The 117,765-nt window shown below is 39.3% G+C and overlaps 10 protein-coding genes and 1 long non-coding RNA gene across 20 annotated transcripts; 5 read left to right on the top strand and 6 right to left on the bottom strand.

The window, feature by feature from the left end:
- Positions 1 to 3,211: 3,211 nt before the first annotated feature.
- erlin1 (ER lipid raft associated 1) lies at positions 3,212 to 11,732 on the bottom strand. 2 transcript variants are annotated; one of them, XM_088420838.1, is made up of 12 exons: positions 11,577 to 11,732; positions 9,988 to 10,113; positions 8,935 to 9,016; positions 8,698 to 8,744; positions 7,733 to 7,794; positions 7,494 to 7,619; positions 7,336 to 7,409; positions 6,577 to 6,635; positions 6,364 to 6,455; positions 6,194 to 6,283; positions 6,022 to 6,101; positions 3,212 to 4,662 (listed from the first exon to the last, which is right to left on the bottom strand). In XM_088420838.1, exons 2-12 carry the CDS (start codon positions 10,095 to 10,097, stop codon positions 4,492 to 4,494), a joined length of 993 nt encoding a protein of 330 aa, XP_088276964.1. In that variant the 5' UTR covers positions 10,098 to 10,113; positions 11,577 to 11,732; the 3' UTR covers positions 3,212 to 4,491. The 2 variants fall into 2 exon arrangements, with proteins under 2 accessions (XP_088276964.1, XP_088276965.1); XM_088420839.1 differs by having other exon boundaries at positions 11,521 to 11,671.
- A 280-nt stretch (positions 11,733 to 12,012) lies between these two features.
- Positions 12,013 to 12,869, top strand: LOC148420395 (uncharacterized). The gene is made up of 2 exons (XR_015866330.1): positions 12,013 to 12,594; positions 12,659 to 12,869. It is a non-coding gene; the product is annotated as an uncharacterized LOC148420395 (long non-coding RNA).
- A 2,092-nt stretch (positions 12,870 to 14,961) lies between these two features.
- LOC148420394 (inhibitor of nuclear factor kappa-B kinase subunit alpha-like) lies at positions 14,962 to 24,681 on the bottom strand. 2 transcript variants are annotated; one of them, XM_088420835.1, is made up of 22 exons: positions 24,424 to 24,681; positions 23,907 to 24,020; positions 23,172 to 23,266; positions 22,982 to 23,099; positions 22,826 to 22,895; positions 22,668 to 22,756; positions 22,474 to 22,563; positions 22,269 to 22,393; positions 21,357 to 21,464; positions 21,133 to 21,268; positions 20,751 to 20,951; positions 20,514 to 20,616; positions 19,567 to 19,690; positions 19,149 to 19,300; positions 18,828 to 18,889; positions 18,633 to 18,742; positions 18,506 to 18,555; positions 18,241 to 18,349; positions 18,022 to 18,169; positions 17,856 to 17,899; positions 16,781 to 16,880; positions 14,962 to 16,030 (listed from the first exon to the last, which is right to left on the bottom strand). In XM_088420835.1, the coding sequence occupies exons 2-22, from the start codon at positions 24,009 to 24,011 to the stop codon at positions 15,950 to 15,952; spliced, it is 2,220 nt and encodes a 739-aa protein (XP_088276961.1). In that variant the 5' UTR covers positions 24,012 to 24,020; positions 24,424 to 24,681; the 3' UTR covers positions 14,962 to 15,949. The 2 variants fall into 2 exon arrangements, 1 of the variants encoding a protein (XP_088276961.1); XR_015866329.1 differs by lacking the exon at positions 14,962 to 16,030 and having other exon boundaries at positions 18,022 to 18,123.
- Positions 23,980 to 35,337, top strand: LOC148420393 (urokinase-type plasminogen activator-like). Its single transcript, XM_088420837.1, has 12 exons — positions 23,980 to 24,032; positions 27,655 to 27,779; positions 28,130 to 28,220; positions 28,311 to 28,365; positions 28,454 to 28,604; positions 29,037 to 29,119; positions 29,190 to 29,228; positions 29,308 to 29,488; positions 29,578 to 29,723; positions 29,805 to 29,945; positions 31,401 to 31,549; positions 32,925 to 35,337. The coding sequence occupies exons 3-12, from the start codon at positions 28,170 to 28,172 to the stop codon at positions 33,117 to 33,119; spliced, it is 1,191 nt and encodes a 396-aa protein (XP_088276963.1). The 5' UTR covers positions 23,980 to 24,032; positions 27,655 to 27,779; positions 28,130 to 28,169; the 3' UTR covers positions 33,120 to 35,337.
- A 5,212-nt stretch (positions 35,338 to 40,549) lies between these two features.
- LOC148420392 (vinculin-like) lies at positions 40,550 to 70,057 on the top strand. 5 transcript variants are annotated; one of them, XM_088420953.1, is made up of 24 exons: positions 40,550 to 41,023; positions 45,652 to 45,722; positions 46,602 to 46,752; positions 47,358 to 47,466; positions 48,417 to 48,539; positions 50,695 to 50,855; positions 52,876 to 52,966; positions 53,046 to 53,193; positions 54,370 to 54,523; positions 54,597 to 54,772; positions 54,861 to 54,959; positions 56,007 to 56,197; positions 56,623 to 56,649; positions 56,996 to 57,195; positions 59,685 to 59,813; positions 59,898 to 60,047; positions 60,184 to 60,292; positions 60,688 to 60,990; positions 61,060 to 61,184; positions 62,343 to 62,528; positions 63,926 to 64,081; positions 64,906 to 65,109; positions 65,403 to 65,507; positions 68,487 to 70,057. In XM_088420953.1, exons 1-24 carry the CDS (start codon positions 40,856 to 40,858, stop codon positions 68,631 to 68,633), a joined length of 3,483 nt encoding a protein of 1,160 aa, XP_088277079.1. In that variant the 5' UTR covers positions 40,550 to 40,855; the 3' UTR covers positions 68,634 to 70,057. The 5 variants fall into 5 exon arrangements, with proteins under 5 accessions (XP_088277079.1, XP_088277081.1, XP_088277080.1 ...); XM_088420955.1 differs by lacking the exon at positions 54,861 to 54,959 and having other exon boundaries at positions 40,551 to 41,023; XM_088420954.1 differs by lacking the exon at positions 56,623 to 56,649 and having other exon boundaries at positions 40,552 to 41,023.
- Positions 70,058 to 70,522: 465 nt separating this feature from the next.
- Positions 70,523 to 75,267, bottom strand: ap3m1 (adaptor related protein complex 3 subunit mu 1). The gene is made up of 9 exons (XM_088420958.1): positions 75,184 to 75,267; positions 74,601 to 74,878; positions 73,359 to 73,530; positions 73,142 to 73,279; positions 72,787 to 72,872; positions 72,554 to 72,687; positions 72,261 to 72,468; positions 71,368 to 71,512; positions 70,523 to 71,300 (listed from the first exon to the last, which is right to left on the bottom strand). Exons 2-9 carry the CDS (start codon positions 74,871 to 74,873, stop codon positions 71,200 to 71,202), a joined length of 1,257 nt encoding a protein of 418 aa, XP_088277084.1. The 5' UTR covers positions 74,874 to 74,878; positions 75,184 to 75,267; the 3' UTR covers positions 70,523 to 71,199.
- A 749-nt stretch (positions 75,268 to 76,016) lies between these two features.
- adka (adenosine kinase a) lies at positions 76,017 to 85,408 on the top strand. Of its 3 annotated transcripts, XM_088421251.1 has the most exons (12): positions 76,056 to 76,174; positions 76,898 to 76,942; positions 78,016 to 78,090; positions 78,712 to 78,765; positions 80,944 to 81,022; positions 81,102 to 81,274; positions 81,360 to 81,468; positions 82,734 to 82,904; positions 84,160 to 84,195; positions 84,273 to 84,387; positions 84,493 to 84,579; positions 84,675 to 85,408. In XM_088421251.1, exons 1-12 carry the CDS (start codon positions 76,080 to 76,082, stop codon positions 84,797 to 84,799), a joined length of 1,164 nt encoding a protein of 387 aa, XP_088277377.1. In that variant the 5' UTR covers positions 76,056 to 76,079; the 3' UTR covers positions 84,800 to 85,408. The 3 variants fall into 3 exon arrangements, with proteins under 3 accessions (XP_088277375.1, XP_088277377.1, XP_088277376.1); XM_088421249.1 differs by lacking the exon at positions 76,898 to 76,942 and having other exon boundaries at positions 76,017 to 76,174; XM_088421250.1 differs by lacking the exon at positions 76,056 to 76,174 and having other exon boundaries at positions 76,729 to 76,942.
- An 862-nt stretch (positions 85,409 to 86,270) lies between these two features.
- Positions 86,271 to 87,862, bottom strand: LOC148420389 (dual specificity phosphatase 29-like). Its single transcript, XM_088421252.1, has 4 exons — positions 87,716 to 87,862; positions 87,248 to 87,439; positions 86,896 to 87,119; positions 86,271 to 86,733 (listed from the first exon to the last, which is right to left on the bottom strand). The coding sequence occupies exons 2-4, from the start codon at positions 87,424 to 87,426 to the stop codon at positions 86,501 to 86,503; spliced, it is 636 nt and encodes a 211-aa protein (XP_088277378.1). The 5' UTR covers positions 87,427 to 87,439; positions 87,716 to 87,862; the 3' UTR covers positions 86,271 to 86,500.
- A 5,095-nt stretch (positions 87,863 to 92,957) lies between these two features.
- LOC148420388 (dual specificity protein phosphatase 13A) lies at positions 92,958 to 95,546 on the bottom strand. The gene is made up of 3 exons (XM_088421254.1): positions 95,252 to 95,546; positions 93,548 to 93,765; positions 92,958 to 93,490 (listed from the first exon to the last, which is right to left on the bottom strand). Exons 1-3 carry the CDS (start codon positions 95,434 to 95,436, stop codon positions 93,279 to 93,281), a joined length of 615 nt encoding a protein of 204 aa, XP_088277380.1. The 5' UTR covers positions 95,437 to 95,546; the 3' UTR covers positions 92,958 to 93,278.
- Positions 95,547 to 96,914: 1,368 nt separating this feature from the next.
- On the bottom strand, positions 96,915 to 97,952 carry LOC148420387 (dual specificity protein phosphatase 13A). Its single transcript, XM_088421931.1, has 3 exons — positions 97,765 to 97,952; positions 97,250 to 97,464; positions 96,915 to 97,137 (listed from the first exon to the last, which is right to left on the bottom strand). The coding sequence occupies exons 1-3, from the start codon at positions 97,950 to 97,952 to the stop codon at positions 96,929 to 96,931; spliced, it is 612 nt and encodes a 203-aa protein (XP_088278057.1). The 3' UTR covers positions 96,915 to 96,928.
- A 682-nt stretch (positions 97,953 to 98,634) lies between these two features.
- LOC148420386 (sphingomyelin synthase-related protein 1-like) lies at positions 98,635 to 116,670 on the top strand. Of its 2 annotated transcripts, XM_088421930.1 has the most exons (6): positions 98,635 to 98,745; positions 101,518 to 102,132; positions 102,254 to 102,349; positions 109,597 to 109,714; positions 109,847 to 109,997; positions 115,716 to 116,670. In XM_088421930.1, exons 2-6 carry the CDS (start codon positions 101,522 to 101,524, stop codon positions 116,018 to 116,020), a joined length of 1,281 nt encoding a protein of 426 aa, XP_088278056.1. In that variant the 5' UTR covers positions 98,635 to 98,745; positions 101,518 to 101,521; the 3' UTR covers positions 116,021 to 116,670. The 2 variants fall into 2 exon arrangements, with proteins under 2 accessions (XP_088278056.1, XP_088278055.1); XM_088421929.1 differs by lacking the exon at positions 98,635 to 98,745 and having other exon boundaries at positions 101,409 to 102,132.
- Positions 116,671 to 117,765: the final 1,095 nt, after the last annotated feature.

Genomic DNA, 117,765 nt, shown 5'->3' with positions numbered 1-117,765 from the left:
TGGCTACATAGTATTTTCAAAAAAAATGGGGGTTTGACCATTCACATTCACTTCTTTTGATAAATATCCCATTCAATTTCACAATCTATTCTGAGAAAAAAATCATACAAAGTCATAAAAATTCTGGTGAACTTCAGAATTACGAGTTAACTACGATGCATAAGGAAAGTATACAGTGCTTTACTTTTCTCACATCTTGTCATTAAACCTTACACATTAAGACATTTTTTGAATTTATGAAAAATAGAAAACTAAGAACTTAATTAGGTATTCACAGCCTTTGCCGTGAAGCTCAAAATTGAGCTCAGGTGCATCTTTTTTTCCACTGATCATCCTTCAGGTTATTAAAGCTCATTTGGAGTGCATCTACGGTTAAAATCGGTTGGTTGAAAATGATTTAGAAAGACATACACCTGTCTATGTAAGGTCCCACAGTTCACCCTGCATGTCAGAGCACAAACACCAAGCGTGAAGTCAAGGAATTGTCTTGAGGCACAAATCAGAAAAGAAAATATGCTGCTTTGAATGTCCCAATGAGCACATGGTCTCCATTACTCTTAAATGAACTACATTTGGAATAAGTTCTTTGATCTCATGAGACAAAGACTAGACTCTTGTGTGAATGCCAGGGGTCATGTTCGGGGCAACCATGCAGTCACCACTGCACCAGTACCATCGCTACAGTGAAGCATAGTTTTGGCAGCAGCAGCTATGGGGATGTTTTTCAGCAGCAGGAACTGGCAACCTAGTCAGGAAAGAAAAATATACATATATCCTGGATCAAACCTGTTCCAGAGTGCGACTGACCACAGACTGGGGCGGAGGTTCATTTTTCAGCAGGACAACAACCCGAATCATACAACCAAGATCTCAAAAGAATTTGCTTCAAAACCTCTCTGTGAATGTCCAGGTGAGCCCTGACTTGAATCTGATTCAACATCTTAGGAAAGACTTAAAAATTGCTGCGTAAATCAATCAATCAATCGATCAATCAATCATTCTGTCCGTCCGTCCGTTCATCCATCCATCCATCTATCTTTTTTTGTGAGTGTGACGCTCCAGCATAAAGGATTGGAATGTACAGTAAGGGAGAACAAGGGAAGCACAGAGCCGCACTGATGACTGATGGAGTGAATCATCATATCATCACGCTTGTGTTTAATAGGATCATTCCAAATCTTAATACGAGCAGCCACACCCCCAATTCTGATGGGCTTCGGCAGAGTTCCTGAAAGCGCCAGACCACCCATTTTACTTTAAGTCAACAGTGGACGCAGCAAACATCAAGCTTTATTTATCTTGGTCATTTGGAAGGGGGGTGTATTTATTTATCTATCTATAGATATCTTTTCCAGAGCCGCCTATCCTCACTAGGGTCGCAGGCTTGCTGGTGGCTATCCCAGCTGTGTACAGGCAGTAGGCTGGGGGCACCCTGAACTGGTTGCCAGCCAATTGCATGGCACACGGAGACGAACAACCTTTCACACACCCAATCACACCTATGGAAAATGTAGTATGTCCAATACACTTGCTGTGCATGTTTTTGGAGTGTGGGAGGAAGCCGGAGTGCCCAGTGAGAACCCAGGCGGGCTTGTGGGGAACATGCAAAGCCTACACAGGAAGGCCGGAGCGAGGAGGAATTGAACTCAGCTCGGAACTGTGAGGCGTACGTGCTACACCCGGACAATTGCCAAAATAGGACCTCGTGAGACGGCTAACAATTACGCATACTACAACATCAATCAGAAATGAGTGGCACTGCTTTAGGAATGGTAATAGCAACATGTAGCGAGGAAATCCCATGTTTACTATCCCTTATTAGCTGTTGCTTCCTCGAAAGGGGTCAAGAAAATACTGCTATTGGTCCACATCAATGACACGACCAGAATCGCAAAGACTTCTTTTCTCCCAGTGGACCCGCTTTGTAGAACACGGTGTCAAACTCAAGGCCCGGGGGCCAGAACCGGCCCACCACATCATTTTATGTGGCCCGCCAAATGCTGATTTTAAGTTTCTAGCTAAATTTGTAGGTTGTCTTAATAAATAAATAAATAAATAAAATAAAATAAAATCTGCTCCAGATCAATCTTTTGAACAGTTTTTATCGGTCTCTGATTTCAAAACTAGGTAAGGATGTAAACAAGCGAAACAGCGTTTATGAGACACTTTTTCTCATTTTAAGTCCCAGGATTTTAGAGAAATTCAGAGGTATGTTCAAATTTAAGCAATGACTGTTAAGGATGCTTTTTTTTAGACAAATTTTAGATTTATTCAGGCCCTCTGACAGAAACTATAACTGCAATGTGGCCCACGATAAAAATTAGTTTGACACCCCTGTTCTAGAAGGTACATTTCGTTTAATGGGGCATTTTTTATGTCCGTGATTTACAAAATCAAAATATATCATCGGTCATTTTCCTTTTTGCCGTTGAGTGTTTTTGGGCGGTGCAACAAAATGTCTCAAGTGTACCTAATAAAAGTGAGCCTCTTTGAATGAATGAGAGGAAGTCGTGGCTTTCCATGCTCACAAGTTGAGCGCTTCCTGCGCGAACAGCTGATCCTTCTTGGAGACCACGTTGTGCTCATGACACACGAGTGAGTGCCTCACACGTCGTATATGTTGGTCCAGTCATCCACACGTGGCCACAATCAACGGTCACGCGTCAACATCCCAGAATTGATGACTTTTGTTATGCCTGGCTGAGTTTGCTGTTTGGGCTCGTTTAACTACTGAGTGTTTGTGGTCTTAGTACGCCCCTTGTTGAAAGCTATGGAAACTACAACTTTATTAAACAATGAATTTTGAGGATTTATTAGTGTTCCCAGAATCATAAAAAAGTAAAAAAAAAAAAAAAAATCTGTATATATTTCATGAATCTATAACCAATTTAAAAATTGAAGAAAAGTATTCAAATACAAACTTCAATCAAAATAATTGTCCAACAAAATGTACTTGCCAGCGAATCAGTGCGTGATTGCAAATAACCGACAGTTTCATACTTTTGTCTTCTGTATTTGGAGAAATGTTCACTTCTGAGTTGCAAACTAATATTACACAATGTATCTGCCAATGTATGAAATCATCATTTAGTCAAGCTTGACATACTATATACCGACAGTCTACAGCGAGAAAACTGTTTTCAGTTCAACAAAAAGCTGATTTTATTGACTAATTCAGAATGCTAAGACGAAGAAATTCAAACAATGCATGGAGAATTAACAAAATAGGCTTTATTTAAGAACACTGTCAAAACATTTTTTTTTGCATATAAATTCTTTAAAAACAAGGGGAAACAATTTTGTAGAATTTCACATTGTAGAAAATGTCATGGAGAAGAAACCACTAAATCACGTTGTGTGATTTATACCCCTCATTTAGCCTGGTGATTTGCCACCACAGCAAGCGGAGGAAGTGCGCCCATTCAGGAGTCCCGCAAACATCAGCACATGCCTCAGAGAATACAAGTAGTGTCTTTCTCTTAGCTCAGGTTGACGCTGATGCACTGCAGCGTGACTCACACGCCATTGTTAAAACCCTAACTCACATTTTCCTAAAAATGCCAAGAAAAAGCCAAACTAGCCCCTGCGCAAGAACTATTCATTAACTGCATTTTACAAGGAAAAAAGATTTATTGTGTTTGGCAAAGACCAAAGACACTGTGCAGTTTGTGCGCAACACTACAATGTGTTGACTGTTGCGTGGTTGTATAACCTTTATGCTTATTTTCTTGCATCACACTTCCGTAACATTCTTCTGATCTTAACACAGTAAACTTAAGCGAAACCCCAAGAGAGCGGGAAAGGGATTAGCATTTGGATCCAGTATCAACATTAGGAAAACGTCCTTGTGAGAATCTAATTGTAATTTTCCTGAGATTTCTCAAAAAGCTCTAAACAGAAAGCATTGGCAGATATGGGCAGGCCCTACTTTCATCATTAGCACCAGGCCATAAAACGAACCAGCAGAGCACATAAGAAAGGGAAGATCTTCCACCACGACGTGGTTTGCGTTCTCATTAGCATTTTCAAGTCTGCTTTCTTTTAGCAGCTGGCGAACGCCACAGTGCAGTTCGACCCACAACCAAGAAATGTCCGAGACATTAAAGAAATAAGGAAATGCCTCCTATGTCATTGAGTGAACATCCCTCACACAAGAAAAACAACTCCCTCTCGTTTCTAATTAGTGTCACCCGTTGCATTCCAGTCAAGGCTGTATCAACAATCATCATCTTAGCATATAAGGTTAGCCAAGAGCAAAAAAGCATAAAACAAAAGTCAAACAAGCAAATTTGAGTGACTTCTTGCTGTCACCTTACAGGCAGATAAGCTTTTAGAAGGCTTTTCATTCTTATGCTGAACCCTTTCACAAAAAAAAATAAAAAATAAAAAAAAAAACAATTCCCTTTTATTACCTTCTTCCTTCTGCTTCTCCATCACCTCAAATCCTCCCAATCTCTTTTTGCTGTTTAAGACTCAACGTGAATGGCAATTTTAAGATTTCAGCAAGTCCTGCTCAGGTGCCTTGTGACTTTTTTCGGCTTTGGATGAGCCGAGGTTTCCCTCCACAAACATATTGGGGATGTCATGGCCGAAGTAGATCTTGCTATTAGCCGCTATGGCCTGATACTTCATCAGTTCCAGATACTCGGGGGTTAACTTCAGCTGCAAGACACAACATATGTGATTGTTAGGCCAGATAACCAGAATTTCACAACTGTAGAAAGTTCAACTAGACACTGTGGTGACTAAAAGTCAAACCACTTGATATTTCATCTAAAGCAGGAACACAACAGAAAGAGGAAACTTGATGAAAAGTGAACTCTATCTCGCCAGCTTACAATCCAATGAAAGCCCCAAAGCCTGACCCAAAGTATATCAGAGTATTCAATTATTTATAATGCCTTGTGTTAAGACGGCCAGCACATTGAACAAGTGACTATTATGTCTGAGGTTTTGGGGGGTTATTTTGTTTGTTTCTCTAGTAAGACAACAAACACCCTTCGAATCGTAGACGTGAAATGGTGGTGGGAATGCGTTGTTTATTTTTTTCAAAGTCACTTCAGGGCATAATGTCAATCGTCAGTCCTGGAGGGCCGGCATCCTGCATGTTTTCCGGTTTTCTCTACACAACACATCTGATTCAAATGATTAGCTTGTTAGCAAGCTCTGCGGTAGCTCAAAAATGATCCTAATCATTTGAATCGGGTGTGTTTGAGAGAGAAAGTTTGAAAACGTGCAGGATACTGGCCCTCGCGGACTAGAGTTTGACACCTGTCCTTTAGAGACTCTGTATAGCTGTGCTTACTTTTAATGCGAAAAGACTCACCTAAAACACATGCTGAAATCCTCCCTCTCCATGCATTATCATAGCTAGCAGCTGAATAGTCCACAATTGACTCTTTTCATACTTCTGCTGACACTTGTTTGTCAGTTAAGAATGTCACGTGTGGCGTGCAAGAATTTGGCAAGACTCATTCTACATTTCTTATAAGGTGAAACCTCAATACCTCTCAATGTTCTCACTTCTCACTTGTTCTGGTCACTGCATTTGAAGGTGAACAAATCAATCAATTGGCTGTGCTGGTTGTATGAGAGGACATTTCCCATCACATCCGAGTAGGCTACATCTGTTACTGCTCATCGACTCAATATGACCTCTCGCCTTCATGTTGATGTGGAAACTCAACGACTCAGTCCCAGAATTGGAGTAACACCTTATATTTCAGTTGTTAAAATGGTCGTGAAGGAATCTGAAAGACTAAGGTGGCTGTGTTGCTCGTTTATAGCCATGACGAGAGTCTTGTCGCGTATCCATTTTGCAGAAACAACAGCCTTTAACCTAACATTTATTTAATCCTATGGTTTTAAAAATGGCTCATACGAAAGCTAGAACCCTCCCAAATTATGTTTAGTTTCCTTCAATAAAGTTGCCTCACTGTGGAAAGATTGATCAAATAATCAACACAGAAAGGTCATATTTTGGCAAGACAAATATTTTGTCGCCTACACAATGTCTTATACCTGGTTTGCTTCAGCAAACTTGGCAGCAGTGTAGTATTCTGCATCTGCCTTTGCCTTCTCCCTGGCCAGAAAGGCGGCATCTGAAGAAGACACCACAGCACAGGAAAATGATCATTATTTGGCTCAAGACATGAACAGGAAGTACTGCGTTTGATGACGTAAGGCAGCTGACCCTCAATTTCTGAAATCCTCTTCTCTGTCTCCTTTTCCATCACTTTCTGCTGGAACTGGATCTCAGCTACCTGAGCCACCTTTTGAGCCTCTGCAGAAAGACAAAACGGGCGGGCTTGATGCTGAACACAATAGATGAGTGTGCAAATTAAACCATCAAGAAAAGACTACCGATAATGGCTTTCTTCCTCTCAGTCTCCGCCTCCTTTTCCACCACCTTCTGAGTCTGAGCGGTAATTAGGAGACGGGTCTTCTCTGCTTCCCTACACGCACAAATCATTTTATACCTATTACACACTTGCCTTCATGCTGGTGAACTGACTTGATCCAAGCACATCATTAGGAAGAAAATAATCGTACAAAGCAACTTGAGGTCAGACTCACATTAGTTCAAAATTTCTCCTGATCGACTCCGGGATCTTTGGTTTGGTTACACGGACAGCCTGCGTCCGTATGAGAGAGCAGGGAGAAAGAAAAAGAACTTTGAAATAGTCACAAATTAATTTCATACATTGTGTGATGACTTATGCTTTTCATGAAATATGTCGAAGACCATTGTGAGGAACTAATGCAAATCAAAACCTGTTCTCATAGCACATATTATCACTAACAACCATAATGTTCAAAAAAAAAAGAAGAATAGCTCAGTTTACTTTCTCCTTAATTTCTACTTTCCGCTCTTTACTAAGCATGTCCAAACCCGGTCTTTGACAGCCGGTATCCTGCACGTTTTCTAGGTTTCCCCTCCACAGCTGATCAAATTGATCAGTATCGAGGACAGGTTTGCTGATGAGCTGATCATTCCAACCGGGCGTGTCGAGGAAAGAAACATGGAAAACATTCAGGAAACCAGCCCTCAAGGACTGAGTTTGGACACCCATGTTTTAGTCTACCTGTCATGCCAAACATGTGCAAGAGGAGAGCTGTAGAGACATACTGTAACTAAATAAGAATGGGTACTTGAATGATTCCTTCTCCATGTATTTTACTAGCCAACAATCAAACTAATGAATATTAGAATACTGCAGTGTTTGTTTACATTTAAATGTCAGCTTACAGCCAACGGAAGTCACATCATGAACGCTGTGATCCGCATTACTTTGTATTAGATAACTGGCGAAGTGGCATTTGTCCCAAAGGTACCTGTATGGTAAGTCCAGGGGCCATCACATTAAGATCTTTCTGCAAGGCAGTCTTCAGATTTTCATCAATAATATCTGTGCAACACAAACACCATAGTTTATCTTATGCACATTACATGATCCCTCCCCATGTATTTCAAAATTTAGGGTGAGGCGAACCAAAGAGCTCTATGTAGACCTCCTGTAGTGTGTGTACACTGCAGAACTGGTTTAATTCATGGTGAATCTTGTTAAAAATGAGAGTTTTGTCATAGTCGGCAGTGTAGTTCCTCACTATGTCCACCACTAGAAACACACCAGGAAGACAAACAGTCAGACTATTGTGACATTGGGCAGCTGATAACAGTTCTATGCGAAAAGACAAGGAACTTTTGCAATTGATTCTGAACATTTTGTACCTGCTGAGGAGACCAGCATGTTGACAACCTCTATTCTGTCAAAATATATCATCACGCCGCCACTGTCGATAAGATACAACATGTCAATATCTCGGAATAATAAAATAAATAATACAAGGAGACACTTTGAAAGGTAAACAGAAAAAGTAAGAGGTGTAATGGAAAATAAGTACAGTATAACATTTTGTTGTTCAATGACCACCTAGTTTTGTTTGAACAAGGACCCTACTCATTTTATTTATGTTCATTTAATATGCATGACAATTACTTGCGTATCCAGAATGAGAAAACCTTGACAGATAAGTGAGTTCAACACAAACATATTACATTTTATGGTTTTTGGCTCCTGTCTTGTAATTAATTCTACTCTACATTCTACAGAGGAATGTTTCTTCATGTTTAGGGCAGGTGTTCATCTTGTTGGAGTTCACTCCTTTGAGAGGATAAGAATCTTCTCTCTTACTTGATTCTTCACATTCTCTGACAGACCACCAGACTGCCCTGCTAAGACGTGTGTCTTTGAAGCTTCAAATAAAAGAAACCCCAAAATACAATGTGTTTTCCATACTATTTTACTGATTTAGACTAAATCCTGAAAACATTTCTCATCAGTTGACAGATTCAAAATTCTGTGAGCAGAACAAGAGGCACATGGCGTGATCTGAAGCTGGACAGGGATGGGCTAGATATTATTTGTGCAAATAACTGCAGTTTGGTGTTTAAAGCGGGCACTTTGAGCCATGTGAGAATAAACAAAACCGACTACTTTCCACTAATACAAACAATTCCTCTCAATCCCTTTTATATCGACACGAGAAACGTAAAATCACTGGTATGGCGAAAGATTAAACTTGTATTGTTATGCTTCCTTGACATTATTCTATCGCCATTCTTCGTTTGAGTTGCATAAATATTTCGAGGGGAAAAAAAAAAAAAAAAAAAAGTAAAATAATTTTCTTTCGTACCTTGTTCCACAAGGTACATTCTTGATCTCATCAGTCTGGAGTGTTGTCTGAAACCCAAAAATCACCAAAAAAGAAAAACAATTACTCCAATAGTTCATATAAGAAGTAACATTAACATGAGGAAGTCAACACTTTGTCTACAAATGTCTTAAGCCCTTGTTTTATTAGTGTGTATATTGGAAGACATATTGAATCTAACTTACTCATTCTTCTGAAAGGTATGAAGGAAGGGATTACCTGCACTGATCTGTAGGTGGTTATGAAAGGCAACATGATATGATATCCAGGACCATTGGGAGTCGTCAGCAAGGCCCCGCCCCTAAAATGATGCAATAAAAAAAAAGCTGGTGGAATGATTTCATAACACCTGATTATCTGCCAATTACAGTTTAGAAGACTGAAAAAGGGAAATTGCCTGGAGGGCACAAAGTTAGCAAGTAAGTACACTCTTAATGTTGTACAGTGGAACTGCGAAAGCAGAAATGGTAAATGGACTTTCGCTTTTCTGCGTTGGGTACACAAACACAAACCTACCTGTGAGACTGTGCCAGTTACACGTTTACATTCAATGAACCAAGTTCAAATAAATGTAAATAAAGCCAAAACAAACCTTCATTAAATATATCAATGAATTCTTTCTGATTGAGCTCATCTAATTTAACTGGGCACTAAGTATAAAATAACAATATTTGAAAAAACGATTGATTTGAAATAAACTCCCGTCGAGAAATAGTAGTTTATTTTAAATCAATCATTCGACTACAACATGAATCAATTAATAGTGCAATTTGGATTCTGTCATTTCAATATTGTCTTACAGGATTTGACAGATTCTGATGTTTTTGAATAACCGTGACTTTTACATGATCAATATACAGGAATTGCCAATCTGGTTATTGACCCATGCCTACGAGTGACCCTAACAGGGATGAGTACTTTTCAGTTGACCTTTCAGCAATACATTCATTGTTGGGGGAGAAAAAACACTCAAAAAGCCAAAGTACCACACTTGAGGAACTAATTCACGATAAGGCTTTCGTACAAATGAACTTCTCAGGAATAAAACTTTGTTTTTGATGGACACTACCTACTACGGGCCTATATGTTAGTATAATTTTTTGGCTCATTAATTTGATATTTGGAGAGCTACATATTTTTTGAGGTGGTACTTTGCGTAAAACGTTTGAGAACGACTGCTTTTATGGTAAGCACACAATGTCAAATCGCGTATGATTAATTCATAAGCTTTATCATCACACAGGAAGCGACAAACTCAAATGTTAAGGTTACCTGTAGTAAACAGCAAGGTGCCCTTCCTCTATTTTGTGAATGGACGAGTGTAGCAGGACAGCCGTCACCCCAGCTATTGCTGCAAACACAGCCCCGACATGCGGCATCATCCTCACTGGCACTCACCTGCAGACAGACGGTCATCAATTAAACATTCTAAAACGTTTAACCAATTGTTATAAATGTCAAGCAGCTGCTTGGCTAGCCGTTTATTGCAAGTAAATAAAACAAGTGCAACCAAACAGGACTGGTGTGAAATAAGTGATTGTGAATACCGATAACTCACCAGAAGACATGAGCAAACTAAAATTCACTGCTCATTTTTTCATTGAATTAGTTATCCTTGTCTTTTTTTGTTGTTGTATTATTTTTGTACATATTTTTTTTTACAATGCTGTCAATTTTAGTGACATATGACTTGTTATGTTTACTTAATGTATTTACGATTACTCTTTTTTTTTGGATTGGCGGTTATAAGTTTTGATGATGATTCAAAAACGTAAGTATGCCAAGACAGATCATCCAGTGTAGAGTAGGCAGTGATCAAATTTCACTTAATTGGTCCAAAATGGATTATTTAAGATTTGTGTGTAATTCCTCAATTCCTGCAAGTGATTCAGCTTTAACAGCTAAACTAAACCAGAGTTCATGTTGTGCTAAGTAAAATTGTGGTAGTATGCCTCGAGATTTTTCAAACGTAAACTTGTGGCATGGCTCATTAAAGGCTGTGTAACACTGGTTTACTATGTCACTGCTTTTATTGTTTTTGACTTCATTTTATTTATGCACCGTTGAGTCCCTTGTCCTGTTTTGCAATTTGGTCTTTTTCCCCCAAATGTTTTCATGTATGAGAGGAGGTAATACATGAAGGAGTGTATACTCATTTCTAAAAATTGGACTGACTGTTATGTATTCCACATAAATTAACAACCCAATCATTTAATAATTAAAGGTGAAATCGGGCTATCCACATTAAATGGGAAAAATGTGGCAATACGTTCCAATAAATTACAGGCCCACAATCTTATCTGAAAAAGCAGGTCGTACTAAAATGTGATTTACTCCCTCCTTGTGAATTCGACAAATTAGAATGAACGCACACATGTCCGTCAAGACTACAGCCACACTTTGACGAATGCGTGAACAGCAACACATTAAAAAAGAAAAAACAAACGAACCCCCAGAACGTCTACGTAAGTGTCGCAATTGTTCACTTGAGTGAAAGTGACGATTGCTATCCGGCTAAACAGTAGCACACCGATTGGCATGTAAAAAGAAATGCGTTCAGCGGAACAAAAAAAAAACATTAATTGTAACCATGAGTAAACATTTAAAACAGGACAGATCGAAATATTGCTGACAAAGCGACGCCGTTTGTTAGCCACGGTTAGCCGTGTAGCTATGGTTCACTACCGGGGGTGGATTTCGCATTGATGCAGCTATAACATGCTGTTTGCTAACCCTTTGGACTAATAGCGTTCACAAGCTACCTAGCAAGGCATAGCCAGTTCTAGAATTAAAATATGCGCGTACCAAAGTGCCAATGTCGAGGTGAATACAGTAATCAGTTGTCGTAAAAATGAAATTACCACTATCTCGTGCAGGCACCTCTCCTGGTGTTCATTCAACGTCTCACCCCTCCCTCAACCGCCTCTCGCTGCCTGAGTGCAGTTGTGAGGTTCGAGGCGTGGCTCGTTGTGTGGACCTAAAAATTATTCGACTCCACCCACACGGATTGTTGACCTTTTAACGCCGCTTTTGTCAAACCATTTCCTTGCCAACAATGATGACGCACAATCTTGTTACCCAAGCGCATTATTATTATTAAACCGTTTGATTGAACCTCAAAAATCAAAACAACAAAAAAAAAGAAATGCGTACAAACCCAAACCAGGGGAGTGCGCTCTCTGCTGGGGATATGTGGTACTGTACATATACCTGCAATTTCCATGTGGATATCTTTTGACCACAATTTTTTAATCCAGTGGCTTGAGACACTCTAAATCAGTGGTTTTCAAAGTGGGCGGTACCGCCCCTCGGGGGGTGGTGTGAACTTTCAGGGGGGCGCTGACGAATAAACAGGCGAATGGGGGGCGTTGAAATAGTGAAGGGGGGCGATTGAGCAATTACATTGAAATGTGACGTTGGTGTTTGTAGAAAGACCGGAAAAATTGATTGTCTGTAATAAAAAGTCGACAAAAAACAAGCTTTATTGAAACAAGAAACGTTGTCTGCTCGAGCGCTCACGAGCAGCGCGCATATACCGTATATCACTAACTGTCGCGAGTTTATCGTCGATGCAGGCGACTGGGGAAACCACCACCATCCAGTCAGCCGCAGAGGAGCACACAATAGCGCGCCGGCAACGCTTAACCACAGACGTATGCGCACAGCGACCGGCTTAATGCATCAGCTATCAATTTTTATGATTCGAGGTGAACTGCGCATTGGTCTATTTAAAGAAACGAAATTAGCGAATAATATCTGAGGCGCCTGTCTTCTATTTATTTAAGCTTCTCTCCAGATGCAAGTCAGTTTTTATAGCTGCCAGAAAGCAACTATACGTGCGCGATTTTCTCATCATCACGACAGAAATCATTTTAGACGGTAAGCTCAATGCTATCTAAAAACGAAATTTTTTGGCTCTAAAAACAGTTTGCATTTTTTTCAGGGATAACCATGGCAGCTTCAGGAACATCGAAAAAGAAGTGCAGGCAATACTCTGTAGAGTACTTGAAGTATGGATTTATACAATCACCGACCAATCCGCAACAACCCATGTGCTTGGTTTGTGAGAAAAACTTTTCAAATGAAGCAATGAAGCCGTCTAGGCTCCTCGAACATTTACAGAAGATTCATCCCAATAAATCCGGTAAAACATTGGCGTTCTTTCAAACTCTTCGAGATCAATTTCTGAAGCGAAAAACAATGAATATGTTTATTTCCTCATCGAAAAATTCAGATGACGGTCTGAAGGCTTCTTACAACATTTCTTTGCTGATAGCGAAAGCCGGCAAGTCCCACACTATCGGAGAAGACTTGATTCTGCCTGCAGTTAAAGAGGTTATTAAAACAGTTTTGCACAAATCTCCTGAACAAATCATAAAATCGATTCCTCTCAGTGACAACTCAGTTCAACGAAGAGTGGACAAAATGGCTGAAAACGTCGAAGAGACTCTCTGTAAGATGTTGATGACAACTGAGTTTAGTTTGCAATTGGACGAATCCACTCTTCCGGGAAATCAATCACTACTTCTTGCATATGTACGCTTCATCAAGGATGGATCTTTGTGTCACGAATTATTGTTTGCACGTCTCCTGGAAACAGATACCAAAGGAGAATCACTGTACCGAGCTGTGGAGGACTATTTCCAGGGAAAAAGCATTCCACTTATAAACATCATCTCATGTGCTACAGATGGCGCCCCGTCCATGGTTGGTCGCCACCGTGGATTTCTAAGTTATTTGAAGAAAGCTGTTCCGGAAGTCCTCACAGTTCACTGTGTGATCCATCGACAACACTTAGTGGCAAAGAATTTGAGTGAGAAGCTAAATAAATCCTTATCTATTGTGATTACTGCAGTCAACAAAATCAAAGCAAATGCTCTCAATTCTCGACTGTTCCATCAGCTGTGTATTGAAAATGACGAAGATTTTCAATGCCTGCTTCTCCATACAAGAATGGAAATGTCGACCTTGATTTAGAGTCTAAATCAAGGTCGACATTTCCATTCTTGGTGTTTGCTTTTGTGGCTCGATGACCCTAGGTTTACCCCAATTGGACGTCGAAATGGCCTACAAACTTCTGTGATTGAATGTTAAGACTCATGAAAGATATGTAAAAATACATCTTTGGGATTGAGCTAAAATAAAATATATGTATATATATATATATATATATATATATATATATATATATATATATATATATATATATATATATATATATATACACACACACACTGTATATATATGCTGTCATATGACAGCACAGCATTAACACTAGAGACTTATGAATTCCTCCTTTACCCTACCCAATAAATAAATAAATAAAAACCTGGGGTTGGATTTCCGGACCACCCACTGCATGATACTGATTTATTATTAGAACCTACCAGCAGGCCTTCTGCGACCCGCAGGCCGCAGGTTTTTTATAAACCAAGACTACTGTTCCCACAATGCAACGGAGGTGTGCCTGAGCAGGAGGCGGCCTCATTTCATTTTTCATTATACATTGTTAGCTAGCATAAGAGCAAAAGTCAATTTTCAAATACTCATCAAAAACACAAACATCAAAAACTGTGGGAAATGCCCCTTCTGGCAATACATGCCCAGTAAACCAGGTAAATATGACATAAAAACCTGCGCAGCTTGTGACACAAAAACGAGCTACTGTATGCAATGCATGGAATCTCCAGATTTACACAGGCAAATCTGCAAGAGGGGTTGGTGAGTAAAAAACAAGGAAACCACGCGGTTCATGATATGACCAGAGGATTGCAGGGTCACATCACTTTTTTTTTTTTTTTTTACCAGCTGTGACCTTGGACAAGAACCACGGTGGGTGCAGTTAAAAAAAAACAAAAAAAACACAGTAACCACAGAGCTGCCCCCTGAAATGTGCAGGTAAAAGACATGGCTCCACTTTCTTCCATATAGTTGTGAAGGGCCTAATACCCTGATATATGCTGATTGTCTTGATGGTTGTTTATTCGACCTTGTATATTTACATTTTGTATTGTTACTAGGTCTGATAAAACTGTTTACTTTGGAAAGAAATAAGACTTGTTTTGTCTTTTTCATTGAAATAAATATGAAAAGGTAAATATTGACTAGAAATACTGCAGACGTTACTAAAATAAATCATACTAAAATTAACAACCCCCCCCCAAAAAAAGTAAGAGATTTGTTTTGTTACACCTCACTAATAAGCCAGGTAAGGATGGAAACAGAAATTAACACAGGAGGAAGGAGCATGTTAAGGGGCTTTTTATGTGAAGGAGGTTTGTCTTTTCTGACTGTTGAAAATTAAAAATGACTGACAAAGCCATAAGAAAATATTGCTTACCTGTTTTGATCCAATTACATAGTAAAATATTTGTTCAATTAGTTCAGTGGACTAACATTCATTTCCTTGGCTTGCAGTTATTTTTTTTATTTGCCTCCCCAGTCCATTTGACTTTGACACCCCGGGTCTACACTCATCTAGACTATAATTCTTTTGGGATTGGCTGCAGGAAAATAGCTTTAAGGTGGGTGCAAAAAGAAGGCGTAAGAGAATGTGTAGTCACGCGTTTAAGTCCACATTATGCAGAGCCGTGCCTCAAACTGCACTCTGTACCAAGCCTGTTTTAATGGAGTGTTGGAATCATTTTTCGTTTCTGGAAGTGGAAGGTAGTTTTGAAAGTTTTTACATCAACTACAACCTTTAAAAAAAAAAAAAAAAAAAAGGGACATGTTCATAACCACAATTACCAAAGCCAACTTTCAAATGCAGTAGCCAAGTGTCAATCAAAAACGAGACAGAGATCTCATGAATTTGTCAATTAAAATGGGTTTTTCATAAAAGTTAAACAAAACTTGTGTTTTCACAATAAGAATACAGTGCAAATTTTTTGAATTTAAAATTGACACCAACTAGATTTAGGCAGTGGTTCTGTTGTATAAATGCAGCACGCCTTACTGCAGTACGTACAGCATATACTCCTGCCTTCTGGTTTGGTTTGGACATTTACGTGCCACATTTATGGTCAGTGGTTTTCTCTTTTGAATTTCCAATGTCAATAAAATAGGGTATCTAAACATTACAAACACCTTTTACACATAAAAAAAAGAAAATATACTGTCTAGCTTATATCATTGCTTACACGCTTTAACAAAAAGTCTATTGCATCATCCTGTTTAAGGCAAAGCTTCAAAAATAAAATGTTTGTAAGGCACCAATATGTCCCATATCTTGGACTCATTGAGTTTTTGGCTGGTCGCTCAAAGGCTTCTGGTTGGGTTTTGCTGTGCTATTAGGGATCCAACTCCAGTCTTGATCCTAAAGAAAGTACAAAGAGATACATTTGTTGGTACGAAATCTTGTTTTGAGAGTAATATTTGGAAGCTTTTACTTATAAATGGCACGTGGATCAATTTGTTCTGGACCGCACTTGCTGCACAAGAAATAATAATTATTTTCATTTTATGTATTATCTGATTGTGAAATATATTTTATTTGGAGAAACCATTTGTTAGTTGTTGGGTTTTTTTTGGGTCACTTGCGTGCCAAAATCTCACGCACAGTGAGAGACGTCTTTGGAAAATTTCTTTGGGAAGGGGAATATGTCCAGTGAAGAGACAGGAGAAGAGTCTACTTTAATCACTACTACTACTTATCATGGCAAGGAATTTGAGCGCTTCTTTCCAGCCAAAAAGGACCCAAAAACTAGCAAAGATTGATCCGCGACCTATTGTATTTATTTACAATGTGCGACGTGGGATTTTCCTGTTTTCCCGGGGTCAAGTGTTGACTGGACCGTGATGATAAAAAGGACACTTGGAGTTTACTGAACTTGAATGAGAATCACAGAGGAAACACATACTATGTGGCAGAAATGTACAAAATCCATTATTCATCAATTTTCATCATGTTATGCATTGCAGTCTTTCGAAGGAAGGGCATACATTAAAAAATAGCATTGGAGAACAAAACATTGGAGAAGTTGCAGTGAAGACAATTTGTCTGTGGGCTTCTTGTATTTGTACATTTCCAATCATTATGACCAGACATCAACACTGTATATCATACCGTCATACTTTGCTCCATCTCATGGCTGGCATCCTGCAGCAAAGACGTGAGCTTACTTAGATACCGCCAGTTGTCATCCAATAATTGCGAAACACTTTCACTTGCAAGGGAAAAAAAAAGTTAGTTTAAAAATGTCCTTGTTTTATTGTAAAGAACACAAAACAAAATACAGTGGACCCCCGGGTTTCAGCGCCCCTGGTTTACGTTTTTTTCATGTTGCGATGTGGAATAGTGAGTTTTTTCATCCATTCTTTAAGGTAGTTTCCTCGCTTTGCAACAAAAACAACTGTCATGATCCTAGGGGGTTTACTGTATTTGTGTTGTTTTGTCTCCATCTGTAGGCGTTTTTAGGTAATTGCACTTATTTTCTGTTGCCACCAATGCCTCAATGCAAATGTCACTACAATGCTGGTCTGCTATTGGTCGGCGTTTCCTCACGGAGATGCTGGTCTGCTATTGGTCAGCGCACAGGGTCACAAAGATGGCTGCCTAAAGACTTGATCTCAGGTGAGAATGCTTTCAATATCGTATTTATTATGCATTTAACTGCTTAATTCAAACTTGAATGGGTTAGCCATGGGTCCCAAGATTGCTAGTGATGTTAAAGAGAGAAGTAAGAAGATGATTTATATGGAAACAAAGATGGAGATAATCAAGAAATACGAAGCTAGCCTAGCTTAGGCTACCCTTACTAGGGAATATGGGCATAACACGCGCCACTCAAAGGTAAATAAATCCTTTCTTTATGTTTTTATTTATGATGTTTTCTGATTGTATACATGTATATTACATATACGTAGCACGTACACGTAGCACTTACTATACTATTTTGGTACCAATTTTTAATATGTATGTACAACTTTGATGTTTTTACCTAGGGTTCTAAACGCATTAGCTATTTATTATAGGTTTGGATTGCCCGCCATACGGTGAATTCGCCTTACGAGCCCAACCGCGGAACGGATTCATCTCAAAACACTGGGGCCGACTGTATACACAAGAGTTGTGGTTTCCAGATTGTATAGTACGTACAAATACTGGTAATCATTTAGAATTTATAATACAAACATATTACCTATCACTGGATGGTTGAACACAAATCTGTGTGCCGTTCTGAGCCTTAAGACAAACACATCAGTTTTCACTGACAAGATTACTGGTTTTTAGTTCATTCTTCAAACCCCTACATATAGAGGGTATTAGAATTTTTTTTATACTCCTTACTAAATACTATTACTCACACAGGCAATCTTCAGAAGGTACCAGAACTCTTTCTGCCGCTTCGTTTGCATCTGCATTACGGCTGCCTCTGCCGTCTTGATGTTTTCAACTGCCTTCTCCAGCTTAGGGAACAAATCAACGATGCGTTGCTTACACACCAGAATTGTACTGCAGAGTGACACACATGAATGAGAAGTCGTTTATGCTGAGATTTTCCCGGTTGGTCCTGAATATATTACCTTAGGTGAGTATACAAGTCTTTCAGCACTCGGTCTTGGTTCTGGACCATTTGCAATATGGCCTTCACCATTCCCGAGCTGTCACTGTAACCATGCGGTGGGTCGGGGCCTGCGAACAAATAAAAATACTTTAACTTTTTTTAAATGTGGTTATGGGCGCAAAATAGTCATTCACATTTCTAAAACGATTACAGAGAAGTGAACCACTCACTCCGTCTCCTAGCATACATTTCTATACATCATAAAAGTGAAGATATGCACTAACTTTTGCATTTAGCTTTGAGTTGCTTGTAGAGTTCAATAGCTTTTCCCTCACTGTGGAAAGTCACATGAAATTGAGTTACATAATGTGCATTACAGCAGTGTTTTTTTGTTATTACAAATATACTGACAGCTGTTCCATTAAGTCTCCTTGTCTTCTCAAAAATGGACTCCGCTGCAATTCCACAATTTCAGAATGAAGCGCAACTATCTCTTCATCCAGATATCCCACATCAGCAATCTTTAGCAGAAAATATTTGTAATGTGTGAATTCCTCAAATGGAATTAGTTTGGCTGTTATTAAAACTTCATACTTATCTTCCTACCTTTGTGAAGCCATCAACCTTTGCTTCATTTTCATGCCAAGTCCTTAGCATCTTCTCTGAAGCTTTGTATACATAAAGCAGATAATTTGCTTTGTTAATATATTGAAAAAGGGTGAACATGAAAAGACTAAATGCTCTCGTTCAGATAAATCATTAAACAAAAATAATTGTAACCTACAAAGCAACAGATTATTTTCCATCTTTTAAGAGGGGATGTAAATATAAACAACCCAAAAATTCTTGTTGCACAACTGTGCACAACCTTATTTAAAAGAGATGTTGCCCAAATGAATTACATGATAACAAATAAGAGAGACTTACAGATGCCTGTGTGTCTCTGTTTGGTGTATTGCTCCAAATCATGCTGAATGCTGGTTTTGAAGAAAGCCAGCTTGGCTTGCAGCTGCTGTGACTGGGAGAAGAGCAAGTTCTTGTAGCGTGTTAAGTTGGTGTTGTAACGCAGCAGACTCAGCCTACGCACAATCAAACAAAGACAAGGAATGCTTTTGAGGTGCAGCTCCCAGCTTGCCCTTTCTTATGCTAAATGTAATAAAGCACATACAGTGAAATCATGTGACAGTTTGACTTGCGAACAAATTACTGTTGTTCCTATTGTTATTTTCTTTAGGGAATGTTTACATGATATGGGTTCGTCCTTTCAATTATGTTTTTGTTGCTCCAACTGCTTAACGGCTTTTCTGAAAAACCACTCAGATCGCAATTCCCTAAATGTACTCACATGGCAGCTCTTTGTCCCTGGTACAGGCGGGTGTAGTCCTCTTTTAGTCCACAAATATAGCTGACTGCTTCTCCCCACACCTTCCTCAATGCAGCTAGCGGGAGCTGTGTCTTTGTCTCTCTGACTATGGAAACAAACAATTGTTCCCAATTCTTTTTAAATGACATACTTTTTGATGCCAGCAAAGTCCTACGAGACCACGTCCAACAAGTGTAACAATTTAATTTGCAGTCTTTACCCGAACGCTGTTCATTAATCGTTAACCAATCCGATCACAAAGTGGGGTAATATGTCCATTCAACTCACTTGTTTATTTAATGCATATATATATATATATATATATATATATATATATATATATATATATATATATATATATATATATATATATATATATATATATTTTTTTTTTAAACAAAACTGTTTTGACAATCTTGCCATGCCCAAACTGACAAAGATGCACAGGTTAAAAAAAAAAAAAAAACTCCTAGAAGGCATTCAAGAACTGACCATATATAAAGTAAAAATTCAGTCAAGTAACTCAAAAACAACTAGATAGAAATAATGTATACAAAAACTTACTGTTAATGAAATTACTATATTGGGATGATAGTATGACTTTACAGCACCCAGTAAATACTACAAATAAAGAACTGATGCTCTCGCAAAGATTCTTCTAAAATGAACTAGTGCAAATAAAAGATGTAATATTGCCCCTCAAAACAGTCATACAACATTTATTTTGCAGGACCGATCATTGATGTAGTTGATTGCTCCACAAATTATGATACAGTATTACAACAAATCAGAGAGTTCACAGAAAATTCCAAATATCGTCTAATCACAATCAAGCCGATCAGATAGGTGTAAAGTTTATTAACTTTAATCGGAGAAAGAGGCAAGGGGAAGCTTTGGATCCTTCTGCATTTTAAATAGAAAATGCTTACCTATAAAGTTGACACTATCAGGCAGTGGTCTGGCAGTGAGGGGTCCTGAGTACTTGGTTAAACTCTTATCAAAAAGGAAGACAATGAAGCTGTCCCAGCCTCTCTGGTGGAATAGAGCAAACATTAATGTACACACTGCAGACATATCTCAAAGATAATATCACCAGTTAAGACGGAGTGGCTGAAAGAAGATATTTGATGTGAAATTGACTCCTGCATTCAGTCGGTGTCACATACCAAACCATCGGGCAGACAGTGAGCAGGAGGTCTGCGTGGATCAAGGGAGATTCCCGTCTCTAACAGGAGTTCCTGATTCAAAGGTGAGATGTGTGTCAGTGTGTGCATCTCGAGACGAAGCTGCAAGGCGTGTAAGCTCTCTTCAGGTTCCAGGATCAAAGAGTGAAGTTGGGCTGAAGTCATGTCTAACACGTGGATCACCTGAGCACCAAATCGGGGAATTCATGTCTTCAAAAAGGCAAATTTATCAAAGACATTTTGTGTTACACATAGACTGTGCAGGTGTACATTAAGGTACTGAGTGTATTGACTGTGCAAGATTTGCTGCATGACTAAAAACATTAATGTGGGTCATAAATCAAATTCTGTTGTTATTATTGACCTTCATGTTGAGAATATTCTGGAGAGCTCTGTAACAGTTTGCCTTATTTGTAACAGGATCCAACCCTCCGCCACGCGCTGCTGGGTCCCATAATAACAACATCTGCAGCAACTTCTCCACTGGCGCCAACAACGGCCTGAAAAACATACATGTAAAAAATGTTAAATCAGCATTAAAATTAGATACACGATTCTTATTGTAATAAGCGTCACTGTTGTTTCTACCTGCTGAGGTTGTTGGGATATGGAAGATGTGATGAAAATCGAACTTCTCCATTCATGTCTTCTACTGCCATGATGTCATTGACACCTTTATTCTTAACTTGGCTTGTCCTATCAAAAAGGCACACCTATTAAGCATACACCAAATATTGTAAATCCATCCATTTATTTTCTAGAGCCACTAGGTGTTATTGGAGGGTAACATTGAAAACAGGCAGAATAGTGTGGAACGGACTTGGACACCCCTGGTCTTGAATCCATTTGACCATCTTTTAATACAGCAGAGGAGGAAAAGAGTTTAGTTTTTACAGGCAAATTTAATTTTAGGAGGCCACAGCATTTTAGTTTTGTTCTACAAACTACTGACAACATAACCTACAGAATCCGAAGAAAATATTGTCATTTATTTGTTTGTCATTTATTTGTAGATTAAAAATAATGCCTTTAAAATAACATGTTCTATGAAGCCCCAAACATCTAACCATGATATTCCATAATGTTTTCATGGGATTTGAATTAGCTAGCAAAATCCACCTGCTTTTGTTCATTTTAGAATCCAACCATTGTGTCACTTGCGGTCAAATGAAAATGACAATACAGTTGCTCAGAGCTCCGGTAAAGACCAATCACGCATCAACTTGCAAAATTCACATGACCAAACTAAAAAAAAAAAAAAAAAAAACAGGTAAACCATGACAACAAGAATAAAAAATGTGTTTTTAAAGTATTAAATGTAGACGGAAAATAGTGGTCATCAAATTAATCACAGAACAATTATTAAATGTTAATTAAATGCTATTAAATGTTAAAATTGTATTGCTCACAATGGTAAAATAAATAGTGTATCAATTGAATTTTGTTCAGAGCAGCATGTTTATTCATATATGGCAAATGTAATTATAAAATTAAACTCACCACTGTACGGGCTGCATATGATGTAGAAAAGGGCGAAAGCCACACGCGCATTCAAAGATCACTGTTCCAAAACTCCAATAGTCCACAGTCACCGTGTATGGTTTACTCTCAAACAGTTCTGGAGCCTAAAACACATCATATAAACACTTCATGAATGTTTTTAAATTACAAAACATTTTACACTGTATCGTAGACGTGCACTTACAAGATACTGGAGAGTTCCAACAAATGACGTACAGACACTGCCTTGGTCCAGATCTTTTGCGTAACCAAGATCTATAATTTTATGGACAAGCTGAATGAAAATAAAGGTGGGGAAGTTCAAGGGAAAACTTTATCATACAATACTTACATTACATATGGTGCTTTTGTATACGTACATGCAAGATAGCAGTTTACCTTGCCACTGATCTCTTGTAGAACTATATTCTCTGGCTTTAGGTCTCTGTGTATAATCTTGTTTTCATGAAGGTACTCAATACCGCATCCTGTGAAAAAGTTAAAATGCATTAAACTGAGTTATCACTTTGGAGATTTTACAGGAAAAAAAATCTTACCTATGTCACGGAGCAGGGCGAGTACTTCACTCTCCTTCAACCCACAACAATTTTCAGGTTTACTGAGCACCTAAGCAGGTTTTAAGGAAAATTTATTTCTAACAATTAAATTATTAGTCTTAAAAAAAAAAAAAACCACACACAGTTTGCTATTACTTTGCGTAGATCTCCTCCGGAGCAGTACTCCATAGCTAGCAGCGGTAGGTCATTCAAAGCAATCAAGCTCAATTCTTTTGGAACTTCACTGGCCTGAACAACATTCATGTGGTTCAATCTGAAATTGATAAATACTATAGTAAAAATCAAGGTTTTCCATTCTGTATCAACTTTGACTATCCATATTCACTTCTTCATAATCTGGATCTCTCTGCCCCAGCGTTCCTTGTTCTTGGAGCTCAGTTCGAGGCGGCAGATTTTCACAGCTAGCTTATCTCCGGACTTCTGCTCAACACATAAAAACACTGTGTGACCGCTGGATGGCAGTGTTGCTCACGTTGGGTAAGAAAGCCATACATACTACACATACATTACATACTTGTAATTCTAAATAAGGAATCAAAGTCAATCTTTCATATGATACCACCCATGTTTACATAGACATAACACAATATTCCATTGGTCTTAAAAGATGAGTGAAAATGCTCAAAATCGGCTGGCATTTAGGGGTTGCATTTTCTGATAACCCTTTGCACTGAGAGTTAAAAGGGGAAAAATGATGCAATTTGACCTCCGTAAAACTGCTAGGGGAAAAATGATGCAATTTGATCTCCGTAATCTGCTATTAGGAAGTGTTGGGGACAAGCAAAGTTAAAAAAAATACAGTATGACATGTAATTGGTAATACGGTGAAAATATTTTATATTTTCAAGACTAATATACTAATATGAGAAGAAAAGTATGCACAAAGTACAGTATTTAGGATTTTATTTAATTATTTACTTTTTCCAAACAAAAGATGCAACACAATGAGAATGAAAGCATTCATAATTATTTGCCATCTCCAGCAGCATTTCAGATCAGGGAAGCTATAGTGCTCATTTATATTCTCTTGTGCAGTGACCTTGCGAACGAGACCACATACGTGATTCTGGTACAGGTAGACGTGCCCAAAGCCTCCCATCCCGAGTCTCTCCTTCATTTCCCAGGGTCCACACAGCTGGTTCTGTTTGATGGAAGCCCGCTCCATTGTCAACTCCTGAAGACATAAGTACACTGTAGTTAGATGTCCTTTATACTTTGACCATTTGATATGTTTGAATGCAGTTATATGCGTGAAAATACATGTTTGTATCCTTCATGAGACAAATCAAGTACATTAGCAAGCTACAGTATTTGTTTCCTCAATGCAGTACTTTTCTACCGCTAATATCGTTGTGCATTATTTCCTACATTCACTAATATCTTGGGATTTGTACGTGTTGTGGGTGACAAATTTGATTATCAGATAAACTACAGGTGACATCATTCACATGTACAGTACTTTGCTACACACAGCCAAGACTTAACCTTATGAGACAACGGATACTACAGAATTGACTGAAAGAAGTCAAGCAAACTTGCTCTGCGGAAAGAGTACTACTCGGTGTATTTCCTCTTACCTATTTAGGACGTCCGTTTTGCTATGTCATGGCAAATTCGTCCCAACAGTTTAGCCACAAGTTATTACCTAGCCAAGTTAGCTAACTAATAAAAACGGTCCATTTTTGATCCCTGTTAACGACCAAGTCTCATTGCAAAAGCTTCCTCGGTTCGTCACTCATGTCACAAAAAAATTTCGTGGTCTATATATGTTCTCGTTGAGGGAAAAGGATCCAAAACGGAGTTCCAGAAAAAGTGAAAGTAACATTAACGCTTAGGAACATTTGCGCATGCGTGAAAAGATTGCCTAAAAAGGAAGAAAAATTGACGGGGAGGGGGCGGGGGGAGGGAGGGGTTGTATTTGTGTGCTCGTTTTTTTTTTTTTGAGGCATTGAACGTATTGCAGCCAACTTATTTTTATTAGTGTGACCATCCCTTCTCCACCACGAAAGTTTCATTCAGGATTGTTAGGCTTTACATTTGGTCTGTAGATGGCGTCATATACTCAGATTTAGTTTTGCTGTTAGTTTTGGTTTGGCTAAACTAAGACACAATTGGAGACTTTCTCTTATTTTAAAGAAGACCAAAACTTCCATCCATTCATCCATCTATCCAGTCTTTATGTCATCCCGTGGTACGCTTGACTCACCCTATTCTTATCTTGCTGAAATAATCAGTTTGGGAGGGTTTTGTGCACTTTCTAAGACAAAACAAAATAATCAAACAAAAAAACGGATATACGTACTACAATAATGCCAAAGCCCTACCTAGAAGAGTCGTGGCGGGTGAATTGTACCAAAGTTATCGATAGATAGATAGATAGATAGATAGATAGATAGATAGATAGATAGATAGATAGATAGATAGATAGATAGATAGATAGATAGATAGATAGATAGATAGATAGATAGATAGATAGATAGATAGATAGATACATACATACATACATACATACACACACGCACGCACGCACGCACGCACACACATACATGCATACATATAAACATACATACATGCATATATACATCACATTGAGAATGTGATTCAGGAAAAACAATTGTTGATGACAGCAATTTAAAAAGTCAATAACAATAACTCCCGCATAGACTTTGACAATGACAGCGCCATTACACCACCTAGTGCCATTCATGTGCACGTACACTTCACATACCAAAAGCAAAGTCTTTGGATCATACGCTCCCCCAAGGCATCGATCGCATCACGCCCCCACTATCTGAGAAGAACTGGATTACATTATTCAACTTGCACAACAAAAAGGGACCATGAAATGCATTATGCAAGTGAGATGTCTCCACTGGAATACAACAACAAAAAACCTTGTGTGTGTGTGTGTGTGTGTGTGTGTGTGTGTGTGTGTGTGTGTGTGTGTGTGTGTGTGTGTGTGTGTGTGTGTGTGTGTGACCGTTTTGGTGAACCCCACAAGTTCAGGCCTCTTTTTGTGTTCAAGACTTGCTTTTAGAGTCTAGGTGAGAAATATGTTTTGTTGAGGTTAGAGTAAGGGTAAGGGTTAGGCAATCTTTTGTGATAGTTAATGTTAAGGGCTAGGAAGTGCCTTATGTCAAAAGGGATGTCCCTACTATGATAGAAAACCCCCCTTGTGTGTGTATATTTATTATCATGTCAAATCTTACATTGAAAGGAAAATGCACAATAGTGAGTGCATATAGCCTTGAGAAGAATGACTGGGATGGCACAACCGAAAACAATAACAATAAGTAATGTTTTGATTCATCTTCCTGTTACATTGTTTCTTGTTTCCTGGCTTGGCCATGATTTGACTTAAAGCATAAACAGTAGTCATCCCTAAGATGAGGAAATCGGAAATGTGACTAATGAAGTCGTGTATGAGGTAGTGTATCGGAAGGGGATTTCAAAAACAAAATCCCCTTTCAAGTAGTGCATATTTATGCCACAGCAATACTCATGTACAAAGTTGATTAGATTCTTGATTTTTTTTTTTCATTCTTTAAATGTGAGTTACAATATTACAGCAGCGTAAGCTTTATCTTGCTCTATTCTTTTAAAAACTGTGGGGTGTTTTTGCAAGAACACAACCAATTTTGGGGAGCAAGCCAATGACAAATAATTAAATCAAAAGCTGTGTGTATGCAATAATCGATATCTATCCTATACAATTCAAACAAGTAATTCTTGTTGTGCACCTTTAAATTAAGCATTCCTTGTTTGAGGTATAGGTTATCAGCATTCATTTTGCACTACAACACTTTACGTTTGAACTGTACTTACTACAGAATACACTTTTCTGTAATTGCATTCAAAGCCGCATTGTGTAGAATTAATTTTGCACTTTACTGGTGTTACTTGAATGCAGCACGTGCAATACGGTGTCTCAGAGAGACCATACTTTGGAAGCATACGTCAAGCGAGCGAGTAAGCAGAGCAAATACAAATACAATTCGCCATTGGTTTCAGTGCACAATTGTATTGAATCTACAAAACTTGGGCAAATATGTTAACACTGGAAAATCTGACACATCCAGACTTATCTAAATGGAAAGACAACACATTCAGGCAACAACATGGCACATGCAGCAGGCCGTACGCAATATAAGGAAAGCGCAGGTGTTTTTTTGGCCAGTCTTGCTGTATTGTAACGTCTTTGCTGTCATTTTCTTTTGTGCTTGGCGAGTGAACTCAAATGCATAGAATAACCAGTCATCCTTACTCCCAAACCGATTGCTATGGACTGTTGTGAAACTTGTGCTGCGTGGAGCAGACCCCCCCCCTTCCATCTCCTTCTTTTATATGTGATTGCATACAAACCAAAAACTCACTCGGTTGTACACGATACACAAAATGACATCCAAAACATGATTTGAATTACGTTGGCGAAAGTATTCCCCCTTTTCTTTCCGTGTTAAAAGAAACATAGCAGGCTCCATCTGAGCCACGCTTCCCATGTAATATAAATAGCAATTTCTAGACCTATGATTATATATGTTAAAACATGTTGATCTGATAGAACACGGTGGTGTTTTATTAAAAAATTGGGTATACAATAAATTGACCTTTGTTGGTGTGCTCATCTACACAACAGCGTGGGTGACTGTTTTATTACCAATTTTGGTAATAAATCTATTCAACAGTGCTGATGTCACACCTTATGACCAATTCTTTGGTAAAGAGAAGTCTGATGGTCAGCTGTTTCGTGAGAGGTTTTGTGGGCTTGTCATGAAACTCCTCCTCCCATCTTCTGCGTTTATAAATAGGAGGGATGCAGGGAACAATGAGCACTACTTAAACACACAGCAAGAAAAAAGAAACAAACACGGCTTCAGAAAAAGAATCTTCATCAGAATCATCCAAATCTGTAGCACTACATTGCAACAAAAAGGTATGCATTTCTTGTTATATTTATTTAAAAAGTAATTTTCATTCCGAGCTTAAATCTCTAGTATTTTTTGTTATGAGAATGTGAAGGGAAAGTGCAGTTCTGACCATGCAATCACATCTTTTTATTACTATCACGTTGATACTGTGTTCTGTTGAGCAAAAATATTTTGATATTGCAACCTCTCCCGGTACTGCAATAAATGAATTGAGACGACTGTGTATATTGTAGATTATTATTGTAGATTTTTTATCACTTTGTCTTCACCGTCTTTCATAATAATCACATGTCCTGTCATATAATCTCTCTTTAAGGGCATTCAGTATTAAGATGTTCTATTCCTTTTTTTCTAGTTTGTCTGCAGACCAAAATATCACAAAAGCAGAAGTGAAGATGAACTTCTTAGTCATCCTGTGTGTCATGGCAGTTGTCAGTATTGAAGTTGTAAGTACAATTAAAATGTACAATTTCATTCAATTCTCCGAGCCACATTGTTTTTAAAAAGTACTTTTGTCAATCATCCTTTTATTTCAGGCATTTTCAAAGAAGTGGCACAAGTGGTCACCAAGCCATACACACTCGTATCAAGGTGAGCTCACTGTTCTTAACTTGTGTGTGCGTGTGTATGTTTTGATTTTATTTGTGGATTTAAGAGTAGTTTTTCATTGTTTTTGAAGAAGGTGCTGCAGAAGAATGTTTGTCAGGGGATGGTAGCAGTTACAGAGGAATTATTTCCAAAACAACAAATGGGCGCCGGTGTCTCAACTGGAGCTGGTTCCAAAACCCATGGGGGGCCTCATCTGGAATCGGGAATCATAGATATTGCAGGTGAGCACAAGTTCACCTTGCTGAATAAATAACGATATCAGGTCTCAGTTGTTACACTATCAAGACGCAGTGAAACTATAAAGTTTGAACACAATGCCTTTAAAGCAAATTCATAATTCTACATATGATAGGCCCCATCATCAAGCCTTTATGTCCTGTAAATGGTTAAGGTTTTCAATTTCACTTTCTATTTTTTTTTTAGTTCTTTTTTTGATTTTTGAATGACCTGACTTACTGTCCTGACATTTTTTTTTTTTATTATTATGTAGTGTTTTGTACTGCTATTACAATTTTTCTTTGGGTGGTGTTTTCGGATACGCTAAAACAGATCATCACTACTTCTATTAATTTCAATCGGAAGAAGTTCCGACTGGAGTCACGGAACGAATGAAGCTCATACTTGAAGACGTCACTGTCATGTTTAACTCCTAGGAATCCTGACCAGAGCCTGAGGCCATGGTGCCGGGTCAAAAAAGGGAAGAGATTTGTGAGGCAGTTCTGTGATGTTCCCAAATGTAAGAAATTGAACGAGTAGAACTTGTTAGTTTGATTTGCACTTTCTAAGAATGTGATATTGCCCTCCAGGTTCCACAACAGAAAAGCTTCCGATTGCTGTGGATACAGGTAACGTTGTCCCACTATCTTGTTGTCGCTACATCAACTGATGATGTTTTGATGATTCCCTTACTTACCTTCCTTGTAGAACGGACATGTGGCGAGACGCCCGTGCGGAAAATGCACAAAATTGTTGGTGGCTCCTTTGTAACTGCGCGGTCGCAGCCGTGGATGGCTGCCATTTTTCGTCAGCGTAACAGATTTCTTTGTGGTGGCTCACTCATTGCGCCTTGCTGGGTCCTCACGGCGGCGCATTGCTTCTCTGACAGGTGCGGCTAAACACATACTGCCTGTTATTATTTCCTTCATTGTCATTTTCAATTGATAAACTGTTGATGTGTTGGTGTGTTGGGTTCAGCGAAGAAATCAACCTCCAGCATATGTCTGTGTTCCTGGGGAAGAGCGCCATCAATGAAACAGATGACGTTAATGAGCAGAAATTCACTGTGGAAAAAATTATCCTCCACCAAGGTTACAATACGACCAATCACAACAATGACATAGGTGTGTGACAGCAAGGCTTTGTGTACAAAACTATCTCTATGTACCCTATATAGATCCCTAAGTGGTTTTGTTTGCTTTCAGCTCTCTTGAAGCTCAAAAGCAGTGATGGACGATGTGCTGCACGATCCGAATCTGTTCGCACTGTTTGTCTTCCTCCACCTCACACTCAACTTCCCGATGGCTTTCAGTGCATCATTGTAGGATTTGGCAAAGAGAGAACCAGTAGGTACACTATAATGAGAAAAAGCACACAAACACTGTAAACAAAAGTAATGGGAAAACCTAGTATTTTCTTCCTACAGCTATGTTACAGCAAAGTATGAAGTTTATACAGTACCCCTTATGTAGTATTTATGAAGTCATTGTACAGCTTTTATCTGTGGAAAAAGAGGCATGACCCAAAAATTTAGGTGACACAATTGACATATGGAGGAAGGACCTTATGAATCAGTGGTTGTCAGTCTTTTTTAATGATGTGCTTGTGGAATATTTATTTTAGCAAAGTAATCCATGAGCAATTGCGGATACCTGGTATCGATATCGGGTTTTTGTTTGGCCTTTTGTTTCAAGGTATCGTCGCTCGCAGTGGCCAAAACTCGTAGTATTCCCTTCTTTTTTGTGGTTAATAAGGACCGGAAAACCCTCATAATCAGTGAATCCCGCGAAGTAGGATTTGTGTTCACGAGTTGGGCTATATCCACCTTTGATGGCCAATGCATTGTGCATTTTCAAAAAAAATATGTAAAACCGTCAAAACGAACATTGTTGGATCTATTCTTCACCAAACGTCTGTTATCAGAAATTGACAAAGGTAAAAATGAACTCCAACAGGTGAAAATAAGTTATAATAATTAAAACAAATAAAAAAAAAAGACATTGCGTAAAAACATCATTTGGTGTATAGTATTTTAATGCTTTTTAAAGAGTTAGGAGTGTGGTGTTTGGAGACCTTGGAGCGGATTAGACCTTTACTTGTCAAAAGCAGTTCTATTTAAGAAATTGAGTAGTCTTAAAAGCAAATGCTTTAATTGACCATACAAGCCTTTCTTAAAAATGATCTGTCAATTGTTTTGGGGAAATTTAATATATCAAAAGTAGCAGCGGCATTGTACTTGAGATCAGCATTTGTGTAAACTTATCATACTTGTATTAGTCTAAAAAAGTGGCATCCCACATCGCTACCCCTAAAGGGCGGTAAAACATTTTTGGATGAAAAAAAACAAAAAGTTTTGTGTCACATGTGCCTTGATTTATTAAACATTGGATCTGTATTTGTAGTGGTCTCTCTTGGTATATTTTAGTCAGCATATCTAGAAGATGTAAAATGGAACAGCATCTGTTTTTTAATGGTTTGTCAGTTGGAAAATTTGTGTCCTTAATGACACTGCACATCTGCATGAAACTCAAGAAAAATCCTAACATCTTGCAAAAGACTCACTATAGCTCATTTTAAGTTATTTCATGTTCTAATTTATTTGATCTTAATTTAAAAAGAAAAATGTATTGTTCTTGCCATGTCATTAAAAAAACATTACATAGGTTTTACTCTTGCTTGTAAAAGCCATTAAAATCTTATGTACCTCCCGAAGTGCCATCAAATACCCTCATTTGAGAACTGCTGCTCTAGATAACGAGGTAGCAATTCTAACAAGATTCTAACAGAAGTGTTGTCTGCAGGGGCATTGCGATACTCTCAGTACCTGAAGGAGGCCCGAGTGAATCTTCTCTCCCAGGCTCAATGCAAAAGAAATCCCATGTACGCAAATCTGCTCACTGACAACATGTTCTGTGCTGCAGCGCCAGACTGGAGCATGGACGCATGCAAGGTAAGTGAATCCATCCATGCAAATAAGCTAAGCATTGCATCCTTAACTTGGCCGTGTGAACAAAAGCAACTAGAGCAGTGCTTCTCTCTTTTGCAAAGCCTCCTCTAGGAAAGAACCCCCCCCCCCCCCCCCCCCCGCCCCTCCCACACACACACACACACACACACACACACACACACACACACACACACACACACACACTCACACACTTGTCGCTCTGACTATAAATAATATTATCGATAAGAATTGAAAATGTATACCTAAAACGGTATCCTTTAGAAAAAAGGAATACAAATCAATTTTCAACAAATGTTAACTACTTTTTAAAGCATTTATAGAGTTTACAGTTGAGTTTAAAACAGAAAAAAATGAACAAGTGAATCAAAGTCTGAAATTAAAAGAAAAAAAAAAGTACCAATCCTTATTGTATTCCAATTACAACGTTAATCACAATTGGTCTACTTTCAAGTTGATATTTCCCTACTGCAAAGACAATGTGGTTATTCAAAACTCAATCTTTCAGCAATGTAACACCTCAACTGAAAGTTGATCTTCTCAATGAATATTTTAACAATAGAAACTGCCATCTATTGATAAAGAGAAGTAAACCACTGCTCAAATAAAAGAGCTAAACTAATATCCATTTGAAGATGCGAAGAGGAAACAGTAAACTATTTGTTAGTAGGCTTTTCAGTACATTTACGTCTGACATTAGCCATTACTCTTTCAGTCACATACTAGCAGCCGGTTGGTAAAATCAATATGTGCATGCAATTTGATTTACTTAGATGGATCATATTTTTTATTACAGTAAATTCGGTTCCTGTTCTATTCTGCTGTGACACATGTCCGTGCTATCACTGGTACAATTTTGTCATGAGGACACACACAAAGGCAAAACACAATTGTGGAATCGATCCTTTGTGAACTGCAATCTGATGAAAATTGCTGAAGCCCCATATGTTCGTTTTCATTCATACTTTTGAAGACATTTAGTTCAAATTCAGAATACGTATTTGGGACTTTTGATTTTGTATTTGCGACAATACTGTCATTGCTGGTAGTCCGCCTCTAGAGGGCACAGTAGTCGTGTGTGAGAAGAGAAGATGTTGATCACAAGGAGATCTATCCAGCGGTAGAACGCATGCATGCACGAGCCCAGCGTCTTCATCTCGTCTACCTCATGTGAAAAAGTATGACAACCTACCACCTGTTTCTATGATAATTGCACTCATCACGGTAATCGGTGAGCTTAAAATGGATAATTATTTATGAAAGTGTAATAATTGGTACGGGTCTTGTTTTGAAAAATATATGGATGGACATGACTTCTGATATTGTGCCTGAGGCACTGACGTTTTTCTTCTCCTCCCAGGGTGATTCTGGTGGTCCACTTGTGTGTGAAGCCTCTGGTCGGCTGTTTCAATTTGGTATTGTGAGCTGGGGCATTGGCTGTGCTCAGGAGAACAATCCAGGGGTTTACACTCAGATCACCAAATACAACAGATGGATTGCAGAGAAAACAAAACTACTGCAGTATACTGAAGGTGTCATGTATCCTCTGAAATGAAGTGGGTGATAGTGAGTCCCTTGTGATAAAATTAATTTCTGAAAGGAACAAAGAGCAGCACACGCGAAAGCTCCGTGTATAGGCTGGTATGTGTGTTTCGATGTTTGCACTGCGCACAGAGCTGCACCTGATGGACATTTTTTTAGTGTGCATCCGAGGTGTCCAAACTATGGCCGGAGGCCATTTGCGGTCCAACATCCACATTCTGGTGATGCACGGCATGTACTAAAATTACGTTTTGACATGGCCTTATTTGCCTCAGCACCTTTACCCGAAAGCCTTGATGTAGTAGTTTTTTTAAGATAACTACATTTTATATAAACTGTGAGAATGTGATTGATTCTTTTTTTTCAGTGTTTAATTATTAAGTAAAAAATAACAAAACAAAACAAAACAGCAAGTAACATGATGGTTCTATTTTTCTCTATACCACCCTGAGAAAAAAAAATCTTTACATGCTTTACATGTACAGAGATAACCCTTCAAGGAATCAACCATTATTTTTCTAAAGGAATGTTTATATTTTATTTATTGTATTGAATGGACAATGGCTATACTGTATATATTTTTCACTATTTTATTTCTTTTTTTTACCCGTGTAAAAGATATGTTTGATACAATCTAATGTATTGCAAGCATTTTCTGTTAAGCATGTTCTAGAAACAGGTTCTCCCTTGATATTTCTAATGGATTGAAATGTAAATACTTTACTATAGCTATTTTCATACTGTGCAAAAAGAATGTGTTAAGTAAAACAAAGCTCAATCCAAAATTCATAAAAACAGTTCTGTACCATACAGTGGAGCAAAATTCACCCAGAGCACTGGATGGCGGTACTATGGAAAAGTATCCAGAAAGTCATTTGAGAAGGTTAAAGTACTTGAACTTTGTTAGTTCTCAAAATACTTTTACAGAAATGTAAGCAATGTGCCTACTAATGTGTTGATGCATGCAAATAAAAACCATACTTATTAATTATTTCACTTGGTTTTATAAAGTAAGGTACATGTGACATGCACAAGAGCATAGAATCCATCCATCTTGATCTCTTATCCTCACAATGGTCACAGTCATGTTTGGGCCTAATCCAGCTGTCTTTGGGCAGTTGGTGGGGTGCACTGAGCTGATTGCCAGCCAATCGCAGGGCACACAAAGACTAACCAATTGTTCACACTCACAAATACACCTAAGGACAATTTAGAGCAGAGGTACCTAAACATTTTTCCCCTGAGATTTACGGGGGAGGGTGTTGGCGAAAGGTAGGTTTGGGGGTAATGACCAATGATAACCCAATAACTAGTGGTGGGTATTGTGGCTTGAAAGCATATTACGAAATGCTCCCATACAGCAAAAGTGTATTGCGATATGTATTGCGATATGCTGGGCAATGTTTGTATTAGGAAAAAGAAATCCATATACAAAGAACAAGAATGTAAAGAACAACAAATGAAAAAACAGAGGGCGGCTCGGCGGAAGATACGTTAGCACGTCCGCCATACAGAGACCTGAGTTCAAATCCAGCTGGCTCCGGCCTTTGTGTGGAGTTTGCATGCTCTTCCAGAGCCTGCGCCGGTTCTTTCCGGGTACTGCAGCTTCCTCAAACAACCCCCCACAAAAAATGACTGGCAAATGTGTATTAAACACTCTAACTTGTCCTTAGCTGTGAATGTGTGTGTGAATGGTTGTCCTGCAATTGACTGGCAACCAGTCCAGGGTGTCCCCTATCTACTGCCCGAAGACCGCAGGGCTAGGTACCAACAAGCCTGTGATCCTCGTGAGGAAGAGTGGCAGGATGGATGGATCAATGAAAAACAGAAAACATTTTAATAGAATAGAGAAATTCTATTTATTTTATTCTTTTACAGAAGCAGCACATCATTGGCATCTATGAACACATATGAAACACTTTTTTAAATCAGCAACATGCCCAGTTTTTTCATATCTTAAACATGACCTTGACTGCATAGAATTTGAGAGTTAAAAAAAAGAAAGAAAAAAAATATAGACCGGAGAATTTTGTTTGATTTGTGCGTCAGCTCCTAGGATTTTTGCTGACTTGCTGTCAAATTTCTTCATTAAATTGTTTGAAAACAAGTCTGTTTATGGATAGTGGACTGCTGCCAGTACCTCTTGTCTTAATTTCCATATTATGGACTGGCTTGCTGACCCTATTTCAGGCGCGCTTGCTGTGGCTGGAAGGTGAAGTCACACGTGCGTTTGTCAAATTGGTCTTTCAATCACCTTAACAACATACAATTTTTTTTTTGCAATAAAAACACATGGCATCTTTATCCACGATTCTGTTGTTAGTCTTTTTCTTTTTAAGGCTGAAATGTTTCAGATTAAACGGTTGCGCCTGTTTGGGCATGATGGAGAGCAGAGGTGGACCCAAAGGCAGTGAAGCGGGACGCAAGGTGAACAAAAAAAAAATGATGCTTAGTAAAAAAAAAAAAATTAAAAAAGAAGGACCAAAAATCAGGGTAGCATACAGTAAGAAAGCAGAAAGGGGCAGGCTTGAAGGGGGAAAGCACAGAACCGAGATAAACAGAGACAAAAGGGCTCAACTTTAGCATCGTCAGGCAACTCGGGCGTGGATTTGGACTAAGAGCAAAGATGTGTGACAGAGACAATGACCCTACAACTAACTGAATGCAAATTCTGACTTAAATAGACTAGAGAGTCGACAAGGAAAAGCAAAACAGCTAGAGAGGAACAAAAGACCGAGGAAGATGATTGTACGACACACGGAGGGCAGGTACACAGACAGTTGGAAACAAATTATGCAAACGAGGACAGACGAGAGGGAAACCTAATGGGAACAATGAACTAAACACACATGAACTAAAAAGAAACCCATAACTTGAAAATACCAAATTCCCCCCAAACAGAAAAACCAACCCAAATCCACAACAGAAACATGACAGCACCCTCTAATTCTTTTCCCGATCACCATCCAGTTTTTTCAGCACTTCCTCGGCGTGTGACCGGTCAACCGCTGTCAATGCATTGAGCGCACGATTAAGAGTGTTCAATATACACACCGACCATGCATATTTTCAGAATGTGGGAGAAAACAGGAGTACCAGGCGAGAACCCACGAGACATGGGGAACTCGCAACCTCTGTGCTGTGAAACGGACATGGTAGTCACTCTTCCACTGGGCTTCTCAAGAACTGTATGCAATTAATATGCTGAAATATGAATCAAGCTCTGCAAACATACATTTCCTCCTTAACATGATAAAGGATTATTTTTATGTGTATTATAGGCATGGTCTTCTTTTTTAACTTCAAAACCTCTCCAAGCATCTTCAGTTTATAAAAATAATATCAAGCCAAAATAGTTTACAACAGCCCTGCTGGGGCCAATCACAACTTATGCTTGCCCTCCTACACACACCTCAACAACTCACACAACTCTGTTTACTTTAATTCTGTGTCTCAACCCATACATGGCTTTGGGATGCAGGAAGGGTATGAGTCTCACTCCCCTGAAAGGACATTTCTAAAGAGAAGGTTAGGATAGATCAGGGTCAAAGATTGTTTGTTTCGCAGCTGAAAGCTTTCAGGTTAGATCCCCCTCTTCCCACCCAAGTTACTCCTGATGCTGCATCATTACAGTGGAGATGAGACGGCTACTTCCCTTACATGGAAATGTACAGGCGGTGCAGAAATTGAAATAGGACATTTTTCTTCAGTTACAAAAAAGTACACACAATAAATGAGTTAAAAACATTTAAAAATAGAAAATAACCAGAATGTCAAGATACACAGGACATACAGTACATAAAGCTATATGACATTTAGAGTGTGAAGCAACGGTATTACAACTGGTGATGCAAAAGCTCACTATAGTGGTACAGCATGAGAAAAAAAGTCACTGCCAAAGTGCAGCTTGTATTTAAGTTGTATTTTACATACAGCATTTACTGTATTTTTGGAACTTTTTGTCTTTTCAGGTATTTCTTTTTAATATTTTATACTGTATGCAACACAGTTGAAGTAAATCCTTATTTAGGCAGTATTTTTAGGGCTGCAGCTAATGATTATTTTGCAAACAGATCCACTTGTTGATTATTTTATCCATCCCTTTATTACTCGATTGACAGTGCAGAATATGCGCTAATGTGATTTTTTTTTAAATCAATCTACTCGATTGGTTGGTAAAATGTTACAAAATTGTCTAAAATAATGGTTCTTGTCTTTGTGAGGACAACTCCTTAAGAAAATGGATGGATGTTTATGTGCAGTGATGTTTACGTTTACGATAAAATTAAATATACTTTTTGGAATGAAACCTCAGTCTTGCATTTGATGACTACATGGTTCCAATAGGCTACTAACTTGGTAACGAAGCTGTAACCTTAAGAGTTAAAGGGGCTGTATCATGGTCCTGAAATTAAAGTTTTTCGGCACTTTTGACCATGTTACAATGCTAATTACTCACCGTAAACACCCCCAAAATGTTGCTTTCCTTTGCTGACCCATAGAATTCCAGCTCATTGCTGTGATCTCAGCACCAACCCCATGTGATCTGAGAAAACAACGGGTTCTTGCATTGTTTTTATGACATTACAAACCAAGCAACAACCTCATACCACCCCTTTACCACCCATGCAGACCAAACATACAACCACACTCTCATAGCAGTCAATGGTGAAAGAGTACTATGCCATGAAAGCGGCATGGCAGCCACACAGTGAGGTAAAAGCTTTAAGGGAACCAACCGTTACACTTCACTTCCTTGTTTAAAATATAGCTACCGGAATAACTCATATTTCATAAGAAATTCAATCATCAATGTGCCAAATGTGAGATTACATCATTTTTTGCAGTTAATGTGGCTGAAACCCTCCCCACATAAAAAGAAATCTGTGAAATTGGACCAGCCACAAGGAATCAGATTAGGTACCAGAATTTTTAAAACGTGAAAAGTATTTATACTTGACATATTTGAGACAAAGATTACTGCAGTACACATTTTAAAAAAATAATTATTGAACCTTGTACATTAACTGTACTGTTATCCTTTCCCATTTCCCTTGCTTGACTGTAGTCTGGGAACACGGAGGACTGGAGTTGCCCTTGGCGTAACGGGCTCCGGAGAAGGGCCCTCAAACGTCGACCTAGAGTGGAGCCTGTAGCTGACCAAACATGATAACAGGGAAGCAGACTTGACACTCTAAATTCCAATTTATTACAATAGCGCTTAGTTTTGACCTCACCGTATTGCTGCCGGCAGGCGTTCTCACTGGAGTGTGAGGTGGAGACTGCTCTTGAAGGCGCAGTCAAAAGCAGGCAAACTGGCAAGACAATCATTCTATCACCTCACGGGCACTACAAGACACTTCATTGGCTGCTGGCGCGACATTGACCAATGAGATCAGGTGAACCCCTTGAGGTCTTAAGTGTAAGTGCACCTTTCATCTTCGAAGTGGCAGCCGTTTTAAGAGCTCTTGTCATAGAAGTGATCAGATAGAGTGCATAAATGCTATCCATACAAGAGTAGTAGAAGAGAGCCTCTTTAACCAGGTGGACCAAAGTGTCTAGTCTCTCCAATCCAAATGACAACAGCTTCTTGTTCACACCCCCACAGATGCACATATCTATACACACAGAGCTACAGGCCCTGTGGTAGTGAATGCCTCCAGGGTATAAATACTGCTGTTTTTGCCTGTGACATCTCTGGTTTCCTCGGCACACACTGAAAGTGCCCCCCATTTCAGCAGCACTTCTTGTTGGAAGTCTCTCATTCCTATTACCGGTAATTTAATCGAATGCCCTATTACACCTCATGCAATGTGTTTGTTAATGCATGAATATGTGCCGCTATAAAGATGTTTGTGCTCCATGAAGAAACTGTCTTCTTTTTTGGGTCACAGCAAAATGAATTCCTGGTCTTAATATAGACTTGAACATTGAAGCACGCTTGAAGATGTGGACTCCTGACCCAGTATTTAATGAACGTGGATCAGTTGTCAAACGTAAGTTTGTAGCTTCATAAAAAAGAAACTGCTGTTTCTTTCACATGGGTGATTTCCTTGTCAGTATTTTTGACACCCTGGACCAAAAATTGCCCATGATTTAATTTTATTAGGTCGTCAAGTTAAATGTTATTGCGAGAAGGCCGAAGGCTTTCACAATCACACCAATGTTATTCTACGTATACCAAAGGTGTCTAAATCCGGTCCTTGAGAGCCGGTAACCTGCATGTTTTCTAGGTTTCTTTCCCGATTAAAATGTGATTAAATGTGATTAAAATGTGATGCCCTGTGATTGGCAGGCAACCAGTTCAGGGTGTCCCCCGCCTACTGCCTGTAGACAGATGGGATAGGCACCAGCAAGCCTGCGAACCTTGTGAGGATGAGCAGCTATAGAAAATGGATGGATGGATGGCATTCTGTATGCTTTATTGTTCAATTGCATTTCGCTTTTCAGCATTTACACACAATTTCTTCAGAAATTGCATTGTCTAGTTAGCGAGAGCAGTATTTCTCAAAATTGTTACACTAAGTAACTACAGGTACTAACCAAAAAAATATCTAGTCAAGTCAAGTCAAATTTATATAATGCGTAATCACAACAGAGCCTTTAAGGCAGGCCCGGGCAACCTGCGGGCCGGGGGCCATATGCAGCTCGGCCCGTTGAGTTCATTAATCCAGCCGCCTGAAAATGAAGAAATCATCAGTCAGGAGGAGCTTGATAATGTTAATATCTTGAAGGACGGCAGAACTGTAAGTGAATTAAAATAGTAACTCTCAGCAATACAAAACATAGCTGTATTTTATTCATTTTCACTTCCTTAAAAAACAATAAATATTGATACACACAGGACTTGAATAATACCCTTTTAATACCTTTGTTGATTTTCTATAGAAATTAAAGCACGTTTTCTATCCCGCATTTTTCTCTTATGAGGTGGATTATCAAAACAATCCCATCACACATCCTTGAATCGGTCCTTTTTGTCAAGTTTTAGATCCCTTTGTAGCCCTCAAGTCGAAAGGTTTGCCCACCCCTGCTCTAAGGGAGATCACAGAGATCACAGAGAACATCATACATGCACAAAAGCATACCCTGAACAAAGCTTACAGAAAGGCAAGAAAGCACTCAAAATTCCATTCGGGGAAAACGGCTGGAAGTCAACAGGCTGTAATAGATGCCGAGTGCTAAGTGACATTTAAAATAATTGCATATTGAATCAGCATTGCAATATTCATTGTCGAATTTCGGTCAGGGAAATCTACCACTCATTGTGGTGCCACAGTTTTCCTGTTGGCGGCACTGCCCTCAACGTCCTTATACAACCGAGGAATCCCCACCTCTTATTAATTTAGCCCTCTCCTTTTTGGGCGGCGGGTGGTGGTGACGGTGGTGGGGGCATACTGGCATGCATGCATGACGTAACTTAGGAAGAGCTGTCACTTGCACGATGTAGTGCTCGTGCATGTGCGCGCAGCGTGAGCGCGCACCAGTACTGAGCCTCCTCCATAGCGCAGGCACCGAACGAGCTGCGTCTTCGCCGTGATTGGGCGGAGGGTGGCGATTCCTTCTGGCAAGACGAGGGTAGACCCACCGGAGGGACCCGGGTCCAGGTTTGACCGTCAGAGCGGAAGTGGTGGTTGCTGCTCCTGCGAGTGAGGAGAGGTTAAAAGCAAGAAAGGAGGGCTTCTTTGAAAGAGCCGCCGATCACCTCTTTCTTGTGTGTGCTGGAGGCTGCGGTAAAAGTCGCTGACCATGCCGGTGTTTCACACCAAGACCATCGAGAGTATCCTGGAGCCGGTGGCCCAGCAAATCTCTCACCTGGTTATCATGCACGAGGAGGGCGAGGTGGATGGGAAAGCCATCCCGGACCTGTCCGTACCGGTGCAGGCGGTCCAGGCTGCAGTCAGCAACCTTGTGCGGGTGAGTCGCACTCCATCAGTTTGCTTTCTTGTCATTCATCGCGTTAACGTCAGTTCGTGCAGCAAATCAATGTCAGACAAGACATTTGAGCACGTTTCGTGCCAACACTCATTTTTTATTGCGTTTGATCTTTGCACACCATTAAAATGGTGTAAAAGTGACGCGCACACAAACGCACGCTCAACTTTAACCCCTCCTGCTAATCAGATGGACACTCAGCGCTCAATAGAGTTTGTGGGGCGGAAGATCGATTTGACATACACACACACATTGCTCATCTTTAATTTAAACTGAGACTATACAGTGGGTCACTTTGTCTGTGTGCACTGACTCGCAAAATCAATATGACCCCAGTCAAGAGACATCACTCAAGAGACACAAACATTCATCAGTCAATTGCTTTCGCTTTGGTCTGTTATGGGACATATTGGATCAGAATCAATGTGCTACTCACCCACGATCTGAGTGCTGCTACTTTAATACTTACAGTTGATATTAAAGAAAATGCACTGTAAAAAAATAAAAAAGATCCTAGATATCCTGCAATGTATCCAGATCTGCACCAAACCTTCGTCATTTACAAAACCTTGATATTATATAGCAAGAAAAAATCCGATGGATTGGCAGAAAGAGAAAATAATCTCTCCTTGGCCATACACATGTATTTGGTCTAAGGGTGAGCTGGAAAATATCCAAGCTGATTTCTTTTTTTTTTTTTTTTAGTGGTTACACTCTGCACTGGTTGCCAATCTAATGGCACATATAAGCAACCAACCAACCGCACTCCGCCAATGGGCAATTCAAGTCCCTGCCTGCCATGCAAGTGTAAAAAACAGTTGCAGAGGAAACGTTGCCCTAATGTGCCTTTTTTCACTTTTAGCATTATTTTTCATGACACTCAGAGGACTTAAAAAAAAGAAAAAACAGAATTGTGCTCAAATAGATTCCCCAGCCATCTAATAAATAATGTGCAGTTGCAAAGTAGAGTCCATGATGTCTGATTATTGCATCTGTGTCACTCCGCTTGCCCTGATCACTTCACTGGATCCATTCAGACAGCAAGCAGAGGGAAGCTAAAAGCAGCCTTGGGCTTGTCTTTGTGTCCTTGATGCGTTTGTTGGGAAACCTAGGATGAAGCTGCTCTTATCAGATGTAATTAAGGATTTAAGATTTGGGGACTCATTTGAATCTCCTGATGACGCCTGCTAATAGCGCAGCAAGGCAGCCGAACAAGAGGCAAGTGATGGCTAATGGATGGGAGAGATTAAAAAGAACTTTGAAAGGAAAGGATGGGAGAGATAAAAGGAAAGTGGTCAACGAGAGCACGCAGGTTGCTGGTTGCCGGGTAGAAAAACTTAATTGGACATGATGGGCGCCTTCAGGTTTTGTAGACTTTATTTTAGCAAGCAGAGTCAGTTGATGCAAAGATGTAAAAGAGTAGAGTCCCACTGCACACTGATACAGTTACGCTGTTGTTAACCCCCAGCAGGGTTGGCCATGCGTATAAAAAGTAGGTCACTGAGATTCTTCCAAACACATACAAGATGGTGTCAATCTGTCACAGAGGCTGCACATGTGTGGGCTGACGATTCAACTAAACATCTAAAAGATTTGCTGGTGCAGTTGTTAGGAAAAGTGTGAGCTCACTGGAGTTGCGCCGGTGACTGAACCACTCTTGGAAGTTCGAGCTCCCCAAGGAGGCGACGTCGATCTCATTCCTGAGAATGCCGGGAGGGAGGGGGAGGGAGGAATAAATAGATTTACTGTTGAGAAGCGAGGCCTGTTTGGAAGAGAGCATAAAAGTCACCTGCTTCTCTTTGGGATGTAATTCACTGTATGACCCTGGATTACCTTTCCTACTACCTTGCCTTCCACACGGGTTAATTATAGCCTGGACTCAAATTTGGTATTTTCACTTGATTAATCCCATACAAAAAAAATCCAAAACATCATAGGGCTGCAACTGATAATTGTTTTTAATACTTGCTTTACATGTTGATTATTTTTTCAATTAATCCATCAACCGGATTTCAACGCTTATGTTTTAAGTTCCAACCTTTTATTCACAAATGGGAATCTTTTTTTTTTTTTTCGAATGAACACTGTAGAAAATGCACTACAATTTTTTTTTATTCAAGAACTGTATTGATCTTGATCAGTGCTTCTCAATTTAATTTTGTCAAGCCCCCCCAGGAAAGAGAAAACTTTCCACTCGCTAACTATAAATAAGATTATTATCTATAAAAAAATGATATAAGTATACCTAATCCCTAAATTATTTTTTTTTATTAGTAACCTAAATTACTTCACCAATCTCCTGCCGTTGCCTTTTAGAACCACTGCTCTAGAATATGTCAAGAAAATAGGCAAAAATGTTGACTATTGTTTTGTAAAATAAAAAAATATATATTTCTGTGTTTCATTTTGATTAGACACAATGGTACTCAATCTGTTTAATGAAAGGATTAATTTGATCATCCCTCAGTTATTGATTCATCTATTGAGTGTTGAACCTCTAAAACATGATGAATTATTTTTGTTAGTTTTTTTGTTGTTGTTCTTTCTAATTCTGCCAAGCAACAAAACTTCACTGCCATAATTCCTGGTAATGTACAACCATTGATTTAAAACAGCCTGTGTGAGGACTGATCAGTATACAATGTGTTTATTCATTAGCCATTTCAGTTTAAAAACATAATCTTAGTTTGCTATTTTTTTTAAATTAAATGTTATTACATTTAATTACAAGACTTTGCTTCCTCACTCTTGTTTGTTTACTTAAATAGATAAAAAAAAAATCCACCAGCATATTCCAGAATCTTCAGGAAAGTATTGCCGAATAAGCAGAAGCTAATATAGCTATAAAACAGTTCCAGACTTGACTCCGTTTTCACATACTTAGGTGGAATAGCCATTTGTCTTGATACTTCTGTCCATGTAGTGGAGTAAACAATTGCTCTGCAGGTTTGCTGAGAAACAATAAACAAAATAAAACCAAAAAAAACTGCCAGAGTGGTTTAGACAAATTCAAACAATCGGAGGACATTTTCATTTTGTCTTAACAGTTGCACACCATTCCAACACACGTGGAATGTCACTGTGTGGACACTGCAGAGGGCCACTTAACCACACTTTGATTATGCAGCGATTGTACATTGAATAATCAATGCTAAATGATTTCAAATTCAGAAAGCACTTGCACACTCGCACGTTCTTTGTCTGAAGTTTCATCAGGACACTCTTGCCGTACTCGCAGAGCTTCATTCCTGCATGCTTCAAGGAATCTTTTGGAGTATTACTGGATGCCAGGCGGTGCTCTTTTCTTACTAAGATTGCATCTTCTTCCTGTGACTCACAGGAGGCCCAAAAGTCTGTTAACTGAAGTTCACCAGTACAGCACTGAGAGACTGATGTCATTTCTGTCTCTCTGAAATTGCATCTCCGTTCTCTAGTGTGTGTGTGTGGCCCTGTTTGTGCTTTTGTGTTTGTGTGTAGAGTGTATGTGTGTGCGGCGGGTGGGTGGGGGGGCTTTCAGCCATCTGCATCTCTGTTGATGACATCCGGAACAGAGGTTTGCACTCACCCTGCTATTTGATTGTATGGTTTAAAATAAGCAGCAGTATGGAAAAATGTCTTCGAAAAATAGAATTCAAGTTGCTTATTGCCACTCTCAGTTGAAGTTGACTGTCAAACTAAGCCTAAAAAATGTTGTTGTATTTAAAACAGCCAAACAACATAGCTTTAAGATTGCCCACGCTAACAAATTGCTAAAAAAAAACAAAAAACAACACACACATTTGAAAGGCCAATACCTAGCTTTGATAGTTTTGTTCTAACCATTCAAGCAACAGATATTGTTACATAAATGTGAAGTGGCACGTAGAGACAAACATGATCAAAATACTAGCTGATATTGCAGGTGTCGGGCAGCTTTGGCAGAATCTTCATATCTCCAAAATCATCACCTTTCAGGTGAATTGTTCAGCGATTAGTGTTACTTCGTAAAAGATAGCAAGCAGTTTTCATTTTATTTGATTGGGCAATAATTGTAAATAAATAAATAATTCCTACATGTGTGGACTAATCAATGCTATATATTTAAAAAAAAATAACTTCACTAAAATGTGACTTATGACTTTTGGGTCATTGATATTTTCTCTATCCTCTGTCACAAATGACTCATATTTCAATAGCTTATTGCACCAACCTTTTTGAAACTGCTCCTTCTACCAAAGCTACTTCTTTGGTACTGAGTAATACGAAGAGCTACCGATCATTTTAATAATGTCTCTCTATAATTAATGAACAGCTGTAGTAAATATGTAAATCATCCTCACATCAGGAGCAGCGCAATAAATTGGATCGAATTGCGAAATTGTGACTGTTTAAGTCTCCACGTTTTATCTAATTAAGATTTTATAAATGATAATATTATAGAGTGCTATTTTTCTAATGGCTTTAGTTAAAGTGCCCACCACAATTCAAATCTGAACCAAAATGTAACAGTTCTTTCCCATACTCAAGTTGTTATTTCCTCATATACTAATTGTTGTTATACTTACATGAAGCTTTTCTATCATAATAACCCAAATGATAAAAGCATTTAATTGACCATTTATGTATTGCAGGTTGGGAAGGAAACAGTTCAAACCACCGAGGACCAGGTGCTAAAAAGAGACATGCCACCTGCATTCATCAAGTAAGTGTGTTTACCATTAACTCTGCATAATGGAATGAATCTATTTTATCTTTGACCAGACACAGAACTTGTTTTGAAAAATACGGAAAAGGATTCCAAGCAGTTTAATGTTCGGAAATATGGCAGCGTGCCCAGCTTCAACAAAGCGCCACTTCTGAACTGAGCACTCAGTCAGAAGCGACCCACGGTTGACTTGTCCGCCACCAGCATTCATCTGGCTGAGAGCCTGTTTGTTGTGTTCTACCAGGCTTCTAAAGGTCTGATGGCTGAAAGCACCGACTTAGCACTGCTTCATCTGCAGCATCAGGCTGCATTGACTTGAGTGTCCTGTAGTGACAGAATTATGGAGAGCTAAAATGACCTAAAAACAAACAAAAATAAATAATCTTGTTTGTTTTTTGTTTGTTTTTTTTTACCAAGGAATGATCACCTGCCTTTGTCTAGTAAGGTTAGTTTTATGAGCAGGTTTCCAGCAGATATTGATCTGAAAAGTGCCCCCCCCCCCCCCCCCCCCCACACACACACACACACACACACACACGTACTGTATACACATGCATACACATCGTAAATCTCAAAAGGCTAAGGAGGGGAGCATGTGTAATGTGAAGCTGACTAAATATAGATGAACTAGCAGCCATCGATACCCTGACCAGCGGGGGTCAAGAGAAGAAGGAGGTAGCTTGGCTTCTTTCAGGCACTTAACTTCATCACCTTATTCAACCTAAGAACACATATATTTAAGTATTAAGTTAGTCCAAATCCAACATTACTGTGTCTTATCTGTAGATGTGTGCTTAATAAGCCTTGTTTTGTTTTTTTTCAAATACAACCAAAAACAAAACAAAAACAAGAAATACATGTTGTGGCTGTGTGCAGGGTGGAGAACTCATCTTCTAAACTGGTCCAAGCAGCTCAGATGCTGAAGACGGACCCCTACTCAGTCCCTGCTCGGGATTACCTCATCGACGGATCCAGAGGAATTTTGTCAGCCACATCTGACCTACTGCTTACGTTCGATGAGGCCGAGGTGTGTTCATGTTGCTTGTGGATATCTTTCAGGGAACTAAAGCTTTTTATAGCCCCGCACGGGAGAAGAAACCAAGTTCAGAGCTTCAAGCAGCTCAGCAATGTATCTACCCGGGTCAAAGAACCGTGCGTCGTACCAATGTCCACAACTGCTCCTCCGTACGCAACATTGTGAAAACTAAAGACATTCCAAGCATTTATAGTAATTATTTTCTGTATCTGGCTCCTTTTAAAATAAATACCCAATCAGAATATAGTAAATTCAGAGATAGGTTACATGTTTACGTTGTCATGGCAAAGAATTGAGAGCAAAACTAGCGTCAGCTACAATGGGAGATCAAGCGAGATCAACAGTGAGATCAAATGACCTTCTAATGCAGGGTTCTCCTACTCCCTAAGTGGAATCACACTCGGCACGTTATTATGGTCACCCTGCTAGTTTTGAGGGAGCAAACCACTTCTAGTCACAAGACCGACATCACAAGACTGCACACACACATACTGTATGTAAATCAGTCATTTGAGGAACAACAATAAAAGGCTTCAATATTTTTTCACAAGTGGTTCATTTGCGATGCTCCTCTCTGCATCTATCTTCTACTCCAGGTGCGTAAGATTATCCGTGTGTGCAAAGGTATTCTGGAGTATCTGACGGTATCCGAAGTGGTGGAGACTATGGAGGACCTAGTCACATACACTAAAAACCTGGGACCAGGTCAGTATGAACTGTTTTGTAACATGTACTTTACAGCAAGCTTGTCAAACTATTTTTTATCGTGGGCCACATTGTAGTTTTTGTTTGTGTCAGAGGGCTGGATCGACTGTGAAGTGTGTTAATCACAAACGTAGCTAGCTTTGAAATCAGACAACAATAAAAATTGTTCAAAAGAGGGATTGGGAACAAAAATGGTTGTTTTCCGTCCCCCAAATTTGTAAAAAAAGAAAACTTTTTATATTATTTTAGCCAAAAACTTGAAGTCAAATCAGCGTTTTGCGGACTACATAAAATAATTAGGTCTGGCCCCCAGACCTTGAGTTTTACACCTGTTCTTTACAGTGAAAAGAAGGAATCACAACATCTGAAATAGATTAAAACTCGGTGGAGAGATGATGCCCATCAAGGCCAAAGTGCCAATATTTTGCTCATGCTACATGAATGCTGTAATTTTTCAGATTTTTTTTTTGTTTTTGTTTTTACATTCAGGCAGTTTTCTTAGACCCTTTGATAATTTCCAGCCCTAACAACATCCATGTTTTAAGGTTTATCATACAAGCAATTTTAGTCAGAAGACAATGCATGATGGTAACTCCTAGTCATTTTGTATAGCTAATTTTGATGTAATTATATAAAATGTACACACAAATTCAGCAATCTTACAGTAAAGCATGAATAATTTGTATTAAGAAATATTTCATCTATCCTCGTCTTCCTTTAAATTTGTTTAGGATCATATAAAATTCACCAGTTCAATTCTCCTTCAAACATAAAAATTGTGAAAATATTAAGCTATGGACATTAGTTGTCAGAAATAGGACAGTAAGGTTATTCACATTTTTGTGATACTTATGCTTTATGAGATCCGTGGTTTGCAAAGGCCTGGTTTGCTGTAGCAATGCCTGGGCCGAAATTACTCACTTATTAAATAACGGGTCGCCTTTGCTCAGGGATGACCAAGATGTCAAAGATGATAGAGGGGAGGCAGCAGGAGCTGACACACCAAGAGCACAGACAGATGCTTATAAACTCCATGAGCACGGTCAAAGAGCTGCTTCCTGTCCTGATATCAGGTGAGTGTGTGTGTCCACGTGTGTGTGGGTCTGCGCCACAAAAAGCCAAAATGAGCAGGTCACTGAGCAAACTGCACGGTTGTTATAGCAACTCTGATCATTACAGCCATTAGTTGTGTTGTACAGTTAGGATGACTACAAGCACACGCAAGCTGCTGCCTGAAATCCTGCTTCGACTAACAAGATCTTAGCAATGATACTTACTCTATTCACAAAAGCAGTGTTGGGAGTAATGCATTACAAAAGTAATATAGTTACTGTAATGTATTACTTTTTACTGTAATGCGGTAATGTAATTTCTTACACACACAAAAATAGTAATATTGTTCTTGTTACAAATGAGAGTAAAGTCATGCATTACAGTGCATTTTTAGCCTGAATGTGGTGGGGGTGGTGGTGGTGGTGGTGATTGAGGAGAAGGGGGGGGGGGGGGGCAATATATGGGACAATACGGACAATATGTACGCAAGACGGACATACGGCCATTACTTTCAGTTCATCAGATATGAAGACAAGAAGAATATAATCATTATAATATAATCATTATATATAATCATATATAATCATTAGGTGCACGACACCTAAAAAGCTGTCCACTCGGCGAAATAGGACCAGTGATTTGACAAACCATTTCGAGGAGTTCCATAGTAATAGTGAAGTTAGCGAAACGAAAACACATGGAGGATTGCGCTCTCTCGCTGAGGGATGCCACTTCCACCTCAACGTGTTAGGAAATTCGTTAGGAGATATACTGGCACTTTCCACAGTGGATTCACCAGCATTTGGAATCCTTGTCAGCAAGATTCCTGTCGCAACTAGGAATAATGACATGGTAAGCTAACACTAATTTTCACTTTACATTTGCTATCAATAATAGTCTATAAATTGTTCCGTTCAATGTGTATCAAGACAAAGCATACAAAAAATTAATGTTAGCCAGTACAGTAAACACCTTAATGATCTAGGTTAGCTGCTAACGTTAGCCCCACCAAAACTATCTATTTTAGAAACATCTGTCCCTAACCTAGTTGAATGAACTTGAATTTGAAAATTAACATTGAAATTGTGAAATACAATGTTTTTGCCTACACCATAGAAAATGCATCACTATGCTGTGAAGCAAAGTTATAAAGAGATTCAAATACAAAAAAAAAAAAAAAAAGATTTTGCATCTAGACTTTAAAATACAGGTGAAATGATGTGTACTGGTTTTAGGCTGAAGCCAACCTTTCACTGGCTGTGTAATGAGCGTAAAAAGCTACAGTTAGAATGGCAAATCCATATTTCCAGTTATGGTGGTGAGATTAATATAAAAGTAATGCAATATAAGTGTAATACATTACATTTCAAAGACAGCAATATTGTAATGTAATTAATTACTTTGAAATAACAGTAATAAGTAATGAATAATGCATTACAGCTTTGAAGTAACTTGCCCAACACTGCCCAAAAATATTGGGACTATGTATCGGAGTCATTGCATCTATGCTCCTATGAGAAGTAAAAAAGATGGACAGTGGACACTCAGTGATAAGTTTCTACTCAATAGATGAGAAATAAACAACAGGACTGTAAAACAATCAGTAAAAACTAGCTTCTCCTGAGACCCACTGGACATTTGTTTTTGGTGTTTGTTTTGATTGTTTCTGATTAATGTAGTGTATGTGGAATGAGAAATAAGCAACAATATAAATATAGTGCATATAGAATATGAAACAAGCAGCAAAATCAACCCATTTTATTCATCTCAGTGAACTGAAAATGACATCAGCAAAGCTTAGGACTAAGATAATCACGTCACAACTGTTTTCTGAGTTTGATCATTCGATGTTTGGGAGCTGAGTTCTGATTGGTCATTACCTCAGCCCTGAGAAACTGCGATGTCATTTCACTCGACAAAGCAAGTGGCAAAATGACTGGTCATTTAGCTGGATCAAACCAGGTGGATTCTACTCAATTTATATTCTACAAATACAATATTTTTCAGAATACAATGGTTAGAATAGTGGGGGCGCAAAAACTATATTATAGTGATTATTTATTTATTTATTTTTTGTGATGCAGAACCTTAACACATCAGCATGTCAATATACCTGAAAAAGTCAACCCATATCCGATGAATTCCCCAATCATTCCTGCTCTCTTTCATCCTCAGCGATAAAAATATTTGTGGCAACCAAGAGTGGGCGCAGCGCCGGTGTGGAGGAAGCCGAGAGGAACCGACGCTTTACCTTTGAGAAGATGAGCGGCGAGATCGCCGAGATCATCAGAGTTCTACAACTCACCACGTGGGATGAAGACGCATGGGCCAACAAGGTACCCCTTGGCTGACTCTATGCCCATTCGCATTTTAAACCCTCCTAAGTTAATCACCACACTCTTATTTGATTCCAGTTTTGGTGTGGAAGACCCTTTTACACACACAAGCATGCACGCGTGCGCAAGCACGCACACACACACACACACACACACACACACAGAACCCACACACACATGCTTCCACACAATCAAACAGTGTTAGTTGTACAAGCCTCTTTTGCTGCATCTTTTTACCTTCTGTGATTCACTTTTTTTTTTTTTTTGCTTGCTGGTGTAACCCCCTTTTCCCTTTTCTTTCTGTACTTTCCTCCTCCATTATTTTCCCTCCTTATAGAAGGTAAGCCAGCTTCTCTCCCCATCTGCAGCCTCCAGTGCACGTGTGTGTGCCACTTGGTTTAACACATTTTAGTGTAAATGCCATGCTGGTACTAAACGATCTGTGTGTCATGTGTTTTAGTCAGCTGATGTGATGAAGTTTCTGTATTTATGTAACTCATCACTATGTGTATTGTTTCATGTACATCTGTTTGTGTGATTTGAGCAGAGGTGACAAAATACCTTCACTCTGTTTGCAAGTAAAAATACTGATTCGACTCATGCAAGTAGAGAGAAAAATAAAGCCTGTTTTGGCAACGATAAGTTAAATGCAGTGTGTAGAATTAGAAAATTGTAAAATATAATAAATAATCAAATAAGTAAAATCAAAAATCTACTTCAGTGCATTCATAACGTATTTGTGTTTTGCTGGTCTCTACCACTGGATTTGAGTCCAATGACTTTACTGACGCTATGTATTCATATCAGATAAAGTAACCTGCTTTACTGATTTTTTTTCCACAGCTCAAGTTGTGTGTTACAGAAGATTTTATTTTTAGGTCTAAATGACTTCACTCGGAAATGATTCTGATGCTTTTATTTATTTATTTTTTAAGAATGTCAGAGTTGATAAGATAAATTTCCCTGGTCCAACCTGTCACTCTGCATGTTTCACAAAACCAGTGCACACAATGATTTGTCTTTGTGTGTCTGAGTGGTTGCTGTGCACATATTGTGGCCAGTCTTCATGAGGGGCAAGTGCACCCTTCTCTTTTGGTCATGAATTATATAATAGCAGATGGTCCAGACACATCCGTAATACATGACCTATTGAACAATTCTACTCAGGCGTTTTATTATCCTCTGAGCTGGAAGTTTGTGTTTTTCTCTATTATGTGGAGAAAAATAAAGATCATCTTAATACAATTTTGAGCGAACTATCACTGAACTGTAGTATTTTGTTAATATAATTGCATGTTTGATGGCATGTAGTGTTTCAATGGCTGCTTTGTCCATGTATAATAATCATATATTACAGTTTAAATGATCTATGAACTAGCACTCGATGATTAACGGATGATTAGGAATTTTGAAGATTTGGGGGTATTGGATCATTTTATTAAACCATTTAGAGTAAACTTGGTGCCCTTGTACATTATCCATAATATACGAGTGAGGCAATCCTGTTCCTCTGCAGTCATTGTTAGCCATCGTGTTGATCAACATCATGCTCTATTTTTAGCTATAAAAATGACTTCTTGTGCACTAAAGCGGTTGTAGTCATTCATAAAAGTTATTCACAAACGCCTAAAATAGCCTTGTAAAACAGAAGTTATTGAGTGTGCTTAAAAAAGTGACCTTACTATTTCAGAAAATTGCTGTTTATCTGTACACAAACTTTAACAAAAGAGAATAATATTGCTGTCCAATAGTAACTGTGTGCATTCAATCATTTTTTTATTTATGATTTATTTATTTACTTATTTATCTATTTCAGAAAAGGGGAAATGTTGAAATATACTGGTGTTAAATGTTTGTTTTTAATCAGTCATTGATTGTAATTACACAATATGTTAGGTGTTATTCATTTATTCATTTAATAGACTGGACTCGTCCACAAAAAAAGCTTTTGGGATTTTTTTTTCATTATTATATCCATTTTATAAAGTATATCTATTTTTCCATTATAACAATTGAATAGGATATGGAAGCACTGAAGAGATCTTTGGGCTTGATTGAATCGAAGATGATCCAAGCGAAAAGTTGGCTGAAAGACCCCTACGGACAACCAGGTTTGTATATGAGGGTCTATGTTGGTTTTACTCACATGATAGTTTAGATGACAATGTTTTGGCATGTCGCCTCCACCAGGAGAACCTGGTGAGGTTGCATTACATGTGATTCTGGATGAGGTGGGAAAGGTGGGAGAGCTTTGTGCCGGGAAGGAGAGGAAGGATATCTTGGCAACACATAAAGCTCTGGGACAAATGACCGACCAGATTGCAGATCTTCGAGTCAGGTATTGAATGCTTATCTGTAAAATGTGAGTGGTATTTATTGTATTTAGATGACAGTTTTTTACTTTTACTACCTTCATTTGAAAATGGATATCTGTATTTTGTACTGCTTACTTTTTCAAAATAAACATGTTACTTTTTTCAGCCTTCATGGATGATGGCGTAATGTAGAAAAGGCGTGACTCGACAGATACAGTATAAAGTAAAAAATAATATAAAGTAGATGGGTACATCAGGAAAGGCATCTGGTGCCAAATAAAATCATGCAAGTGACCCACTGTGGATTTACCTGATGGGAAAAGTAGATAGTCACAACAACATTACATCAACATCAGCAGTTCTACTTTTTTCAAAGTATTTTCTAACAAAAGTACTACTTTTACGAAATGGAGCATGAGTACTGATGCCGCCACTGGTAAAAATATACATGTAAAATATTTGTACTACAGGGGCAATTCTAGGCTCAGACGTTTAGGGGGTGCTGAGCTCCCAGCAGGTCAAGATAAATTTGACATATTGTTAAATGCAGTTTAAGTCCCACGTTTAAAAAAAAAAAAAGAAGCATAACATTTTTTGGTTCTACAAGTACCAATCGGTTAGCTTGTCAGTAGCACCTTGGCTTAAATACTGTGTGTACTAGCCTCTCCCAATTTCAATTCAAACTTAAAATATTTGTGTTGTCTGTAACCACCTGCAATGAATCCTAGCTAGGAAAAAAACATTGGTTAACTGCAACCTAACAACATAAAAAATGAGCTACAATTAAATTAGAACTGGCAATGTTAATGGAGTGTTGGTAAGGGACTGAGTGGTAAAATGCAACAAATGTTCAACAAAAGTCAGCTATCAACTACTTCATAACTACTGCCTGTTTGGGTGGAAAGGAAAAAAATGGAAGGGGGGTAGCCTATCCATTTTGGGTAAGTCTAGGCATGTTTTATTCAGCAACTCCAGAAGATGGATTGCATAACAGCTTCTGTTTTATTTTGGGCTTGTCTGCTGTACACAATTGCATCACCGATGACAATGTACATCTGTAATAAAGGCATACAGTGTAGAAACCCTGTTAAGACTTCACATAGCTCCTAAAGTGTCTTTTTGTACCCTTGGGGGTACTCGTACACCCATTTTAGAACCACTGCTGGGTGCATTCATGCTTTTCTGTTTATTTGTGACAGGGGCCAAGGTCCGAGCCAGGCGTGCGTGCAACGTGCAAGCCAATGCTCTCAGGGCTTGGACTTGTTATTTGCCAAAGTGGACAATGCTGCTCGCAGACTGGAGGCTCTTATCAATGCCAAGCAAGCCATTGCTAGGAGACTGGATGCTGCACAGGTCTCATTAAACAACACAAAAAAATGTGTGTCCATGCTCAAGCTGGCGTTTCCTATCATCTTAATTTGTTTAGGCCTGGTTGGCTGACCCAAATGGTGGTCTGGAGGGGGAGGAGAACATCAGGGCGTTACTCGCAGAAGCCAAACGCATTGCCGACCTGTGTGAGGACCCCAAAGACAGGGACGACATCCTCCGTTCCATCAGTGAAATTGCAGGCCTCACCTCCAGACTTGTGGAGCTGCGCAAACAGTATGTTTAGTTAGGTTGTTTTGCCTCCTCTGGCATTACTAACATATGTACTGTAATCGCATCTAATTCTAAGATCCTTCATTCCCAGGATTAGAGTGCAGCCTTGTGTCACAAATACCTGGCACATTTTACCTACCTGGAAGTTGTGTTGTTGCCTGTCAACATTAGGCAGCCATCCTGCAATAAGGTTTCTCAAATGTTTGAATACGGGGAAGAGCTAATGGGGTGATTTATTTGGCTGGTTTAACGGTTCTTTTTTGAAAATAAGCACAGAAATCAAAGGGAAATATCACATTGACGTTTGAGCCACTTCTTCAAAGCGATGCCCTGCCTTGTTCCCAAAGTCCAGTGAGTCATGACAATGTGAATGATCATTTCTCTAAATTCTCAATTCAATGGCCATAAAAGGAAACACAACATAAACATGTTGTGTAACTTCATTGCCCCATGACTTCACCGACTTCATGACAGCATAAATTGCTCAATACATTTTTTACATGGGCAGAAAGTCATTACTGACGCTGGATTGACTGTATATCTTATCATATTTTATTTGTGCTTCATAGGTGCTTGGTTGTCTTCCAAATGTTTAAACACAAAAAGCTGTAAGAAGACTTCCAGTAATTACCTGAATTTCTGTCATAAAATATGCAAGACTTGGAAACAGGCCAGTCAAAAAAAATCTAGGTCAGCTCATATAAGTCTAAAGAGGAACGTAACTAAAATATAAAAAGTTGTATTTGTATATATCTATAATTTTAGTATAGTACACTGTTGCCTCATAGATTACATTATTATATCTGAGAAAATTAACAGTAATCCTACCTACATGCCAGAAGTGAAACATAAGTAATATTTCCATTTTACTTCTGTTGTTTAACCGACATCATTGTGTCAACATAAAACCTTGAGGCTTCTGCAAAAAAGCACAAAAAAAAAGTCAGCAAAAGACTACTAGAACATCTGAACTTTATTCTGTGCTAATCAGAGACTTTTTATATCCTCTGTATTGAAAGAAAAAAAGTGGCATCAACATGATTGGGATTTCCCTTTTTGGATGATTGTCTAACCCTGGTTACTGAGAAGTTGGTCTTTTAACAAAATAACATATGGCCAATCTATTTTTTCCCTGTAAAGGTGGAGCAGACTTTGGATAATGGAACAACCTGTTTCCCTTATTTGATGCTGTTTTTTTGTGCACATCATTAAACAACATTTTCTCTTGTTATGTCAGAGGCAAAGGTGATAGTCCGGAAGCCCGTGCCATGGCAAAACAAATTGGGGCGGCCCTGCTGACTCTGCAGACTAAGACCAACCGAGCTGTGGCCAACATGAGACCCGCCAAGCCTGCAGTCACTCTGGAGGGCAAAATGGAGCAAGCGCTGCGCTGGGTCGCCAATCCTGGAGTGGATGACAGAGGTGTAGGTAAGTGGGTAGCTAACGGGTAGTTTAAAAAAGGTGTCAATCTGATTTAAGATGAAGTCTATGGCAAGTACAAAAATGCAGTAGGTCTTGGATGTTTACATATTTATTGTCTGTTGTTTTGGTTTGCAACTGGGATGAATTGAGTTCAGCAGTAAACTATTTAACGTCAGTCACCGTTATACCACCAGATAATTACACTTGATACTGAGTTGTAATTTCTAATGGGAAAAGGAGGCATCTATTCAGCCACTTGGTTATCAAATTACGAGGAATGTGCCATCCCTTGGCTAAAATACTATGAGAATGTTGTGGGAGAAAATAACCCAAAAATGGTCAAAATACTGCTCAAGGGTTTAATTCTTGCTTTTATGCGTGTGTGTTTTTAATTATCACCTGTTCCCTCCCACGCTGCCTCTTGGGAACAGAGTGTGAGAGACTAGAATGGAACACAGGTACCGGCTTGCACATTTTACTCTCCACTGAAGATGCACGCATAATCTTTACATATTCATGAATGTAGAAGACTGCTTTTCAAATTGTGGTACTGCTTACCACAAGGGGTACACTTGGGCCCCAAATGATACGCGAGGAATCGCTGCATGAATTCATCACTGGTTATTTGAACCATTTCATTATTTTTTGAGTTTTATATTCTCTAAATTTGAAGCTTTTTGTTTGAATCTTTTCTAGTCCCTCCATCAGCTCCGCAGATGTATTTGTTTTTATTGTGGCACAAGCTGATTGCAGGTACTTAAATGTGATATGGAGGATGACATCTGAACGTTTTAATGCCCTCAGGTCAGGCGGCTATCAGAGGGATGGTTGGAGAAGGCAGGAGGCTGGCAGGAGGCCTCTTGGGGCCGTACCGCCAGGACATGATGGGACGTTGCGACAGAGCAGAGGCTCTCATGACATCCCTGGCAGACATGGCTGGCAGGGGGGAAGCTGAGGCCCCCCACGCTCGGGCGACTGCTGCACAGCTACATGATAGTCTCAAGGTAGTTCCTTTAAGCACTCCGCTCTTTCCATATAGTGCAATCAAAATGGTTCTCTTTCTCAGAGGTAATATCTATCTATCTATCTATCTATCTATCTATCTATCTATCTATCTATCTATCTATCTATCTATCTATCTATCTATCTATCTATCTATCTATCTATCTATCCATCCATCCATCCATCCATCCATCCATCCATCCATCCATCCATCCATCCATCCATCCATCCATCCATCCATCCATCCATCCACCCACCTATTCTTTTATTTTCTGGCCTCTGGATAGGCCACAGCCACATAATCCCCACAATGTAAAAATATGCAATTGAAATAATATGACACCCTCCTATAACTCAAAACCACATTCAAACTTTTTCTTTAAATAGGAGATAGCAAGGATCTTAGCCTAGATTGACACTGCAAGGTTTAATGCTCAATTACGATTTTTTTGTGGAACCCGATTTTTTTGTGAGGTCTTTTACATTTCCAAATAAATGTGACCTGTTAGCGACCTGTGTTTGAGCACTAAATGACCCAAAACTGCCCCACGTGCATATTGAGGACATTGTGATGTCACACACAGTGGGCACGCTTAACGTGTTTGCGTTCTGTATCTGGCAATGTTGAATTGGCTGTTATGCCGAAGCCAGAATATGTTCAATCTAATAATATATTTAAGGAGTAAGAGAAAGGGAAAGATTTTCTGCCATGGCATTTTGTGCAGTGTCTGCAATGTCTCTCTCGATTGCTCCGAGCTCATTCACTCGCTTTGAACGAACGAAAGAGAGAGAAAGAGACAAGCTAAACCCTGCCCTCCCTTCATCGAGATCTTTGCCTTGGCTGCTACTGTTGTTTTGGTTTCTCAAACCTGCTTGTGCCTGTTTGAAAGCAGAATTATGACATTTGTCGCTTGTTTTTTATGTGCGAGTCGGATGAATGCGACCTGACCTCTCAGACTGACGTCGCATGTCAAAAGATCAGATATGTATCGGATTTAGTAACACATACCCAAATAGCCTGGGTCACATTTGAAAAAATCGCATGTGTGTCGGTAACACTACCATCAAAAAACCTGATACAGGTCGGACAGTCCAAAAATAAATCGGAATTGTTTCACTTCAGGCTACACTGTAGCCTACCCTTTTTGACCAAAACTGTCCAAAAAATAAATAAATAAATAAATAAATTGGAAATAAAAATTGCATATCACTCACTTTCTTTCTTTCGCTCTCTCTTTCTCTCTCTCCCCCCCTCCATGTATATGAATATATACATAAATAAATAAAATAAAAAATACAACATTTAAAAAGATTAAAAACAAAAAAACTGAATTAAAAAAAAATGCTGTACATCAGAATGAAATGTTGTTCAAATGAGGGCTGGTCAGAGGTGTGTTGAACTACTCCTCTACTGGTTAATTGAAATGTGAGTGCAGAAAAGTATGTAAGCTTTATGTTTGTACAGTATGTAAGCTCCAGCTTTAGCAAGAGCAAAGTAAACACACAATCAGGGAAAATAATTTCTGTCTTTCCTGTTATCGAATATCAACAACATCAGCTATACACAAGGAAAAGGTATGAGTGGTTTGGCATTTTCCAAGGAAGAACCCACTCTCTGAAACACTACTCATTCACTTTCACTGGCATTCAAACTAACGGTGGATGCTAACCACATCATCCCAGAATACACTTAGCCCCCCCACCTTCGATTAACATTTCATGCAGACATCATCTTCATGAGGCAGTACAATAAATGAGGGAGGAGCATTTTTAGTTCTTGATTCATATTTAATTCGATCTATTCGTCTATATTTTTGCATGTATTTCCACATTTATCAAAAGTTTTTGAATCTTGTTTTTTATTTTTATATTTATTTTAATTTTATTTTTGCTTGCAAATACAAATACTTCCATTTTTATTTTCATTTATATTAATTTGTTTTAATTTTCATATTCCTTTATTATTATAATTTATTTATTGTAGGGGCACTTTGGTCTTCCATACTCGGTTTTCTGGACATTTTGGGGCCATTTATTGTGGATTTTTTTTTTTATAACGATCTAATGTATTTTATCTCCAAGTTTTTTCAATCTTATGTGAGTTCTGTTTGAGAAGTGCAATATGAAATTCAAAGGGAAACGGTGTAAGATTTAGATCTTTTTTCATTAAAAAGAATAAAGTAAATTATTATAAATTTCAAAAACTTGCAAATAAATGTGTTCTTAACGACCGACAGTATGTTTTAAATATAATCGTAGGTCTAGTTATCATGAAATGATATTACATGGGGGTGGCACTCCTCCGGAGGCTGCTATGTCCTTTATAGCTACGGACAATGGTAACTACAGCACCTCCTGTTATCCGTAGTGAAAAACAGTCTAAATCTTACACATTGTCCCTTTAAAAAAAAAAAAAAAAAGGGCGGGGCCTTAATACATTGTTGGAGGGCGCCACCCGGTGGATTGACAATGAAATATGTGCCCACCCCAGGACCTGAGGCAGAAAATGCAGGAGGTGATCACCCAGGAAGTATCTGATGTTTTCAGCGACACCACAACGCCTATAAAATTGCTAGCTGTATCTGCAACCGCACCCCCGGATGCCCCCAACAGAGAGGAGGTTGGTCGAGTCGTGCCCAGATATGAATCTTCATTCAACTATGAAGTTGAAGAATTGCTCTGGATAAGATATTTGACATTGTAGGTTTTTGAGGAGCGTGCTGGGAATTTTGAGGCCCACGCAGGTCGTTTGGGGGCAACAGCTGAGAAAGCGGCTGCTGTAGGAACAGCCAATAAGAGCACAGTGGAGGGGATACACGCTGCTGTCAAACATGCACGTGAACTCACGCCACAGGTGCTTGATTTTGTTTCTATTGGCCACGTCTTCATTTATTTCAAGATAAGACACACGAGAAAACTATTTCTATTAGCCATTGGATGCCCAAGGCTATTGCCTCTGATTGCCTAATGCTCAGTCCACCTGTGTCCAGGTAACTTCTGCTGCTCGGATTTTGTTGAAGAATCCTGGGAACAAAGCAGCTTATGAGCATTTTGACACCATGAAGAACCAGTGGATCGACAATGTAGAGAAACTGACAGGTGAGATACTTTTAAGGTGCTCAGCTCAATAAATTCTTCACAACTTTCTTTTGAATTTTCAATGTGTGCTTGTATGTAGGTATTGTGGATCAGGTAGTTCTGAATTGAGTGATTATATCTGACAACAAAAAAACCCTACTTTTCAGTCTGATGGAATTGTAATATAACGCTGCATCATTTGTAGATTTTTTTTTTTAAATTAAAAAAATTAATAGCTTGATTTTATATAGATAAATAATGGACCCAAGGATGCTTAACAATAACTCATGGAGGTAATAAATGTGAACTGCATGGATAGTTTAAATACAAAAATAAGAAAAAAAAAAGGTTTTAACTTCATTGCTCTCACCCCATGTCAATTTCCTTACGTATTTAGTGTGCGCATGTGTATCCAGGTCTGGTTGATGAGGCCATTGACACCAAGTCACTGCTCGACGCCTCAGAGGAAGCCATCAAGAAAGACATTGATAAGTGCAGAGTTGCCATGGCGAATGTTCAGCCCCAAATGCTTGTTGCCGGGGCGACGAGCATCGCGCGGCGAGCCAATCGGGTATTGTTGGTGGCCAAGAGGGAAGTGGAAAACTCAGAAGATCCACGCTTCAGGGACATGGTGAAACATGCGTCAGACGCCCTGTCGCATACCATTTCCCCCATGGTCATGGACGCCAAGGCGGTGGCTGGCAACATACAGGATAAAGGTATACACACACAGTGCAAGCCGTAAACAATCTGCGTGTGATACAGGGTGACCTCTGAGCTGTCCACAGGGCTGCAAAAAGCCTATTTGGACTCCTGTCTGAGGATCCTGGCCGCTGTTGGAAAAGTCAGAGAGGCTTTCCAACCTCAGGAGGTGGAGTTCCCCCCACCGCCACCTGACCTAGATCAGCTCCAAGTACGTCAAACACTTTCACTGTTATCAGTAACGCATGTATTGTCGTGAACTGCTTTAATACAGTTATGAGACATTAGTGTGCCCTCATATAAACCTAAAATAAATAAAAGTAAAGTAAGTAGACAATTCTGAATACTGCACAATGTGTATATTGATATACATAGTAAAATATGCACATGGTAAAATTGGTATGTATGATGAAATACAGGTACAGGTGTACTTGAATTTTTATATCGTGAAAAACATCAAATTAAACTCAAAGTAGAACCCATACTGAATATAGACCCACTGCATATTGGGTAAATTGTTGAATTAATTGTTATTATATCATTTTACACATTTCTGTGATTTCAGCTTTCTCTTAACAAACCCACTATTGGCCATCTAAAGAAATTAGAAAACCTAAGAAACAACCAAAATGAGTCGAGCATTTTCTACTGTACGTATAGGTAACAATCGGCATGCTGGGAAATATTTTTCTTTATCTTGTCTGAATGTATGTAAACAAATGTACATCATTGCAATCAATTAGTGCTTCTTATATAGTGGGGTCTGACAAAATAAGGATTGGCATGGTTTTTTTTTCCAGACACTTTGGTACGTTTGGGTTTTTTCTGCTTAGACAAACCTTTAATCTGTATAAATGCTGTAAAAAAACTTGTTAAGAGTTGTTTAAATTTGGTTTATATTGATTTTTCCTTTTGTCAATGTTAAAATTGTTACAGTTTTAGGTATACTTATACAAATTTTTATAGGTAATAGTCTTATTTATGGTCGGCTTGGCAAGTGGTGGTGATGGGGGGGGGGGGGGGGGTGAAATGTTTTCCCTTTCCTCAGGGGGTCTTTGCAAAATATAATTGAGAAGCTCTGCAAAGAATGAACTTTTCCATTAATTTATTGGGAAGCACCCTTAAAATCTGTAAACAAATGACAACACCATTTTGTTTTCCCTTACTTGTAAATATTTATGTAAAGTAAACCATTACCAAATATAGTGAAGGTATTTTCATATACAGCACCACAAAAATTTACTGGGCTGTACGTGCATTAGACATCAAGAGTAATATTCTACATTTTTTAAACTGAAACATCCGATTTGGTTTACTGTATCTATAGTCCCTCCATGGAATTTGGCCTAATTGTGTGTTTTCTATCCAGGTAAGTGATGAACAGGCTCCACCCAAGCCGCCCCTGCCGGAGGGAGAGGTGCCACCCCCTCGTCCTCCTCCTCCCGAGGAAAAGGATGAAGAGTTCCCGGAGCAGAAGGCGGGAGAGGTTGTGAGTGAGCCCATGATGGTGGCCGCCAAACAGCTGCACGACGAAGCCCGCAAGTGGTCCAGCAAGGTTGGTCCACATACTGTATGCATATTGGACTCAATCTGTTCAACTGACATTCACTATTTTGGTTATGGAATACGTTCTCTCTGTTGACCGAGAATTGGTATATTGTGTTATGTTGATGCTGAAATGTGGACATCAGTGGCTTGATTCCAATTTCAGAAGGAAACTGGAAACTGTCATCTGGTAAACAAAACCAAACAGTGGTGCACACAGACACACCTATTCAATGAACGATTTGTTCACTTGCATATTCGAAAAGGCCTGAAGATGGACAATGAATAATTGAAGTAGGTTTTATTCTCTTTAATGTGTCTTTTTTGTCATTTTCAATTGCACTACATCATACTGAGAGCCCTGGCTAGTGAACAATTCATCAGAAAGAGACATCAGGCTCTTTAATTCCACTCCCAGGTGACGTATCAGAATGAAACTTACATATCTATAACAACCAAACTATATTGTCTTAAGACTGCTTAAATCAACAAAAAAAAAAGAAAAAAATGCAATCGACATAATAATGGTTAGCACTTTGAACGACAAATATTTGAATAGGTAATGGTGCAGCAGCAAATGTAGACAGGTATTACAAAACTCACAGGCATATATTCTTCATCCTATATGAAAATTGACCAATATTATAGTTGTCTTAGTGGGTCACTTACAGTAATAGGAGAAGTGCTTTTTTTCACTTGTGTCTGCATGACTATATTATACCGCCTTCCCAGTGACCTGGTTGGTCTTTTAAGAAAGAGCAGCACAATATAAAATTGTGACATTAAATGAATCATTATTCTATTTTGTTATGTTATTCCCCTGATTTTTACAAGGCAGTATTGTAGAGTTCTATTTGTTCTTACAGGTATTAAAAAACACACACACAAATTAAACCTGTATCTCAAGGCAGCATTTTAACTATTATTGGTGGGCAGCACAGTGGTTAACAATTCCACATCCACAAGTCGTGTGCATGTTAGACTCATTAGACTCCAAATTGTTTGTGAATGTAAATGTTTGTCCATATGTGATGTGCGATTCAAGCAGCTGTTGGTAGGTCATCTGTCTTCAGAAACCGTGATCATAAAGTCACCTTAATTTCACATTGTGGAAGAAGGCCTCACAACCTCAGGAACACGACTGCGATCCTATTTTTTTCCCCCTGCCTCGCCTTCTCTGCGCAATCTCGACTTCCCTCCCTGATCCTCCATGATTCCCGTATCGCCCTTCAAATTTTCCTCTGTTCTTCCACCTACTGCTTCTGATAGTGTACTAAACGCCTCCTTCCCTCCTGCCATTCCTGGCTCCCCCCCTCCCCCCTTTTTCGCCCTTCCTCATTCTCCCCCACCCTGATCAATCTTTCGTCAACTGCCATCATACACCCCTCCTCCCCCCTGCCCTGCCAGGAGGCAGTAGAGGTAGACGATGAAGATGAATTTACCGATGGTGAGGATGACTTTGAGCCAGAGCTGCTGCTGATGCCCTCCAACCAGCCTGTCAACCAACCCATGCTGGCAGCTGCCCAGGCTCTGCACCAGGAGGCGCGCAAGTGGTCCAGCAAGGTCTGACATGATGTCACAAGCGCATTATTGGCGCTGGATTATTTGACTCTACCACTTCTCTCTGCACACGCATGCAAAAACAAGCAAAGCGTCACTCAACCAAATTGCATCTGCCGCTACCATGGCAATCTCCAACCAGCTGTGGCTGCTCAGATGGTGCTGAAGTTGTACTAAAGGTTGACAGTTGATGGAATGGCTTTTTTTTTTGTAATTGATGCACCACTATGACCAACAAGCCTCAGGATTCCCCTCCCTTATGTTGGTGATTTAAAGGAAGAATCTCGCTGTTGTCAATCACTCGTTGTCAGGGCAACCTGTGATGCCAAGAATGACAGTTTTCCATAGACATCGGAGTGATGTAGTGAAGCTGCAATTACATGGTTACTAACTATAGAACCCTGAGAAATGGGTCGTGGTGCATGTAAAAATCAAAACGATTTTCTTTGTATATTCTGCATGTAACTTACTAAAAAGATGCTTGTCATTAGCAGTCACTGCCATTTTCATGATTAACCCTCCATTAAATTCAACAGGACTATGCTTGGAAAACTTATTGCAATATATAGACAAAAGTATGGGGGCACACAGCCCATATTGACAATGGAGGCTTAAAAATTCGAAGTGATGCTTTCCTTTTGTCACAGTGGAAAAGAAAAAGACTTTCTCTAAACTACTTTCATAATTTAAGAGGTCTTACCAACATTTAGCAGATTTGTCCCAATACTTTTGTCCATTACAGTTTCTCCATCCCATTTCTTCGATCATGAAAATTCCATTCTTCCTTCCCCTCATCTGTCTTGTTGCTCACTGCGTCCTCATCCCAGGGCAACGACATCATCGCGGCCGCCAAGCGCATGGCTCTGCTGATGGCCGAGATGTCCCGGCTGGTGCGTGGCGGTAGTGGCAACAAGCGGGCCTTGATCCAGTGCGCCAAGGACATCGCCAAGGCGTCGGACGAGGTGACGAGACTCGCCAAAGAAGTGGCCAAGCAGTGCACGGACAGACGCATCAGGACGAACCTTCTGCAGGTTTGTTTTGAATGAGAATTGGTATCACAGTAGATAAGAATCGTCTGAGGTACTTCTGAAAACTGCACAGACAACAAAATTTTTTGATTTTTTTTTTTTTTTAACAATGGAAACCTAGAATTATTTGTTGAACGACTCTATTGCAAGGAAACGTGTCACACTTTTTTACAACAGTGTCCTCTGCAGGACTACTGGAGCACTGCTCATTGCCATCCACAAGTGGTATTGCTTCAATGAAAAATCACCTTTGGACAACACTGAAATCCTAAAAAATTATCTCTTTAATGTCAAAGGTGTGTGAGCGGATTCCCACCATCAGCACTCAGCTGAAGATCCTCTCTACTGTGAAAGCAACCATGTTGGGTCGAACCAACATTAGTGAAGAGGAGTCCGAGCAGGTAAAATGACCATGCACCTGTGCAAAAACATCCTGTTGACTATAAGGGACTGATTATTTCTTCATATAACACCCTCATTTGCAATACACACATTACGTTAATTGACTGTAGATGTTGCGATCACTAGAGCACCTCTCTCCAAATATACATGATGTATTTCCTATACATATATATATATATATATATATATATATATATATATATATATATATATATATATATATATATATATATATATATATATATATATATATATATATATATATATATATATATATATATATATTGTAAGTGTGTGTGTGTATTTAGTAGCTTTTGAGATTTGACATAAAGAAGATAAAACAGAGAAAACCTACATTTCAAACAAAGTACATTAAGCATACATTTAGCTAGCTTAATATGTACACTCAGTGTAAAATAAACGGGATCATAAAACTAACGGCATCACTGTCGTGGTAAATATAAATTTTTAAAAAACTTAAATCTTAAAGGAACAATATCATGGTATTTTAAAACTTCTACAGTTAAATATACAGTATGTATATAAATGATGAAAGCTTAGCTTTGGCACATTGGCAATTTAAAGGGGGACTATGTGAGATCTAGACAGTTTTTAATGAAAAAAGGAATACGTTATATGATGATACATTTCTAAAATTTCCTCTTAACAACCAATAGTATGTTTTAAATATAATTATAATTAAATCTAATTTTAAATCTAATTGTTGGTTAGCCATCCATGCATCCATTTTCTAAATATTACATGGGGGCTGGCACTTCTCCGTAGGCTGCCATGTTTGTTATAGCTACGGACAATGGTAAATGCAGCACCTGCAGCACCTCCTGCTGTCCATAATGAAAAATGGTCTAAATCTTACACGGTGTCCCTTTAATTCCTTATGACATATGAATAGCTTTGGTCACGACATTTATAAACAGGAAGTGAAACGTCTCCTTCACTGAAGCCACGCCTCTCACCGTGTGGCTGCCACGCCCCATTCATGTGGTCACTCTAAAGCAGATTAAATGGGACCGGCCATGAGACAATAACGAAAAAAAAAGGCTAGTACAGTATAACCTTGGGGCATGTAAACTGATGTGCGCAAGGAAGGAAAAGGAGGACTCAAAAGTAGATGTAAACAGCAGTACTTCATATCAAGAAAGATAAGACATTAGTAGCAGAAGAAAAATGTCCCATTAAATAGCAGTATTTATACAGCATGAATACGCTTTTCATCAATACACACGCTTCATTTCTACAGTACAGTATACAACGAAGCTAACGTGTACTTACAGCTATGGCCTCTTCATTGTGTGCAATTGTGAGAATTGTGCCAGCTTTCATTTGTAATTTCGTGGCCAATTCACTCTCGGTATTGGCAAAGGTTCACCACGCAGTCCTTCATATAATAACAATCATACACATCTGCTGGTTGTCTGGCCGCCTGCTCCCAAAAAAGAATCCCAACCATTTCTGATGAAGATTGTCTGCTTTTGTAAGAGCAAAGAAAGTCATCAAATTCTTGAAGCCAAAACCATATTTTCAACACTGACATTTTCCACGGTAAAACTCTGTAACTAATGAATGAAGAGCTCCTAAAAAGTTGAATTTCCATAATTGGGCCCCTCATCTGTTTGTTTTGGATAGAAAGACGGACGGAGTTAGACAAGAATCTTCATGGACCATGATGTATGCAGATGACTGTGATCTGTAGTGAGAGAAGACAACAGGCGGAGGAGAAGCTAGAGTGGTGGAGGTTGGCTCTGGAAAAGAGAGGAATGAAGTCTTAGCCGCAGCTAGACGAAATATATGAATGTGAAAGAGAAGGACCCAAGTGGGAAAGTAAAGATACAGGGAGAAGAGACAAAGAAGGTGGAGGATTTTAAATATTCAGGATCAGCAGCCCAGAGCAATGGAGAGTATGGAAAAGAGGTGAAGAAGTGTATGCGGGCAGGCCGGAACGGGTGGAGAAAAGTGTCAGCCGTGATAGAAGATGTTTCAGCTAAATTGAAAGGAAAAATATGCAGAACTGTGGTGATACCAGCTATGTTGTTTGGTCCGGAGACAGTGCTGCTGAGCAAAAGACAAGAGGCAGAAGAGATGAAGATGCTTAGATTCTCTTTGGTGGTGGCCGTGATGGATAGTGTCAGGGATGACTACATCAAAGGGACAGCACACGTTTGTGTTCTGGAAAATAAAGTCAGAGAGGCCAGACTGAGATGGTTCGGACATGTCCGGAGATGAGAATACATAAATAGAAGGATGGTGGATTTGGAATTGCCAGGCAGAAGGTCTAGAGCAGGGGTGTCAAACTCATTCTTATGGAGGGTCACGTTGCAGTTACAGTTTCTGTCAGAGGGCTGTGATAAAATACATTTTGGGTGTATTTGTCACACTTCCAACTAGTTTTTTTAAAACAGAGAGAGGGTGAGGGAAAAAATGCTTGCTTTTTCCCCCAAACAATTTCAAATTGACTTACAAATGCGCTATTTTGACCGGAAACTTGAGTTGGAATGGGCGTTTCGCGGGCCACATGAAATGATGTGGCGGGCCGGATCTGGCCCCCGGGCCTTGAGTTTGACACCTGTGGTCTAGAGGAAGACCAGAGAGAAGGTTCATAGATGTAGTGAAAGAGAACAGGAAAGTAGTTGGAGTGAGAGAAGAGGATGGAGGAGACAGGCTTAGATGGAGACTGTTGATTTGCTGTGGCGACCCCTAAAGGGAAGAAGCCGAAAGGAGAAGAAGAAGAAGGCTTTCTATATTTATTCTACTGCCCCATGGTGGAACACGCTAGGCTAGTTAATCTTTTCTGAAGTTTTAGTTTGAAATCATTTTTATGTCTCACTTAATGGGTGGTCAGGCACAAGAAATACTAGTACATGTATATAAACAATAAAAGATCAAATTTCCATGACACCATTAAAAGAAATGTTCAGTTTGTGAACCCCCCCCTTCATTTTTCTCATTGCTTTGTGCAGGCCACAGAGATGCTGGTCCACAACGCCCAGAACTTGATGCAGTCCGTGAAGGAGACTGTCAGGGAAGCGGAGGCAGCCTCCATCAAAATCCGCACGGATGCAGGATTCACCCTTCGCTGGGTGCGCAAAACCCCCTGGTACCAATGATAGCAGCAATGACTTTGTGAACAGCGAAACACACGCTATAAAAAATCCAAATAAATCAATAGGTAGCAACATAGACTTAGATGATTCTCTGTCATCCACTCTAGATGTGCTTAATTTAAAGCTCTTCCTGTCCCTTTTCAAATGGACACAAAGGAAGCCTTTTTATTAATATATATTTTTGGTATGTTGACTGCAGGTAGCTATATATTTTTTGCATGAAGACGTTTTCTATTTTCTAAAAGGCAACTTGAGACAATTGTGATAGGACTTTGTGTTCAACAGAGCTTTGTTTCTTGATACTGAAGTATTTTGTGTGTTTGTGTGTTGTGAGAGACGCTCACCAACTTTCAAACGCTTAAGGGCGGAGCGCTCCTTCCGCTCATGTTTACGTTGATAAATTAACGCTGCTGATTGAAGACCTATGCGAAGGTGCGACATTGCTTATACTTGAACTCTGAAGTCTTCGGGATTTTGAAATGTTTAACTTAGTAAACGAGTGACTGTTAAAATGGGGGGCTTAGTTGATTGAAGTCATTGAGTAGGCCTACGGTATTTGCTTGGCATTGTGTGTGCGCCAGTGTCTTAACGGAACTCGTTGTAGGGATAAGCAAAATGATCAATTGTGTGTTATTCCCTGGTAATAAGTCATTTTACTGGTAATAAGACAAAATGGAATACGCAATTATTGTTTACATCTCAACTAATTTGCCATCTAAAGACGACATGACTTGGTTACACATGGCAATGGGAAATTCAGCGACATCAATCCTACGTAAACAACTTCTCAAGAAACTCAATCGAGCGCTGGCATGGAAACAGGAGTTATGAACATTCAGATTGGTAAAACATATTTCAAATTAAAATCTTCCCCATAGATGATCAATACCCATACCTTTTTAAATGTGATTTTTAATTTTGAAGCAATTTTGACCCAACAGTACTATATTTCAAAAAGATTATAATTCAGAGCCCAAACCCCGCATTTTGCCTTATTTCCCTGCTTTTTTATGTGTAACATTTATTTTCCTGTACTATCTCCTTAACAGTTGAACTGTTTTAAGGTAATCATGTGTTTGGAGTGGTTGTGTCACAAGTTAGCAAAATGACAATACATTTGTTTCGCTTTCACAACTTGATTTATAAAGCGTTTTGTATGATTGCTGGGCAAATGTAACTTAAAATTGCGAATCAGCGTGCCGTGTGCACGTTGACTATCAACATGTACACCATTAAAGGGACAGAATGTAGCGAGCATGTAGCAGTCGCTTGCTGAGCACGACTGGGTGTATGTATAATATACAGTATATGTACAGTACATGCGTGACGTCTCCTACGCACCCTGAATGTATCCTGAGAGCTCATGCCATTCAAACACATGCGCTGTTTGTGCCTTGGAAGAATAAAAGAACTGAATAAGAATGACACGCGATGTTACCTTTTTTTATTAGTTAGAATATACTTCAATTTTTTTTGTTCTTCAAAAAACATTTTTAAAAATGGTAATCTACTAGAAATCTATTTTCTTTGGCTTCTCCGGGATCAATGCATGGGGGTAGTAAATTTCGTAGGGAAGCCCAGAATTGCAATGTTACAGCAAGGTTATTATCTCATCAGTCTAGGCCATATCAAATCATAGTGATTACTCTATGGCAGAATTCATTCTTTTACTCTGCTGTTTCAAATTCAGTTATTTTTAATTATGTAAACTTTGGATGTTCTGAAAGTCATTTTTACATTACTCGTAGAAATCTGTATTAGCAACCTTCCTAACTTTGCGGGTATTTGGAAAAATAAAAATTCTAGAAAAACACTGAGCATAAGGAACTGTGGGGGTCCAAAAATTGCATTGATATGCACATTCATGTAAAAGAAGCACACAAGCAAGTAGGTTTCAGATTCTCAAAAGCTTTTTAAGACCTCTTGTGCACAAACGTTCAGACTGACAGAAAAGTACTTTTAACCCCCACAGACAGAGGATCCCATAGACAAAGGATTGTGCAAATGCCGGTTTAAAAAAAAGGTAGCGGGTTGCACTCAAGAACACTCAAGAAGTTGTGCATATTTCTAAGTAGGTGATCCCCACAGCCAATCACAGTTTGACACAGCAGATAATACACAGGGGGCTCTTATCTTACTGCACTATACCATAGCTATAAAACAGATTGTTATAAAGTCCTGAAGAAAGCACCTTACAAGGCCACATTACAAAGTCAAAGTGTGCAAAAACATTGTGTAGTTTTCCAAAAAGTAAGTAGAAAAAAAAAAAAAACATGCGCAAAAAGGCAACATGCAAGCAGTAATTTGATACTGCTTGATACTTTTACAAAACAACATATTCCCTTCAGCAAAATGACATTAGTAGGAATTGGTCACATGGGTGATTGTTACTGTTGTTATTATTATTATTAAGGCTTCCCTTCAGAGGCCACATATTCACTGCTTGTTATTTACAGAACCTGTAATGCCACAACATGGATTTAATAAATAACTGTTATCATGCAAAATTATTTGATAATAATGCTGAGGTTTGGATTGATTTGGAGCGCCAGGTCAAGCGGTGATTGAGTTAGGTCCTCACTTGGAATTTTCCTGCTTTGGTGAGATATTTCACACCTTTAAAGGGTTTGTACTTTTCCCCATACATATCCAGACGGTTCACCTTCAGGCCTGCAGAGGACAAGCGTACATTGTTAGAACAGCACACCGGGACAGTCGACCACTGCTTGCGTCTTACCCGATATGGCCAGCTGCTGAATCTTCATGTCGATGTTGAGCGAGGGGTTCTCCTCAGGTTTCGGGGCACCTGACTGCACACTCAAGCTGCCTCGCAGGTTTGGAAGCTTCTGTGGGTTCAGTTTGCCCACGTCCCAAACCAAAACCTATACGAAGCACGCACAAACCACTGTCAGCAACATAACTGAAACCTTGTGGGAGCAAATTAAATCTTCATCTAACCCAATGTAAGTGGAAGAGAATGTATGGCTAGATGGAAATTATAAGAATGATTCTAAATGTATTTTTAGATGAGCAACATTAATGACGCAAAAAGTTCATTTGTTCACGCTTCTTTTCGGATTTCTGATGCGGGGCATACAAATCTTGAGCCACTGTCTGTTGTTAAAATTTCGACTTGCACAATATCTCTTGCAAGAAGCATAAGAACCGCAGCTTAAGGGGTACATGATAACTTATTCCAATGAGTAGCCGCCCTTATACAACACTGTTCTCTGCATTGCACAAGTTCTGGACACAGTAACAGTGGTGAGGCGCAACGTTCCGATGACCAAAGCTGGCCGTAATCACGTTTGATTGTGTTTGTTAGCTTCTAGAGATGAGACTTGGACTTCGTATTTTAGAGGATAGTAGCATCCACAATTTGTATTCCACAAGACATTCTCCAGTGTGTGAAATTGTAAACTACAGGAAACTCTGGACTATAAAGCCGCTATCTTTTTCCTACGTTTTGAACCCTGCTGCTTTTAATATGATGCAGTTTCTACTGCATCTCTGCTCTGCAAGCGGTCAATACATTCACCCAGTCTCATCTGACCAACGAAATTACCAAATATGTCACAGTGGACCAAGACCCGAAAGTACAGCATTCTGAGTGGCTGAGTGGGTATGGACCTTGGTGGCGAGGTCGTACGTGTAGTTTCCCTGCGTTGCGGTGAGGTTGGCACTGAGCACAGCTTTGGGCATGTGGATGGTGACCAGCAATCCCTCAACCGTCTTCCCCATCGTCTGCTTGGGCCCAATCGTGATGTCCAGACGGCCGCAAGAGCCCGTCTCCATGAAGCTGATGTTCTGCTTCACGTACACCGGAATGGCCACCAGACTGAGGACGGCAAATTGGTTGCTGTTTTTACCTCAACAGTATTGTAAGAGAAGCAGAACTGTACTTGAGTGTTGCCTGCATTTACTTTTGTGAGCTGACATGATAAGTCATGAGGGTGAAGTTGCCATCGGGCGGGATGAAGGAGAGGACGCGCTCCGACTCCCAGCGCTTGAACCGCACACACGGGTGGAAGCTGACGTCATCCAGGAGACGAGGGTTCTTGAATGCGCAAAGCACATTGAATAAATGCACAAAACTCATAATTATCTCCAAAGGTCAAGGCACTACTTATCGTATCTATTAAATCTGAGTGCTCACCATGAAGGACAGAGTGAGGTCAGGCATCCCTGTGAGTCTGACGCAGGCTTCTATCACACCTTGAATTTCTGCAAACACTGTGGAACCTGAAAAACAGGCACTGCTTACACAACATGGGGTAGGACCTTTTCCTTACCCAGACATCAAAAACCTTAAACCTTGTCAAATTTGGATTGTTGGTGGTTGAAATCCTAAGCCAAAAGTCAATGTCAAACACACTAAGCCATTATTGCAATACAGATCCTTCATCGCTTGCGTTTGTGAAAAAGTACACAGCGGCACCTTGAAACAGATTACATAAAATATAAGAGAAAAAGAAAGACAGAGGCTATTTGTTTGGAGAGTCTTTTCAAACCTGATTTGTCCAAGATGGCATCGATTTCCTCAATGACATCAAAGTATGCTTCATTGTTGGTGTATTTCACGCCAGCACGCCTCCAGGGGACATTGGACAACTGACCCGTGGGGAGCGTGTCTCCAACATTGCTCCCTCCTGAAGAGAAATGCAACAAAGGTTTTAGACAATATTAGCACAGATTTCAAAATAAAGTCAATTTCATCCAACCGCTTACCCGTGAGTGTATTGACGACCGATCGGAGGATTGTAGGAGGCCTGATCATCTCCTTGAGGACGTTTGACTCTGTTGCCAGCGGAAAGCCGTTGTCGAGCATCTCTTCGAGGATCTCGTAGACCGTGACCAAGTTGTCTTTTATTACGCCTTCGGAACATTCTCCGAAGTAGTCCTGTGTTATGCAAAACCGTTTGATTTCTTTGTATGGATCCCCATTAGATGATACCGAGTTAGCAACTAGTCTTCTTAGGGTCCATTATTTAAAAGTACAAAGATGTGTTAGGTTAAGCATTTAAAGGACAAATTAAACATGAAACATAATGAGGTTAAACAATAAAAAGACAAATTAAAGATAAAAAAAATTAAGCTGCATACAGTTAAAAATACTCGGTCACATGGAACAACAAACAACTTAATTTCAAAGATTATGACATGTTTCCTTAGAACTTACTTGAGGCTCATTTTAAAGCATTTGATATTTTTATCTTTAAGAGAGTGGTTCTTAACCTTGTTGGAAGTGTCAAAACCCTCACATTTCTTATGCAGGTTCACTGAACCCTTTATAATTTGATTTCTTTTTAACTGCTAAACACAGTATGAAAGAGCTTTTCTGGAAGCACACACACCTACACACAGTGTGAGCTGACCTCTGTTGAAACCCTTTAACTGGCTTAATGTACCCCAGGATAAAAAACACTGCTTTAGGGGTACATGTTAACTTATTCCAATTAGTAACCACCTTACACAACACTGTTCTCTGCATTGCACAAGTTCTAGACACTGGAACAAATATGTCATTTTGTCAGATATTACTATTTGTCACCATTAATAAGAATATCCAGTGCACACGCATTATTACTGTGTCTTACTGCTAACATTTTCAGCTTACAACTAAGCCTGACTTGTAACCTACTGTGCTACTCGTATTCTTGTGCTGTTAAACAGGCGAGTGTCAAGAGTTCAGTATACTTTATGCTCATGGACCTTAAGGTATTCACAATTATCAAATTATTTTTCATTTTTCTTAAGAGAACTTTACAACAACTAGATAGGGCCCTGTGAGGAAGATACGATGGAAATAAAGTCTACACACCACTGCTCAAATGTTAAGTGACCAAGTTAAACAATTTCAAAACTTTGCAGTCATTTGAAAATTTAACACATTTTTACAGATATCTTGAAGGGCTTGTTATGCTGTTGTATTTTTTACCACTGCAGTCTACAAGCAGTAGCTTGTCTTACCTGAAGTGTGTCCGCAACTCTGTGCAGAAATTCAATGACAAACAGCGGAGGCACTTCAGTCTGGATGACAGCGAGAAAGTAGAGCTTCCCTCTGTATATATTAATGAGATAGTGGTGCGGGGTCTGGAGGATGGGAGGCACATTCTCGGGTTCTAGCGCTTTCTCTTTGGCTTCGAAAAAGTAGTCGCACACGCTCCGGTTGATGACGCTCTTCCAGTGTTTCTCCAGGAAGATGTCTCCCGTGTGATTAATGAGGAACAAACTGTGGATCATCTCAGCTGAAATAACAAGGTGTCGGACAAGCAGGGTGACAAGCTTGCACGTCACTTTTAAAGTATTCATAAAAAATAGCAATTGCGTTCCTACTGATTCAAAACTGATGGGCGTCAGAAAGGAAATGTCACATCATTGTGCCAAATCTGAACTCACAAAACTGAGTTGACTTCAACCAATTCATGAAGTTGCAATTTAAGCATTCGAGTCCGAGTGTAAACTGAATGCAAAAATGTTCAACCATGACACGAATCGATTCATTACAAAAGCTTAGCATTCAAAAGTTCGGAATAATAGTTTTAACTTTTACCTGCTGACTTTAGTTTGGTCGACAAGCAGTGACGATGTTGCCACTAAGCAGGAAAGACCGAGGAGTTGCCTGCTCCAGTGAAACCTACAATAGACTTGAGTGACCACTTTATGCCAATAAATTGAAAGAAATAAAACAAAATTGAACTTGTCTTCTTTATTCTTTAAAATGATGAATCCTTTATACATTTGTGGCTAATGGCTAATGTTGAAACATTTTTTTAAGCAGGCATATCTAAAAGCGCCTAACCCTGCCTAGCCTAAAACATTATTATGTTTCCCTAACTTTTGTCTTTCAGGATTTCCGTTACTCATAGACGCTGAGGTGTCAGACATGAGTAAAACGTACTAATTTCAAATACCTTCTAGATTTTTTAAGTTGTTATTCTCAATGTGTGTGTTAGGTGGTGACTTATTACTTTGGACTCTATTACATACGAAACCTCCTGCGGATGTGTCGAAACTCAGTATTGCACAAAATCTGATATGGAGCTCAGAAATATATTGATTTGGCCAATTTCCTCTTTTTTGTGAACGAATGCAACGAATGCTCATGGCTACAAAACGAAATGCTGTCTTCTCGGGTTGCAAATTCAATTCGCAAAGCAATACAAAATTATTGTTTGTTAAGATTTTATTTTCAGGATCACCGATGCTCTCGTTTAGTTATTTTTACATATTCGTTTTAGTAAACTGATATTTAAAAATCATTATTCCATTCAATGTTCCAGCGGTCTGTAAATGCAGCCTGTGATTGGTGGATCATTCTTGGACCGCCTTGCCTTCGCCGCCTGCAAGGCAGCAACCCGGATAAAGACTAATTATACATTTATTAACAGCGGGATACCTGCACGCTATCTCGCCGGTAAGAACGCAACGTGCTTCGCTTGACCAACAATGGCCTCCCCTGAGGAACCCAAGGCTAAGAAACCAAAAATTTCTGCTGAAGAGAAGTGTGACCCGGTAGCCAAAACCTCTCCTGTGAAATTAAGGTGACCACAAGTACTGGATGGGGAATTCCGTGGTAATGTTTAGTTCTAAAAACTATGTCGAGTCTTCACTTGCAGTCGGATTTTTGTTTCTACAAATGTGAGCAGGAGGATTGAGAATCGACATTTGCGCCTTAAAGAACGGAATTAAAATCCAGATCTGAATCTGTTCGAAAATTGGAACGAACGCGACTTCAAGTGGTGCTTTTGAAACGTGTTCCCTTGTCATCGTCCTTCGAGTTGCCATTGTCGGTTCAAGGTGACCGTCGGTATGTCGAAATAAATAGTTCACTCCGCGTCAGTGAATTGCTGTCCCAATGCCAGGTTTGTTGGGGTGACACCTGAACGCACCACCAACAACGCGTGGCACGGCAGTCACGTGACCCCGACAAGGCACCGCTTTGGTACCCAGTTTCCCACGCGTGCACGTGAACGCACCGCGATGCGATTCTTCACGCTTACTCCAGCTCCTTTGAAGCGCTTATCAGCACGCCTCTCACGATCTTAAGTATCTTTCACAAGAGATGCGTTAAAGTGAACCGAGCCAATAGCCAGACGGAGAACTACTGTCGTGGCCCTTCCTCTTTTAGATGCCCACTCGTCATCCAGTTAAAAGGAGGAGGAGGAGCTGGCGTCGCAGGGGGAATATCGACCTGCCACACATTTGTACCGAAATTGAAGAGTTTGGGAATTCTTTGCTCCTTTCTCATTTAGCTCGCTCAACAGGTCTCTCGCACCCACACAGACAAACAGAGAGATGTCTGCACTGAGGTAAGTCTCCAGTGGCAAAGAGGATTATTGGAATGCTCGAGTAAGTGGCTTCAGGTATCATCTGTCTTGTACAGAAGGAAGATGTATGTGTGTCAGTTAGTAAGGGTTTGGCATCAACTGTGGTCTTTGAATTGCCTTTAGAATAAACAAGTGTGCTTTATTCTCCCGTTTTGGCAAATGATCCTAGTTCCCAAAGGAAGGCATGTGAATTGAGGCCGTCGACTCTGGACTGCAATATTTTGTGGATTAGAAAAGCAAAAAGTTACGTGACAGCCGTTCGCTCAAGCAAAGCATGTGGATGTTATTCACTGACACATTGTCTAGGTGTCTTGAAAACAGTTTGCGTGCAGGTCATATCAGTGTGCTTTTGCAAATGGAATCGCATGACTTTCCGTTAACGCAGTCGTTTTCCCAACTGAGACCTTTCGGTCCCTTGCATGCGCAACATTTATGGGGAAAACTATAGATGTTTAAAGTCTGAACACAAAGGCAGTTTATAACAATGTGCAGTTTTTGCATTGAATTGCCATGACATCATCCAAAAAATGCTGAAACTCGTACTGAAGATACTACATTACATGGTTATATTCCAATTAAATAAAACATGAATTTGTGCTTATATTTCCATACAATGTATATTATGACCATTTAGAAGTTAAATGCTCTAACAGCAGATCCTACCATATGTGGCCCTTGTCGTTTATGAAATATTCAAGTGCAGTGTTGCCCTGGACAACCCACAAGCCCGCTGGTGCCATTTTAATGCAATCACATGCATGGTTGACTGAGCTCTCTTGATACAATTACAACACGTCACAGACGTGCACTATTTCACCCTTTCCGTGCAGATTTGTCATAGTCATGTGAATGTGGTCGCATGAAGATCACTTTGGATACTGAATTGTAAATACATTCAAGTCACACATGCCCACAGTGCACTTTTTGACCCACTTGCTGACTTATCTAGAGCAGATTTGGAAAAAGTAAACAAGATGCCGCAGAATTTAATCCCAAGATGCTCCTGTTTGACTTAGAGGAAAGCAATGGCTAAATCCATTACCCATGTGTTGCAGCCCCAATTCACTCTTCGGGATGGGGAATCCCCTGCTGGACATTTGTGCTGTGGTGGACAAAGATTTTTTGGACAAGTAAGTTTATAACAGTCAATAGTTTATTATCTGGAATTTGATTTAAGATGGCATTAAGTTCAAACTTGCAACTTCTAATACACAATGTACAGTACAATAATTCACTATTTATGGATGTTTAACATCCATGGCTGTCAATGGCAGTGAATAAAGTTAATGGGCAGATTTTATAAACAACTATTTGAGTTCTTAATATCAATTGGCACCAATCAGACATTGTATTTACTTATTTCATTGACTTTGTATCCTCTGTTGTAATCGGTAGTTTTCCCCTCAGTAGTGTCCAAGCTGCACCAAAGTGACCAGTACAAAGGGCTAATGTGGCTTCCAGTTCAGAGTCCACCCTGCAAGGAAGGCCTTGCGTAAACGCTGGGATTAGATTCAAGACAGCCGGAGCATACACATCTCATTCATCCTCTTCATGAAAAAAAAAAAAAAAAAAAAAAAGATTGGAACTGTAGCTTGTGCATTAGAATTTTTTTATCTATCCAAACAAGGGGCAGAAACATTATTGTGGCTCCAGGACCGGTAAAGATAAACCAAATTTTATACTGACTGTAGTGTTTTTTTTTTTCTGCTAAATGAATGTTAACACACTTTTTTGTGCTCTTTAATTTATAGATATACACTGAAGCCAAATGACCAGATCCTGGCCGAGGACAAGCACAAGGCACTGTGCGTACCCCCCGCCTCCCTTAACGGCCCCACTTGTAGAATATTGACGAATTCGATGTCACACGCTAGCCTCACACTGTTACATCTGCATTCTTGCGGCTCCTTTCAAGGCTGGGGCAGGCCAGTCAAAACAGCCCTGTGAATCGCTTGTGTTTAACTTCATTTGGTTATAGAACAGCAACAGTAGGGAAGCAGATCTAGCACAGCAAATGTGTGTGAGCCAATAGCAGAGTTGGACGTTTCACCTCCCAGTTCCTGTGAGACAAGAGCTACAAAGCAAACAGCAGGAGATAAAGTTCTGCACTCAATCTCGCTGTAGTTATTCATCAAGGGAGTTTAACCGGTCACATTATATACACTTGTTCATCCACTAGCGACACTTAAAGTAATTTACTGTATATATACATGTACGTAGGAAAAAGTTGAACATGCAAAATGAAAAACATGACCTATGTTACAGTACTCATGCGCGATGACTCCGAAAAGAGGTCAGTAAGTCACAGCAGTGGGAAAAAAGTCTTTTCCACAGAGATCCCACCCAAGAAGTGCATCAGAGCATTAAAGTCATCTTTTGTATTTTACACAGAACGCAGTGGTCAAATATTGCTGTCACAAATTATAACCCACAGTCAACATGTGTTGTAATGGGGATTACAACAATACAAATGGACAACTACTATCACGGCATGTATTGAGTGTCAGATCTCATGTCCAACCTTTGGCTCCTGCTTAACAGGATCTACTTAGTTCAAACTGCGCTGCCCCACCTCTTTTATGGGAATACTTTACTTATCCAGCAACATTTCGCAGTAAAACGTTTATATTTTCTACTTAATTTATTTGATAATTCCATTATCCTCATGTACAATCAATACAGACTAAAATGCCACTTGAATCTGTAGATAGGCGTGTAATGAACCGCTGGGATGCCATATCAGCTTATTGCTACGGTTCCTATACGCACTGCGATTTTTTTGTTTGTTTTGTTTTGTTCAATTAGAAATAAGTTCAAACGCATTTTGCTACTTGCTGGCAAATGAAAATGACATCTCATAACTCAGAAAACAGGTGAGCCAGGATTGGTCATTATCTGAACTACGAGCAAGTACTATTTTCAGTCACGGACAAGCAGCAAAATATATAAATTATCCTTGAAATACTCTGATTCAATTTCATGTCGGTGGTTTATTGGCTTGCTTTTCTTGATCTCACTAGACCCTGATTGTACTAGAAACAAAGGCCCAGATTTTTTTTTCATAAATATGCTCTGTATAAGGGTTTAGCCCCAGTGTTCTACGATAATACATTTCTGGATTTCATTAATGTTCATGTATATTAAGCTCAACCATCTACAAATGTGTTTAAGAGCAAACTTAATTCATTCAATACCAATGCATATTTATACGTTATACAAATGCAGACATTCAAGGGATTGAGTCATTTATTTATTTCAATTAGGATTAGAGCAGGTCTCAAATTGGCTAGTATTGAATGAACGAATAGAACATTAACAGATCTTTTGACTTGTACACTAGGTATATACTTCTGTCCAATACAAAACATGTTTTTCTTAAATTGATCAGCTCTTGTGAACCCTTCATTTGTATCCTCATGAAAGCAAAGTGTAGTCAGAGAGCCCCACACTGTAGCATCTGGCTCTGTCTCAGAACATTTAACAGCAGTTGTCCTGCTCACAGTGCCACTAAACCACTGCAGAACATCAACCAAACAAACAAATTCGGTTTTTAGTCCTGCTGTGAATACTGTTTGTCATACTTAACATTACATTGTTGTGTAATGTCTTACAATGCTCAGCTGTCACCACTCTTTATGGCATTTTTCATAAGATTTTAAGCAACGCGGCTCACACGCGCGGGTTGTGATTTAATGCATATCTTGTGCCACTAGAGGTCAGTGTCTATTTTAGAACAGGCAGTTGACTCATGTACAACGCTGCTTGTTTACTGGCATGAAGGTTTTTGTGGACGATTCCGTAGAGACCTTGTCCTGATGCTCAAGGGAGTGCTTACTTGCTTGTTGAGGCTACACTATTCAAACACTTTAGGAGTTTGCGGACATTTTGAATATTTAAAGCGGCTGGCAAACTGAGAGTCGTTCATCTACAAAATAAATCCTGCTTTATTTTATTTTTATTTTTTGTAATTTGCCCCCATGCAGGTTTGATGAGCTAGTGAACAAATTCAAAGCGGAATATCATGCTGGAGGAGCCACACAAAACTCAATTAAGATCGCTCAGGTTAGTCATGTGCGTCCTGTGACATCACCGCAAGTGTCTCTGCCCTTCATTTTATTGAGTCATCATTTGTTGTGTGCAGTGGTTGATCCAGGAACCTCACAACGTGGGCACCTTCTTCGGCTGCATCGGCAAAGACAAGTTTGGAGAGATCCTGAAGAAAAAGGCGGAGGAGGCCCACATTGATGCTCACTACTATGAGCAAGACCAGGAGCCTACGGGCTCATGTGCAGCTTGCATCACCGGAGCAAACCGGTAAGACCCTCACATGTACTTACATTTTGTTTACTTGAAATATTCAGTACATGGTTTGTTGATTTCTGGTGCTTATACTGCTAAGGTCACTGGTGGCAAACCTGGCTGCTGCCAATTGTTATAAGAAGGAGAAACATCTGGACCTTGAAGAAAATTGGAAGTTGGTGGAAAGCGCTAAAGTCTATTATATTGCCGTGAGTACAGAACGTCTCTTGACTCTGTCGGTCACATTGAACTTTCAAGGTGAACGAGGCGTCGCTGTACATATTAATAAATGACAGGCACAAAAAAATGGACATTCCCTCCGGGCACTCCGGCTTCCTCCCACAGGCCAAAAGCATGGCAGGTGCACTGGACAAAATTGTCTAAATTGTTCCTAGGTATGATTGGGTGCATGCTTGTTCGGCCCATTCCGTGAAACCTCCATCACTAATACATGCTGGTTGTCCAGCCCCCTGATCCAAAGAACATGTTTCAGCTTTTGAAAGACCAGACAAATTCTTGCAGCCAAACACATATTTTTGCCACTTCAACGGTACGAACATAAACAAAAGTAAAGGATCAAGCCATGGCTGCTTGGATATGGGCCTGTACTATTTAGTCTGTAGTAATATAGAATCGTTACGAGAGCCTTCCTTGTTTCTCTGATGACATTGTGGCTCTCTGAAGTCCTTTTTATCTGCTCGCGTGGGACCGGTGATAAGAGGCTTGTTTTGGCTGAGTGATTAACACTGTAACATGTTTAAAAGCTCTGGAAAGATGTTTGTTACAGTTTCAAGTTGTTGTTGTTGTTCCCAGGTGAATGTTTTAAAAGTGCAGCCCAAGGTTGGCAAAATGGTTTCCTACTAGTGTAATAAAGTCAAAATTGAATTAAAAAAAACACATTCCCCCTTTCAGTGTGCCAAGCCCATATAAGAAGTTTCTTTTTCATAAACTTTGTTCAAAAACACATTCAATGCCAACGTTGCAATCTTTTGTTAAATACAAAAGTTGGTATTAATGTAATTTTTTTCACTTTGTGCAATAGAATGAGCCACCAACTTATCATGAATAATTCACATAAATGAACACCAGAAGACCTAAATTTGGTGTTTTTATTCCAGTGATCTATTTTTTATATTTCATATTTTATTGTTGTTTTATTCAACTTGATATGAAATTATATTGTTAATGTCAAGAAAGAAAAAAAAAAACCTCCATCATTATTATTGTTGCAAAAGCCACATAATCTTTTATAAAACCCAGTCCCCAGTTTTCAATTGTATTTTAAGTATTGATGTGGAACTTATCCAATATTAAATATGCCTTGGCTCAAAAGTTGTGAAATTTCAATCTAAGGTGTGGTATTCATTGCTAATATAATGTTGTTAAAATATACAATTTTGCAGATGTATGTTTTTTTTTTTTGCCATGGTTGTGTTTCCACATTTTAATGCAGGTGTTGACTGTTTCCTTCCAGGGTTTCTTTGTCACAGTGTCTGTGGAGTCCATGCTGAAAGTGGCCAAACATGCATCAGAAAAGAATAAACTGTTCTGCCTCAACCTGTCCGCACCCTTCATCTGTCAGTTCTTTAAGGATCCCCTCATGCAGCTCTTGCCCTACGTGGACGTTCTCTTCGGCAACGAGACAGTAAGGCAGCTTTTCACCCAACATGTACCATGGGCTTGTGTTCAGGAAAAGACCAGTGTGTTATCAAAATCAAACAAACATTGTAATAGCTTTAATTTGCATACTGTTGTGCCTGGATCTGTATTCATTATTCCCATGGATTCAAAGTGATCGATGGCTCCTGGTAAGCCATAAATAGTTATTGCGCTAAGGAATGAGAAACATCCCCTGTCACTATTACAGTGTACTCCTTTTCTGACCAACTGAAACCCCACTATTCCCCAAAGAGCAATCTTGCTTTCATCAGTCCACTAAATTGCTCCATTTTTCTTTTAGGCCTGCCAAAATGTCCTTTGGCAAATTGTTGCCTCTTCAGCACATCTTTTTTTATTTTTTAACCCAACGGACAAACTTTGCAAGAGCCTCTTGCTAAAAGCATGGTTTGGCAGCGGTACCTTAACCCTTTCACTACCGTTTTGTTTTTTTCCGGAAAAAAACTGGCACATATTACTTGTTTATAAGCCTAGGATAATTGGAAAATGTGTTTTAAAAAATCCCACTTCCATAGATCAGGTTACAGGCCCTGGGATCTGTTGTTCCGTCAGTATTTTAAAAACAATAACAATAATAATAATAATACAAAAGTGCCGGAGAAGTGAAGTGTATCTAACACACATATACTGTATAGCACATATCAGTATATTTCAAAGTACTAGATGGTTAATTTACGAGAACTTGCACTATGCAAGCTACCTAGTTGATATTGGGCCCAACACTGACTTGTGTATGGCAAAGTTGCTAAAATGCCGCTTGAATCTGTAGATAGGTGTGTAATTAACTACTGGGCTGCCATATCATCTTATTGCTACGGTTCCTATACCCACTGCGATTTTTTTGTTTGTTTTGTTTTGTTCAATTAGAAATAAGTTCAACTGTTGAGTTAGTTCATCGGAGGCAACTTGAAAGTGTGGCAAGTGTCCGTGTGACTTCCAGAGTAAATGAGTTTGAATGTAATTAGTTGATTGCAAACACAGCCACATTCTTGTGTGCACACTTTTACAACTTTTCAGTTACTTGTTTTTACTGGATGTCCCAAATTGCTAATTGAAATGAATAAATACATAAAATAAACCCCAGGACTTTTGATATTGCCAATACTTTTGGGCCTGAATTAAAAAAAAAAGAAAGAAAGAAGTAACATATGTCCACCTCTTGTACATAAGGATCAACAAACATTGACTCAACTTTGAATATTTGTGTTGATTCCTTCCCGTAGGAGGCAGCCGCATTTGCCAAAGAACAAGATTTTGAGGTGATTCAATGTCCGTCCTGTTACCTCTGCCGCACGTTCATGCGTTTTGTATAAAACATGCAGTCACGTCTCTGCAGACCAAAGACATTAAAGAGATTGCCAAGAAAATACAGGCTCTGCCCAAAGTCAACACCAAGAGACAAAGGATTGTTGTCTTAACTCAGGGGAAGGATGAAACTGTGATGGTTCTAGGTAAGATTTCCATTCTGTTTTGTCCTCTTCAAATAAAACCTGTTTGAGGGGTAATTTGTTCCCCCCCGTTCTGAGGTATAATAGATTCCTCTCTTTATGTTTTAGGTGACAAAACCGAGACCTTCCCGGTGATTGCAATTGATCCGAAAGACCTGGTAGACACTAACGGTGCTGGTGACGCCTTTGTAGGAGGTGAGAGCTTGCTATATTTGCTTCTGTCTAATTAGGGTTGAGTGGAATTCCCTTGTTTTGGGGGGAAAAAAAAAAAAAATCCCTCTCTTGCACAGGTTTCCTTTCTGGGTTGGTCCAGGAAAAACCCCTGCATCAATGCGTGAGAGCAGCTCACTATGCTGCCAATGTCGTCGTTAGAAGATCGGGCTGCACGTTCCCTGAGAAGCCGGACTTTGTTTGAAGTATTTTTATTGTTATACCGTTAATCCCAAAAACGTCCATCATCCGATACAGAAATCTTACTTAGAATGGTTATCCCATTCATATGCTTCCCAGACGGTTATTTTTTGACCTGCTATCTGATTTATTTTTAATTTTTGGCTTTGTTCCACTTAGTGGCACTGCAGGACTTATCAAAAAGTGGGCTCAACAACTCTAATAATGGTAATTACAATGTTGGCCAAAATTGAGTAGAAGACTACAGGACTATATTTTGGCATTAGAACTGACAAAAATCGTCAACTTTAGACTGCACTCATCAAATTAGTTATTTTAATGTTCTACATGTCTTTGAAGGGATTTTACTTTGTGTGATTTGCTACGGCCAGTTCACTAAGTTTGTTTATTGTTTATAATGCATCAGTGAATAAGTGTCAAAGCCACGCACTAAAACAGTTGGGTCAAAAAACAAACAAGGGGACAGATCTACTATTTGGGTTGATTTGACCCCCCCCCCTTTTTTTTTTTTTTTTTTGCTTTCAAACATTTCAAAATTGAACCAGCCAGCTAATTGGGTTAGTTAGACCCAACTTGTGTGTGTGTGTGTGTGTTTGTGTGTGTGTGTGTGTGTGTGTGTGTGTGTTAAAAAAATAAACACTTCTAAACAACACTTTTTGGGTTTGTTTTGCACAGAACAACACAAAGTTTAGTCATATTGACCAAAGTAGCAGGTATGTCCAATTTTGACCAAAATTGGCTCGTATTTGACCCAGCGGTGTTTGGAGTATGGGCTAGTCATTGGCTCCAAAATGAACCCACAACAACTTGTTGATTTTGTATACAACAACCCCAAAAATCGGTTAGGGTCATGGGTCGTTTTTTTATGATGTGGGTTGGGGGGATGTGTTTTGTTAAGACAGAATGCAGGTTATTTTTGACCCAACTTTTTAGAGCGCACAGAACTGACAGTCAACATTGTGAAAATTGTGAGTGCCTTTTATTCTTTGTTACAAAGGCTGAAGTATTGAAGCTGTTTTTGTCATTATGCAAAGTAAAAATGCGAATACTGTCGTACTGTTGGAAAGGTAAGACCAACAAAGGATAATTGAGGGCATTGTGTGAGTCGCCATGCTAATGGTGTCTTTATTTTTACCCATTTTTCAAGTACATCATCACTGCTAAATTTTACACAAATACATGTTTATCATATTGTGATGATTTAGTTTTTGATTCAACAATACATGCTTACAGTTTTGACTTTTTTTTTGATGATTAGTGTTGTCTTTCTTTCACAATTCTTTTTTCAATCTTCGAGTTACAATCCCAAAATCCTCTTCCTTAAAATACTCAAGAGGCCTCAAGTGACCCTTTTGTCTTGTTGTTGCCAAACTTTGTCTCGCATGGACAAATAAAATAAAAATAAAAACAAATAACCAGTGTTGGGTTTGTTTTTTTCCACTTTTTTATTATTATTTTTTTTAGCATTGCCTTGCTCATTTCAACAATTTGAACATTTATTTATTTGAGATGTGTTTAAGACATTTCATGTTGGAATTAAAAAAAAAAAAAGTTATCAATGAATTACTACACAGTACTCATTGTAGTCTCAACCTCATCTTTCCCGATGTCCACTATTATAACCTCCAAGCAACCAACATACAGTATGTTAAGAATTTCTCCCATATACACGTAAGTTGCACATTTACCCTTTCCAATGTGATTGTCATGACAGTTGAGCTTGCACCATTTGTTGTTTTAATCTAAGTTTGTCCTCTTGCAGTGTGATGTCAAGCGCTCTGAGCTGCTTGATGAAACCATGATTGGGCAGGACGCAACGGCGTTGTCGCACATGCTCGATGGCGTCCACCACGGTTAAGCCTTCCCCCATCATCAGGTAGGCTAAGACCAGTGCAGCTGACCTGCTGCGACCCATCACGCAGTGCACCAACACCTTGTCTGGAACAGGAAAAAGGATGAGAGTAATTTTTGTTGTATGCGCTTTATTCATGTATTGGTTCTCAATCTTTATACACAAAGTACCACCTGATAAAATATAAATGACACGAATGAAGGACAATACTGCATTAGTACTACATTAAGACTGCATCTTTGACTTACTCTGTGGTTGTTGCAGGGCCTCACCAATGAACCGCGTCGCCGGGCAGAAGAACTGGGAGATGTCGAAAGTGGGTTTGTCGTCGGCCTCCACTCCAAAATACTGGATGTCCATGTCCGTGTAGTAATCTGCACCGGTCAACACGTTGTTATACTTTCCTTCTGCAGCATTCAACACATGCGTGATACCCAGTTCCTTCAGACCGGGTCGCTCCAGAGCTGTCTTCCTGTAACCGGACAACACATAATGCTTGATTCAATTTCTTTTCATTAGTTACAATTATGTGAGTTATTTTACTCCTTTTGAGTTTTTGACAAATACTGTACTTGCAGTTGTTTGTGCGTCGTTACTTACTCATCTCCGATAAAGACGTTGGGCCAGACTTGGTTGAAGTGTGTATATTGAACACTGGCGCCGGCCCAGAAAAGCTGCTCCAGGTCGAGAGTACCTGGTGTGATGTAATCACTGTCTGGGTCTACTTGAACAGCGTTGTAGGGGTTCTTTCCTCTTGATTTTACTGCACAGGAAGACATAGTTCACCTGTAACTGCCAAGGAAAATATGTATAATGATAAAATACACTCGAACAGCTGTGCAGGGCTTCTTTGCTATTAATTTTGCCACACAGGACATGGTTCTCCTGTAAGCAGCAAGGAAATTATGTATGACGTAATACAATTGCTCAATAACTAGTACAAATAACCTACAGCCATCTCATGAGAGTATTTCGTTCGGCTTGCCATGCAATTCTAAACACAAGTAAAAACACGAAAGGAACTGTATTAAAAGCCCAGAAATACCCAGGAAAAATAAGATCACATACCTGTCATATACGGTAGTTGCGTGAAGTTTGTGATTGTTTCCATGCACAACCTGTTCCTTCACATTCGGCTTGAGGACACATGCTAACTGCTCTCTGTGTTTCTCGTGATATTTTTAGGCCGCTGCCCGGCCTGCCATGACAGCACATCAGCGTGACACGCAAACATTTGCTTGTTTAAAACCTTGTGACACCTCATGTACACAGAGACAGCAGTCACTGTTACGCAGCCCGGCAAACCTTAACAGTCCAGTACAAGGGACATAAAACATTTAAAGGGAACGGTGTTGCATCGCAACCATGTTAAGAATTTCACATGTGTCCAAACAAGTGTGCCTGAGGCCACATGACAGCACATTGGGACCTATTTGCAGATATAATGTGCTGTCGTCACATTTTTTTGGTATGTGATTTTTCCATCTTCCCATGAATGACTTAATGGGTCAATTATAGTTTTTTTTCCCACCTCCATTCAACCCCAAATTAGTTGACATAGCAGAAAAAGGTTTCTAAAAATCTAAGAGCACGGGTATCGGTTAAACCCTTCCTAATTTCTGAATTTTTGTATGCTTTAATTTTTATATTTTTTGTATGTTTATTCTTCGCAAAGGTTTCTTTTCCTCAAAATAATATTAATGTCTCACTGAGACAATACAATAATATATAAAATGCAGTTTATAAACGATGTTTTCATTTGCAAAGTGAGGAAAAAAATTCAAACCTATCTGACCCTATGTGAAAAAGTAATTGTCCCCGTTGGCAGCAATTACTAAAATCAAACATTTGCAATAACTGGTAATGAGTCTTTGACACCGGCGTGGAGGAATTTTGGACCACTCTTCTTTGCATAATTGTTTCAACTCTGCTCGTATATTGGAGGGTTGTTGTATGTGCCATACAGTATTATATGTGTGTTAATATAGATTACACTGATTACTATGTATTGTAGGGATTTGGTGATCCTTTTCACTTCTCTGGCATATGTATATTATTATTATTATTATTATTGTTATTATAAAATACCGATGGGACAAAAAAATCACAGGGCCTGTAACCTAATCTATGGAAGTGGGGATTTCTACTAATTTTACAATTATCCTAGATTTATAAACAAGGAATATATGCCATGAGGTTTTTTTTTTAAATAATTGGCAGATTTCACAGGCTGCACATCGTCCAAAAAGTTATATATATATATATATATATATATATATATATATATATATGTGTGTAAATATATATAAATATATATACTTCAAAGGGTATTGATGGTTTCTATATTTGCAATGTGGTGGTGGGAATTGAGTGAAGAAAGTCCCCACTGGAGGCTCAGGTACCAAATGTGCGGCCTGTCACTGAACCCATGCTCAAATGGGTGTGTGTGCACACATACTCATTGACAATGCTAAGGTTGGACCACACTTGATTGACATGCCCAGTGGGTCGTCTGTCTTTTCACAGTCGCTCCTGGAGCTCCATCACAGAAGGGGGTTCATGTGGTGGATGATCCTTAGAGACATTCAGGTGCAACACACTCACATTCATTAAAAATAAAAGACTTCACTGAACTAATTATACACGTTTTGTAAATGTCAATTTCCCAAGAAAATCACATCAATTTAACAGCTGCAAAGTCTATTAGAGAAAAAAAATGCAGCACGGTGAGCCATGGGTCCGTGGTAGTGGGACCACGGCCATGGCCATGGTTCACCCAACCATTTTAACCACGTCTAAGTGTCCTTGCACAAGACACTAAAGTAGCAGCTAATGCTGCGTCATGAAGGAAAAGGACAGTGTGAGGCAAGTACTTAAGTGGTTGGGAAAAGGTCTTCGGGAAACTGGTTTAATTAATTTCATCAATTAATGTGGTAGATTTGATGAAAATCATTTGAAAAACGTGAAGTTAAGGAACTAAAGGGATGTATGGAAGAGAAGAGATATTCCGGTGTGATGGACACCCCACAGGGAGCTGCTAAAATCTCTTAAACATTAGTTTGACCTCAATCTAGCTGAGGTCAAAAAAAGGATTTGTTATATTGATTATGAATTGATCTCAAATACACTGGTGGTTAATAATATACTGTATAATGTTGCTTTTGGATATCATTTACATGTAATACCATACTGTATTACTTTGAACATTATCTTTAGGGAATCTGGTTAGGATGCCTCCCGGACATGTCCCACCGGGAGGAGGCCCCGAGGACGATCCAGGACACGCTGAAGAGACTACGTCTCTCGGCTGGCCTGGGACCGTCTGGGGATCCTCCTGGAGGAGCTGGACAAAGTGGCAGGGCAGAAAGAAGTCTGCTGCTGCCCCCGCGACCAGACCCCAGATAAAGCATCGATAAACCGGATGGATGCTCGGCGGGTTGAGAAGTACCGGATAAAATTTTAGAAGACAAAGTGGGCCAGGATCCTGATCTTTGTGACCTTGCTAGCCTCTGGATATAAAAATGAAATTGGTATCTCCTTGTGCGTGATTTTATTGGTAATCCTTTCAGCGAAAAAGAACACACTTCTCGGGTAAGTGCATAGTTGTTCATTTGGTCTTGGTCCTTGGCAACAGAGTGACAAAATGCACAATTTCTAACAGTAGTCAGTGTGAAGAGCAATAAAAGAAGACCCATTTCCCATTTTGCACCGCTGTGGGAATGGTTACAGGCAACTTCATCTATTAATGGTCTATTTAAGTTCCTTTCGTTCGCTTATGTGTGGTGCAATAGTTGCACACTCGTCTTGACCTGGCCGAAGTACATCTGCAGTGAGAGAGGGCACTTGGAAATGTGTGGTCCTTTCACTGATGATTTAAATATCTAATATAAGAGTGTTTGATGCCCACTGTTCACTTATTCATGAATGAAGTATATGGCGTTTGACAAGGCGTCAACCCTGCGACAGCCGCTTTTGTATGAGCAGTCATATATTTAAATGCTCCCATTACACCTGTTGCAAAGTTAGACAACTTTCGGCAACAGATTCCAGGAGACCGGGTGAGCTACCGAGACAACTCACCCCAGGTCCTCTCAACGGACAATGTGGCATTATGCAATGAACTTTAACCTTTACTGGCTCATTTAGTTCCATGAGCATGCATTGTTGCTATGTAACACGTCTCCCGATGGGGAACACTGAGTCTCTCCTGACATTTTCCAGTACTGTATGCTCTTTATGACCAAATCACACTCTCTCTCACACACACACACACACACACACACACACACACACACACACACACACACACATATATATATATATATATATATATATATATATATATATATATATATATATATATATATATATATATATATATATATATATATATATATATATATGTTTTGTTTATACATGTGCTCCGGACATTAGCCTGTGTAACGGCTCGGACTGCTGTAGCATTTAACTTAAATAATTTAATCTAACTTGTTAAGTTAAAAAATATGTGATACTGCCAAAACCTATAAACATACAATTAATACAATTAATAATAATTTAAAATTATTTGTCTACAAAGTTTTATGAAGTCCACCAAGAGCAGGCAAGCTTTAATGAAATCGCAGTTTAATATAAAAACATTGTATTTCTTTTCCACTAATTGAATATGAATGAAGTAAAATTACAAAATCAAATAATAATAAATAAAATAAATAAATAAATAAAATGCTTGACTCTCCAAAACTGCTGCCCTCCACTTATTTCAAGACAAAATCCATTCTTCTTTCTTTCCTCAGAAAGACTTCAATGACTTGCTTGTACAGTTTGTGCATAACATTCCCAATAATAAATTCTTTTCCATTGGCATGGATGCCAATGCTGAAAGTCGCGTCTGTCCAATTTCCATTTTGCTCTTCTTCAGCCATTGTGGGTTCAAAAAAAGCGAGTAGATTTGATTTTTCTGCTAAATTGCACGGTTCTGGCTTCGCCATATGCTATGCTTGGTTGAGCAGTTTTTTTTCAATAACTTTATTTAATAACTTCCAATGTTAAACACGGTTTGCAGTGAGCATCTAATCACGTCATGTTAACATGAGGTTTCTAGATAGCCACCTTATAACTCAATTGGCTATTACAACTGTCTATTAACTATTTGTGCCTGTTCACATATGCCTTTGCACACTGCACAGATGTCTTTGCACACTGCACAGAAGCCCACAACTCTGGATTGGAATGCCCTCAAAGGGATCTGATTGCAGGCAGATTTCATACAGCCTGGTGACACAATTTAGCTGAATTCTAACTGACTAAATTCTCTAACCTATAACTACAACACTGGAAGAAGCATGACCAAATGGATATGACACAAAAAGACCAGATTATGAATTATTTTATATATATATATATATATATATATATATATATATATATATATATATATATATATATATATATATATATATATATATATATATATATATATATATATATATATATATATATATATATTTAGTAAAATGACAAATTTTGAACTTATATATATATATATATATATATATATATATATATATTTAGTAAAAATAAATGTAAGATTAAATTGACTTTTATTATAGTCATTATAATTATTATAGTTTATTATAGATATGATAAGAATGTCAGGTTATGATAGCCCGACCCACCACTGATATACTATATACAGTGTATACTGCATGTATATATATATATATATATATATATATATATATATATATATATATATATATATATATATATATATATATATATATATATATATATATATATATATATATATATATATATATATATACATATATATATATATATATATATATATATATATATATAGATAGATATATATATATGTATATTTTTTTTTTTTTTAATTTTTTTTTTTTTTTTTTCCTTTTTGTATTTTTTTTTTTTTTTATGTGAAAAGTGGAGGCGCTACTTCGCGGCTTTTTGGCTATCACAGCCAGTTCCGGAACCTATCTACCGCGATAAACAAGGGTTCACTGCATATCCAAATGGATTATTCATCACCATCTGGTTTATGTCTCAATTATTTTATTTTTTGTCTGATCTTTATGAAAATGTTTTACTCTATGTCGGGGGTAGGCAACCCCATTCTTAGACAGCCCTCTCCTACAGCACACCTGATTCAAATAAACAGCTCATCAGCAAGCGCTACAGAAGCATGATAACAATCATGATCATTTCAATCATGTATTTTATAGAAGGGAGACATCGAATACATGCAGGATAGCAGCTCTCGAGGAATGAAGTTGCCTACTCCTGCTTTATTTATTACATTGAAATAAATGAAGATTTTGAGATGAATGAGACAATAGAATTTTGGAGTTTGTTGAATTCAATTTACAGTATTTACAATTACAATTTGGCATTACATTTTCTGTGCATTCATCAATGGCATAAAATACTGCTACAGTAAAGTGCTGTTCCAAATATTAAATTGATGTGTGACAAGAATGGAAAAATTGAGAAATCTTGAAATCAAAAGGCAAGCAGCAAGCTACACTGACATGTTGTCCATAGAGAGATATTTGTTGAGGAATCATTGTTTCAGAAAGGTAGTAGTTACAAAAGGGTCCCATCAGAGAAGTGGACACAACCTCCTTTTGAACGCCAGCTGTTCACTCAGCTTGTGGAGAAGCATCAAGAAGTTCCGATTGGGGTAAATGGCTCGTTTTTGCACGACGTGTCTCAGGGCATCTTGAAGGGACAGACGTTGACGCAGCATCAGGTAGGCCAGCACCAGAGTGGCTGAGCGGCTCATACCCATGATGCAATGCACCAGAACTTTCCCTGAAAAGTTGCAGAAAGCGTGATTATCAATCCAAAAAGTGACTGCCACATGCTTACCTTGATGGTTCTTTAGGCCTTTATGAATGAAGTCGGATGCAAGTTTGAAATACTGGCTGATGTCAAAGTTGTCCGAGTCTTCTGCTGGTATTCCGCAGTAAACGCAAGCGTTGCCATAAAAACTTTGGTCACCGATGCTTCCCTGCTTGGAGTGAGCAGCGTTCAGGATGTGAGTGATGCCCATCTTGGATAAGGTCTTTTTATTCTGTGCGACAGCTCTGGAAATTAAACGTGAGGACACAAACCAAGCGACTTTATGAATGTGAATATTTTCAACTTCTAGACCTGGATAAACAATGATTAAATAAACTAACCAAATACAGTCCATTAAAACTCAGTTGCGTAGTAGGCAAAAGTGTTCATCTAATGGTTCATAGAATATCTCTGCATCAAGCATCTCAGTATATTCCACATTACTTAACAAGTGATTTGCAAGATGCAGCACCACTGTAACATAATATAAATATAAGCCTCAATACATCAATAGACTATAACAAAAAAACTCTACTTATATGACAATTCCATAAAAATGTTTGCATATGAAAGTAAAATGAAAACTATGCTGAGATAAAAAAAACAGTTCAACATGAAAAAGTATTGTATTAAAAAACATACATACATCTCAACCTCAACTTTAGAAGTGATTTTTATATGTACAGTGCAACTCTCTCATGCCCATGTATCACCTTTACGCTAGGCCATACTAGACCATACTTTGAGAGTAACTACTATAGAGAATAAGTCAGAGTATTGATTGATTGTCGGTAAGATTTCATAAGCAATCTCTGTTCCATGGAATGAAATCCAAAAGAAGTTTTATTCTTAAAGGCAGGCGTTTCGACAGTGCCTCTGTTAAACTACTCGTTTTCGTGATACAGAAATAGGTATGCCCAGAAGGTAGAAGAAAAATTGGGGGGAAAAAGTTTTGGAAGAGGGAATAGGTCATTTTATAAAACGAAGGAGCGTACAACTTCCAGAGAAAAGAAATGCTTGCAGTAATTGTCACTCAGCAAGCTTGCTCTGTGAAATAAGTGGCGAGAAGCCCTCCGACCCCCCCAAAAATACAATTTTGCTTTACTTCTCCATTTCTAACATTCTATCTTTGCTGCAATCATGAACAAAAGCAAACTAACAAGAAAACTGAAATTGATGCCTCTAATTTCACAGCAGGAAGGAAAAACTTAGTTATCTCAGGATGTGATTGGTCACATGTTAACATTGAATAGTAAATGCATAGCCTGACTGATCTCTAATACTAACCAAAACAGCAGCATCTATAGTGGCAAATAAAACAGTTTCTCAGGTGAATGAAGTTGTCTTGACACTTACCATATAATGTAAATGAGGGTATTAAAGATGATCGGTCATAGTTAAACATCTTTTTTTTTAGAATCTGAGAAGTGATCGCTCAACAAAGTTGTGTTTATTCATGTTTATGTTTCAATTTCAGCTTCACAATTGGCAACGGTTAAAAATTGTTTTAAAATGCAATCTAGATGGTCCTTGATAATACTGGAAGCAAAAAAATAAGTCAACAATTGATTTATTATCGTAATAATAGTCACATGGAAGCCGCTTCTAATATGTTTACACATAACCATGCAATTTTATGGTATTACAGTATATTAAAACGTGACTCGGCCATTGTTTGACTCCAGGAGTCTAAGCTGCGGTCCCTGCTCTAAAGACTGAGGTGTCACTCACATGTTTCCTATGTAGAGGTTTGGCCAGACTTCATCGACTGCAGTGAGCGCCAGTGTGCTGGAATCCAGAATGACTTCCAGTTGTTTAATGAGCGCCAGGTCGTGTTGCTCCTTGCGCCCTGACATTATCTCCTCACAGGCGCAAGAACCACAAGGCCGGTGCGCGCGTGTTGTGTGCGTGTGCATGTTCACGTGTGTGAGTGTGTGCGTGAGGTGCGTGTGCGTGTGCGTGTGTGTGTGTGTGGTTTTGTGAGAGAAAGAGCGAGAGAGAGAGAGAGAGAGCGCGAGAGGGAGAGAGAGAGAGAGAGAGAGAGAGAGAGAGAGAGGGAGAGAGAGAGAGAGAGAGAGAGAGAGAGAGAGAGAGAGAGAGTCGTCATTGCTCGCTGAAGGACGCCAGCAGCTGCGTGTACGCACGTCGTTGGCTTCCAAAATTAGCTCGCTGCTCCCTCCTTGGCTCCGTGTCACTATTTGACGTTGCGCGATCGCCAATAGTCAAAGAAAGGGACTCTGAGGTCACTCCAGCAGTGCAATTTCCTGTCTGGTACATTTCATACGTCAACCAACACAAATCGTATGTTGAAAAAAAATAGCAAAATTTGATAGCTTCTTCTCGAAGGATGAGAATTGGATATCATGTTAGAGGAGTTGGTTAAACTGCATGTTGGGGTCCCGTATGGGTCACAGGTCACTTTTTGCTGTCAATATAATGATAAAATGATCTAAACTTTTGTTACTTAAACTTTTACGTTTTTTTGATTATTGAGCTTAGGGTTCAGTGTCTTTTTCAAGGATACTTAGACATGGTCACAATGGGAATCAAACGCACAATATATGGGTTTCAAGACGACCAAACTACGACTGAGCCATGACACTTCTACTAAGGTCAATATTTTATATTGTAGTAATGCGTTTGGGAGGTATATTCATTGTAAAGCATACATATCTAATAATAAATTTCATTTGAACTAAAATGAAATAAAATCCTATTTGAACAAAATAGTAAAACAGAGTAAAGTATTCTTCATACTAATGCCATGACCAAATCAATCTCATTGCCATTTTTTATGTGATTCTACAAAATTGTGGAAGCATTATGATAATGCTGAATTTAAACAATCCTAAATGTAAAACTTTCAACATTATTTGAAGAATATTCATTGCAATAAAATCATAATTTCAGTACATATTCTTAGAAGGGTACTTTTGTTTCCACAATAAAAGATCTTTTATTTCAATTCACTCTTAAATTACTGCACTTTTTCATTTTTTTTTCATTTGGGCGACAGTCAAATCAAGTAGAACAAAATGTATTTATATAGCTCTGAATCACAAAAGTCTTAAAGTGCTTCACAAGTTTACACAGACACTCTTGAGCTAAAAATAGCATCCATTGTTTAATCTTGGCAAGGCAGGCCTACAGTTTTTGTGTTGATTTATTATTTCTAAAGACATATATAGTTGGGTATTGTCAGCAAAGTCATGCATTCCCTGCATATGGACACACTCATGTTTGTTATCTTGCATAATAATGGCTTCCTTGCCAAATATGGCAGCAATTTGCCATGCTCATAAATTATTATTTTTCATCAGATCATTTTGTTACATGATAAAATCATTGGCAAATTGATTTTGCATGTGGTGAATTGTTTAAAAAGCTGAAGCAGTATTCTCTGGACTTTTATTCAAGCATCGTCTCTTCTTTGCTCTTCAGGGTTTGTTGGAGATGCATAAGCTGCTGCAGGAAGCCTCTGTTTGGAAAAATCCAGCGCTTCTGCTGCACACACTTTATAGCGGACAGTAGACTGAGGTTATGGTGAATCATCAGGTAGGCAAGGACCAATGTGGCAGAGCGACTTACACCCACAGCACAGTGCACCAGTACCCTTCCTGGAATGATTTAGACCATTATTGGAAGTTCTTCAAAATATGGGAAGACTTTTTACACATTACTCACAGACACACACACGGATGCAAGCACACACACACACACACACATTACCTCCTGATGCCAGAGCTTGGTCGATGAAGCAAGCAGCAGGGTAGAAGAAAGGTGAAAGGTCAAATGTGGGCAGGTCATTGGCTGCCACGCCGTAATATTTCACCGTTGTTCCATAAAAGTCGGCATTGCCTTTACAGCACAGTTTTCCATGTGATGCATTCAGCACGTGAGAGATGCCTAGCGTCCAGAGTCCGAACTTGTCATGAGACATGAACCTACAGCCAAACAAAAAGGGCATCCTGTTTTTCTGGCTTTGAATGCTCGTTGGTGTTAGTTTGAGAAGGTTTTTGGATGAATGGATGGATGGATGGATGGATGGATGGAAGGAAGGAAGGAAGGAAGGAAGGAAGGAAGGAAGGAAGGAAGGAAGGAAGGAAGGAAGGAAGGAAGGAAGGAAGGAAGGAAGGAAGGAAGGAAGGAAGGAAGGAAGGAAGGAAGGAAGGAAGGAAGGAAGGAAGGAAGGCAGGGAGGGAGGGAGTGGAACATGTATAAAGAAGGAATTAAGGAATATTCACATGTCTCCCAGGTACAGGTTCGGCCACACCTCATCTCCATGGCGACAAGAATGAGGCGCTGCATGCAAAACCTCCACCAGCTCCTCAAGAGAGGTCTCTCTTGTCCAACACTCACCCTCCGTGCCATGTCTCACATTATCCGTCCTGAGGTTTTCAGCGTCACATTTCAGTGCTGTCACACCGCTCATTACTAAGCTAAAGATTTTTCTGACGTTAACTCAAACACTCACTTGCTGTGTTGTCCTCAACGCGCTTTTAGGCCACTTGACTGCCGAAGACAGGTGGGGATCTTTGGCAGAAGGTGACTGATGGGATTGCTTTCACTTTAATGACAACACTTTTACTGTTCATTAACTTTCAAAACAAGAGCGCTCCATTGGGCGGGGTAAAGTGAATCCAGCTGGAAAGATTTGATTAAGTGAGACAAATTTGTGAAGCTCCTATTTGTTTGTTTGTCCATCTGTTCGTTAGATAGCAGGCTGCTTGGAAGACAACAAGCAGATGGTTGGTGTCATTATAATTCTGGCGGGGTGCGTAAATCCACTGATACCATATTAGTTACTTTGACAATGAAAAATAATTCCTGTAAGCATCAAGACTTTCTCCTTCTTCATTTACAAAGCACCCCTCTACAAAACCGGTGCCTAAAAGCTTAGGCAAACTAATTTATTGTTTATTTATTCAAACCTTTATCGGGTAACGTTAAACATCAATATTTGGCGATGTTTTTCAAGTTCATAGTCATACAGTACTGCACTACATGGAAAGCCTCTTTCTACATTCGGCCAATAGATGGCAGTGCGCCTAAAATGTAAGCCTTCAAGAGGAGATTGTCTTGCTGTTGTTGGTTATTACCACTTCCTGATTGCTGTTGCCTAGTTGTGAAAACAGAAGGCATGAAGCACTTCTGCAATGCGAGAGGAAGACGCCTCACCTCCACCTTCTCCCCCCTCTGACCCTACCGTTCACGCTTGTTCTCCGGTAAGAAAATATGCTACGACCTACAACTATTTATTTACAGTTATATGAGTTTGACCTCGCGTATTTTGTTTTATTTCCTTCGTAGATTTTTACAGTTATATTTCTGTATTTAAGAAAACTTTTTTTTTTTTTTTACTGGACTGAGTGCTTTCCCCTTTTTTCAATTGGCGAGACCTCAAGTTATGGTTACAGTTGTTTTTCCGATTTACAGTATTTGCTGTAAAATTTCCAGTTAATTTACAGGCTGAAAGGCCCTTATTGTGCAAGTGAGGCTCATCATGTCTTGTTTGTCAGTGTGACTCAAGCAAAACAAGCTGACTTGACACTTAGCACAGGCCATCCCAAGGGTTGTTCGCGTTGCCATCTTGCTACGGTGGTTTTTGAAGGTTTTCAATTCTATGGTACTGTAATTGCTGTGGTTTGGTTATCGTGGGACCAGTTGCATTAGTGGAAACCATTGTTATCCAGAAAAACACTTTTTTATTAAATTGTTTAATTGTATGAAACCTTTCGATGTTTTCTAGATTACAATCATTTCATCCATCTACCCATGAAGTCAGGCACTAGAATTAAAATATGATCACTAACATCAGCACAGCACATGATCTGATAAAAGATGAGATGAGTTGCATGGAGTTTAAAATGAAAATTGACCATTCTTTAAGTCTTTTTTTTAATGTATCGTTGCGCTTCGGGCTTTTGGGAGTCCTCATGTTCTTGCAGCTGTTTTTCAACTTCTTCATTTAACATACATCTGGGTGTGACTGATGACATGACATTTTCTAAGAATTTAAGAGTGAGAGTCCAGTCCACATTGAAATATACAGTTGCATTTTTGACTGATAAAAAAAATGTAGCATAAGATGCCATTAATAACATACTGATCTTACAATTCTCTTACATTAGAGCCACGGTTAATATGGAGATAATATTGTATCTGCGCGATTCCTGCCTTGACAAACCAAAATGTATCTCTAGAACGTAAACACCTAATAAAGGTATACTGACACATAATTTTGTGTATGTGGCTGCCTGTCAGCAAGAAGAGCCCTACAGTTATAATTTTCTGTTATTTAGGTCTTTTTGACCTTTGAGTCAAAGGAAAAGTTCAACGGGCTGTAATGTGGTCTTCTTATCTGCAGGTTAAAGGGCAAGGACAGTTTATTTAATCTAAATGTGCGTCAGTAACAGGAAAGATACATCCAAATGGTGTGTTAATGATGACAACTGTGTTTTTTATTAAATGAAAAATATGATCATCTATGTCACAAAAATCATTGCCAGTAGGCAGTCACCAAAATACAGCTGGATCTAGCCTGCAGCATAATTGAAGGGATTGTTTGGACCGTTTTTCTTTAAAAAGGAATAAATAAAGTGATTATAAATTTCCAAAACTTGCAAATAAATGTGTTCTTAACGACCAACAATGTTTTGAATATAATCGTAGGTCTAGCCATTAGTAGAGCTGGACCACAAAAAATGGTCAAATATTGCCATTATGATAGGCTATAAGTAAAACATGGATTGCTGTTAAAAAAAAAAAAAAAAATATTATTACTAAGTTGACCACATTTTTTATCCTATATTAATTGCACCTGTTTGCACTGAAGGATTGTGGTGATGTCTTGGCTTATGAGCTTTTCCTTCTGTGACCACACTAAGAACTCAAAGCATTTGTTCCTTAACTCATCTTTCCACACTAAAATGATTTCAGTACTATTGTGGTGTGTGCAACTTAGCAATCATCAGAGGATAAACAAAATATATGCCTGTGAGTATTATTGTATCTGTCTACATTTGTGGCTGCATCATTTATATTCAAATATCAGTTACTTAAAGGATCATAACAAACAGCAGCTTGAGCAGGGAAGCCCAGACTTCCCTTTTTCTGACGACTTCGTTCAGCTCCTTTGGGAGGATTCCCATGCTTTTCTTGGCTAGCCGAGAGACATAGTCTCTCTAATGTGTTCTCCCTGTGGGACATGCCCGGAACACCTCACTAGAGAAGTGTCCGGAAGACATTCTAACCAGATTCCCGAGCCACCTTTAATGGCTCCTCTCAAAGTGAAGGAGCAACAGCTAGACACTTAGTCCCTCCAGATGACTCTCACCCTATCTCTAAGGGAGAGCCACGAACCAGTACAGCGCCCGCATCACAGCAGACGCTGAAGCGATCCACCTGTCGATCTCCCGTTCCATTCTACACGAGACAGTACAACTGAGACCCCCCCAAACCGGACCCTCTCAACACTTCGACTATGTCTAGAAATTCTGTCCATAAAGAAGAACAGAATCTGTGACAAAGGGCAGCCTTGGAGGAGTCCAACTCTCACAGGAAATGAGGCTAGGGTTCGGGTGCAGTGTGAGCGGGGACCTTGGCGCTATGATTCCCGATTGCAGAAGCTTGCTCTTAGGACATGGTTCTTACACTATATTAACTGATATCTTAAATATACAGTTTTATCTTGCTTAAAACAAGCAAACAATCAAAACCCCTAACCCTAAACAAGCTTATTTACATGCAGTGAGTAGGCGAGGAAAAAAAAAACGTCTATGCATTTCATTTAAGTGATGTAATGAATTTGTCATTCATGTCTTTGAAGTGGTGATGACACGAGAAGGCATCAGGTGGCTTTGGCGTCAGGAGGCTTTGATCTGTTAATGTGGCCATCTGAATAGCCTGTTTCACAACATCTGTTGAATAATGGAGTCATATGTATCATCAGCTGTTCTTTTGCTTCTTAATCTCTACAACTGTGTGTCTGTTTGCAGTGGCATGGCATCAGAGAGCGGTGTGAGTTCTTGGAGCTGCAAGCAGGTGGCCCGGTGGCTGCAGGAAGAAGGATTTGATGACTATGTGGATCTGCTGTGTGTTGTTCACCGCCTGGATGGGCTTAGCCTCCTGGCTCTTACTGAGGCCGACCTACGTGGGCCTCCTCTGAGCCTCAAGGTGCTGGGGGACATCAAGAGGCTGGCCATATCCCTCCGCCAGCTCCAAAGACAGAACCAAGCCCAGCTGGAGGAGCTGGGTCTCCAGCCTAGAGACAGTCTCCCACTGAGACCTACCACGGCAGCTGATTGGAGTTGCGACAGAGGCGATAGACACTGCAACGGAGGGGACTACTCAGAGAATGGAACCGCGCTCCGACAAAGGAATGGTGCCCGATCTGAATACGGTTCCGTAGCGACGCTGTGTCACACACACTCCAATGGAAGATGTCGGCAGCACCTGTCTGGAAGGCTGGACCCAGAGGTGTGGAAGACCATCTTGAGTGTCATTTATGTCTTTTTAGTGTTTGGCTTTACTTCCTTTGTTATGGTCATTGTACATGAACGTGTACCAGACATGAGGACTTATCCACCGCTTCCTGATATCTTCTTGGACAGGTATAAGCTCTATACTGTATGCACTCTGATAAACAACATCAGTTGTCCACTGTAGTTCATGTGAACCTTGTCCCCATATCTAATCTGCATGCTGACATTGATGTATTTTAACCCCTGACAGTGTTCCGAGAATCCCTTGGGCTTTTGCAATGGCTGAAGCCTGTGGCCTCATTCTGTGCTACATGCTGATGTTGATTCTGTTGCTTCATAAACACAGGTAACACTTGGCTCCACACACTATAAAGCTATACACATTTAATTCAGTGCTCACACCAAATGGTCATGATACAGGGAGTTTTTAAGATTTTGGTTTCCCCATTTTGCACTTAGATGTGGGTAACACCTCTCAGTAGGATACCACATGTTAATTCTACATGAGTAAACACAACAAATTACTGTAGAGCAGCACTCTCCTGCACATCAAAATCACAGTGCTGTCTTTGTTTTTGTGTGGTGAACAGCAGTTTCTGTACTTAACCATATGCACAGTAGTGGTGTGACGAGAATCTTTAGAGGGAACCATTCTTTCATGAACCGTTCACTAAAAAGACCCATACAAAAAAACTTTCTCTTTAATGTTTTTTTTTCTTTGGTTATTTTGTAACATCAATGTTTTACTCTTAAAACACTCTTGATTCGGTCCTCGTCTAACGTGGAAACTGAAGGAATCTAGAAAAAGCTTCCTGCCTTAAACTAGTTCCTAGCGTGTTCGTTTTTGTTGAAAGATCGCCCATACCACAACATAGTGAAACAATCGATTTAATCCAGACAGAGTGGGAAAGTACACGAGGCCTCGGGCCAGTCCTGCCGCGGGTCGGAGCAGAAAATGGCAACGTTTCACATTCAACATTCAGTTCTTATACCCTTCCGGGTCATCTAGTCCCACTGTGGATTGCAAGTGTGTGTGTATGTGCGTGCCCGTGCGTGCGTGCCTGTCGGTGTGTGTGTGTGTGTGTGCGTGCACGTGCGTGCGTGCCTGTCGGTGTGTGTGTGTGCGTGCACGTGCGTGCGTGTCTGTCGGTGTGTGCGTGTGTGCGTGCGTGCGTGCGTGCGTGGGGGTCTGTTTGCGTGGGGATGGTGTCTTCAAAAGTCTTTGCTCTGCCGGCCATTCTTTGAAGCGGGAGGAAGTCTGAGCACCATAAAACCCTGACTGATATCTTCTCTTGAAGGCCACACCTAGCCTTTTGTTCCTGGTGTGGTCGGGGGATGCCATCTGTTCCTTTTGGAGGTGCCGACTTGTCCCCACTTCCCCTGGGCCAGGACCATATCTGCTTTATACTGACATTACATCGTCTCAATCTTTATTAGAATAATACAGTTCCATGTACATACTATTTTATTGATAAATTGAATTTGAAAAATATGAATTTCCTTCAAAACACGTCGGATACACGAAATAAGAAAAAGATGCTGTTGGATTGACAACTACTATGTTAATTCAGTATGTAGTTACATCCATCTGTACGCACGTGCCTGATGAGGTGATGACGTGATTGCTCAAAAGGCTCGACTGTAATAAACATTTATGCATCACTATTTGCAGGTAACAATGTACAATGTATTATGTGCCAAATTATTACATAATGAAAAGCAAAACTTAAAATATCATGCAGAGAAATGATGCAGCTTGCCATGCTAAGTTAACCTAGCTAGTGCATTTAGCCCCTAATAAAGGCTTGGTCTGAAAAAAAAAGGGGGTGGAGGTACTTGGATGCTTGATTTAAGTTTTCACTCAAGTCTGGCTGGCACCTTAAGTAAGCCTCTAGTGGGTATAGTAAATCTATTGAAAACTAACAAACTCAACTGGCTAATTGTCTGATTCTTGCATAAGGGGTCACTGGGTGACGGTATAGGCCGGTGGGGTAGGGTTAGAGAATGCAATTTTTAAAGACAGGTGTGCGGGCAGAAAGGGTGATGGATGACGGGGGAGACGATATGGTTATTACTGCTAATGCTCAATGCTCCTGCTGGATGCTAACCTCTGGACGCTCAATGCTACATGCTGAACGCTATTTGATCAATGCTATATGCTACACGCAATACCCTTCACTTTGGACCATTTCACTCCACTTTTCCATAGATATTTACCCACCAGTATTCACCACAGCCTGGAGTCTCATTTTAACAGTATAAACCGTAAATAAACCAGAAACATAGCCAACAATAATACGGGATCCAAACTCATCATTTACTCAACATTCAACCATCAAAAACTTGTCCCATTCCGCACTCACCTGAATGGCTAAAAAGCCACTGGATTAGTCGCGATACGATGTATTCGTTGAAATAGCAGTGCGTTCAATTTGGGAGGGCCTTGATTGTGATTTAAGAAAGCGACTGTTCAGCTAAAACGATATTAAAGGCTTTGAAAATGGCAAAATTACTTCTCAAGTGGATCAGAGAATAACCAAACTGGCAATGGCTCACCCACTGATCAGCTCCAGGAGGATCAAAGAACTAAACTTGCCCGTGAATATTTTTACACTCGGACAACGTCTATGCTAAGCCAATCAACTAGCAAGAAGCCACTGTAAAGTCCCATTGTTTAAAACAAAAACAAGAAAAAGACGTTCTGAAGCAGTCACATTGTGAAAGAACTCACTGATGAAAGAAATGACGTAATATTTTTTGAACTGGTTAAAGTAAGAGTGTCTTTAGGGTTACAGACAGTTTGTCGACTGTCCTGCAAACACAAAATTCAAGCCACAGTACCCAGTGAAGGCAGCTTACCATGGTGGTGGAAACATCATTAGATGGGGATCTTTTTGGGACTGCGGTGTTGTTGTTCTATTTACCTCATAATAGATATCATGGATACACACCAAACACACCAGTAAGCGGGCAAAAACATGATTCCAAACAAACAGCATCCACCTCATGGAGTGGCTAGTACAATCTCCAGACCTTAATCACATCAAAAACTAGTGGGCTGACAAAAAAAAGGCAAAACCAAGAAACAGGAGTAATTGTTGGAACATAGCACAATTGACCGAGGCTGCAATACCTGTTGATTGTTGCCAGAAGTTGGTCAACTCCCTGCACCACAGATGCAAACCATGCTTATGCAACAAAATGCTTGAGAGTACTCGACAAATTAGAATTTTCAAAAACTTCTTCATTTACACGGTACATTTTTGAGTTTCCAAAGACAGATGTCAATAAAAATGTGTAAAATATCAATGAAATTTAATGACTGATTGCAATTTTCTTGCTTTGAAATAGAGCGTGCATTGTCCTCAATTTGTATATGCTAGCACAATTTGAGGAATTTTCATTTATTCACCTTTTGAAAAACCAATTATTTTGAGCACAAGCTTATACACTATATATTTTATTTTGTCTGACCACATTGCAGTGAGAGTCTATGCTATAAAACTGTAATTCCCCAAATACAAGATGCACCTGTGTATAAGATGCATCCTTAATATTTGGGTCAAATTTTCTACATCAGTGTATAAGGTGCATCAACACTATGGCATCAGTGTAAAAACTATAGCAAAACAGAATAAATGTCATCTTCCTCTTCATATATATATATATATATATATATATATTTTTTTTTTTTTTTTTTTTTTGTGTGTTCATATCCCTAAGTTATACAGTATACTGTATTTGTTGCGTGGTAAATGTATTTCAAATTTCCCACATTGTGAGCGGTCAGTGAAGGGCGAGCATTGTACCGTTGAATACGCTCAAAGCAGTTTGTCCTTTTCCTCACGACACAGCTCGAGTTCATTTTACCATAAATACCCGTGTTGCGCAGCACCCATGTTTCATCAAGTCTATGATCATGTGTACATGCCAAGACCTCAATTAGCAAACGAGTCAAATGGAATACCTTTCCATGTACTCTGATCGATGCACTTGGCTGCTTACCTTGCTACTCTTATTTGAATCAGCTAGGGACATCATAACTTTACATGATTCTTTCCATTTTACTAATATTGTGTGTGAACAAGGATGAACACTGATGGTGGTTCAGTCTGCTCGCTTCTTTTATTGAAAATAATGCCGTAACAACTTCGGCTAACACGAACTGCTGCTAGCTGCAACAGGCACTTGCTGCTAACAGCCAACTGACTTCCGCCGTGTTGCTTTTCCCGTTACGGTAATTTTTGTAAGAATGCGGACGATATAAAAATGCACATCTGGGCATCAAAACTTTGCTTATGTGGCTGACAGATCAATCTTCCTCTAATGGTGTAAAAAAAAAAAAAAAAAATCACATTTTCAAGTTACTGATTTATAGGACGCACCCACACTTTTGGCTTTCATGGGGGGGGGGGGGGGGGGGGGGGGGGGGATCTTACATTTGGGGAATAACGGTAGTCCTCGTGAAGCCACAATTGGATCAATAAAACATAAAATAAGTGAACGTAAACAATTCAGCACAAACTAACGTGGACAAATAATAAAAAAACAAGAAGGAAAACTGTATGGCTCTACTTGTTTTTCTGAAGGGTAGGTTTATCGGTTTTCTGTCTTATATACATAGAATGACAATATATGTTGGGATTAGACCAATGGGACTTCCAGGATGCAAGGAAAATCCTTCTCTTAAGACTCAACAGCGAAAAAAAGGGGATCAAGTTCTCTATCCGGATTTGAAAAATTGAATGCCTTTTTGCTCACCACAAAAGCGCCTTTCCTGCATAGAAGTATCCCCAAAGTTGGTCCCATTGGAACACGGCATTTACCCGCCTGCGCCTTTTTACACAAAACCTTGCTAAGTGGGATGTTGCCTCGACTGTACGACTGGGCATCCTGCATTCAGAAAATTATGATCATGCCGGCATCATGTCTCAAATTCCTAGAAGGCCATGTTATGTTAACAGGCAACAGGGGAGGAAGATGTTAAGGCTGAATTTTACAGCCATGTCATAAGATGACAGAAAAGAAGAGTATGTAAAAGATAGAATAAATGCTTGGGATCAGTTTATGTTAGACCAGGAGGGTAAAGGGAAATATTTACCACAATAGCACATCTACAATCCCAACAAAAGATAAAATGTCGTTGTTAGCTAATTTTGTCTACTTGTGCTGAACAATTGAAAAAAATATTCTAATGTGATTTTTTTTTTCCTCCATATTGGGATTGGGATTTATTTATTAAAGGTCTTGCTCACAATTTATTTCGGCAAACACAAGCAATTAAATCTGTGTTACAACATAGTCTATCAGTTTTATCATATATGCATTTTTTTATCTTATTTAATAATGCTAAAGTTAAGGTGAATAAACCATGAATTTATACATATGAGATTATTTATTTAGAGTGTTTAACTGCAGCTATCGAGCATTTTGGATATTTAAATATCCAATAGGAAATTGAAATCGATCAATGAGTATTCAGATGAAAAGATAAAATATATTTTTTTTGCTTGGTGAAAAACAAACACAGAAGACCAATTCATCTATATCCATCCATCCATCCATTTATCCGTTTTGCTGTTTATATTTTATAGCTTATAGTAGTATTTGCTATAGTACTGGTATTGCTTTATCTGGAGTCAGGTCGCAGGGGCTGCAGCTTGAGCAGGGAAGCCCAGACAGGCGACCTGACAGAACCTCACAATACGTTTGGATCTGCCAGGTCTGACCGGCATTGCCCTCCACCATTGGATCCAACATACCACCAGGCAGTTCTGCGCCCCTCTTCAATCGTCCACAGCGCCGATGACACGACCACAAAGTCGCTCATCGAAATGCAGCGTTGGGTGTCCTGGTGCCGAGTGCACATATGGGCACCCTTATGTTTGAACATTTTATTCCTTGTGCGCAATCCATGACGAGCACAGAAGTCCAATAACAACACACCGCTCTGGTTCAGATGGGATGGGTCATTCCTCCCAATCGGGCCCCTGCAGGTCTCACTGTCATTGCCCACATGAGTATTAAGACATAAGTCCCCTTAGGGGGGGACAACGGAGTCCCAGGAACGAGCACTCTCAAGCACACCATCCAAGGACTCCAAAAAGGGAGGGTACTTTGAGCTGTTATCTGGTAAATAGGCACAAAAACAAGAAAGGCAGAGGGAGGCCGCTCTCATCCACAGGGGCGAACCCCAATCTACAGACGACGAGCCGGGGGGCAATCAGTATGCCCACACTTCTGCACCTCTCACCGTGGGCAACTCCAGAGTGGAAGAGAGTCCAGCCCTTCTCAAGGAGTAACAGTAACAGTGCCCAAGCTGTGTGCGTAGGCAAGTCTGACAATAATTAGTCGGAAATCATCAACCTTGAACACCAGCTCAAGCTTCTCCACGGGTTTTACTGTCTTGCAGTGCATTAATAATTATTAATGTGGCTGGCTGACAGAATTCCAATTTATTTGCCCCTATCTGACCTGTATGTGATCTTTTGATGGCAGTGTGAATGATACAGATCCGTTTATTTTTTTTCTTTCAAACGTGCCCCAGGCCATTTGGTTATATGGTACTTTATCCGATATGTATCCGATCTTTTGAAATCCGACTTCAATATGAATGGTCGGGTCACATTCATCCACCTTGCATGAAACAAACAAGTGACAAAAGTCAATTCTGCGCTCAAAAAGACAGGAGCAGATTCTGAAAAACAAAAGAACAATAGCGGACTAGGTAAAGAAAACGCATGAAGGGAGAGCATTGACCTGTTTCTCTAAATACATATATACTTTGAAAAACATTAATACAAGATAAATGTATAAATTGGAAAGTCATAATATTATCAAGAGATGAGCAGATTCTTAACTACCACAATAAATAATTGTAATTAATGTATCTTTATTTGTTAATAGGATTGGAATTCCAATTCAGCGTTTGTGTGAGCATCAAAAGCAATTCAAAGGGTTCTTTCAAATCAACTGCAGAGTGTGTTTCTGCCAGGAGAGGTTTGGGCCAAAATGAAGCCGTTTTCCGAGCAAATGGCCACAAATGGCCCACAAAACCTTCAATTGAGCATCACTAAAGGTGAATGCATTATCCTTAACATTGAAGCTTGATGAACTGAACTTGATGAACCGCCTTTCTCTGCCTGACTCATGGTGGTGCGGGTGACTCGCAGATTGATTTACTTTGCCTGAGAGCTTGGCATGACATCATCTTAATTTGCATATTTTCCTCAAATTTCATGAAACAAAGTTAATGCTGGTATCATTCCGAAACCCTATAAGTCACATTTTGGTAAATTTCATATTTTCTCACAAGTATACACAATGTTATTTGCCATTCCACACATGTCGATTTTATTATTCACCAAATATTAATCATCTGAAGATTTGAAAATGCTTTGTCTTTTTATAATAAAATGGCAATGGTTGAACAAGTATGCCATTTTTGACATCTCCTGAGAATTTATGATTTTGGTGGTATGAGGATTCTGCCCTATAAGTATTTATATATGTGTATGAAAATTAAAAAAAAAAAAACGCTGAATTGATCCACTTATAACCACTGAACTAATGTGTTATTTTTGTTTTATTTAGATCTATTCTCATTCGGCGGTTGTGTTCTCTTATGGGAACTGTGTTTTTGCTTCGCTGCTGCACCATGTTTGTCACCTCACTCTCCGTGCCCGGCCATCACCTCAAGTGCGCCAGTAAGGTGAGAATCTTCCATGCGTATTTTTTTCGACTCCGATTATGGAGCTTGTGAGTTGTTGCTGAGGAACTACTGCTCTAGTTGTGAGTCACCCACCTCATGACCGCTGCTAATTAGGCTCTTTTGTTCTCTCAGATGTACGGAGATTTGTTGGAAAAGATACAGAGGGCACTGACGATCTGGGTCGGATTTGGGATGACTCTGACCGGCGTCCAAACATGCGGGGACTACATGTTCAGCGGACACACGGTCGTCATTACCATGCTCAACTTTTTTGTGACAGAATGTGAGTGGAATGTTTTGGTGCTATTTGACTTGTGTATGCAAATAGTGGCTGTGGGTTTTCTTTACTCAGCTGCAGATAGGACGTTTTGTGTGGTATGAAACAATGATAGATAGAGTACATTGCAATTTATGGAAAGAACAGGAAGACTGAGAGACATTTTCCTGAAGTCAAACGTGAAAGCAAATGACATTTGTGGAGCAATTACATACTGTAAAGTACATTTTAAAATTCAGATTTTTCGCTTTTAAATAGTCTTTTCCATCAGTTTCATACATTTAATTTTCATTGTGATTCTCAAAAGAACATCTGATCCAGTCGTCCCACTTTTTCCTAAATTATCATAGATGGGCATGGGTAAAATCCCATGCTCTCTGCAGACACTGCCATTTATTAAAAACTAATTTTTATTATGATTCGTTAGGCCCCTACATATTTGTGCTTCAGTATTTGTGAATTCACGATGATTGTAACTTGGCAAGCAAAAAAAAAAAAAAAAAAAAAGTAATTTTTGGGGGGGATTTGACTAGATACTTCCTCTGAATGTTTTTTTCAACATGTAAGGAATTTATAAAAGTCAATCAAAATCATTTAATTATAAAATAGAGAGAGAGAGAGAGAGAGAGAGATCTGAAGAGTTAAACTGTCTTGTGTCAACATGATCCTGTTGATAGCTTGCCTGTTCTCCTCGACATCCATCAGTGCATTCTTCACTGGACTTGACAGCATACAGCAAGTGCACTGGAGAATACACAAGTTTTATGGATTGGGGAACCCTAGCAGCCACTGAGCAAGACATTGCGCAACAGTTTTCATCTTCATTTTTCATGTAACTTTCAAACGTGATTACTGTGCATGGTAATTCCTGTTACAGGCCAGCCTGTTCCTATCCAATAGTGCAATTACTAGCTAAAGTATCACTTTGGAGGTTTGTCATAATTTGAAGGTTTTGAGTGATTTCAATTATGTTTTGTTTGATTTAATTCCCTGGAAGAATATTACCCCCCCCAAAACCCGTGCATTACTACACAATTAGCTACTTCAGTGATTCACAAATTGAGGTAGGTAAAGCACCGCTGGGTGTACGTGAAATTTTATTAGGATTTCAATGCTTTTTTTTTTTGCTGCAACAAGAAAAGAACGGTTTTCTTTTAAATTAAGAGCAAACTAATTGGAACATTTAGCAACTTCACTTTAAGTTTGCTTTTTAGTGACTCTCCTTTGCAACGTAGCACTATGTTATGGTTTATACGGATGTCCATTATCATTTGTGGTGCATTTTGGTCCGGGAGTACATTATTCGTCATTGTATTGCAGTTCAAGTTTAGCGGTTTCACGACATCGTGGATTTTTTGGAAAAAACTTAAAACATTATCGATGTGACTATAGTGTTGTGACATCCCTGACCAACATTCAGAATGCTCTGACTGGGATGATGCAACAGACGCTGAACTCGAGTTGAAACTGTGGCTTTAAGTAAAGCCATGCAGATCTTTGAAGGCTTCATGCCTGGCCAAGTGCACCACTCAGCCGTGGATAATGCTGTGAGACTTGCGCTGCGGCGAGCCACTGAAGGTTTCTCCAACATGACATCGAACGACGCTAACGGGCACAACAGGGGTCCAAGAGCTCAACAATAACATGGTCAGAGCCTTGAGTTCAGCAACTGTCGCGACAAAATCAAAGTGTTATTTTAGGGCATACTGGCTGAAAAGAAGAAGCAGCACCAACCACTCTCCATAACGTTCTTTCAGAAACCTCCATCAGAATGTCCAGCAAAGGCCCAGTCATAAGTCTTTCCCTGACACATCTGATTCAAATGATCAGGATCATCATCAGGCTTCTGCTGAGCCTGCTGATGACCATATCATCTGAATCGGGTATGTCAGGGAAAGAGACCTTGAAAACATGCAGGTTACCGGCTCCCGGGGACTGGATTTGGACACCCCTGTGTCATATGAAAGTGAGCAAGAGTTGACTGAAAAAATATTTTCCAAAGAGTGCTTTGAAAAAAGGTTTAAGACCACTGATCTTCTTCACAGGGAACTTGCTTACAACATGTGCCGGTTGTTTGTTTACATGTTGCAGTAGGTGCTGCCGTTTTGGTTAGTGAGTTTGTTGAGGCACAGTTTTCAGTGTTTTTGTTTGTTTGTTTATTTTTGCTAACGGGGAAAGGAATGTTTGAGGGAGATGTTTATTCGTTTACAGTTGATGATGCAACTTCAGTGTGTTACTATTGCCTTAGTTTTCAACCAAATAATTTTTTGTTAATTTGTTTTTGTCTTGTTTTTTTTTTGTTTGTTTTTTTTTTCGTGTTTGAACATCGCTGCAGTTCTGTAAAAAAGAAAATGAGTTGGCCATTTATTTCCGGCAATCGATGCACAATCATTTAAAGCATTTTTTAAGTTGTGTAGGAAGGATTCAACAGGCGGCAATGCATATTCCACAATCTACATTTTATTAATAACACAAAGCAAAAACCCTTTTAGTCTGCTCAGCATATGCTCAGGCAACATTAGCATAGCACATACTGTCAAATATCACAACTCAAATTTACTATACTTCTTTTGGCCATATGGTAGCTTAGTCAAGACTCCGCACTTAAAGTGTACCTGTGGGACTCGGCCTAAAACCATGTGGTTTCTCAAGAAGAACTGCATACAAACGTGATTTTGATTTTGCTGGTTGATTAAAGCAATCTTACAATAGCTCAAGGAAGCAATTTTTTAGGCCTGGCAGGTCATTTTTTATTTTTTCAATTGATTCAAGTTTATTGTTATGGGTGATATAATAATATAATAATAAATAAATAAAATAATAAATAAATAAATAATAAATAATAATAAATAAATAAAATAAATCAATATTCCTCCACTCCGGTGCATTTTGGCCTTCATGAGCTTCCATAGCATCCGTCTTTGTCTTCTCTCTGTCACACTCAAACCAAGCAGAAGCCTAGCGAGGGCATGACTTTGGCTAATGAAATCGAACCGTTTGTTCCTAAAAGACAGGAATTGTACTGTCAGTGATTTTGATTTAAGGCGACAGACGTGAAACAAGTAACATGCTGCAACGTTCGTTTGAAGCCCAATTCAACAAAAGGCAGAAGCACAACAAACTTATTTCGGCACCCACCCGAGTGACAAATGTCAAGCTTTGCGAGGGGAACAAGACTGCTAATTAGAAACTTAGACAAGAAAGCACATATTATCACTGGAGCTGTTATGTTGCACATTGCTAATGATCAAGCACCCATATATACGGTGGAAAAGTCTGGTGGAAAAGTCTGGATGAAGTCTGGTATCCATTAAATCTAACAATGGAATTGGTCAGCTGGGCTCTCGACTCAATTGACAAAATGTTTCTCAATGAGAAGACCAAGTAGGATTTAGCCTTCATTCCCCGGACAAAAGCATAAGCCTTTAGATATGCCATGGACCCATGGAGCAATTGGAGGATGGTTTCTCTGTCAATCTTGTCCATAGAGGATATGGAAGACAACTGCATTATTGGAATTTCAATAACAGGGATCCTCCTTATTTAGGTTAGCGGATTTCGGCTATATCGCATAATTGGCCAAACGGGCGCAGTCGGATTGGAGAGGATTGGATCGGAGGGCTGCCGGTCTTTTTTGAAGGCATTGGGTGAGACACATGAGGCTAGTGACCTGACCCGCAAATTTGATCCTCAAATCATCGAGTAAAACGGTTGTTATCATGGAGAAGTTGGAATCTCACATTGAAGGATTTATTGCTACTTGAAGGCCATTCAGAATCTCACGTTACGGGCTCAAGGTCTATTACATTGTTATCGACCTGTTCCCAAGACACCCACATCTGGACTCTCCCCCCCGGAGGACAAGAAGTTCTCCAGATATGACAATCCTTCCTCTCCCTTCCTTCATGTGGCCTTAAGACTGTTGCTTGGAATGGGCTGGCAGCTCAAGGACACTTGACGCACATACATCCACTGATCTCATACATGCACAACCCCTTTACATCAACATTGTTGCTGGTCCTAATCTCCCCCACGTGACGTGACTGCCGATGTAGAAGTACTGGGACCTGGCTGCTGCCAGCAGGGGCTGCATCATGGCCCCCCTTCTCCAACGTCCCTCCCCCAGCCATCTACATGTTGTTTGAGATATGTGTTATTGTCTGTTTGTTGGCGCATGTGCGAGGATTTTTTTTTTCCAGACTTGTGCCATGCCCTCATTGGGGCATGGACCAAGACAAGTTGTTTTTTTTCTCCTCCCTCACCCTCAACCTTTTTCTCTGCTTTGATTTAGAGCGCCCCATGTGCCGCACCCCGACAAGCCCTGGCCTGACTCCCCTTGTCAGTCGTTCGTATTGTATGTTTCTTTGACGGTTCAAAATTTCGTTGTCTCGTACTTGTGCAGGTTTAATGATAATAATAGCTATCTATACGTTTCCTTCTGAGCACCACAGGTACACTTTGATTTACACGCGCACACACACACACACACACACACACACACACACACACACACACACACACACACACCAGATAATTTAACCATCCAATGAAGAGCCTTGAGTTGTTCAGCTTGAATTCTGAAGTGCATCTGTTGTCTGTTGAACCCTGTTTGCACAAAACAACACAAAGTTCTAAGTGCCAGCCTTTTGGTAAGATGGTGACAAACATGATAGAATTCAAGAAAGAACTTGTAGCAAAGTACAAAAATGGCTCCTTCCTCTCCCATTGTTGTAATCTTCCAAATGCCATCAAAAATCTTCAATATGGTAAAAAAAAAAAAAAAAATGTGTTAAATGTTCACAGTTCTAGCTGTTTTCTGCAAGTAAAATCAGTTATTTTATGGAATGTTAAAACTATTTTTGGTTGTCTACATTCTTGACTGTAACAGATTAATCGGATTTCATAATTTCCTACAGGAAATGTGGCTTTTGGTTTTTGTATTTGGATTTGGTCAGACTTTGCCCTAGACAATAACTTCAAAAACTCTGGTTCCTCTGCAATTGCAGCATCCATTTGTACGGTGTATGATTTGTTGATATGAACAAAAAAAAAGAAGTAATTGTTTCTGAATCGATGAAAACAAACACATGCATGTAATTATGTGACTTTCTTGTGCCAGTCCATCTGGAAAGCATTTGTTCTCAAAACATAAATCTTTAATAACCAACAATTTGAATTTATAAAGAGGGCTGGCTGGATAATTGAAAATTAAAGGGCAGCCAGACACTTGTGAAAACATTTTACTCTCTTAATGGATGTTTAAATGAGCTTACTGTCTCCGAGGCTCTTACTCTCACCACAGTATTTCCATTTTTAATCGTTTTTCAGGAACATTTAACCACTCAACTGAGCAATTGGCACACGTTAATAACTTGTTTGACAATCAACAGACATATCTCCATATGTCCTAGATATAGATGGAATCATTTAATCAGTAGAAGTGGAGGAGAGAGGGGATATTTTTAGTGGTGGAATAACACATATTTGGTGTGAGAATGACTGTTTGCATTCAGCCAGATGGTGTATGCAGGGACTGACTCAAAGCACGGTGTTAAAAGTTTGACTCATCCTGAGTTAGTAATTTAACTAGTTTTGCATGTGGAACATTGACTTACACTAAGTCAGGGTTTGAATATGCAGATGAACGCAAGTTGATTTGCTCATTTATTATTAATGTTAAAATGGTCAAATCTTTGGAACTAAATCGTCACCTTTCTTTGGCAGACACTCCAAGAACGTGGAATTTGATTCACACCATCTCCTGGGTGTTGAATCTCTTTGGGATCTTTTTCATCCTGGCGGCGCACGAACACTACTCAATTGACGTCTTCATCGCCTTTTACATCACCACGCGCCTTTTCCTCTATTACCACACCTTAGCCAACACCCGTGCCTACCAGCAGAGCCGGCGAGCCCGCATCTGGTTCCCAATGTTCTCCTTCTTCGAGTGCAATGTGAATGGACCTGTGCCCAACCAGTACCACTGGCCCTTCAGTAAACCTGCCTTCATGAAGACTCTTATTGGGTAGACTCCCCCCCCCCCCCCCCCCCCTCCTCCTGAGTTTGTGTTACAATTTTTATGATGAGATGTGATCACCTAAGAAATCCAGAGATAAAAAGATAGCCATCTAATATAATGACTTATTTTTGCACATAATATGCTAAAGTCGGGTGGGGCGGTCTTAAGTTTTGCACGCAGTAAACACATCCTGCATGGGGTACACAAGTACCGGCTTGCCTTGTATATTATTACCATCGTTGCATCACAATATTCTGTCGATTTTTGCTAATAGATTACATGCATTGTCTTCTGGACAACACTTCCTGTTCAGCGAGAGTTCTGTTTGATGAACTTATTTATTTGTCACATAAAGCTATGTCATTTGAGACAGAAGCTTTGACGTCTTATATGAGACTCCGCTGCACCGACTCAAATCAGCGGCTCGTGAGCAAATGTTTACTTTGTCAGGGTTTTAAAAAAAATGGCTATACAATAGTGCAAGTGCATTAATTGTAATTGTTTACAATTTGTGTTTGCAATGCAAGTGACAGATAATCTGCCTCTTGGCTCGACCAAGTAATGTTTACTACAGCAGGACGATTTTATATTTTTTACTGACTGCGTTTTTAAGGAAGCCTGGTTTTTGCTTTTGTTATATAAAGTTGATTTTAAATCATTGGTGGATTGTTTTTAATTAATAACATACAAGTCATTTTGTGTGAAAGAAGTATAACTATCACCTGTTTGAGGTGGAATTCTCCAATAACTTCTAATGAAAAATTGTCAGGCTTTTTATTTATCCTTAGGCACTCAACGCCCTGGTGCATTTTTTCTCTGTAAAGGGGAAAGCAAGCCAATATTGACTTTGAAAGGATTGCATTCAAAATATGAATCACAGAAAAGTGACATTGAGGGCAACTTGCTCCACTTGTACCCTTTGTAAGCCAAATCCAATATTTAGTTTTAGCCAATGATTTATGTTCATTTTGCAAGAGCAGCAATGTGTGTGCATTTATCGAAAAGTGCCAAAAAGTGCTACACTTTTGTTCCAGTGGTTTATTTCTCAGCAGTTCTTCCTGGGTTTCCAACACCTTGCACAGACGTTGAACCAGGCAACATCCAAGCTGGTATGACAATCATTACTGTATTTGTGTCACCCGTTCCAGGTATCGAAATGTAGCCTGCATGGTCTTGCATAAGCACCCAACTGAATAGCATTGTACTAGCCAGCTCCTGATACTGTATATAGTGGGAGCCAACCGTACAGTAATATACAAGTTGTTTCGGTAGAAAAGCCAGCGTTTAAATGGAAAAGACCGGAACCGAGATCCAACCTCTGAACTTCAGAACTCTTTAAGGCAGACATGCTGACCACACTCATTTTGCTGCCTGTGTATTTTCTGATACAAATCAAGTGTGCAGCAGGGGTTACGCATAGGCTGCACTTTTCAAAATACGTATGTAAGCACCGATAGTGTTAACAGCACATTAGAGGTGCCCTTGCTGAACCGCCAAAATTTTAAGTGCTATAGCAGTAACGCCTTGTTGCTATGGCAATGACAGACGGTTCCAGTTTCTACTTTACAAGGTAGCATACATCAACGTACATTTATGTTTTACAGCGTGGTTATTATATACCTTTGCTCACAACTTACATGAACTACTTAGTACTGGTCTCAGTTCCATCAATTTGTCTCTAAGTGCAGTCATGTGTAGCTGGGAGCTCTGTACAGTTGGAGGGAAAAAAAAAAAAAATTCGATGAAACCAAGTGA

Source organism: Hippichthys cyanospilos, chromosome 8 (assembly GCF_059441005.1).
Source record: "Hippichthys cyanospilos isolate Australia breed blue-spotted pipefish chromosome 8, RoL_Hcya_1.0, whole genome shotgun sequence".
NCBI classification, from domain to species: domain Eukaryota; kingdom Metazoa; phylum Chordata; class Actinopteri; order Syngnathiformes; family Syngnathidae; genus Hippichthys; species Hippichthys cyanospilos.
This window is presented reverse-complemented; position numbering and strand designations above follow the sequence as displayed.

Excerpts from the sequence above, each read along its gene's own strand:
- erlin1 (XM_088420838.1), bottom strand. The coding sequence starts at position 10,097 with ATGATGCCGCATGTCGGGGCTGTGTTTGCAGCAATAGCTGGGGTGACG. Across the intron at positions 7,410-7,493 it reads GGTCTACATAGAGCTCTTTG|ATATTATTGATGAAAATCTG; the intron begins GTTCGCCTCACC and ends TGTGTTGCACAG. Across the intron at positions 4,663-6,021 it reads AGTTTGCTGAAGCAAACCAG|CTGAAGTTAACCCCCGAGTA; the intron begins GTATAAGACATT and ends TGTGTCTTGCAG.
- LOC148420394 (XM_088420835.1), bottom strand. The coding sequence starts at position 24,011 with ATGGAGCGGGCTTCCATCAAACAGAACCAGCTGTGTGGACCCTGGGAA. Across the intron at positions 18,350-18,505 it reads ACTCAAAGCTAAATGCAAAA|GCCCCGACCCACCGCATGGT; the intron begins GTTAGTGCATAT and ends ATTTGTTCGCAG. Across the intron at positions 16,031-16,780 it reads AGATGGAGCAAAGTATGACG|GATCAAGACTGGAGTTGGAT; the intron begins GTATGATATACA and ends TACTTTCTTTAG.
- LOC148420393 (XM_088420837.1), top strand. The coding sequence starts at position 28,170 with ATGAACTTCTTAGTCATCCTGTGTGTCATGGCAGTTGTCAGTATTGAA. Across the intron at positions 28,221-28,310 it reads CAGTTGTCAGTATTGAAGTT|GCATTTTCAAAGAAGTGGCA; the intron begins GTAAGTACAATT and ends CTTTTATTTCAG. Across the intron at positions 31,550-32,924 it reads GGAGCATGGACGCATGCAAG|GGTGATTCTGGTGGTCCACT; the intron begins GTAAGTGAATCC and ends TTCTCCTCCCAG.
- LOC148420392 (XM_088420953.1), top strand. The coding sequence starts at position 40,856 with ATGCCGGTGTTTCACACCAAGACCATCGAGAGTATCCTGGAGCCGGTG. Across the intron at positions 47,467-48,416 it reads CACTAAAAACCTGGGACCAG|GGATGACCAAGATGTCAAAG; the intron begins GTCAGTATGAAC and ends GCCTTTGCTCAG. Across the intron at positions 62,529-63,925 it reads CCCGCAAGTGGTCCAGCAAG|GAGGCAGTAGAGGTAGACGA; the intron begins GTTGGTCCACAT and ends CTGCCCTGCCAG.
- ap3m1 (XM_088420958.1), bottom strand. The coding sequence starts at position 74,873 with ATGATCCACAGTTTGTTCCTCATTAATCACACGGGAGACATCTTCCTG. Across the intron at positions 73,531-74,600 it reads GAGTTGCGGACACACTTCAG|GACTACTTCGGAGAATGTTC; the intron begins GTAAGACAAGCT and ends TGCATAACACAG. Across the intron at positions 72,688-72,786 it reads ACCTCACTCTGTCCTTCATG|AACCCTCGTCTCCTGGATGA; the intron begins GTGAGCACTCAG and ends TGCGCATTCAAG.
- adka (XM_088421251.1), top strand. The coding sequence starts at position 76,080 with ATGGCCTCCCCTGAGGAACCCAAGGCTAAGAAACCAAAAATTTCTGCT. Across the intron at positions 76,175-76,897 it reads ACCTCTCCTGTGAAATTAAG|GTCTCTCGCACCCACACAGA; the intron begins GTGACCACAAGT and ends CTCGCTCAACAG. Across the intron at positions 81,023-81,101 it reads ACTCAATTAAGATCGCTCAG|TGGTTGATCCAGGAACCTCA; the intron begins GTTAGTCATGTG and ends TGTTGTGTGCAG.
- LOC148420389 (XM_088421252.1), bottom strand. The coding sequence starts at position 87,426 with ATGTCTTCCTGTGCAGTAAAATCAAGAGGAAAGAACCCCTACAACGCT. Across the intron at positions 87,120-87,247 it reads AACGTCTTTATCGGAGATGA|GAAGACAGCTCTGGAGCGAC; the intron begins GTAAGTAACGAC and ends GTCCGGTTACAG. Across the intron at positions 86,734-86,895 it reads GGCCCTGCAACAACCACAGA|ACAAGGTGTTGGTGCACTGC; the intron begins GTAAGTCAAAGA and ends TTCCTGTTCCAG.
- LOC148420388 (XM_088421254.1), bottom strand. The coding sequence starts at position 95,436 with ATGCACACGCACACAACACGCGCGCACCGGCCTTGTGGTTCTTGCGCC. Across the intron at positions 93,766-95,251 it reads AACCTCTACATAGGAAACAT|AGCTGTCGCACAGAATAAAA; the intron begins GTGAGTGACACC and ends TTTAATTTCCAG. Across the intron at positions 93,491-93,547 it reads AGGCCTAAAGAACCATCAAG|GGAAAGTTCTGGTGCATTGC; the intron begins GTAAGCATGTGG and ends GCAACTTTTCAG.
- LOC148420387 (XM_088421931.1), bottom strand. The coding sequence starts at position 97,952 with ATGAGCGGTGTGACAGCACTGAAATGTGACGCTGAAAACCTCAGGACG. Across the intron at positions 97,465-97,764 it reads AACCTGTACCTGGGAGACAT|GTTCATGTCTCATGACAAGT; the intron begins GTGAATATTCCT and ends GTTTGGCTGTAG. Across the intron at positions 97,138-97,249 it reads CCAAGCTCTGGCATCAGGAG|GAAGGGTACTGGTGCACTGT; the intron begins GTAATGTGTGTG and ends AAATCATTCCAG.
- LOC148420386 (XM_088421929.1), top strand. The coding sequence starts at position 101,450 with ATGGAGTCATATGTATCATCAGCTGTTCTTTTGCTTCTTAATCTCTAC. Across the intron at positions 102,350-109,596 it reads CTGTTGCTTCATAAACACAG|ATCTATTCTCATTCGGCGGT; the intron begins GTAACACTTGGC and ends TGTTTTATTTAG. Across the intron at positions 109,998-115,715 it reads CAACTTTTTTGTGACAGAAT|ACACTCCAAGAACGTGGAAT; the intron begins GTGAGTGGAATG and ends TTTCTTTGGCAG.